The sequence below is a fragment of the Mirounga angustirostris genome, unplaced genomic scaffold (genome assembly GCF_029215605.1).
Source record: "Mirounga angustirostris isolate CCGP_5_RB_7025 unplaced genomic scaffold, mMirAng1.0.hap1 SCAF_12, whole genome shotgun sequence".
NCBI lineage: Eukaryota > Metazoa > Chordata > Mammalia > Carnivora > Phocidae > Mirounga > Mirounga angustirostris.
Window position 1 is genome coordinate 17,563,340 of NW_026991720.1, and position 107,752 is coordinate 17,671,091.

The 107,752-nt window shown below is 39.7% G+C and overlaps 1 protein-coding gene and 1 pseudogene across 4 annotated transcripts; both read right to left on the reverse strand.

Annotated features, from left to right (window-relative positions):
* Positions 1–2,933: 2,933 nt before the first annotated feature.
* Positions 2,934–84,965, reverse strand: NUP205 (nucleoporin 205). 4 transcript variants are annotated; one of them, XR_006788692.3, is made up of 44 exons: positions 84,810–84,965; positions 77,374–77,516; positions 75,665–75,836; positions 73,496–73,640; positions 72,957–73,116; positions 72,259–72,487; positions 69,642–69,806; positions 64,879–65,054; positions 61,597–61,713; positions 61,275–61,412; positions 58,796–58,946; positions 57,577–57,782; positions 55,273–55,455; positions 53,423–53,473; positions 52,610–52,819; positions 49,867–49,966; positions 49,309–49,446; positions 47,769–47,958; positions 46,178–46,298; positions 44,096–44,177; positions 43,656–43,820; positions 43,012–43,136; positions 41,295–41,409; positions 38,608–38,757; positions 37,959–38,030; positions 37,450–37,607; positions 36,850–36,930; positions 35,418–35,609; positions 34,611–34,878; positions 34,423–34,521; positions 25,209–25,357; positions 23,786–23,977; positions 22,793–22,914; positions 20,853–20,991; positions 18,949–19,075; positions 14,020–14,096; positions 11,445–11,573; positions 11,100–11,226; positions 7,750–7,916; positions 5,854–5,977; positions 5,285–5,413; positions 4,877–4,950; positions 3,365–3,588; positions 3,048–3,280 (listed from the first exon to the last, which is right to left on the reverse strand). XR_006788692.3 is itself a non-coding variant. In XM_045864214.3 (43 exons), exons 1-43 carry the CDS (start codon positions 84,835–84,837, stop codon positions 3,128–3,130), a joined length of 6,039 nt encoding a protein of 2,012 aa, XP_045720170.1. In that variant the 5' UTR covers positions 84,838–84,965; the 3' UTR covers positions 2,934–3,127. The 4 variants fall into 4 exon arrangements, 2 of the variants coding, with proteins under 2 accessions (XP_045720170.1, XP_064430991.1); XM_045864214.3 differs by lacking the exon at positions 3,365–3,588 and having other exon boundaries at positions 2,934–3,280; XM_064574921.1 differs by lacking the exons at positions 3,048–3,280; positions 3,365–3,588; positions 4,877–4,950; positions 5,285–5,413 and adding an exon at positions 5,422–5,668 and having other exon boundaries at positions 5,793–5,977.
* A 10,643-nt stretch (positions 84,966–95,608) lies between these two features.
* Positions 95,609–97,004, reverse strand: LOC123836103 (SREBP regulating gene protein-like; annotated as a pseudogene).
* Between the last annotated feature and the right edge of the window lie 10,748 nt (positions 97,005–107,752).

Sequence of the window (107,752 nt, forward strand, 5' to 3'; positions counted from 1 at the left end):
ACTGGGAATTTAAATGTATGCCGGTCCACCAACAATAGAATGCATAAATTAGGGTATTTGTAAAATGCAGTAACTACCATTCAATATTTATAATAAATGAGTATGAGGAATTATTAAAAACACAATGTTGAACCAAAAAAAAGCAAACTGCAAATTGTTCCATAGTATGACAAGACACATATAAAGACTAACAACCTGTAAAACTAGGGATAGGTTAAATGGGTGATGGGGATTAAGGAGTGCACTTGTGATGAGCACCAAGTGATGTATGGAAGTGCTGAATCACTATACTATATGCCTGAAACTATGTAACATGCTCTGTTAACTGGAATTAAAAACTTAAAAAAAACAAAAAAAACCCTGTAAAACAATCCTTTTTAATGCTTATGTACACACACATATGTAGTGGAAGCACAAAACATGAATGGCAAATTCAACAATGAATTCTTGACAAAGCTTGTATCTGGGAGGGAAGTTAGGGGAATGGGATCAGGGAGTTCACAGGAGCCCCAAATGTATGTACCATAGATTTCCTTAAAAAAATAATTCTGGAGCAAAGATGGTTAATTTAAAGATTTGATCAAATTAAGTATATGACATGAGGATAGAGTGGGTATCTGCACATTTATTATATTGATTGTATTATTTGTATGATTGAAGCCATACACAAATTGTTCAAATTTGAATACATGATAAAAAGCAATGGCTGAAAAGGTTTTTGGAAACATAAATTCACAGTCTTGACATATCAACCTATAGATTATTCATTGCAACGGATTATTCATTGCACTACCTCAATTGAGCAAGCTTAAAATAATGGCACAAACTGATATGTACCTCCTGATACGATATGCTGAAGGCATATCACCGATAGAATTGTAGTATTCTTGCCAAAAATGTTTAACCTGAATTAAAAAACAAAAACTGTGGGACCTTTTACAAAATAGCTTAAAAGTGTCAGGTTAAACACCTCCCCTGAAAAGGGAGGGGAACCGCTTCTGAATGAAGGGAACATGACAGAACTAAATGTAATGTGGACTCTTGGTTTAATCATAAACCAAGTAAAGGTAAAAACATAAAAGTTCTAGAAGTACATTTTGGGGGGCAATTGAAATTTGAATACAGACTGAATATTAGAAAATTCTTTATTGCAATTTATTAGCAAATGTCTTAAGTGCAATAATGGTACTATGATTTGGAGGGAAATACTTGCTGAAATATTATGGATAAAGTGTCACGATGTCTACAACCTACTTTCAGACAGTTAAGGGAAAAAAAGATGAAGCAAATGGGCAAAATGTTAACAGTTGGTGAAGCTAGGTTAAAGAATTTAGGTTCACTGTACTTTCAACTCTTGTGAAGAGTTAACATTTTTCAAATTAACTTGGGAAAACAGACAAATATTTAGAAAAGATTCAATTGTGTATGAACAGCTTTTATAGCTCAGATAAAGTTCAGACTTATATACTCATGCAACACTACTTTATGAAGACTACAGTAATAAAGAAGGTACTCACCTCTTTTTTTCTAATCCCACCAGATTAACTCAGTAAAAACAATGCTTTAAGATCCTACGCTTATTTAGCAGTTTTTAGGACTAGACGAACCTTCCCTTTAAACGCGAAACCTTTTTAAAATGAAAGTTCTACAGTGTTTGATCCCCTTTGCTTTGCTGCAGAGCACACAGCCCCTCTCCACACTCCAGGTAACCACGCTGAGTCAGGCAGTGCGTCCTCTGCAGCCCCCAAGACTGTTAGCTTCTCCCTCCGACTTTATTATACAAATCGCATTCCTGGTCAGCCTTCTAAGCAGCATACCTGCAGCTGCAATCCTTCCTGCCTTCCCTCCCCACACGTTCTCCAGTGTCCAACTTCCGATCCAGTCTGCTGGAGTTTTGGAAAAAATGATGGGAAAACAGGAAAACAAAGTTTAGTAAATCTAAACATCTTCATTTTCAATTTAGCTTCACACTCCCAAGGTCTACAAAATGCTTTGATCCTGTGCCCCAGGCTCCTTTCTGATTCTTCCTGGGCTCCTGCCTGTGTTCTGATGTCACCAGAGGCCTGACTGTAGTGAGTGGGGGTGGGGGAGAGCTGCAGTTGCTACTCCATGGTGTACCTACTTATTCACACATTCACACTCCCCTGAGACTTCTATTTATTAGCAGGATGCTTTTCAGCTAAAGACTAATGTTTCTAAGTGGTGGGCAGTAAATTAACTTCAAAATATAACAATGACAAAGCACTTTTAAAAAAGATGCTAAAAAGCCATGGAAATGATATAAAAATTTTTTAAAGAGCAACACTGTATAACTAAGTATAACTTTTCTGCTACTGCATGAGTCAAGACTCTTTCTGCAGTCTCTCCTATATATTAGGCTGAAATAATTGGTGGCTGGAAAGGGAAAAATGGACTTTGAGATGATGTAGTCACTTGAACGTAAGTACAACTGGGCAAGAAGTAGAGTGGTGATTGTATACGTTCTTTTGCCCTAATCGTAGCCATCATATTAATTACAGGTGATTAGTTTGGGAAATTTCACAATCATTTCTAAGGAACAAATGCAAATTATTATACTATCATTTATATGCAGAAAAGAAAAAAACAATTTTAGGGAAGAGATGGCTTCATTTCTTGGGACTTTTCTGTAATACATTCACAGTACTGAGCACACTATTCTGTTAAAGAGCATAGCTATAGTTTGTTGTCCGCTCTACCCCATGGAGTAACCCTGAATATCACAGAAGTGTAATGTAGACAACAAAGGGATAAAACATTAGAATTTTCAGACTATGCCTTTAATGTAACATTCAGAATTATATCCCTAGGGGAAAACCACCACTGTGGGAATTTTATTTGTTGGATTCCCATTAATGTTGATCATTTTCTAGGTAAAATTTCAAAAGACTCACCATACGTTTGTTTTGTTTCTTTTTTTAAAAAGTATTTATTTTTTTTTACTAGTGAGGTTGAAAGCAGGCAAAGAAATTTACAGAAAAGATGTCCATATATAAAGAAAGAAATAGCAAAATATTTTTTGGTCATAATTTAGAAACAAACTGATCTATAAAAAGGGGACAGTTCTCCCCAATTCATCTCTTCCCTAGAAGAGCGTAAGCACAGGCTCTCAGTTCCTGGATATTCTCAGCAGTCCTCGGATACGTCTGACAAGAGCTTGTATGAAACTATAGCGAGATCGAACTTTTGAGTATAATCCTTCAATGTCCAGAAGTTTCTTCTGTAGTGATTCTCCAAAAGCGCTGATGGCGTCAGCCTGAAGCTAGAGGAAACACAGATGACATGTCATTATTAAAATTACAGTCTCAAATATTTTTTTTATTCTATGTCTTCCAATTTAAAATACCTTTGAATTTTTGTAATGTGGTCCTTTCTCATGTAGCAAAGTAACTAAACATTCACATTTCCATGCTAGAATTTATCGGTACAGAATTGTTTTTCCCTTTCCGGTCCGTATAAAAGTGTAACATCTTAAATAGCAACAACTATGATGCTGCTGTTGATATATGGGCATATACACAAATACATTTCCCGAAGGGCAATACAAGAAGCTGTTAGGAGTGGGTGCCACTGGGGAAAAGAAACAAAGGGTAAGTTGGAAAGAAGCTTTTACTTTTATTTGATTTTTCAATTAAAAAAAAAAAAAACATTTGCATGCATTTATTTTCAAGATATATAAGCAGAGGAAAGGAACCTGGTACACATTTTAGAATTCATGTAATTTAGAATTCATATGTAGTTTTGGATGGATTCTATTGGTATTATACTGAAACACTAAAATTAAGTGTAAAATTAGATGACTCTACCTGCCTTCAGTTTTGCAGTAAAATCAAAGCACAGAGTGAGAAGATTATTTATTAATCCTGCATTTCTTCTAACTATAACAGAGCAGTCTAATGAAACAGAAATAGTCATTAATTCAACACATATTTATCAAACATCTTCTGGAAGAACTATTCTTTGGCTAATTCTGCCCATGGCCTCACTAAATACTGGCTTCCCTAAACAAGCCTAGCCAAAACATGAATTACTATTATGAAGTCACTTAAAGGGCAGATGTAGTCAGGGCTAGGATGAGAGCACGCTATGTATGACGTCTGGTTAAGTATGGTCTGGAGGATGCTCTTTCCTGGATAAAGCCCAACCTTCAGCATCAAGAAAGGCAGTGACCAAGAGGGATTAGGGAAGAGCAGAGGCTTTATCAAACCAGGGCTAGGGACACTCAGATGCCTAGCAGCAGATCTAGTTTTAATTCCATTTATCTAACATCACGTACCCTGCTAACTGCTTTGTTCCCAAGACTCCTATTAGGTTCATGTGAGGTTTTTACGTTAGTTGTTTTTGGAATGCTCTTCTTCCATTCCAATATTATTGGTCAAGAGGTTCTTAATACATAATACTGTATCATATCATAGTCTCCTACCATGGAATTTTTAATGGCTGCTCACAATCTCTCCATTAAATTATTTTCTAAAAAATTAAGTGCTAAGTGACACTCTGTGCCTAAGAAGTCCACAAAGTTAATCTAAAGAAATTGGGAGTTTCCGGATCACGATGCCTACTGATGACTGAACTCTCACTATGTCCCTTCCAGGCACTACTGCCCTAGAAGCCTCACATACGAGACCTCATTTCACTCTGACAAAACTCCTTGAGCCTCAACTATCATTCCCACTTCTTCGGTGAGGAAACAGAGGATCGAAAGTAAGTTGTTCGAAGTCCCAGAGCTGTTAGGCGGCCAGGTCAGAATCAAAATCAGGTCTTTGCACACAATCCAGAAAATCATCATCATACTAACATACTAGGCTTTTCCTTTTTCCTTTCAAAAAAGAAAAAGAGTATGAGAAGAGACCCTCACCTGGTCTATGTCATGTTGGCTCACTCCAGTCAGTCCACTTCTAAAATCCAGGTTGGTTTCTGGAGTGAAGGAATCTGGCAACAAAAGACACAAACAAACCAGCTTTACAAGTACGTATCTATCATACGGTGGAAGAACCTGAAGACCAGGGGACTCTGGAGCTGGCCAGCCCTTAGCTGCAAGAAGCTGAAGAGCGGGGTCTAAGATGTTCTTATGCTCCACACAGTCTCCCATGAATAGAAGTAAACTACAAGAAACAGCTATGTCTACTAACTAAGTAGCTCTAGATTGCCCAATCCACTCTTAGTAACCCGGAAACACAAAAAATAAATAAAAGTGTAACTAGTTTTTCAAGGCACTGCAATCTGTAGGTATGTATGGTTCGCTAATTTTCAGAATAAAGTTTACCTTGTAGTCTTCTGCTTTTAAATAAGGTTCTGGAGGCAAATAAGGAATCCTGAGAATCCGTGGGCGTGCAGTGTAGCAAGTAGTACTCCAGATGGCGCCAAAGAATAAATAGGCAGGTCTCTATGATAACTACAGAGAGCTCGGACTAAAGGAAAACAATCTCATCAAACCAGTTTCTGAGGAGGAAAACAAAGGAGAGACCGCACTACTTCGTGATGTACCCACGGCCTTGGTCTAATAGCGAGGGGAAAGGTTCCACTGAAGGTGTCCCCCCAGAAAGCAGCAAGGTGTGTTGAGAGGAAGGAGGTGGGGACCGGGGGGTGCTGTGTCCCTGCCTCCTGTCCAGACAGTGACTGTATACATTATCAGGATTACTAGCTAAATCTAAAAGAGAAGAAAAAAAATTTCAGTTTGGAAACAGATCAGGCACTTACTGGAAAAAAAATTATGTCCCTTTTCATACAGTTTTGATGCCCAAATAATGTGACAATCAATAAACAGTTCCTACATTTAAAGATTCTCTTAAAGGTCACCATTCAAGTTCCCACTGTGATTTCCATTAAGGATACAAGAACAAAGGGAAAGGAGTTTGGCTCGATTGTTGATCAACTTCACCAAACGCCGTCTTGCTAGAACATATTTCTGGGCAGTGGAGATTTTTTCAACACCAACAGGCATCACAGACTGGCACAACTGAGGACCAGAAACAAACACAGTATTAGCGATGACATAAACTCTAACAGAAACTTCATGAAAATCTACAGAGAGGGTCACTATGATAGGCACTGCGAAAAACATTCAAAGAAGTTTAAACATCCTTGCAGACAAGAGTTATTATCTAGTTAGGAAGCTGGTAACTAAAAAACTGAGAGCCAAAGTAGTCGAATTCACTAATGAAGATTCATCTGCTGCTTTCTGGAAAAGGTCTTCTCTCTGAAACAGACGTTTCCAATCTGCTGAGGGGCCAACCAACCCTCAATTTCCTGTCAAACTAAAACAAAACACAACAGTAGGTTTTTCAAGCCATAGGTTTAACAGTGCCATGGAGAATTTCTGTAACAGCCATCATGTATCTTCTGAAGAAAATGTAAAGCAGATTTCTACAGCAGAAACTAAAATAGGCTCATCAACCCAGAACTCCCTTCATCACACCTCTGTTCGGCATAAGCACGGTGGGCCAACTCAAAATTCAGCTGCTGGCTTTGGCAGAAGGCACCCTGAAGTGGGGCTGGGAGAGCACCACGTCCTTGACGGGAAGGCTGCATCCCTCTTGCAAGTACTGGTGTTGCCCATAAGCTACACATGAAGGGGAAGGGCTGCCAGAGGTAAACCGCCCAATCTCAGGGATTACCTGAACCCCATCAGTTACTCCTGTCTCGGGACTTGCTACCTGTGTGGCTTTGGGTAAGTTATCCAAACTTCCAGGGCCTCGATTTCCTCATCTGAGAAAACAGGCATAGCAACATCTGCCTCATGTACTGAGACAGAACTTGTAGCTCAGGGCCTGGCACATTGTCACCACCCACTACACGTTCCCTGTGATTACTAGAAGAGTGGCAAGAGGGAGCTTTGACTACTCTGAAGAGTGACATGGAGTTTTTCAGGACAGTTGGTGCAAACGAGGAATGGCAACATGTTCTACATCCGGGCTGCCCCAGGCCACCATGGCACTGTTAAGGGAGTCCTCGTGCCGTTTAGCTGTGCCAAATGGGAAAGGCAGCTACTGAGGAAGCAAGCCTAGCAACTCAGCATCGTTAGCTACAATAAACAGCAGCGAGTGATTCTGGGTCACTGAGAGCCATCCCATTTGTCTGAAAAATTCACCCAACAGATACTTAAGATGCTGAAGGCACAGAGACATCTTTTTTTTTTTTTTTAAAGATTTTTCTTTTTTTTTTTTTTTTAAGATTTTATTTATTTGCGAGAGAGAATGAGAGACAGAGAGCATGAGAGGGAGGAGGGTCAGAGGGAGAAGCAGACTCCCCGCTGAGCAGGGAGCCTGATGCGGGACTCGATCCTGGGACTCCAGGATCGTGACCTGAGCCGAAGGCAGTCGCTTAACCAACTGAGCCACCCAGGCGCCCCGGCACAGAGACATCTTAACTTAAGGGATCACTTCTATTGAATTAGCCTCTGCAATTGAAACCCAAGTTTCTCAGCACAGATTTTAGAGTATAAATTACCAAAAGCCTTCTTTGGTAGCCAGCTGCCATTCTACTGAAGCGCAGGCGGTGTTCCCGAACAGGTGCGACTTCCCTGTCTTCCATGCAAGAGTTCCCCTGCTTACCAGGCGTGCCGCTCTGGTGGGGGACTCTTCTTCAAGCCACACACAGCAATCATTTCAAGCCCTTTCATCTCACTGCATACATCAACTCTACTCACAAATCGGACACCAGTACTGTGACCCTTATTAGGAAAAGCAATGGCTTCTCAAATATCTCCACAGCTCATTATAAAATTCATACCTCTTTGATCTCATCTGGTGGAAGTTGCTCTACATTCTGTAGCTTGTTGACACTCCGTCGATGGCTGTCGTAATAGCTGAAGAAATCATTAGCACTCTGTTTCAACAGGTAGACAATGATGCCCAAACCAGGCAGGCGCCAATATGGAATCACTGGAGCTTGAGTATCTAACAGAGTTGATAATAAAAAACAATGTTCCACTTAAAAGACCTGTTTTAAACGAGGGATGCCCAGGATTTGAAGGGCATGTAAACTATTATTAAAACCAACCCAAAACTACTTCTGAATACTTCTGACAGTTCAGAGGAGCAGAGAGGAGCTACTGTGATCAGTTATGTGCATAGAGCTAGAGCCCTAAAGAATAAGGAAATTTGGCTGGTGGACAATGGCAGAACTCCCCCTTTACTGGGGAAGACCTCTTTGAGAAATCTATCATAAACTTTTGCATCCAGCTCCCCCCCGCCCCCCCACGGGTGTGCGTGTACATGTGTGCATGCACGCACACATGCACACACACACGCACACATGCCGTACACACAAGTCTGGAGGTTCCTGAGCCCAGGTGAAGAATTCCTGCCTCACCCTACAGCTCTAGTTATATGGATTCATTTCTGGTCTGCACCTTTCTGGTTGCTGAATTCCCAGCTCAAAGTCATTCTCCCAAGAGAAGAACACTGAGACAGTCAAAAAATATAATTAAATTTAAATTTCAACAACTCTCTTACCACCATTAGTCCATTTGGGTAGGAAAACATATTGATCTACCTTTTCCTCACCTAGCTTCTGATGAAGGTGCAAAGGAACCATGAGAAGTTGGGAAAGTCGTTCGTGAAGGGAAGAACTGGAAGGACTGGTGCAAATAGAGTAATTTCCTCTTACAACTGAGGAATTCCTTGAGAAATACCTTAGTAATTTCAAGTTCAATTTGGAGATAATCTTTGTTTAATGGCTCTAACTGCCAAGAATACTGCAGGAGAGATGTGCATTTGCTTCCTTCCCCACTATCTCCCTTAACTTTGCTTCAAAGTCAAATTTCATAGGTCTTCATGAGGAGAGGAAGAGAGAGAACAGTTCCTTGTCAGTGGATGTTGCCACCAACCAGGACATCCTAGGCTCATCTGAGTTGCCAGGTTTTCCCTCCCAGTCTTCAGTGAAGATGGGACAGTCTCTATGATACAAAGCCTTCTCCTAGTGAAATTAGGGACCCTGGTGCCCAGGCAACATTTAGATGATACCTACTCTGGTAGGAACACATCCAGAAAGAGAATGGTCTAGTGCTGAGAGGAGTACTCCAAAGCCTATCAGGAGTTCTCATATGCTGATGTGCTCATATCTAGAAAATATTAAGGGTGGGCGCCTGGGTGGCTCAGTTGGTTAAGCGACTGCCTTTGGCTCAGGTCATGATCCTGGAGTCCCGGGATCGAGTCCCGCATCGGGCTCCCTGCTCGGCAGGGAGTCTGCTTCTCCCTCTGACCCTCCTCGCTCTTGTGCTCTCTCTCATTGTCTCTCTCACAAATAAATAAAATCTTAAAAAAGAAAAGAAAAGAAAATATTAAGGTGTGCAGAAGCTACCAGACTTAGACGTCAGATGAGGATGGCTCACGACAAACCTGACTACAGAAGAGGGCCCTGAACCACAAGTAATAGCACATATACTAAACAGTAACAGTGAAGACCAGCAAGAATGAAAATAGTTACAGGTCACACTTAACCAGTGCTAAGTGCCAGACACCGTTCTAAAGCACTTCACATTGAGTAACACGTTTAATCCTTACAATAATTCACTGGAAAAGAGCTTGTTGTTGGGGCGCCTGGGTGGCTCAGTTGGTTAAGCGACTGCCTTCGGCTCAGGTCATGATCCTGGAGTCCCGGGATCGAGTCCCGCATCGGGCTCCCTGCTCAGCGGGGGGTCTGCTTCTCCCTCTGACCCTCCTCCCTCTCATGCTCTCTGTCTCTCATTCTCTCTCTCTCAAATAAATAAATAAAATCTTTAAAAAAAAAAAAAAAAGAGCTTGTTGTTACTCCCATTTTACAGCTGAGGAGGCTGAGGCACAAAGAGGCTAAGTAGTTTTTCTGAAGTCATATCAATAGTCGCTTACAGAACTGGGACTCGAATCTAGGCAGTTCATGATCAGTCTGTGTTCTTCACTGCTAGGTTAAACTCTCCCTCTACAACTGAACGTTCCTGAACCTACCACACACCTACCCACTCCTGTGTCTTCAACTAGCAAAGATAAGTATGCTGATTAAATCTTTAAAAAGTCTGAGGAAAAATAAAGACCAATATATAAGGCTTCATAAAGTTCATCATCAAGTATTAAAGATCTAAGAATGACCTGGTATGTGAAAGACTGGCTCAAAGTGAGAAGAAACCAAGTGAAATTTTAATAATTACTAGTGATACATTAGTAGCATATGATTAATGTTTTTGAAGAATAAATGACAAAACCACAATTTCATTTGAAAATCTTATGAACAGGTTAAATTTGTTTTAAAATGTTAGATTCAAGGTAGAAGAAAGGGGCCCCCTTGGACACTTTATAATGAAGTTACACAAACAGAAACAAATAGTTCTCAGCACCATTTACATGAGACAGTGGTTATATGCTGTTAAGCTAATATATTTTTCATAATATCATTCTACTAAATATTTTATGTAATTAAGTAATTTTCAGGGAAAGTAAGATCTTGAAGAAGATGAAAATGTGACAAAATGATTTTCAGAAACCTCACACAAAAAGCTTCTGGAAATCAGCAGCAGTGCATTCCATTACCAAGCACCACTAAGATCACAATGGGCTTTGTCTTCTGAGTGGCCCACAGGATAATAGCTTTAATCAACCCATAGCCCTCATATTCCAGACCTCACCTACTATGTCCTTAGGAAGTCATAGACTATGTCAGCCTACTTAGCATCTACATTTTACTTTGCTGTGGCATAGAAATTTGGAGCTGTACTACAAGACCCAATTTAGACACTACATTCAGCTTAACATGATTTCACACATTAACCATCTGTTATATTTGTACATTTTTCACCCAGCTAGCTTACTCACCAATCTTAGAGCCTTTCTTTGGGGTCTCCAATACTATTCAAAACCATACTCTCCCCGCAAAGCTCTTCTAAATGTATCCTCAGAATATCCTGAAGTTCTCTGTCCTCTCAAGCTCTCTAGCCTATCCACGGGACTGACGACAGTACCTCCTTATCGATCCTTCCTAAAGTCATTTACAAATTTTCCCACTAATCACACATAAAGAAAAAAACTGTGTCTCTCTGGAGCCAACTAGAGCTTGTCTTAATCACAGCAGCTTAATCCTCAAATACAGAAAGAAAGGAGCAGTCTCACCTTGCCGGGGTCCATCTCTATTAATGGTTTCTGACAGGCTAGGGGTAAAGAGACACACAGCATGCTGAAATGTGGGGGAGCTCTGTAACATGAGTGACTGGCAATATTCCATGACATTGGCACAGATCTACAATGGAAGAATAACAGTAACAAAAATATCAGTTCCCCCAATGCCCAAATGTCACAGAATTCCAGATTTGAAGAACAAAGTTACTGATCAATTTGTAAAACTACAACAAAGTTATAAATCAAATTGCAAAATCACTCCCATCTCTTATTTTAATCACATCCTTCCAAAAACACACAAATGTTCAAGAACAGATACACAATGCCCACTCCTCTTACCTGCTGCATGGCCAGTTCGAGTTCATCTTTTTTGCTCACTCTATCTCCCTCCACATTATCATCTTGAAATTTAAACTGACGCAGTCTGTCAGAGCCCCCAAAGCGGCTTAGTAGTCCTAAACACTGACGCTGAGAAAGAGAAAGATACTTTGTTCATATCTAATTGGTATGTCTAAAATTGGTGACCTCTCTTTGAGGGATATAAAAAAGAAAAACTCATTGGGGAGTGGAATCACTCTTTGAAGAGTCTGATTTCTTACTTCCAACTGAAACAAATGAAGTTAGCTCTATTAAAATTCACCTTTCTGCAAATGTCATTTGCTTGGCAGTCAACTCACTAAAAGAACACCATATTTGTTTTTAGCAATTAATCCCCATTACATTGTAAGCATTAGCCAAAGAATATTCTGTATCACACCAAGTAATTCCTTGGTAGATACCCATTAAATAAACACAAGTTGATAAACAATGAGAAGCAAAATGGAATGGCAAATAGACAACACTTTGTCACAAGCACATCCATGATAATTTTGTCTAAAGGCTCAAACTTAAAGGCTATTTCTCCTAGGGCCACTTCTGGGGACTCCATAAAAGGGGGTGGGAACACACAAAATGAAAATGTCATCTGCTTGAAATGTTGGTACTTGTCACCTGACATTACAATTTTTCCTAAGGTTCTTGGAAGGAAAGGACGAGCTTTTCACAACTGGCAATATATCTAGTGGTTGAAATTAGAAATGTGGGTTCCACTAGGAGGTACCTGACCTCTTGCTTTGTAACCTACAACAGGTTACTTAACCTCCACAAGCCTCAAGGCTCACAGTCCTAGGGTGCAAATAGCGATTCCTATTCTACAGGATTGTGGTCAGGATTATTTGAGACAATGAATGAATCATTTACATTTGTATACAGTGCTCTGCACATAATAAGTGGACAATAAACATGTACTTTAAAAACTGGTATCTCACACACACACCTATGTACACATACAGACATACACAGGTATAATATGTAATAACTTATGTAAACTGAGGTTAGTTTACATAGTAAGATTGGATAAGGCAAAATGTATTAAAAAGACAATATAAACTTAGTTTGCCAAAATAGTTATATCTATTTTTTAAAATATTACCTGTGTGCTACCCTTACAGACAAAACAGATGCACTATCACATTTCTAGAAGTCACCTACAGAAGATCCTTCAAAAATATCTTTTTCTCCCTACCAACGAAAAAAATTAGAAGACAAAAAAAGAGAGAGGGAAATAAAGGCAGAGCATTTGGGTTTTACTGGTGAGAGGGCAACCCCTTCCGGAGTTGGATAAGGGCTCCACATGTTCTGTGTGTGCACCCTCGGATCCAGTGAGACCAGTTAGGTTTATCTAATCTATAGCTCAAAAATTTATACACAAAAACACTGGTAGCAGCAGTTTTCTTTTGGAAACCTGAAAAAACAGTTCACAAAAAGAGGACTGGTTAAGAAAATTACTGTATCAAAAACAATGAAACATAAATTTTAATATATAAATACAATTATTCCGAAGCCAATCAAAAGTGAAGCTGTTCAGATCAAAGCAGGCCAGGAGGCTCCCAGAAAGACTAATAAATATTTAGTTGACAAGCTATCTAATACGTTTGAATATATTAAAAGGAGATTACACAACTGGAAGAGAGCTTGGGAATAATTTAGAAGTAAGTACATAAAAACCAAGCAAACAGGGGCGCCTGAGCAGCTCAGCAGGTTAAGCGTCTGCCTTCGGCTCAGGTCATAATCCCAGGGTCCTGGGATCAAGCCCCACGTCAGGCTCCCTGGTCAGTGGGGAGCCTGCTTCTGCTGCTCCCCCTGCTTGTGCTTGCTTGCTCTCTCTCCCTCTGTGTCAAATAAAATAAAATAAAATCTTAAAAAAAAAAAAATTTTTTTTTTTTTAAAGCCAAGCAAGTAAAAAAAAAAAAAAAAACCACCACTCACTTTAGGGAAAACATAACGTTGCACCTAGAAGTAACTTATCACCCATTCTTAATCATAAATGACACGTGATCTAACCAAAATTATGATATAATTATGTTGCGTTTCAGTGGGGAGGGAGGCAGTGTTGTGAGAAATGTCCATATTGTACGGTGGAAGAAAAGGAGAAAAGAGATCTAAGGTCTCATCCTCCTCAATGGAAAATCAACAGGTGATTCCTAAAATTTGAAAATAAGTATATGATTTAGATATACCAAAAAATCAATTAAAAACCATCAAGAGGGTTTGCCCAGGGGCGCCTGGGTGGCTCAGATGGTTAAGCGTCTGCCTTCAGCTCAGGTCATGATCTCCAGGTCCTAGGGTCAAGCCCCACGTTGGGCTCCCTGCTTAGCAGGGAGTCTGCTTCTCCCTCTTCCTCTGCCTCTCCCCACTGTTCCTGCTCTCTCTCTCTCTCTCTTTGTCTCAAATGAATAAATAAAAAAATTCTTAAAAAAAAAAAGAGGGTTTGCCCAAATCCAGGAAGCAGAACAGGGAGAATGGATAAGAGGACTGTTATATTTTGCTGTAAGTCTTATAGGAGCTACTCTTTAAAGAAATAAGAATCAGTTACCTGGAATCTTCCGATATGTCCCTGTAGCTCCATTAGAGATCCTTCATTTACATCAACATCAAGTTCATTTAATATACCTATAAAATTTGGAATGCTTTTAAATATAGTTTTATAATCAACAAAATAAAAACATTAAAAAACCAGGAAGAGTGGTTCTAGCATTTTATATTCCTTATGTATAAGAACAGACACAGACTTGCCATGAAGGAGCTCTGGGAAATACAACTTCACAAAGATTGTAAGTTCACCACTTGTTCATTTATATGCAACCTAAATCTAGACTGAATTCATAATTTTAAAAGGTACTTTTTAAAGGTTTTGACATAAACCTATTTTTTATTTATAACCATAAAAGTTAAAATTTTCTAAACTCAGCAGTAAATTACTTTCTCATGAAAGAGTTTATGATATAAAACACTTATAATGAAATACATTTCTTTTTTCATTTAACTCTCCTAGGTACTGTATCATTTGCTTTTTTTTCTTTTCCCTTAAGCAAAGTACAGTTTGCACATACACAAAAAAGTTCCCATGCAACTTGTTTAGACTTAGTACAAAATTCTTAAATCACAGTGATCAACCTCTCAGAGTATCAGGAAAAAAAACCCTTTATTTCTATCAAGTCCTCCAAGCAAACCCACTGGTTTCTTCTTTGTTCCACGGCTGTCGTCATGCTGAGGATCCACCTGCACCTGTCCTAGTCACCCTGACTTTGTGTGCGCAATCCTTTTAATTCAGTCCTCACTTCCAAGCATGCACTCCAGAGCATGTAACCCAGAACCTTATCCTTTGCTCCTCATAATGACAAGACCTCCTCTTTCTAGATCTCTCAGCCCAGGACCTCACCCAAACCCACAGAAAATACCCCTATCCTTTGGTACCTGCTGGCTTGCTCTACCTCACCTGTGCCTCATTACTCTACCCCTTCCCACTCTGCCTCTTCCAGGAGTCTGCTCCCAGAATCACCTTCTTTTCCAGCTTACCAAAATCTACCCTGCCACAGAGGATTTTTCCACACTTTTTGAAAATATGTTCAGGTCTCCCTTGTATTCCAAAACAAAACAAAAACAAGCAAAAATCTGGTTAATATCAAATTCTTGAAATATTTTTTCCACATTCGCTGCTTGCAATTTTAAGCCCTTCTTTCCCACCCTACCCCTTGAAAGCTGGATCGTGTATCTAATACTATCACGGAATTCAGGCCTTTTCCTCTTTGTCCTCAAACCTCCTGATCTCTGCAACATGTATTGCTACGCCCCACTTCTTTTCTTCCACCTGCTGCCTCTGTTTAAAAAGACTACTTGTGGCGCCTGGCTGGCTCAGTCAGTGAAGCGTGGAACTCTCGATCTCGGGGCTGAGTTCGAGCCCCGCACTAGGTATAGAGATTACTTAAAAATAAAATCTTTAAAAAAAAAAAAAAAAAAAAAGGCTACCAATTCTCAGTTTCTGTAAGACCCTTCTAAGTGTCAGTTGAGTCCTCTGTGTACCATTTGTATCGCTCTCAACTCCAAAACACTCTCCAGAATATTTCTGAGTCATGAAAAAAATTAACCTGCTGGTCGGTATTTGAGGAGGTAGGACATACCCAGTATAAGGCTAGGCAATAAAGGGAACACAGTTATAAATGGGCTTATAACTTAACGGGAGCATTTAAGATAAAAAAATATATACAGTAAAATTATGGAAGAATACAAAACAGTATGTCTTCAAGGGCTAAACTGTGCAGAGTAGGGTTGATAGGAATTAAAACTGTTAAGAGTTTGTTTAAAAAAAATTGGGGAGGGTATTCGGCATTATCTCCCCCCCCAAAAATTTAAGTATATATATTTTCAGACCAAGCACTGTCAGGAATTAATCAAGCCTACCAGCTCAAATCTACAAAAACACTTATGTGTACACACACACACACACACACACACCGAGTTATTAAAAGCCACACTGTTGGAAATTTAAAAAAAGACTGGAAACAGTCAACATGTTACAGGGGTCTGGTTAAACAACAAAGATCTGGTTAACTCTCACAACTGGAAAATTATGCAGCCAATTTAAAAGAATGAGGTAGGAGCTCTATATGATGATGAGAAAAGATCTGGAAAAAAGAATTACAGAGCAGTGTGTATAGTATGATTTCATTTGTGTAGGGAGGGGACAATTTTACACCATATGCATAGAAATTTCTAGAAAAGTAAACTGATAACTAATTCCTTTTAGATAACAGGAACTGCTAGTCATGGTACTTTATACTCTGTTCTTCTATTTTGTTTGAATTTATCATGAGCATGTTAAAAAAACTGCTTTTCCGAATACAATCTTAATACATTGACAGGGTCAAATGATGCTATTAGCAAAATACAAAAATTTTAGGCATTTAAAAAAATTAATGACAGGAGACTTCATGAATAAAACCACCTTATGAGAGGATTTGATAAAAGGTAAATTCTCTTTATACCTAACTCAGCACTTCTAGGTGAAGATGGTAGAATGAAGTAGCATCATAGAATGTCCCTCCTGTTGGAGCGCCTGGGTGGCTCAGTCGGTTAAGCCTCTGCCTTCGGCTCAGGTCATGATCCCAGGGTCCTGGGATCAAGTACCGCATCGGGCTCCCTGCTCAGTGGGGAGCCTGCTTCTCCCTCTCTCTCTCTACCCCTCCCCCCTGCTCTCTTGCTCTCAATAAATAAATAAATAAACAAATAAAGTGTCCCTCCTGTCATCAACCTACAGAATGAATGAAATTCACCAAAAGGGTGTGGGGGTGGGGAGACTTATGCCACAAATACTGAAAAATGGTGATGGCAAAGGACAAAAAAACCCAGAAAATTCTGGTGAAGCAAGTAGCATGATTCAGCTCATGACCCTTATTCCACTCCTCAGATGCAGTGTGAAGGAAAGAAGATAGACCAAAAACTCTTGCAAATTCTCATGGAGACTCTTCAATTTGCAGAGAAGCCTTTTAGAGTAATTAGGTAAGGCCTAGAGAAATCAAGGGAAAAGCGTTAGGAGAACCACTACAAAGCACCGTGGGACCTTAGTAGAGGCAAGAAGGACGGCCTGACTGGTATCATCCAAAAACACTGGGATGAGCTGGGGAAATGAGCATAACAAGCCTCCAGGACTGAGACACGCCACGACTGGGTGGAGTGGAAGCTGCACTCTCCTCAGAATAAGCACGGGCTCCCAGTGCTTGCACGGGCACTGCCCTCCGCCCTACCAAACACTCTTCTCCCAATACAAAGGGCTCAAGCACTGATACCCCCTAGAGAGGAAAACATATCAGGGTTGGGGGGTGGAATCATGGGCTGGCCTCAGACTTGGTAGCAACATAAAAATGGAGGTAGCAGAGTCTACGAGTTAACTGCACAGGCTCAGAAGCCATACTGGCTGGGAAACCACACCACCAGTATTATATATGTGACTCTGGACAAGGCAAGCTCTCTGTGCCTCAGTTTCCTCATTTGTAAAATGTGGAAAATAATAGTTCTACCTCGTAAGACTGTTGTGAGGAATAAATAAATATACTAAGTGTTTAAAATAAGTACTTGGCACATTATGCTTAATAAATATGAGCTATTATCATGAGCTACAAGGTCTGAGGGAAATAAAATCATAATCAGCTATGCCATCATTCAAGAACAGAGGCAACCTTTAGACGTTGATAAACATTAGAGAATTCAGGGACTATAATATACTTCCTTTTTTATTATGTTATATTAATCACCATACATTACATCACATAATATACTTTTCTTGGGGGAGGGGACCTCAATACAGATGAAAAATACCAAGAGATAGGGGTGCCTGGGTGGCTCAGTTGGTTAAGTATCCAACTCCGAGTCTTGACATCTAGCCCGGCACTGGCTCCGTGCTCAGTGCAGAGTCTGCTTGTCCCTTTTCCTCTCCCTTTGCCCTCCCCCTGCTCACAAGCGCTCTTTTCTTGCTCTCTCTCTCTCAAATAAATAAATAAAATCTTAAAAAAAAAAAAAAAAAAGAATAATAGCTCTTATGCTCCCGTAGTAAAGAAACATTTGTCTGGAATTCAGCAATGTCTTCAATTTCTCTTCAATTAATTCTTTAATCTGTTAAGTTCCTGTAAAATTAGGGGCGCCTGGGTGGCTCAGTCGTTAAGCGTCTGCCTTCGGCTCAGGTCAGGATCCCAGGGTCCTGGGATCGAGCCCCGCATCGGGCTCCCTGCTCCGCGGGAGGCCTGCTTCTCCCTCTCCCTCTCCCCCTGCTTGTGTTCCCTCTCTCGCTGTGTCTCTCTGTGTCAAATAAATAAATAAAATCTTAAAAAAAAAAAAAGTTTATGTAAAATTAAATAATTTTTTTTTTCTTTTTTTTTAAAGATTTTATTTATTTATTTGACAGAGAAAGACACAGCGAGAGAGGGAACACAAATGGGGAGTGGGAGAGGGAGAAGCAGACTCCCTGCCGAGCAGGGAGCCCGACGCGGGACTCGATCCTGGGACTCCAGTATCATGACCTGAGCTGAAGGCAGTCGCTTAACCAACTGAGCCACCCAGGTGCCCCAAAATTAAATAACTTTCTAAAACTGCACATAAAAGGTAATCTTGTTCTCTTAAATCACCTCAGTATGTCTCCGTCTCCATCTCTCCTGTATATGCATATACAGAAAACGTCTGAGAAGCTACTCACCAAATGTGAACATGTGGTGATTGACTAAAAAAAGCACTTGGTAATTTCTAGGTAGTGAGGTTCTGAGTATTAATTATTTTCTTGAACTCTTTGAATTTTTTTGTATGATCATATATCATTCTTATACATATAAACTTACTAATTTTAAAAAAGCAGTTAACTCTTAGTACCAATTTCAAGTAAGTCCTATGTACTGCAAAGCCATAAAAGCCTCATTCTATTAAGTGTACGTCAGTCTGTAAAGAATTATTCAAAGTCCATCCAACCTAATCAACTCACCAGGAAGTGCTGCTTTACTGATAATTCCTGTCAGCAGAGCCAGTTCCTGCAAAGACCCAGCACTCACATCCTGACAGCGCAGGATTGCTTGTATGGTATCAGAATGTGAAATGAGAAACTGCAACACCTGAGCCAAGGAAAAGGAGGGGAAACGGAAAAAAGGGAAGTCAAGATTAGCAAATTTTTTCTACATCTGTAATTCATCTTTTTAATAACGCTGAAGCACCAAGTTCAATGTAATGAATCATAGTGAATGTATGTAAGCAACTGTCTTTTACATTTATAGTTTATTTCTTCAAGAAGCAAATATTTACCTAAAATTCATAAGAAAGCCAAAGATAAAGATGATTTCAACTTTTAGAAATTACTGTATTTAAAGGCTAGAGTAGAAAAGTATAACTTACAACTACTAAATGAAAACTATTACTTAACCCTTATTTAATTTCTTTTTGTCCAAATGGACCTAGAACAGGAGTAGGCATAAAAATGATTCACTGAATTTAAGTTGCTCTATGAAAATGTGACTAGCCTGACATGGGGACAATCACATTAAAGCTCTTGTTAAATTCTCCTTTTGATATAATACGAATGAGATAAAAATCCTGACCTCCAAACTCTGCCCTTCCACCGTGGCATTTTCTACTGTACTTTCATGGAGGAATCCAATTACTTACACATATGATGTCTCCTCAACTAGATCATAAATGCCTTGAAGGCTGAAACTACGCCAAACAGGCCAAACATCTGAATCACTCAAGAACTGTGCCCCCTTTTATTTTTTATTCAGATTCCTGGCCTTAACCCGTAATTACTGGACGTAGAACTCTGTTTTCTTTTTTTTAAGTAGGCTCCATGCTGGGCCCCAATGTGGGGCTCGAACTCACGACACTGAGATCAAGATCTGAGCTGAGATCAAGAGTTGGACGCTTAACCGACTGAGCCACCTGGGCGCCCCTCAGTAATCTATATTTTTGAAACAAGCTCCTTGGGGGATTCTGCCACAGCCAGTACAAGAGTGGCATTAGAGAATCTTACATCATCACAAAGTCCCACTTCTAATAAAAAAAAAATCTTAATCTCAATAAAGGAGAAGACAAGGAAAGTCTTTGAGTTTTAAAGAACTGATTCAAAGGCCACATATGGAAGTGGCAGGATGTACTAATGCAGCATAAAACAAGGTGCCGTGTTAGAAAGAGCAGCATTCTACCTCAGTGGCAAGCCTGAAGGCTGATGGCAGGGAAAGCACCTAAAATTACTATAAGGTATTAGGACACAGTTCCTGAGGGTGTCGTAATAATAGAGCAATACAATCAAAAACTGCAGAGTCATATTGATAAGTCTAATCAGTGAATGGCTAAATTATACAATGTATTATTAATTTAAAGAAACAAAGATTTTTTTTTGAAGGTTTCACTGAAAAGGGATGAAAATAAAACTAATTTCTGGTGCCCAATGAAAAAAATTTTTATGTTAGAAAATGCACTTATCTCAATTACTTCATCCTCTAAATATCACAACCCAATGGGCCATTATCATCTATCTTTCATATTTTCTGCGAGGTCTAAAATACTGTACGGCCTCTCAATAAATCCCTGGTTAAATTACATTTTAGAAGCCAGTTTATTCCTATCACAATAACCGCTTCCTTTTACAGAAGAACAAACTTAGAGATCTTGCTTTCCATCTCACTATTCTGTTCCTCGCTGTGGGGTTTCATTCAAATAAGAGTCAAGAGCGGGCCAATGAAGTTCACAGCAAAGCACAAGGGGCTGGCCTTCGACGCCCAGGGCTGCCACAGAGAGTGTGACTAAGGTAAAGGCCCGGGCGCTGTCGATGCCTCGGGTTTGTGCAATGATAAAAGGAGGACTCTGCGTGACGCCTTCTACACCAAGGGCTCTTCTCACCTGCCCCGCTGCCTGTAAGTGCTGGGCTGTGCTGGACGTGAGGATGACCTGGCACAAGCGGAGAGCTGGGAGCAGAATCTGCCGGTAGCGGTCCACCGGGGCAGGGATGAACACTGGTGGGTCTCTCATGCCGAACATGCTTCATTCATTTCCACCCAACAAGGAGAGAGCGACAGTCCAAGAGTTAAGGGATGCTAACAGTTCCTGACCACCTCCATGTCAAACAATCACAGGTGCCTGATTAAGATGTGAAGCTACTAAGGAGAATTCTGCATCCCATACCAACAGTAAAAACAGTTATTTCAGTTCTGAAAAATCTCGATAAAGAAAATCTGCATAATTTGAAGACAATGCTTGGAAGTTCCTCAACATATTTATTCTACTCTAAATGCTCCCGTGGGCCACAGAAACTATAAACAAGAAACAGATAAAAATGGAAGTTATTTTCTCCAAATTTCCCTCTCCTGTACGCAAAGCCAGAAATGAGTCTACATTGCCCATTATATTAAAAAATCAAGATTTTAAAAAGTTAAAATGAGGCTGTAAGATCATTTCACTTTTAAGATTAGGTATTAATAAACCATCATTTATTGTAAATGTTTGTATTTAAATTTTTAGACAAAAGAAAATGGTTGCCTGTTGAAGAGAAGGGAATGGAAGCAAAATATGGAATAAGAGAAAGGCTTTGCACAGACAAGTGATTAAATGCCAAGAGCTGAGGAATGTAAATAACTCAATCCTTTTTACCTAAGGGGAAAATAATAACTCTCATGTTTAAAATTTTAGAAAGCAATATAAAAAAAACATTTCTTTTCTGGAGGTAAAATAGTTCTACAGTTAATCCTGAAACACTCAAATATTCAATTTGGCAATGGATCTTTTGAAGAAAATTAATAAAACTGACCTAAGTGTTATTTACTGCTAAGAGGGTATGCTAACAATGTTGCAGCCAGGTAGACAAAAATGAGGGGGAAAAAAACCCATATACAAACTGAACTGAGAAATCTGTTAAAAAGCTCAAAACTTAGGGGCGCCTGGGTGGCTCAGCCATTGGGCGTCTGCCTTCGGCTCAGGTCATGATCTCAGGGTCCTGGGATCGAGCCCCGCATCGGGCTCCCTGCTCTGCTGGGGGCCTGCTTCTCCCTCTCCCACTCCCCTTGCTTGTGTTCCCTCTCTCACTGTGTCTCTCTCTGTCAAATAAATAAAATCTTAAAAAAAAAAAAAAAAAAAAGCTCGAAACTTAAAAAATTGTTTGACTAAAAGATTTCAAATGTGCAAGCAGTTGATAAAATGCTACAATGACAAAAATATAAAATACTATTCAAGTCATCAGGAATAGGAAATCCACAACAAATTATAATTTCACTACAATACTTTAAAGGATCACTATAACTAAAAATAAATATTCTTTTTTGTTTTTTTAAGATTTTGTTTATTTAGAGAAAGAGAGAGAGCGTGAGCAGGAGAGGGGTAGGGGGAGAGGGAGAGAGAGAATCTCAAGCAGACTCCGCGCTGAGCTCGGAGCCCGACATGGAGCTAGATCTCACCACCCTGAGATCATGACCCAAGCCAAAATCAAGAGTCAGACACTCAATCGACTGGCCACCCAGGTGCCCCTAAAAATATATGTTCTATTGAACAGAACACTAAAGTTGGGAAGAAAAACATTTACTAACAAAATGGCTCTATTTCCCTCTTACATTACTGCTCTAAAATGGAAAGCATTAGGTCCCTCTTACTTTTACTCTTACTAGCAACTTCCACTTATTAGTAAATGGCAGGGACGTAGGACCCAAAAAGAGTCATCAGGATGAAAGAATACTGCTCAAACAGAATGACAAAGCAATGGCAAAATTATGTTTGGAATATCTTTTTCCCTCACTGACCCTTTACAGTGAAGAATTAGTAAGGAAACAACACCAATGTATATGGACACTTACCCCTGTGGGTCCATCTCTGGGCGCATGTCATAGACCTGGCATTGTGCCAGTCTCACTATCACCCCAGACCTCAGCAGCTCTAACGCACCCTGCTGTATCTTAGCCACTCTTGTAAGAAATGCCTAAGAAGTTACAAAGGGAAAAGCATCAGTACAGAAATCATATTCAAGGGCCTGAGATACAAATGAGACTCTCTCACAGCACATTTGCGATCTTTAATCATAGCAAAGAGAAATTCTGAGCTAGCTGTGCAGGGGCAAACACTACGGTTCTCAGAGGATTCTATGAGGACTGAACGGCACCGTGTATCTCAATCGCATCCAGTGCCTTAGCATGAAGGAAGTGTTCAACTCAACTGTAGTTTCTCTGATCATTATGTGGGCGTATGGAGGGCAGGGAAGATTGTTTTGCACACAACTGTATCTCTAGTACCCAGTGCCACACCTGGCATGTAGTAGGTATTTAATAAATACTTATTGAATCAACAAAGGAGGGGAAAGAACTTTAGTAAGGAATCTAAGACTTCAGTGCTCCTGTTATTGTGACACTGTAGTATTTTCAACCAGGAGGAAACAGAAAACAAATCTGGAGGAAAGGAAATAATGGGTTATATACTGTACTGAAAATCCTGTGTTAAACTAGAACAAGCACATCTACACGAGAATGTTCACCAGGCAACTAACAGAGTCTGAATTTTATTGTGAAGAGACAATTTTGCTCATTGCTCTCCTCAGAGGACTGAATGTCCTATCATTCGCCATCACCAGCAGCCTGAGTGAGCAGCAGTTCCATTACCCACCAACCCTCTCAGGCTCACTTCAACTCAACTCTGGCATGCTAGGAAGATGCATTTCTAACATATGTTCCCAATTTCAAACTTCGTAAAAGATGGAAATATTCAAAATTGCGGCCACATTAATGTTCTTTAATATAGCTATAGCTCGAAGAGGAAGTGAGCTGTTGATCTAACTTCAAAGGAATATAAAGCCTTACCATTTTGGATTCGTAAGTATAAAGGGCTTTTAAAAGGGGAGGTTGTGGAGTTAGTAAGCTCTGCAAAGTATGGTCATCTTCTACCAAGCTGTCCACAAGCACCTTCAAATAGCCACTATTAGAAAGATACAAAAGCCACTGCTGCTGCTTATCTACGGAGACAATCCGATCAAGTAGAGCCAGGGCCAGCATCTGAGGGAAGAACAAATCACAGTCCGAAACACGGAAACGGCCACCAAAATCATCGACAGAAACTGCCTTTATGTGAAAATACTCAGAACTCTTCTTACCAGGGGATGGTAGCTTAAAATAACATTTTCTTATTTTGGTTTGGTTTTGTTCTGTTTTTGAGAAACTGAAAGCTATGTATACAGAATCTCAATTTATCAATAAAAGGAGGAAAGGGACTTTTTAAAATAGCTTTTTTTCCTAATTGTGAAGTTTTACATGCTCATTACAGGAAACCTAGAAAACGTAGAAAAGCATATAGAAAATATGTGGTCTGATAAACACTCCATTAATCCATTTTGGTCTCTCTCCTCCCAGTCTTTTTTCAATGCATAAAAACACTTAAACTTTTTTTAACATAACTGAGAACTTACTACACAGTTTATATTTCATCCTATTTCTTAAAATCTCGTTTCCCACAGTCTTCAAATACAACTGACCCTTGAACAACACGGGCTTTAGGAGCACAGTGGAAAAACCACGTGTAACTTTAGACTTCCCACAACTTTAATTACTAACAGCCTACTGTTGACCAGAAGCCTTGCTGGTAACATAAACAGTAGATTAACATATATTTTCTACATCCCATGTACTATATACTGTATTCTCCCAATAAAGTAAGCTAGACAAAAGAAAATATTATTAAGAATATCATAAGAGAAAATACATTTACAGTGCTGTACTCTACTAGTCAAACAAATCCACGCAGTTCAAACCCATGTTGTTCCAGGATCACTTGTGTATGATTCAAACGCTATGAAATTCTCCACCAGCAGGAAGTCACCTTCTCACTGCGCTATCACCAGTCTGACACAGTATTTTAAAGAAATAGAAATGCAAATTCCCCTCCACAAAGCAGAGAAAGACATATTCAGTATAAAAGCTGTGCACCCAGCATTCTCTTAACCAAGATCTTCCTTAAGCAGCATTTCTACCAGTGTAGGGCCAACCTCACAGTCAGCACAAAGATTATTCTGAGGGAAGATTCTGAACAAACTGAGATTCTGAACAGAATTAAACAAAACATATGAATAAACGATAGAAATGCCAAATCACAGCAAGTAAGAAAATTCACTAAAATATATTACAGAAAACAATTCTCAATATGCAACATGCATTTGAAAGTTGATGCAGTTTATACCTTAATGAGCCAAAATATTTATTCAATTATTCTACTAAATAGGAGTTACTGTACCCTTCCAATCTCATGACCGTCACAGGCATCTCGACAGACCACTTCCATGAGGGCAGCACCGTAGCTCTCAATGATGGCTATGTTTTCTCGCTGTAATTTACTAAATACATCTTCAGGGGCTGTCAGCCTTTCCCACATGGTTTTCTTGGCTAAAAGGGTTATAAAAGAAAATATTTAAAACACTCCAATAAAAAACAATTTGGTAACAAGTAATTACACCTCATACACACAAGAAAAAAATCCCTCCGTTACTGCATGTACCCAAAGGCCCACGAACCAATGGGTCCAGGTAGGTGAACTTCAGGGACCCAGTGCACACGTTCCACGTATGTACACTAAGATTAACAATGGTATTAGGAAAAGGATAAACTAACTATTCTTAAAGAAATCAAGATGAATTATGAGACTACAAGAGAACCAATATCCTGTGTTTATTCTGCTAACCAATCTGTTTTCATCCTTCACTGAGATCTATGAGAAATGTGGCTAAAAAAAATCAGGTACAATGTAGACAAGTACCTGCTTCCCAAAAAATCAGATAATTTTATTCTTTTATATTTTTTAATTGACATACTTATTAAAAGTATACCCTGGGGCGCCTGGGTGGCTCAGTTGGTTAAGCGACTGCCTTCGGCTCAGGTCATGATCCTGGAGTCCCGGGATCGAGTCCCGCGTCGGACTCCCTGCTCGGCGGGGAGTCTGCTTCTCCCTCTGACCCTCCTCCCTCTCATGCTCTCTGTCTCTCATTCTCTCTGTCTCAAATAAATAAATAAAATCTTTAAAAAAAAAAAAAAAAAAGTATACCCTGTATGATGGCAATTTAGATAATTAAAGATATGACCATTCATTTTAACATGAGATTCATGTAAACCTTCTAGAAAAGTTTCAAAAATATATTACATAAAGCCATGACCTGTATTTGAAGCCAATCCTGTGACTTTTTTACTACCTAGCAGCTATCTTTTAAAATTAGGGAAAAGTTCTTGGGGCACCTGGGTGGCTCAGTCGTTAAGCGTCTGCCTTAGGCTCAGGTCATGATCCCAGGGTCCTGGGATCGAGCCCCACATCAGGCTCCCTGCTCGGCAGGAAGCCTGCTTCTCCCTCTCCCACTCCCCCCTCGCTTGTGTTCCCTCTCTCGCTGTGTCTCTCTCTGTCAAATAAATAAAATCTTTAAAAAATAAAATAAAATAAAATTAGGGAAAAGTTCTCAAGATGAATTGATCAGAATGGAGACTAAAAATGAAGCAGGCTTCATCATGAAAAATAAAAGTTAATCCACATTGTGGCCTACACTCCATTATAAAGTTTGCAGCAGGCAAACTTCCAGTATTAATAATATTTTCTCCCTAAGTATTTTTACCACTACTATGAATTTTATTTGTCATACTTATTTTTAATCTCAAATAGTGTCAAAGGAGGGTACGGTTTTTACATTTCTCATTATGTCACTTCCTTAGGTCACATGGTCCCATTTACTTCTCAGCCTCCTCTTCCACTCTCCACCTCTCCCACCAGCTGCCACCACACGAGCTTTTCTGTCTCTGAAATTTACCACTTTGGTCTCAGGATCTTTGCACTTTGATCTCTCATGGTTTTCCTTGGGTCTTAGCATGGCTGCCTCCTCTTCATCACTGCAGCCTCTAATACCACTTCTCAACCACCTCCAGCACTCCCTACACGTACACACATACACAACACAGTACTGTCGTATTTTCTGCATGGTACTGATTTACCAGGACCTCAGGTGGTGTGACAGTGGGATTCTGTTTTGTCCACCACTAGTCTCCCAGTATTTAGCCCAGTCGTTAGCACAGTAGCACCAATATTACTGACAGATTAACAGCTCAGAGAAAGTTCAGAACCTTGTCCCAGGGATGCCACCAGATGCCCTCAGGATGGGTAATTCAAAAACCCAGTCTGAGGAGCTATGGCATTTTTTCTATTTTACACATAGGATTGCCACAAAATTCTGTTTGAATAAAGGTTTTGAGTAACAGTCTGAAAGCCACCACATTATAGTTTGTTTTAGCCACAAATTGCATATTTCAAACATGGCTGAAATGAGGGTAGAGGGCTGCTGGAACATTACTCCACAGACTCTTCCACAAAAGCCCTAAGATACCCGAGATACCCCTAGGGCTTCACAGTGAAAACTGAAAGCAGTGATTTGCAGAAAACCAGGATAGGTATCATAGAAATAACTTGATTTTCATTTTCAAACTGTGAATAAGATTTCCAAGTTCCACATACTATTTATTAACAGCACCACCTAGAAATAAGAAAATTCTAAGTCTGCAATTTAATTAGAACTTTCTTTTAAATCTTCCATCTTTGGAGGGTAAATTAGCTCATCAGAAACCACCAAGTTAGTCTCTTATACAGCAAACCATCCCTTCTTCCAACATACCTTATAAATCACTGCCATGCGAGCTTTTCTAAATACCAACTTCATATCACATCTCTCAATAATTAAAAATGGCTACCGACTGCTTAATCCAACCACCTCTAACACTGCAATTTCATTTTCAAGGTCATCAATAATATGGTCCCACCCTCTCTACTTGACTTTGCCATCAACCTTCTCCCTTGCTTATACCCAGGACATCCCCCTTAGTCTTTACTCCCTCCTAGTTTGGGCCTTGCCTGAAAAGCTCTCCTCCATTTATTCCTGTGTAAAAACATCTTTACCTGCAAAGTCCAGTGAAAGTCTTGATCTCCTTTTTTTCTCTTACCTCTTATAATTTATACTTGGGGTTTGAAAACTAAAGGCTGAGGGCAAAATCTGACCTGTTCTTATAAAGCTTTAATGCAACATACCCACAGTCATTCATTTGCAGTCTCCGGCTGCTTTCACACTATAATGGCAGGGTTGAGTACTTGCAACAGAGAGCATGTGGCTTGCAAAGCCTAAAATACCACCTGGCCCTTTACAGAAAAAGTTTGCTGGCATCTGGTCTATATCATCCAATTTAACACTTTCTGTTTTATAAATACATATATTGTCATTTCTACTAAAATGTAATCCTTATGAGAATAAGAACCCAATTAATATTTTCTGCTTCTTAGAATAAGTGAAAATAACCAACCACCAAATGATTACTGATTTTTATTTGTATTGTGAAAAACTAGAAATAATCTAAATGTCCAAAAATGGGTAGGCTAAATAAATTATGGTATTCCATAAGTGACAAAATGTACAGAACTATTAAAAATATTACTTAATGAAGAAAAAAGTTCATAAAATACTGAGTGGAGAGAAAAGGGAGATTATAAATCAATATAAAATGATGGCTGAAACTGTGGAAAGAGCCGAGATGCCCTTCAACAGATGAATGGATAAAGAATATGTGGTCCATATATACAATGGAATATTACTCAGCCATCAGAAAGGATGAATACCCAACTTTTACATCAACATGGATGGGACTGGAGGAGATTATGCTAAGTGAAATAAGTCAAGCAGAGAAAGTCAATTATCATATGGTTTCACTTATTTGTGGAACATAAGGAATAGCATGGAGGACATTAGGAGAAGGAAGGGAAAAATGGCGGGCGGGGGGAATCGGAGGGAGAGATGAACCATGAGAGACTATGGACTCTGAGAAACAAACAGGGTTTTAGAGGGGAGAGGGAGGGGGGACAGGTTAGCCCTGTGATGGGTATTAAGGAGGTCACGTACTGCATGGAGCACTGGGTGTTATACGAAAACAATGGATCGTGGATCACTACATCAAAAACTAATGATGTATTGTATGGTGACTAACATAACGTAATAAAATTTTAAAAATAAATAAATAAAATAAAATGATGGCTGGCTATAACCAAAATGTTGTGGTAGTTTTTAGCAGGGTAAAATGTGTGACTTCTTCTTCCCTTTATTAGTATGTTCTAAATTTCCTACGTTCAGTATGTATTTTGAAATAAAAAATAAAAGCTAGAAGTATTTTTTAAATGCCTGATTGTTAACTCTTAGTCAGATTCTCAGGTTTTTGTTTTTGTTTTTGTTTTAATTTGGGAGAGAGAGAGAGTGAGTGCATGTGTATGTGAGTTGGGGGGGACAGAGGGAGAGGGAAAGGATCTTAAGCAGGCTCCCCGCCCGGCTTAGAGCACCACACAGGGCTCCGTCTCACGACCCTGAGATCATGACCTGAGCCAAAATCAAGAGTTGGTCGCTTAACCAACTGAGCCACACAAGCGCTCCAGGTTCTCAGGTTCTAAAACAAGTGATGAGGAATGTGCATCTAAATTCACATCAAGCAAAGAGCCTACACTCAACTATATACACACACGTACAGCTATAGCTAGTGTTTTTAAGTCACTTACTGGAATCAGACCCAAAAGAACAGAGTCAACAGCAGGCAAGATGTTCTATGAGATCCTTTTAGTCCCACTACTTTATGACTTATGGGTGTATTTATACTATAATGCCAGATTACACTAATGCCTAGACCATAAAAACTGAGACTCTCACAAAAGATTTCTCAAAAATTTAATAATGGCAATAGATTGTCTTTTCTTTCTTTTTTTTTTTTTAAGATTTTATTTGACAGAGAGAGACAGAGCGAGAGAAGGAATACAATCAGGAAGAGTGGGAGAGGGAGAAGCAGGCTTCCCGCCGAGCTGGGAGCCCGATGTGGGGCCTGGGATCATGACCTGCACTGAAGGCAGATGCTTAATGACTGAGCCACCCAGGTGCCCAATAGATTGTCTTTTCTAACCGCCTTTTTAAAAAAGATGAATTGATATTATGGTTTCACAAAGAACAAGAATATTCTTGCTCAGGGGTGCCTGGGTGGTTCAGTCGGTTAAGCGTCTGCCTTCAGCTCAGGTCATGATCCTGGAATCCCAGGATTGAACCCCACATGGGGCTCCCTGCTCAGTGGGAAGTCTGCTTCTCCCTCTCCCTCTGCCGCTCCCCTTCACTTGTTCTCTCTCTCTCAAATAAAATCTTTAAAATATATATATATATATTCTTGCTCAAAAGTCACAAGAGCGCAAAAGAATTATGACAATTTCTAATGCTTACTCATAAATAAAGTGTAAAACTGAGTATCATTAACTTGTCAAAATTAAGGGAAAAGAAAAGCCAATTTAAAACAGAACATGGGGGCGCCTGGGTGGCTCAGTTGGTTAAGCGACTGCCTTCGGCTCAGGTCATGATCCTGGAGTCCCTGGATCGATCCCGCATTGGGCTCCCTGCTCGGCAGGGAGCCTGCTTCTGCCTCTGACCCTCCCCCCTCTCATGTGCTCTCTCTCTCTCATTCTCTCTGTCTCAAATAAATAAATAAAATCTTTAAAAAATAAATAAATAAAATAAATAAATAAATAAAATAAAACAGAACATGGGACACCTGGGTGGCTCAGATGGTTGAGCATCCAACTCTTGGTTTCGGCTCAGGTCATGATCTCATGGGTTGTGAGATTGAGCCTCGTGTTGGGCTCTGCACTCAGTGGGGAATCTGCTTGAAGATTCTCTCCCTCTGCCACCCCCCCCAACTCATGGGCACACACATAAGCTCTCTCTCTCTCAAATAAATAAATCTTAAAAAATAATTAAATAGCCCCTCATCAGGCTCCCTGCTCAGTGGGAAGCCTGCTTCTCCCTCTCCCACTCCCCCTGCTTGTGTTCCCTTGCTCGCTGTGTCTCTTTCTGTCAAAAAAAAAAAAAAAAACTTAAAAAATAATAAAAAATAAATAAACAGAACATGTGAGAAAAGCTTATAGTAAAAGTGTTTAAGATTGCAACAATTTAAACAATTTTAAAATTAAGTAATTGAACCAATACCTTCCATACAGCTATATCAATCAGCTATAAATTAAAGTTGGATGATAAGCTCCTAGAAAATGAAAAGTCATTAATGAATCTGTTCTAAAAGCAATATAATCCATTTTACTGAGATTACAATAGAACATTCAAACAGAGCTAATCTCATGGAAATAAAACTAAGAAAGATGTACTACACTCTCTGCTCCGAAGTGTTAGCCTAACTTCATAAAATGGCTTTATAAATAAACTTCTATTGAAAATATTAACCTGCTAAAAAATGTGTATCTTTGTAATTATCAATCTGTCTTTAAACGTGAAGCGTTTTTATAATACTACAGCTTAAGAAATAAACCAAAAAAAGAAATTAAGAATGTAACAATGGTGCTTCACATTAAACATTTAGGCTCTGGTCAAATTATCCATATTTTCTCCTAGTGGTCACTGGTAGAAAAGAAAATAAAAGGTGAAAAGAATACAAAGAGAGATATTCGTGATGTCAACTCTTGTCAACTAACCCCTAGGGATTACATACGCAAAAGCAAGGTCAGATTTTAACTACACTGTTCTTAACTACAAAGACATATAAAAATCTTCCACAGAAGTTACTCAAAGAATATATGCTTTTGTTCCTTCCCAGATCTGCATTGCGAGCTCGAGGCGATGGAATCTACCAATAGGGATTTTCAGAAAGCTACCTATATGCTTAAGAGCCATTTGACTTCCTTTTCCCTAAACTGTAAGCTCATAACTTTTGCCCATTTTTCTACTGGGTTATTGATTTGTAGGTGCTCTTTACATACTAGAAATTAATCCTTTATAACATGAGCTACAAATACATTGCTGGTACGTATTATCTATCAAATTAAAAGGAAAAAATTACAAATTGCAAAAAGACAACAACAACAAAAAAGATGAAGATCTGGTCAGGAAAAGCAACATTCTATTACAAATTGAGAAAACTGAATTCTAATCTCAGATCTGTCACAGACAAGCAAGTCATTTAGTCTCTGTAAGTCAGATTCCTTTTAAACAAAACAGGGAAAATAGCTGCCTAGTATTCAGTGTATATAATTATGTTAAAAATAAAGTAGGGGCGTTTGAGTGGCTCAGTCGGTTAAGCGTCCAACTCTTGGGTTTCAGCTCAGGTCATGATCTCAGGGTCTTGAGATCAAGCCCCATGTTGGGTTCCATGCTCAGTGCAGAGCCTGCTTGAGATTCTCTCTCTCCCTCTGCCCCTCCTCCTGCTTGCATGTGCTCTCTCTCTAAAATAAACTCTTTAAACAGTAAATAAATAAAGTAAAAGTGGTATGGAAAAATAAGTATATAGACTTTAAAAATTCAGTTTCTGTTTTAAAACAAAATAGAAAGTAAGTACAGAGTCAAAATATACACATACAAAAAGGCCCTCAATAAATATTTATTGAATTTAATTTTTTTTTTTTAAGTAGGCTCCATGCTCAGTGTGGAGCCCAATGTGGGACTTGAAATGAAGACCCTGAGATCAAGACCTGAGCTAAGATCGAGAGTCGGATGCTCAACCGGCTGAACCACTCTGAATTTAATATGTCTAATTTGAAACTTAAAAACACTAGTATCTAGGGAATAAATTTGCTATTTAAAATAAGTCAAAATAAGCAGCAATTAAGTGGTAAAAAAAACTAATTAAGGGATGAAATTACTCTGAAAACAGATCATTTGAAAATAAAAACAAAGGAGAATTTTCTTTTGTGGTCCTATTACTTTTTTTTTTTTTTATTCATTTGACAGAGAGAGAGACAGCAGGGAGTGGGAGAGAGAAAAAAGCAGGCTCCCCGCTGAGCAGGGAGCCCGATGCGGGGCTTGAACCCAGAACCCTGGGATCATGACCTGAGCCGAAGGCAGACACTTAACCGACTGAGCCACCCAGGGGCCCCACGTGGTCCTACTACTTTATCACATCTTGATAATGATGCCTTATAAAAAGCATGTTGTGGCGCGCCACCTAGTAGTTATGTGGTGATTTTGCCATAGTTCCACTAAATAGAATGTTAACAAAAATTTTAGACAAGAGAAAAATGGGGGAGGTGGGAGGAGCAGGGAGTGGAATCCCCATTACTATCTCTCTTTATAAAAGCTCTTACCTGTTTAAAAAGCTTCTCTGAACTATTATTTAATGACTTTAAAAATATTTTTGTGCATTTTTTAAGTGGGTAGGGCATTTCTATAAATATATCATTTGGCTATTATTACCTTCTAAGAAAGATATGTAAAAATATATAGCCAGGAAAGAATAATATGAGATGATCTGGGTCTTACATACAGAGTGGTTTTTAAAAATTTGTGTACAAAATAGCAAATACTTATAAAGGTTCTCAGAAGGGGACCAGGAGTCCATTACCAAAAGGTACTTACGACAAGTTCTTAAATAGCAGAATAACCTCTGGTGTAGCGTATTATATACTCATCTGCTGGATGGTTAAAAATATTTTTCATATCCAGAGACCAAAGAGTCCAGGTTATTACTCCTAACTAAAAATGCTAATTATATTTTAGAAAGTGGATTTATCAATATTTTTAAATAGGTATTACCTTTGACCAAGAAATTCTACTTCTTGGGATTTATCCAAGAAAAACCTCACATTAGTACAAAAAGACACATGTACACTACTGACGAGACTTCAAACTGGTAGGATGCCATCCGGTAGAATCTACTAAAATAAAAACGTGCATACTCTTTCACATGGAAATTTTGCCATGAAGGATTCTTCTTGAAAAATACACAGGCATATAAAAGAGTATTGATGCAGCACTTTCCTGACAGCAAAAAATTGGAAATAATGGGAGTGCCTATGAATAATGCAAGTGGGGAAATAAATGTTTCCATATTATGGAACAAGAGTCATCTGAAAAGATTCAACTAGGGGCGCCTGGGTGGTTCAGTCGGTTAAGCGTCTGCCTTCAGCTCAGGTCATGATCCCAGGGTCCTGGGATCGAGCCCTGCATCGGGCTCCCAGCTCGGTGGGGAGCCTTCCTTCTCCCTCTCCTACTCCCCCCGCCCCGTTTATGCTTTCTCTCTCTATCAAATAAATAAATAAATAATCTTAAAAAGAAAAAAAGAAAAAGATTCAACTAGATATGCACTGTGACATACTGCAAAGGAAAGAAAGACATGGACACGCTAAGTATCGCATATTGTTCAGTGCGACCAGAGACAACAGAGGGAGTCAAAAATATATATAAGCTAAAGTGGTATCTGGGTGTTTGTTTTTACAGTACTCATGTACTATCTTCTTAATTTTAGAAAATTAAACATTCTTCCTTGACTTTAGAGTAGGCGCTTTAATGATTCCATAAAGACTCAACAATTTGTTACAGCTTTGCTTAGCCAAAAGATGGAAAAGGGCCTTTTTTAAATTTAAAGTAACCAATCACTAAAACAGAAAAGATTAGGAATGTGTCTAGTTCTACCTGCTTCTAATGTGTCTGGTTCGTCTGGTCTTTGGGCGATTTGTAAGTAATACAACAGAGAGCCATACAGGTGTGTCCTCACTCGCTGGAATCCGCCACCTATGGAGACATAGAGTAAAAGTCCCTTTTCAAATTAAAGTTAAAACAAATACAAAAGGTGTAATTTTAAGAAATTTAGATGAAAAGACCTGTCTTCAAAATGAAGTCCAAGAGCTTCTTCAATATAATGTGAAGCGAAGAATCTCCAATAGAAGCAAAACCCACCACAGGGCTGTCTGCTGGAGGAGGGGGCGTGAAAGAACTCTCAAGCATAAAAGCGTAATGGGTCTCTCCAGGTCCCAAGACTAGTGGTTGCTTCTGTTCCGTGCGAACGGCCTGGCTTAGGTGAGCAGTCAGGGTGAACACGGCACCTGCCACCACCGGCATTAACTCCTGCGCTGCTTCATCATCCAGGATCTTAAAGCAGAAAGACAAATCGGAGTGAAGACTGCGCTTTCAGCTACAGTCATTACGGCTTTTATATGCATTTAGCTTTCCAACTACCATAAGAATGTAAGAATGGAATGGCACTGTTCAAAGCAAATAAAAGCTAATATACAGAAAGAAATTGAAACATGATGCTGGTAACACGTGTTCTTAACCAGAAGGGATTCCTATCAAAATTCCTTAGGGAGAATTTTAATGTAAATTCACATAAATGGTCTCACCACCAGTGTCCCATCCAGTATGTCCAGGGTGGGATCTAGCCCTGTGTGTTTTTAAAAAGCTCCCTAGATAATTCCGGTATGTACTCTGGTTGAGAGCCACAACTGTACGGAAGCCTTTCTCAAGGAAAGTCTTCAACACCGCCAGTGCACAGCTCTATTCATTCCTACTATAAAAGGGGGGGGGGAAGGATGGTGGCAAACTGTGTTTAAATGGTATACAAATAAAGGCAATATAGGAAGTTATTAGGAAGTAAGGAAGTTCAGGAAGCCATCTAGGAAGTACGTCACCTTATCATGCACATCTTGTAAAATATCACGAATAATCAGTTGTCGATCCTCTGCCTGAATGAGGTCCTGGGGACAAGCTGTCAGTATAATTTCTACCAGCTGTCTCCATGACTCTAACACATGCCGTTTTGCATGAAGACACTGCAGCAATTTGTTTCTTCCTACCACATACTGAAGTATAGTGCTGATTTCCTAAAGCCACAGAAATTGAATCACAAGGTAAACACATGGGCAAATAATATCTTTTATTAATACAGTCCCATTTTCTTTTAAAGTTTATTTATTGGGGTGTCTGGGTGGCTCCGTTGGTTAACAACGTCTGATTTCAGCTCAGGTCATGATCTTGGGGTCCTGCGATCAGGCCCCACATCCAGCTCCCCGCTCAGAGGGGAGTCTGCTTTCCCTTCTCCCTCTCCCTCTGCCCCTCCCCCCTACTCGTGCACAAGGGCACTCTCTCTCTCTCAAATAAATAAATAAAATCTTTTAAAAATAAATAAAAGTTTATTTATCTTTTTTAGTAATCTCTACACCCAATGTGGGGCTCGAACTCACCACCCTGAGATCAAGAGTCGCACGCTCCTCCAGCTGAGCCAGACTGGAGCCCCAACAGAGTCCTATTTTTAACTCTGTCTGTACATCTGAATACATTTTTATTTATTTATTTTTTTTTTTTAAGATTTTATTTATTTATTTGACAGAGAGAGACACAGTGAGAGAGGGAACACAAGCAGGGGGAGAGGGAGAGGGAGAAGCAGGCTTCCCGCTGAGCAGGCAGCCCGATGCGGGGCTTGATCCCAGGACACTGGGATCGTGACCTGAGCCGAAGGCAGACGCTTAACGACTGAGCCACCCAGGCACCCCTGAATACATTTTTAGTACACTTTGGAAACCTTCCACATGCATGCCAATAAGCAGAGGTGATGGGGTAGAAATGAGCTTTTTAACCCCATTTTCTCTTTGTATTGTCTACTTACGCTTACTCTCAAACACTAGTTGCCTAAAACTCAAGGTCAAGGGCATGTTTCCCTGACACATCTTTTATTTCTTTGCCTCTTGCTTTGGCCTAGCCAGCTGTGTCTCCATGTATGTGGTTCTTCCTGCCTGACCTCTTACCATTACTCCCCACCTGTGATGACAAATGACTCTCTCTTCCCTCACTGACAGAGAGCAAGGGAAGTCTAATACACAATATGGACAGGTTGCAAATCCTTAACTAGCATAGCAGAAAAAGATTTTATTTCTTCTGGCATCCAGACATTAACTTCAGTTTAGTTTATAAAAATTTTAAAGTCTAAATGAAAGATTCCATTAACGTTTAATTTTAAGCAGTTTACTAATTAATCAGCTACAAATCAATTTACTGTTTTGTTTTCTAACTGGCAGTTAAGTAGTTTAAAAAGGTTAAAACTAACATACACTCAATGGGGCTTACCTCCATTAGTAATGGTCGCTGGCCTATGGCTGCCATACCCTGAAGGGCATTTACTTCAGCTACAAGAACCCTATGAAGAAGCTATTTAATTGAGAAAAGAGAGAAAAATCAGACCACTGCAGACACTGACAGAACAATACCTCTACCAATTACTATAAACTGCCCTAGAGGGAAAAGTTTTGGATACCTTTACATATAACCTTCAAGTGGCACTGTCCAGCTTCTAGACACAAACTTCAGGTATCCCTCACATTACTAAGTGGTACCAAAGAGCCTCGGTAACAGGTCAGTTGGTGCAAATGGCCTTGGGTATCTTCTTCCTACTGGTGAGGCCATTACCATTTACCCGGTAGAGAGTTAAATAGCTAAAACTGTTCCATAGCTGGGCAGCGTGACTGCTCTCAGGAAGGTGATGGGGAAACTTTTAAAGAGGTAAAGTTAGTGTGGCCTATTCAGTTTCATTTCCCAGCTGTTTGAAAAATGAAAACACAGCCCAATAAACCAATATCCTTATCAGAAAACAAGTGTGTGGTTCTATTTTGTCCGATGCCTCGAAGTCAGAAGCCCTTGAGACTGCACGCACTTCAAAGCAATCCTCACCTTGACATTGCAGACTGTCTGTCCCCGTAAATTCCTGTGTTCACAGTTAGCAATAACTTGTTCGATCTGGGCCCGATCAAAGAAATCTAACTGCAAAGGCTCAGGGATCTCCTGACTGAAGTCAATCGAGTCAAGAATACTTAGAATTTTTCGACGTACTAGAAATAAATAAAAAGTAGTTCAGGTGTACTTGGAATAGCGAGGAGAAAAGCAAACCACTGTACTCAGCTCATGCCCAAAGGCAGTGCTATGGTCAAGCAAGTCCAGCAACAGAAGACTGTGTTGAAATCTAAATTTGACTTTATTTCTAATATATCCGTTTACAAAAATATTTTTTCCATTCATTCATCCTAATTACAAAAAAATTATTTCTGAATGGCAAATAATCCTTTCTATAGCTTTTCTATACCAGTTCAGAATTTGCAGGCACAGGAGTAATAATTACCTCTTGAAATTTTAAGCAATTTAATATATACCTATAAAGTCATTACAGATTCAAAGGTCTTTACCTTTTGTCGCAGTGTCAAAGTGAAGGAACCCAGAGACAGACCTATTTTCATCTTCCATTCCTCCTTCACCATCTGTTAGAGCATCAATAATAACAGATCAGGAAAAGAACATACTTGTAACACTTATTTGGAAATAACAAACATAAGGTATTTCTTTTTCTAGGTCATTGTTGCTAGGTCAAAGAGCCCTCCACAAATGGATAATTGAAATGCAAAGATGATGAGGACTTAACAACAACATTCATCTAATTCTTTCCATCCCTAGGAGATCCACTTCACAACTGTAAAGAGGATAATCAGAACTCCCAAAGAGGCAGGACCCAATCATGCCAATGAGATGATTAGAAAAGCTTATGTTTAATTTGCATGTATAATACACATTAAAATATCATGGGTCATGCTGGCTCAGTGTGACAAACTCCACTGAATATTTGTGGATATGAATATAGCAGAATGTGAATGCTTCAAACAATAATAAAATGACAATTATGGGATGATTTAAAAATTTTGGTTTTAAGGAAAAAACTTCTAAAGACAGAGAGAACTTGTTTGGCCTACAATCACACGCTAAGCACAAGACTGTTGTGCTTGCATTCACACAAACCAGTCAGCAGCACAATAAAACAAATGCCAACACGCACACACTGACCTGAGTATGGTTTCACGGGCATGTCATCCAGTAAGAGGTGTAGGAGCCTCTGGGTATGGGACCGTTGACGATTCAAAGAAGTTACCCTTAGTTCTATTGAGGCAGTCTTCATTAGCCATGACATCTGGTTCAGCATAGACATTTCATACTCTGCAAGTTACATACAGAAATTTAGTTTCACAGAGTAGTAACACAGAATCATAACAGACCTAAATTCCGTAACTCATCAGATATTTTCCCATGTCACATTGTCAATAACTTACAAAACCTGGCATCATAATTTATCACTCTAAGAAAATTAAAAAAGCAAAAACAGATGCTAAGAGAGAAAAAATAAACAAGTATATGTCTATAAAAAATAAGCCAAAGCAAATGAAGAACAAAAGAGAATCAAGTTTCCATTACCAGAATAATTTTACACAGATCTAAGTCTGTCCCATTTTGACATTAATATGGAACTTCATACTTAAAAAAAAATTCTCGGGCGCCTGGGTGGCTCAGTCGGTTAAGCGGCTGCCTTCGGCTCAGGTCATGATCCCAGAGTCCTGGGATCGAGTCCCGCATCGGGCTCCCTGCTCTGCGGGGAGCCTGCTTCTCCCTCTCCCTCTGCCTACTTGTGTTCTCTCTCTCTCTGTCAAATAAATAAATAAAATCTTTAAAAAAAAGAAATTTCTTAAAAAAAAAAATTCTCAAATATATAACTTGTAAAAAATAAAAAGCTAACATACAGTTTGACTTTTATTTCCTAAAACAAATACACAATGCATGATTTTACGATATCTCTGAAGATAATCAAGGACACCCGATTTAACATAGAACTAGGGTTGGTTTTTACACCACAGCAGCCACTCCAGAGCTACCGCCACGGCCTGAGCTACGCTACGGCTGTGGGCCTCACCGCGGGCCACAAGGTGACCAAGAGCACGAGAAAGCTGAGGCACAGGCACCACGGGCGCCTCACCAAGCACACCAAGTTCATGCGGGACATGATCTGAGAGGTGTGGGGCTTCACTCCACAAAAGCAGTGCACTGTGGAGCTGCTTAACGTCTCCAAGGGCAAGGGGCTCTCAAGTTCAAGAAAACGGTGCGGAAACGCACCAACACCAAGAAGATGAGAGGAACTTCGCGATGTCCTGGCAGCCACGAGGAAAGCGGCCATTGAGAAGGACCGCGCCCCTCCCCACTCTGTGCAAACTAAAACCTTTCCAGAAGCAAAAACAAAAATGAAACCTATAATTAGGATTGGGAACCACTTACAGAAGTTTGTGAATCCAATATCCTTAATGGGCCTGATCTGAAGTCCTAAATTCTAACAGTACAAACATAAAATACACCAAATACTCCTACTCCTACTGCCACCAGCTCTACTGCCAATAAGCAAAACCAGATGGATTTTTAGAAGACAGATACAGTGGGGCGCCTGGGTGGCTCAGTTGGTTAAGCGACTGCCTTCGGCTCAGGTCAGGATCCTGGAGTCCCGGGATCGAGTCCCGCATCGGGCTCCCTGCTCGGCAGGGAGTCTGCTTCTCCCTCTGACCCTCCCCACTCTCATGTGCTCTCTCTCATTCTCTCTGTCTCAAATAAATAAATAAAATCTTTAAAAAAAAAAGACAGATACAGTAATAGATAAGACATTAACTTTCGGGGTGCCTGGGTGGCTCAGTCGTTAAGCGTCTGCCTTCGGCTCAGGTCGTGATCCCAGGGTCCTGGGATCGAGCCCCGCATCGGGCTGCCTGTTCAGCGGGAAGCCTGCTCCTCCCTCTCCCACTCCCCCTGCTTGTGTTCCCTCTCTCGCTGTGTCTCTCTCTGTCAAATAAATAAAATCTTAAAAAAAAAAAAAAAGACATTAACTTTCCCTCCTGATTAGGTAGAAAGGAGGGTTTCTTAAAAAGCTTGTTATATAAACAAAATCTTAGGACTAAAAATAAGACATGCTCATTATGAAAATGAAGTGAAAAATTTTTTGCCATTAAATAATTCCCAAGGGCTTCTCACACCCTCACTCTAAAAAGTAGATTAGTAGCTGATAATTACTAGTAATCCAAATTTATTATGAAATCTGTGGGCTTACATTTCCCAAAACATAAAGATGATACAAAATAATCTTCAAAAAAACTCCACAGACCACAACTGTCTGGATATAATATGAATTCAGAAAATTGTTACAAAATGATCAAAAAGAAAATTATATAAAGTAGAATCCTATAAAACATAGCCTGGGATTGTGGTGGTCAGGTCAATAAACTCAGCTATAGTTTCCACTGTACTTAGTTTTCCATTTCTCATGTCAAGACCTGAATTGGTTTCAACATATACATAAGAAACAAAAGTAAAACAAGAGATTTTAATTTATTAAACACCTTCACTCAAAAAATCTAAATTTCCAGAATCATATACATAAATATTTTCTTACCTCTTCAACACAATTTAAAATCTTTATTTGGTAGTATAAGAATCAAATTCTATCCTTGACAAGCTATTTTTAAATAATTTAATGCCAACAGCTAGAACAGTGAGGCTTCTCAAGAAGAAATTACAAAAGCAACCCAGAGTAAGAAGCAAAGTAACAAAATGAAAGCAGAATTCCACAAGTACTGTAACTGCTACCCCCCAATGTTGTATAAATAAAATCACTCAACATGGACTTTACAAATTAGTTACAATAGTGTGGGAAAATAACGTCCTACCTTTGTTAGAAAAAGGTAAATGTTGCAACTGAGAAAATAAGAAATCCTGGCTGGTTCTCAAGTACCTCATAGTAGGACCGGATGTGTCAGAGCATGCACACAACTGATATATCACCTAAAGAGTTCAAATGAAATAAGAAAATCCCCAAATCATTTTCTCTGTGTTAAAAATTTTAAGATAAAAGGTGACCCAAGGTTTACTAAATGGAAACTAAGACCCATCAATAACTCAAGCAAAATGGATAAACACACATATAAAACAGATGCTCAGTTACAAGCAGTTGTTGGTACCCCAACTCAAGAAAACATATTGGAATATAATTGAGAGTGTTGATGACATCACTATAGAACTAATCTTTAAGTCAGCCTAAGTATATTAATACATACAGTTTAGTATTTTAACTATTATTAATAGCAAATTACTCGAAGTAACTTCTAAAAATTGTACTGAGTAGCAGCGCATCTGCTTTCCGGTCTGTCAGACTCTCCGCCGTCACCCTCTCCCCAGCTTCCTGTCTTAAATCTGGCTCCTTTCACTAACTTCACCTGCCTAACTCCTTTAGCCTCCATGATTAAGCTTATCAACTACTACTACCTGAATACGTCGAATTCTAAAGTACTGCTAAAATGCCCGTCAAGGGCGCCTGGGTGGCTCAGTTGGTTAAGCAACTGCCTTCGGCTCAGATCACGATCCTGGAGTCCCAGGATCGAGTCCCACATCAGGATCCCTGCTCAGCGGGGAGTCTGCTTCTCCCTCTGACCCTCCCCCCTCTCACTCTCTTTCTCATTCTCTCTCTCAAATAAATAATTTTGTAAATAAATAAATAAAATGCATGTCAAGTTTGTTCTCCCATTAAGGAAGAATTCATTTTGATTCTGAGGAAGACCTAGCTTACAGGCTTTCCTTACAGGACTTACAGTGAAGGGCTGTTTGGACAGCCAGAGGACAGGAGAAAATTGTAACAGATTACAAAAAGAAAAATGGGAGAATAATAAAGAAAAAGCTCCAGGTCACTAGAAGCCAACGATGCCTTTTTTTATTCTGAAAATGTGAATCAAGGGTGCTGCTGAAATTGAGAAACAAGTTGCATCTTACAAAGCCTAGTTTTTCACACACAAAATGAGTAAGACAAGAAATAATCACAAGCGAACACAGGCAAAACAGAAGCTCTCAGTACAGTTTCAACTTTGCACTAATTTGACTTTCCACCACCTTACATTTAGCTCTAGTGCTGGAGTCACATGGTTCTTAAATCGCGCTCTCACCCACAGTCCTACATTCTCAGCTAAGTCTCACAACAGGCCGCTGCACACATTAAACTCAGAGAAGTTTTGTGCCCCACCCAAGCTGATTTAGCTAGTTAAGGGTTAGAGATGAGAATCAGAGGTCTTCTGACCCAAATCCACTACTATCTTCACCAAAAAGAGACAACTTGAAATAGCACCACTGGACACTTTCTACACTACCAGCTCAAAATCCATCTCAAAAATCTAATTTCCCTCATTTGTCAAAGGAGCGACATACAGGATCTGTAGATCTATAGGAACTTGGGGTTTATGCTCCGTGGATTTTATCTATAAATGAAAGACCAGCCAAACTACCAAATGAACTCATTTTAACTCAAGTCTTACTGTTAAACTTCCGTACCTGTGATATATTCAAGCACCTAGTTAAATTTCTTCTACTAAGTGCTATCAAATACAGCCTTCTGTGTACCTGGTAACATAGTTCAGCGAGTTGAGGAGATTCTCTCACTGCCACCGGGCCTGTTCTCCCTTCAGTTCCCTTCTCCAAGATGTTTAAAATGGCATGAAGGCACGTCCGAGGGCAACCTAACACTCCTACGGGAGACCAAAAAGAAGTTCAGCTTTTCAAATTTCTGCATTAAAAACTTTAAAATCCCTTTATTAAATTCCAGGGCGCCTGGGTGGCTCAGTTGGTTAAGCGACTGCCTTCGGCTCGGGTCATGATCCTGGAGTCCCTGGATCGAGTCCCGCATTGGGCTCCCTGCTCGGCAGGGAGTCTGCTTCTCCCTCTGACCCTCCCCCCTCTCATGTGCTCTCTCTCTCAAATAAATAAATAAAATCTTTAAAAATAAAATAAAATAAAATAAAAAGAAATATTAAATTCCATAAATATATGCTCCACTGTAAATACACTTTCAAATACTGACACAGAAAATTAATAAATGCTAATTTTCCAAAGCTTAATTTGTCGACTTGATCTAAGTTCTAAAGACTTACCAACCATATAACCTCTCACTTCCAGTTAATTATCCCATGAGCCCAGAATTCAACGAATGACCATTTAACTACATAAAACCGAAAAGAAATCAATGTCTATGTGTCTTCTGGTTATACCTGGATCTTGCAGGTTTGTGGTACTGACAGGTTTCTTCAGTTCAAAGCCCAGGAGATAGAGAGCAAGGTTGGGTGGGTTGCGTTCCAGAGAGGTGATAAGAAGATTCAAGATGTGGATTCTTGTTTCATGACGGATTCCAGCTAGCTTCTTTTCAAGTTCTGATCCTTAATGTGGAAATCCACAAAACAAAATTACAAAACAATAAACAAATCAAGATAAGTCAAGTTTAAATACATAAAGCTTGTATTCCAAACCTCCACATTCTCTTAAAGTTCACTTCATCAGCCATTAGAGTGCAGATTTAAGAGGTTTCCAGAAAGCCTTATGTGTTTGTGCCAGCAAATTCTCAAACTTCTCTTGTATCACCAAGAGACAGTTAACAGTTTTCTTTATATTATTTATAAAGAGTAAAAAATGTCCATGTTAGTAGAAGACATACCCTCTTCTAGACGTACAAATTCTTCTGTATCTTCACTATCCAAACACTCCACAAATCCAGCCATCAGCTTCTGACTTACACTCTGGGGTCATATAAAGATTTTTTAAAAGACAAATTATAAGCTTCTTAAATATTAAAGAAACTATGATAAATATGCTATGGATTATAAACATTTGTCTACAAAGAAAAAAGGCAAATCTCTAAAGTACTTAGGTTTCAGTTTCGCTTTTAATTAATAGGAAACTCAGTTCCTTAAATTGCCATAAGTTAGCTCTCTATAGAAATAATTAAAGAAACAAAAATTTTTTAAGTTACTGGTTTCAAAACTTGCTTCCCTAATTTTCTTTCCCAAAGGATCAAACCAGTTTTAAAAAAAAATAACATTAAATTGCCATCTCATGATCTCTTCATTGTATACCCAATGCTATGAGATCTTAACTAAAATATAAAATAAAATTCTCATCCTCTCTCTTTAGAAATGTATTGCTTATCACCAGTTTTACGTATCTGGGCTGGGCTGAGAGATTAGACACTACCCCATCTCCTCGAGGAACCTAGCAGGATATTAAAATTGGTAATAATAATTCATACTCAAATGTATGTGAGTGAGCTGAGAACCCTCACTTTCCACATCCCCTATCATGTAGCTTTTGTGGGGGTTTTTTTGTTACAATTAATTAATGGAACTTCAATATGTGGGTGATACACTGATTGCCAGCCCAACAAAGGAGGATTCTGATGAAAATACAATCCTCTCTATCATGTAGTTTTTTTGTTTTTTTTTTTTTTTTTTTTTTTTTTTTTTTAAAGATTTTATTTATTTATTTGACAGAGAGAGACACAGCGAGAGAGGGAACACAGCAGTGGGAGGGGGAGAGGGAGAAGCAGGCTTCCTGCAGAGGAGGGAGCCCGATGCGGGGCTCGATCCCAGGACCCCGGGACCATGACCTGAGCTGAAGGCAGACGCTTAACGACTGAGCCACCCAGGCGCCCCTCATGTAGTTTTATCCAAAAGCCAGATCAGACCGTGGTTCTCAACCTGGGTGGCACTGCTGCTCCAGACGGCACTTGGAAACATGTGGGGGCATTCTGAGTTGTCACAACTAGAGTTTACTACTGACAGACACTGGCAGGGCACCAGGGATGCTAAGAGTCTTGCAATATGAGGAAGAGTGACACAGAATGAAGATATGTCCCATCTAAAATGCCAGAAGAGTCTCTGTTTTATTTTTTAAAGATTTTATTTATTTGAGAGAGGGAGAGCACGAGCGGGGGGGAGGGACAGAGGGAGAAGGAGAAAGAGAATTTCAAGCAGACTCCCCACTGAGTGCGGAGCCTGACACGGGGCTTGATCTCTGGACTCTGACATCATGACCTGAGCCAAAATCAAGAGTCAGACACCCAACCAACTGAGCCACCCTGTCACCCCAAGAGTCCCTCTTTTAAAACACTGTACACAACAAAATTCAACTAGCTAAAGCAGTGATTTCTAACATGAAGATACAAGGGGAAAATGCCTATAAAGAGCAGGGGAAAAAAGTAGCAGATACCCCAATAGTGGCTATTCAGCATAGAACCGAGCTATTCAGAATAGAAAGAGATTATAAATTAGATTAATAGAAGAACATCTGAAAACTGTCTACAGTGCAATATCAAATGAAGTGACACAAATGGAAGTCACCAGAAAGCCACAGCAGTAGACAACTCAACAGTGAGACACATCCAGAATTGCACAGGCTCACTCAGACTACGGTCAGAGTGACCGACAGAGTGAGACAAAGGATGCAGAACACAAGCAGAAGCCACACTTACAAACCTCATCACCTTAATGTACTCAGAGGGGCAAGAGTTTCCCTCCGCCTGCCAGGCACACACCACAGCGTCTGGAGCATCACTGTGGATGGTGTTCTCTTCAAAACAGATCACAGCCCAGTACATGGACGGGTCTTCACCATCATATATAAATATACTTACTCTCACAGAATTTTTTCATAAACATGAGTAAGATTCCTCCACAGACACTGTGACTTCCATACGTACTCAGAAAGTACCAGAAGAAATAACAACACCAAAATCAGTTACCTGGTCATGTGTGAAATCTCCAACCAATTTTATCTGAATATTGGAATTGCAAGAGATACAGCAGAGGATCTTGGCACTTTCAAAAGCCAATTCCGGATTAGTATTGCCATGATAGAGGTATCTTTAAAACAAAAAAACATTTGACGAACAATGTGACAAAACTTTTGGCTTTTCACTCCTCTCTACAAGGAACATTTAGAACCAGGCCATACAGCACTCTTGGGTGAATGAGACAAAGGTTTCTGTTCTAACTAGATGCAGTCTGTTATGGGTTGAATTGCATTCCTCCAAAATTCAGTCGTTGGTATCTGAACACGCAGTGCTCAATCAGGACACACAGTGACCTTATTTGGAAATAGGGTCTTTGCAGACACAGTCAGTCAAGTTAAGGTGAGGTCATTATAGACAGCCTGGTCCAATGACTGCTGTCCTTATTGAAAGGGGGGATTTGGAACAGACGCACACACACAGGGAGAACACCATGTGAAGCTGAAGGCGGCAACGCAGGGGACACCTCTATAAGTCAAAGAACACCAAACACTGCCAAGCAAGCCACCGGAAGCTAGGGTACACACACTGGTAAGCTTCCTTCCTAGCCCCTAACCGCCAAACTTCCAGCTTCCCTGAAGGAGACAAACTATATATATATATATATATTTTTTTTTTTTTTTTATTAGTTTCAGAGGTAGAATTTAGTGATTCATCAGTTGCATAGAACACCCAGTGCACATTCCATCACGTGCCCTCCTTACTGCCCATCGCCCGGTCACCCCTTCTCCCCACCCACCACCCCTCTCTCTAGTAACCCTCGGTTTGTTTCCTAGAGTTCAGCATCTCTTGTGGTTTGCCTCCCTCTTAATTTTCATCTTATTTTATTTTTTCTTCCCTTCCCCTAAGGTTATGTGTTTTGTTTCTTAAATTCCACGAGTGAAATCATAAGATATTTGTCTTTCTCTGACTGACTTATTTTGCTTAGAATAATACCCTCTAGTGCCATCCACAGCGTTGCAAATGGCAAGATTTCATTATTTTTGATGGCTGAGTAATATTCCATGGCACGTGTGCATGTGTGTGTATATACATACACACACATCTTCTTTGTAAATTCATCTGTCAATGGACTTCTGGGCTCCTTCCTTTGTTTGGCTATTGTGGACACTGCTGCTATAAACATTGGGGTATATGTGCCCCTTCGAATCACTGTGTTTGTATCCTTTGGATAAATACCTACTAGTTCAATTACTGGGTCACAGGGTAACTCTATTTTTTAACTTTTTGAGGAACCTCCAAACTGTTTTCCTGAGTGGCTGCACCAGTTTATATTCCCACCAACAGTGTAAGAGGGTTCCACTCCAGGAGACAAACAATATTAAGATAATGTCATTTTATACTTAGAAATGTTTAGGATACGGAATCCATCAGAAGGAAAAAAAGAAATTGTAAACATCAGAGTAATTAAAATCAGAAGGGCTAAAGAAGACAAGAACAAAATGAGCCCCCTACCCCCCAAGTAATGAATAAGGGATCTGACCAGATTTGGAAATCAAAGGTAGAATGCCCACGTGTTTTCGTCATTTTTCTACCTACTTACCTGGCAATATTCACCACATTATCAGCCTTCTTAGTTCTCGGATTGATTCCCTGTAACAGCTGTTCTAAAGGAGAGACTATTAGAGCCAGCTGACTCTCTCTTAGAAGATCCATAAAGAGATTTTCCTTTTGCAGAGTCAGATTGAGAAGTGCAAGGCAATGCTGCACTGCTTTCTCCAAGTGTTTCTTCCCTACAAAAAACATAAACTGAAGTTAGAAAGTTCTACATGAATCTTAGAAATGCATAGCTCTTAGAAAAACAAGCTAAAGGACAAGTTCTAGACTCAAAGGCCCTCAAGTGTCCACTTGCAGCAGCAACTTCATAGAACTACTCACCCGTGCCAATTCACAGTGATGATCGTACCTTAAGATTACCTGTATGCAGTGGCTTCTCAGTCACTTTCCCTTATCCCTTCATTGATTATTTAGAGAAATGGTTCCCAGATGGGGGGGGGGGTGATTTAGGCCCCAGAGGACACTTGGCAAGGCCTAGAGATAATTTTGGTTGCCACAACTGGAAAAGCACGACAGGCATCTAGTGGGTAGAGGCCTACAACGCACAGGACGGTCCACACAACAAAGAATTATATGGCCCAAGATGTCAATGGCACCAAGACTGAGAAACTGATTTAGAGTAATACATACTCATTGCAGAAAAATCTGCAAATAAGGAAACTGAGAATTTGAACAAGGATCATCTATAATCCCACCATTCAAATTTAAAATACATGGACTCTGGAGCCAAACTGCCTAGGCTCAAATCACAGCTACAACTTACTGTGGAAATACATGAAACCGCTTTGTTGCATCAATTTCCTTATTTGCAAACTGGAAATAATAATATCTAATAACAGGGATTTTGTACAGATTAAATGTGTTGGGGCGCTGGGTGGCTCAGTCGTTAAGTGTCTGCCTTTGGCTCAGGTCATGATCCCAGGGTCCTGGGATCGAGCCCCGCATCCGGCTCCCTGCTCTGCGTGAGGCCTGCTTCTCCCTCTCCCACTCCCCCTGCTTGTGTCCCCTCTCTCGCTGTCTCTCTCTCTGTCAAATAAATAAATAAAATCTTTAAAAAATAATAATAATAAATAAATGTGTTAAATGTGCTTTTAAAAGCATCAAATGCATACTAAGCACTCAGTAAATCATGATAATTAGCAGTAGTCATGATATTAAATAAAACCTATTGAACTCTATGTACCAGGCACTAATTAAGTTCCTTTACAAAAACTATATGGACAAGAAAACAAAAAGTACATTAGATTTAAATTTAGACATGTTTAAGACATTAAAGTGAAAGAAAGATAATCATAATTACCTATAAAAAAACATGCAATGAGACACAGTTATAGTGAGAGTCTCTGTACTTTACTCTTTCACTTTAAATATGCTTTTACTGCATGACTCACTGAAAACACCACTGTACATATGGAGACTCTCACAGTGAAAAAGAACTTCAGAAATCATCTATTTTAACCCTCCATTTACAAAAAACTGAAAATATGAGAACTGTTTTCACGACATTAAGACATTCAGGCACATACCAGGGAAAGGGGCATAGGTATCCAGCTGCTTAACGCCTTCTTCCAGTAAACTAAGGGCAAGCTCCAACATTGGTGACTCATTCAGAAGATGATACATCAGACTAAATCCTGGTGGCTTGTAGGCTATGATTTCTTCTCCTAAATAGAACACAACACAATCCAAAAGACAGTCAGTATTTTTGTCACACCCTTGATTTATATGTAATATATGAGACTTGTAAACTAAATGGCATCTAAATGGGCAAGTTTCAATTCAAAGACAAGGACACAAACGGTATACAGCTGTAATTCCCAAAAGGGCTGTTTTGCTCATAGCAGTTAGTTACCTATAACATGTTAACTCATCAAAGAATCTGTAAGGCAGTGTTGTCTTTCATTTGGCGAAAGTTTATTTTCTCTTGCTCAGAACAATTAAAATAACTAAAATAATGTAACAAAAAAGATTACACTCTAACTTAATTCATAAACTTAGAAATAATTTGTATCTTATAGTTTATAAATTATAAATAGCTTTATAAATAGCTGACAGCTTATTTGAAAGTGACAGAATTAAATTACCTTGTAATTCCACAAACTGGTCTACAAAATCTTCAAGTTGAGGCTCATAATCTCTGAGCAATTTATAAAACACCTCCAAAACAACCTCAGCAACTTCCCACTACAGAAAGAAACAAATGTTACAGTAACAATAAAACAGTCCAAGGTGACAGCCTTGCTAGACTTTTCATTCCTCCCACTTTTCTCCAGAACATGAAGACACTTCGCCAAAGTGTCAAATATTTCCTATTTTCTCTAAAAATCCTGGCTGTAAAGGGTCTGAGAAATCATCTAATCACCCTTATTTCACAGAGAAAGCAAGTGAAGCTCAGAGCATGAGTAACTTCCCCAAAACCATAAAGCTTGGTAGCAAAGGTACTAGAAATCAAGCCCTGGACTTCTATTCCCAGACCAGTATTCTATCTTATGGCTCTAGCCAAAGAAGTGAAGAAGACTCAATCACTGCTGGGCTTGCATCTAATGACCCCATTAACACCCTTCTGTTAAAAAACATTTTTAAAAACTATGTACAAGGAAAAATATTTATGCCAAGGGAAAAATATATACAACAGTATAGACAGTAAAATTAAAACTTTACTTTTAAAAAAATCCATTATATAGAATTTATGAAGGCTGAGGTTGGTAACTGTAGTTAGGGTGGTTTTTTTTAATTATTATTTTAAAATCATTTCCACTGCACATAATTTTATCAAGACTGAGTTTGGGAACTGGGACTATACAGTGATTTTTTTTTAATTACTATATATTTTTTTAAAGATTTTATTTATTTATTTGACAGAGAGAGACACAGCGAGAGAGGGAACACAAGCAGGGGGAGGAGTGGGAGAGGGAGAAGCAGGCTTCCCGCCAAGCATGGAGCCTGATATGGGGCTCGATCCCAGGACCCTGGGATCACGACCTGAGCCGAAGGCAGACGCTTAACGACTAAGCCACCCAGGTGCCCCTAAATTATTATTTTAAAATTATCCACTTATCTGTATTTTCCAAAAATTTCAAGATCATTTATTTAAATAAAAAAGGCTTATCACCACATAATAATGGATTTTAGGATTGGTAAATATATACACTGGCTCTAATAGTCTATGTTATTTATCTCAATCTAAAGCACTGTTTTTGTGAGAAGCTAGTGCTCTAAAATATAGTAACAGAAGCTAAACCTGAAGAAGACTTTCAAGTGCAAAAAATTCATGAAGTTGAGGGAAAAAAGTCTGAGGGTAAGTATACTGGGGTAGTAGCTAGGGAAAACAGCAGCACTGGAAGTGTCCATATGCATGAATGAAAACCAATAACGTGGAAAGAACACAGCTGACTAAAGCTCTAAACACTTAGGTCATAATGACCTTTTTAGGAAAAGGCAAATAAGCTACCTAAGACAAGTACAAAAACATTATCAGAACATCTTGTTAAAGAGATTGCCATTCTTAGTGTCCATTATTTGGTCACCGAGGTAATTTTAGGACTTAAATGTACACCCCCTCAGTGTTTATTTTTACTATGTGAGAAGCAAAAATCATAAAACAACTGACAAAAAATGAATTTCAGTTACTTGGGACTAAATATGAGAAACAAACTGTCCAGTGAAAGGGGAATGAATACATGAACGACGCTAAAAACAAGTAAGGATCATGTAGTCATTAAAGAGACTGTTTTCAAAGAATCTTTGATGGCATGAAGAAGTGCTCATGATACCATATTTAGTGGCCAAAAATAGATGCAAACTAAACTAATTATCTCAATTAAAGTACGTATGTATAGGAAAAAGACTAAGTTATCCTTCCTTTGGCAACAGGATTATGGATAATATCATTACTTCTTGTATTTTTCTATATTTTCCTAATTGTCCCAAATTAGCACAAAAATTATTTTTATAATCACTAATACAACAACAAATAAACCCAACAGGTTCAAAAACAGCAAATTATAAAAATAAAGCAGAAATGTCCCTACAGGACACATCCAAGCATATTCTGTGAGGCAATAAACAGTATTATAGACTAAGTGAATTACGTCAGAACCTGGAAGGGTCTCTTACATAGCTTAGAGGTTATGAGCTTGAATCTGGAATCAGAGTCCTAGGTTCAAATCCTGGTCCTGGACCTTAGGCAAGTTCCTTAACCTTGCTAAGCCTCCATCTGTAAAATGGGAATATTAATAGTACCTGCCTCACGGTAATATTGGAATTACATAAGATGATATATATGGTAAGTTCAGTTCTGAGTGTATTGCAACCAGAGCAAATATGTATGTAAATAAATGTCAGTGCTCCCTCAGGCTCCATTCGTGGCAAACATACCTGACGGATCATAATACACCTTCCCACTAAGCCGAGACTCTACAACCCAAAAGAGCTACTAAATCAATAGAAATTGGTGTGCAAGTTTAAAACTTATTTCAATCCCTAAACAAAATCATCCCAAAAAAGGACAATGTGTTTCCAACTGACAAAGGTGTGACATTTTTGGTTCAATTTTGGTCCAAATTTGTTCAATTAAGGAAATGAATGACTATGAATTCATATCAATTAAACTACTGATCACTAAAAAGTCCGTGCTTTGGTTTTAATGCCGAGATTTTTTTTTTTAATGCATATAAACTTAATCAGATCATGGACACCTCAGTATTAAGACTATGAATTTTACTGATTGGCAAAAGCTAAAATGAATTTATAGCATCTTTTATCTTTCATAAAGGAAAAAGCAGCAATAAATGAATAAGGACAAAAAAGGTTTTCTCTAAACATTACCTTTTCAGCTGCTCTCCGGTAAGCTCTTGTGCGGAATCGGAGAAACACAGAATCTCTAAGGAACTGCAAATAAGGGTCAAAGCCAGGGGGCCGCAGGCCAGCACCCAAATTAGAAGGAAATGAGCTCTCCACCAAAGTACTAATAAGCTGGCAAAAAGCCCGAGTCAGTGGGTATTCTTCACACCGGCATTCTATTTCATTTAGTTCAACCTACCAAAGAAAAATAAAGACATTTAGTAATATAAAACAATCAGCTATAAAGTACAAAACATCTTGCAGACACTGACTCATTAATACTGAACATATCATCACCACACCAAAAGAAACCTAATATACATCACCATTTTTCATTTAGAGGAAAAGACACAAAAGTAGTATATAAATCTAGATCAATCAGATGGAAGAATTTCAAATTCCCACATATTGTTCCCAACTGTGAATTAAAAATAGAAATCTTACATGTTTCTTTATGAAAAAGAGAGGGGGAGCGTAGAGAGAGAAGAAAAGAAACTAAAACAAGTAAATTCTCACTTCAGGTTGACCCAAGTAACCAAATTAAATTGAATTTAAAGCAAACTTTCAGCTTGGATGGCTGCCATGTAACATCCTTTCCCAACTTTGAAACCTAGAGTATTTTGGTTCCTCTCATGAAAAATTTCATCTCCATTTCAACACTGACCAGACAACACTTCAAATGAAATTATATTAAATTTGAAAATTATAGGAACCTAACAGAGTTAAGAACAATTTTTGTTAATTTTTACCATGTGACTGTATGAATAGAGAGCATTTAAAGAAAAAGGAAAACTTTACCTCGATACCAATAGCTTGCCTCTGGCTTGGAACCCTTACGGTCTGCAGTATCTTAAAATAGTAAGAAAACAGATGTTAGGAACATCCCCCACTCCTCAATGAAAAGTAGTGGCTCTGCAATGTAATAGTCATATTCCTCACGCAACACATGCATGTATCTCCTGATGTTGATCAGAAAGCACAACTGAGAAGTCTCTGATGGGACTTTCATTGGCAGTTGTGTGGGATTCAGGTAGAACCTTCGATTATCTGGGCTTCAAAAAACTAGTAGTTTCTAAGTGCACACAAGAAGTATATGCAGCAAATTTCCTCTGAGATATTCTAGGAATAAATCTTAAGAGGATTTATGGGACGAAATCTCACCAGTGTTCAAGACCAGCCCTACAATCAGCACCAGAAAACCAATAATTAAATTTGTTAAGAACAGGTCTGAATAGGTTTCTTGTGTGGGCAAAAGTTCTGAGTTAAGATGTTCTGATCTGACCTTGCTAGGGACATAAGCAGTATATGGTATAATCAATTACACTTAATGTTATGTCATTTACCACTCTTACAAGCTGAAAATATACTATCAGGTAGGATCCTTTAAAAACAAGTCTTGCTCAAGGGACGCCTGGGTGGCTCAGTCGGTTAAGCGTCTGCCTTCGGCTCAGGTCATGATCCCAGGGTCCTGGGATCGAGTCCCCGCATGGGGCTCCCTGCTCCACGGAGAGCCTGCTTCTCCCTCTGCCTCTGTCTCTCTCTCTCTGTCTCTCGTGAATAAATAAATTAAAAAATCTTTAAAAATAAAAATAAAAAATAAAAGGGCGCCTGGGTGGCTCAGTTGGTTAAGCGACTGCCTTCGGCTCAGGTCATGATCCTGGAGTCCCTGGATCGAGTCCCGCATCGGGCTCCCTGCTCAGCGGGGAGTCTGCTTCTCCCTCTGACCCTCCCCCCCTCTCATGTGCTCTCTCTCTCTCTCAAATAAATAAATAAAATCTTTAAAAAAAAAAAAAACAAACAAGTCTTGCTCTAAGAATAAAGATGTCTAAACCCAATCATATTTCATTTTCAGTATAGAGGGGCACACTGAACACTTAGAACACTAAGTGGTGATACACTCATAAGTGAAAAAAATGAAGTATTAATACTAAACCTAAGGGCACACACCAGCTCCCTGCATTTTGCTCTTATAAAGTATCATTACATCTTCAGGATACATGTTAGAAAATAACATTTTACTGCTTCAAAATGGTGTTAGAATCACAGGTTCCTATACGTTTTATTATTTTTAGACAAACACATATTCCACCTAACCATTTCCTAGAAATATTTCTGTAAAGCACAACCTTATTCTCCTTTTTAATCTTAGTGTATATACTGAATAACTATACCTTCACAGAAAAATTCCAATAGGCCTTACATCTAAAAAAATAAAAGTTAATAGAGATACTTTGTTCTTTTCAGATGGGACAGGAGGACATAAAAGGAAGCAACAGAAAAGAAAAACTGGTATTCCCCACATCTAATGAGTACAAATAATGTCTGAAGGCTTTCATCAGCCTGGTCTTAAAGACAGAGTTGAGGAATTCTGTCCATTTATAAATATCTCACAGACACTGAAAAACAAAGTCTTGAGAGAAGAACCTATCTCTGGTAACCTAGTGAAGCTGTCAATTGATCTAAGAGAAAAACCTAAGCCTGTTAGTTTCTGATGCTATGGCTCGGTTCTAAACCACTGGCTCGGTACTAAATCATTAACTGGGAAGTTCATGGCATACTGTAAGGTGCAAACTGGATGCCCTTGCTTCTACCATATTATCAAGCCTCACTTTCCAAACTGTAATAAATAAGAGAGCTTGTAATGCTACCTGAGTGTATTCCAACGACTGCCAAAGGGAAGCAGCAATTTCAGGGGATTTTCCAAAAGCTGCAAGGGTCTTCAGCAACTCTGCTTTGAGAACAGGGGGGATACTGCATTGCAGGAGTCCCAGAATCACCACAACCGGGGTCCACTGAGGATGTTCACAGAGTGCCAGACGAGCATTTTCACTCTGGGAATCAAACACAAAAGAACAAGAGAGACTTTCCCATCTTTAAAAGCTAAGAAAAATGACCAGCAATCATCTAAATTGCTAGCACTTATACTGAGTATTCATAGGCTTGATACATACTAAAACAAAGATAAGCCTATGGCTGTGCTTGAGGTGTACCAGTGGATCAAATCAAATTACAGCTCAGTCAATGTAAGGAATAGGGTAGAAATAGCCTTTTAGAATTACTTTTATAGCTCTAAGTATGGAAAATAATCCATATGAGATAAATGGTCTGCCAAGGTCACATAAAACTTACCTAAGCACTTGCAATCCTTTCTGAAACAATGTAGTATATTTTTTACTATAATATATGAATACCTTTTAGTTTTTTGAGAAAAAAAATGAAGATATATGTGGCATCAAATGCCACTTTCTTTTTAAGTAGGCTCCATACCCAGCATAGAGTCCAACACAGGGCCTGAACTCATGACCCTGAGATCAAGACCTAAACAGAGATCAAGAGCTAGCTGACTAGCTGATTGAGCCACCCAGGCGTGCCAATACCATTCCATTTTAATTCAACAAGAAATAACTACTAACCTTACGAGGTTTTTTTGTTTTGTTTTTTTAAGATTTTATTTATTTACTTGTCAGAGAGAGAGCGCATAAGCAGGGGGTAGCGGCAGGCAGAGGGAGGAACAGGCTCCCCGCTGGGCAGGGAGCCCGACATGGGGCTCAATCTCAGGACCCCGGGATCATGCCTGAGCTGAACAAAGGCAGATGCGTAACAATTGAGCCACCCAGGCGCCCCCTAACTTTATGTTTTAATGTTTAATAATAATGTTAAGGGGCGCCTGGGTGGCTCAGTCGTTAAGCGTCTGCCTTCGGCTCAGGTCATGATCCCAGGGTCCTGGGATCGAGCCCCGTGTCGGGCTCCCTGCTCCGCGGGGAGCCTGCTTCTCCCTCTGCCACTCCCCCTGCTTGTGTTCCCTCTCTCGCTGTGTCTCTCTCTGTCAAATAAATAAATAAAATCTTAAAATAATAATAATAATAATAATAATAATAATGTTAAGCACTCCTAGAAAAGCCAAAAAGTTAGAAGACACTATTCCTGTCCTTAAGACAGAATGTCTCAGTAAGCAATTTTGCTCTAGGAAATAATAGAAAAACTAGAAGAGGTTTCTAAGTAGAGAAATTATGTAATGAAACTCATGTTTCCTATAAAGACTAATTTGATAGTGAGGGGTAAGATGGTTTGGTGTAAGGAGAGAATAAAAGTAATCCAGTAAATAACTTTTCTTGGTTTTTTTTTCTTTCTTTTTTTTTTTTTTAGTAAAAAACTTCTCTTTCTAATTAAAAATATTCTTGGGGTTCCTGGGTGGCTCAGTCGGTTAAGCATCCAACTCTTGATTTTGGCTCAGGTCATGATCTCAGGGTCGTGAGACTGAGCCCTGCTTCGGGATCTGTGCTTAGCGTGGAGACTGCTTGAGAATCTCTCCCTCTGACCCCTCTGTCCCCCACTCGCACATGTACTCTAATAAAAAAACAAATTCATTAAAAAATAAATTTAAAAAATAATAAATAAAAAATATATTCTTTATGTATACATAACACCAACACACATATCCACAGCTATGTTAGGAAACCTTCTAGAAGGATGTGCAGTCACAACTGATTCGTATTTGCCCTTCTATTTTCTTTCAGGCATATGCTATTATTTTCCCACTAGCTGACAGCAATAAGCTGGGCTACCATTACTACACCCTCTGAAGGTAAAGAAACACAGAGCTTAAAAACAGAATTCTATACATGCAAAATTCATCACTCATAAACTTCAAGCATTTCATGAAAATTTGAGAGTTCCTTAAAATGCCCCTGTGCTAGAAAACAAGTAAAATTATGCTCTCACGGGTGCCTGGGTGGCTCAGTTGGTTAAGCGACTGCCTTCGGCTCAGGTCGTGATCCTGGAGTCCCGGGATCGAGTCCCGCATCGGGCTCCCTGCTCAGCGGGGGGTCTGCTTCTCCCTCTGACCCTCCCCCCTCTCATGTGCTCTCTCTCATTCTCTCTCTCTCAAATAAATAAATAAAATCTTTAAAAAAAAAAAAATTATGCTCTCACATGCTGTGGATGATAATTACCCAAGTAATGATGGTGGAGGTGAGCTGTAAAAAAGCAATCAATCCATCCTGCTCCTTCTGGGTGATGCCACGTGAAGGAAGGTGACGGTACTGGACACTATCTGCGCTCGGAAGATCCTTCCGGAGGTGCTCATGGTAAAGCATTAAGGAGTGAAAGAAATGTTCCCAGGAAACAGGACTGCCACCTGTTCCCTGAATATTTTCAACTGTAAAGACAGCACAGAATTTTGTTTCAAGAATGTCTAAGGATGTGCTTGGAAATCGAGGGAGGAAAATAAATTTAAAGCAATAAACTTTGCCTTTGTCCTAGATAAGTAGAGTGTGTTGTCTGAATTAAGGAGTGTGTTGTAAAAGGGTTAGAATTCCTCTATAAACTAAAACTCTGGATTAATTTTTCCTCAGGGCTAAGAATGGGTGGTGCCCATGTAAGTGCAAAGGCAAATTACTTTGGGTGTCAGTTATCTGCTCTATATCCATAAGAGTTCTCTGTGTTGTGCTGTAATTATGTAGGACTACTTTCCCCATCAGATTAATTCCTAAATGTGAGCTTAAATCCCCAGAGAGAGAGGTAAGTGCAGTCTAGATTTTAAATTACGCTACAAGCAGGCCTTGACAGAGTAGCCAGAACACTGGCCTTAGTACTGGCAGATCTCAGTTGCAATCCTGCTCCTCCTCATGACCGTGGGTAAATTACTTCTCTAAACCTGTTTCCTCATATGTAAAAATGAAAGTAATAATATCTACCTAACAAAACAGATGCTTAATAACTATTTCTTTCTCTTCTCTTTTGCAGTGTTGCAAATTTAACCAGACTCAAGTCTGAAAATTAAATGAGGAAACTGGGAGGGTTGGACAGAGAAACTGTAAGTACAGAAATTTAGAAAACAAGTACTTATGAACATGAATTTAAAAAATCAAACTCATGTGGCCAGGGTATATATTCTGTTTTGAGTACCAGATGGGTTCTTCAAAGTTTTTATGTATCAATTCTGATTTCTTAAACTGAATTATATTTTATAAAGCAAACAGTAAAACTGCCCAATCTGTGAGACCGTCACTAACGCATAAAGCTACTAATGTGCTTCTTTCCCATTATTATAAAAATAATGTATACACCTGGTAGAACCTAGTACAAATAACTAATATTCTTTAATAGGCAGGGGGATAGTGAACTCAAGAATGTCACAACAAACTTAGACAACATCCAGATTTTTCTTACCATGACTACTCCCATTGACTTTAAGCAGGCTGAAACAGTAGTGAGCACACTGGGGCCCACTGGCCAATCCCTGGAGCATTTTCAAATAAGGAATGTAAATCGTTGGAGGCAATAGGTCACCCATTTGCCTAACAAACTTTGACAAGACAACCTGAAATAGGGAAAAACCAATAGTTTACATAAAGCTTATCTTAACTTTTAGGTAGCACGGACCAACTAATAAAGACTACATATGAACTAAAACTAAATGCTCTAATTTAATAATCTGGTATTCTACTTATGAAAAATTTTTTCAAGATCGTCATTAGCAATTTAATGCAATTACAGAATATTTTTGTGAACATAAAGTACAATTATTTTTTAAAACATCTCAATGTCACAGAACATAAGACTACTCACATTTTAAATATGTAAAGCAATGGAAGAAATTTATTCCTCTAAAATTAACCACAAAGTCAGATATACTTGGAACCCAGGGTTCATGAATCCCAGTCAAATTTAGTATGAACACCTAGGAACCTGAAAGAATTTTGGATGCTAACCTAAACATACTGTTTTGTGTTCAGCCAGTACCACATTCCTACATTCCTGTTCTGTAAATCCACTTCTTAGTTTTTCCTTTTATCTTGCTTATTCCTTAAATCTAATAACAAAAATACTATTCAGACATTGAGGCTCATTGGTTGTAATTCAGAACTGAAAATGTTACAGATCTCTGGAAATCGTTGTTAAATCTGTTAGGTATAAATGATTTCCTAATTATGTAGAAAAACATCCTTATTTTTGAGAGATATTTATTTACCTAGTATAAGGGGAAATGTCATGCTGTCTATAACTTACTTTAATGTACTCCAGCAAAATCAAAGTAGTAAAAATAGCAGTAGTAGATGAAGCAAACAAGGCAAAATGTTAACAGCTATTAAATTGAGATGTTGGGTGTTCATTATAATTATTCTTTCTTCCAAATGCTTGAAGTATTTCATAATATAAAGATTTTTTTAATCTTCAAAAAATTTTAATAAACCCTTCTCCAAAACATTTTTTAAATGGGGAGAAAAATATAAGAAATGCAGTAAAAAGGCATCTGATCCCAGACTCTAACATAACTGAAAATTATTTGACATGAAAGCTTCTAGAACAGCAAATCCCAAAAAGATGAAGATAGATACTGCAATCCATCTTATTTGAGACTGCGTATCCTACTTAACATAGGATAGAAAATGGACTTTTTCCTACATTATCTACTGACTCATAGGCATTTTGTCATCAATTCTAACTTCTAAACCTTTCCTTCTAGTACTTATACCTCTCCTATCTTCCCCAACTTCTTAAGAATGGTATATATTGGGGGTGCCTGGCTGGCTCAGTCTGTGGAGCATGAGACTCTTGATCTCGTGGTAGTGAGTTCGAGCCCCATGCTGGGTGTAGAGTTTACTTAAAAATAAAATCTTATGGGGGCGCCTGGGTGGCTCAGATGGTTAAGCGTCTGCCTTCGGCTCAGGTCATGATCCCAGGGTCCTGGGATCGAGCCCCGCATCGGGCTCCCCGCTAGGCGGGGAGCCTGCTTCTCCCTCTGCCTCTGCCTCTCTCTCTCTGACTCTCATGAATAAATAAAACATTAAAAAAATTAAAATTAAAAAATAAAAAATAAAAGAAATAACTAAAATCTTAGGGACGCCTGGGTGGCTCAGTCAGTTAAGCGTCTGCCTTTGGCTCAGGTCATAATCCCAGGGTCCTGGGATCGAGTCCCCCCTCAGGCTCCTTGCTCAGCAGGGAGCCTGCTTCTCCCTCTGCCTGCCGCTCCCCCTGCTTGTGTGCTCTCTCTCTTTGACAAATGAAAAAATAAAATCTTTAGAAAAATAAAATTAAATAATAATAATAATATCTTAAGACAAAAAGAAAAAAGAATGATGTATATTGGTTACTGTCATGCCTGTTGAGTACAGACTAATACTAATACCAATAAAATTCAAATAAATGACACACAGAAAGACTAGACACCTTTCTGTCTACAATTTGACACATACCTAGTATGTTAAAAAAGGCTAACTACATATCAGAACTTAAATTTAGGGGCGCCTCGGTGGCTCAGTCGTTAAGCGTCTGCCTTCGGCTCAGGTCATGATCCCAGGGTCCTGGGATCGAGCCCCGCATCAGGCTCCCTGCTCAGCGGGAAGCCTGCTTCTCCCTCTCCCACTCCTCCCCCTGCTTGTGTTCCCTCTCTCGCTGTGTCTCTCTCTGTCAAATAAATAAATAAAATCTTAAAAAAAAAAAAAGTATTCCTTACAAAAAAAAAACACAAAAAACTTAAATTTAAGAGTTTCAAATTTCCTTAAGAAAAGAAAACAGTTTAAATTTCTAAGTTACACAAGAGATCATTTGTGTTAATGGCAATGACATCAGGAAATAACATTTGTTCATGGTTCAAGACTCCCAATTATCATACCAAGATAGAAAAGTAGAAAAACTAAGAGCTCACCTGGCGTTGAGGGGGTCGCTGATGAGCCACCCCAAGGTAAGAACCCATGATAGTGGAAGTCTGAAGAGGCTCTGAGGGACACCAATATTCGAGAGCAAGCTCCAAATTAAAAGCGTTCTTTTTATATAGCTCACCAATCTGCAAAGTGTAAGCAAAGACTGGGTGAAAATGCCTATAACTCAACAATTACTTTTAAGTGAAAATTTATATTTTTACGGAATTCACTTGTATATTTGAAACATTAAAAGTGAAATTTTCTACAGTTAGGGAATAAATAATGGAAGGAGGGAGAGATGACCATCCATCCAGTGTAATGGCTTACCAAGAGCATTAAGTGTTCCAGATCTCTTCTAAGTGAAATGGGAGGTTCATTACCCATCTGCATACTCATATGAATTATTCGAGCATCTTCATCTGCCCGATTCCTCAACTGTTTCACCTATTAAATACATTACATACAGTTTAATATGGAAATTTAGTATATAGGTTAATAATACTGAAATCAGGCAACTGTCTAAAAGTGATTACATAATAGAAAAACTGTTTAAACATCTATTCCACTTTAATGACATGAAGAAATATACTAGGAATTTTGTGATACCACTATCCATAATTTAAAAATATCTTAAAATGTCAGTGTATTTTCCAGTACAGAGAAGTTGAGTTTTAACTACAGTATTTCTCAGAAGGAACATTACTGACATTTTGAACAGGACATTTCTTCACTGGGTTGGATCATCCTGAACACTGCAGGACAGTTTAGCATCTCTGGACTACCTACTTCTACCAATAACTCCACCAAGATTTTTTTTTTATTTTTTTATTGTTATGTTAATCACCATACATTACATCATTAGTTTTTGATGTAGTGTTCCATGATTCATCGTTTGTGCATGACACCCAGTGCTCCATGCAGAACGTGCCCTCCTCAATACCCATCACCAGGCTAACCCATCCTCCCACCCCCTCCCCTCTAAAACCTTTAGTTTGTTTTTCAGAGTCCATCGTCTCTCATGGTTCGTCTCCCCCTCCTATTTCCCCCCCTTCATTCTTCCTCCACCAAAGATATTTTAACAAGGAAAAGTGGTGCCACTAATTTCCCAAACACTCTCTGAAGGACGTTGTTGCACTGGCTGAGAACCATCACCTTATAACATTCGTGCCAACTGATAGAAGAAACTACTCTCTTTTAAAAACAAAACAAAAAAAGCAGGACAAACCCACAATTCAATACTCCTCTCTCAAGTATACAAAATCTGTAAGGACATGGAAGACTTAACACTATCAACCAACTTTCCCTAATGGGCATTTACAAAATACTCCATAGAACAGCAGGAGAATATACATTCCTTTCATGTGTGCATAGAACATTTTCCAAGACAGGCCATATTCTGAATCATAAAACAAACCTCAGCCAATTTAACATAAATTGAAATCCTATAAAGTATGTTCTCTAACCACAACAAAAATAAACTAAAATCAGTTATACAGAGATGCCTGGAAGCCCCCAAATATTTGGAAATTAAACAACACTTCTAAATAAACCACTGATCAAAGAAGTCTCAAGGACAATTAAAAAACATTAAATTGAACAAAAAGGAAAACACAACATATCAAAATTTATGTGACACAGCTAAAGCAATAATTAGAGATAAATGTGTAACATCAAATATTTGTATTAGAAAAAAAGAAAGGTTTTGGGGCACCTGGGTGGCTCAGATGGTTGAGCGTCTGCCTTTGGCTCAGGTCATGATCCCAGGGTCCTGGGATCAAGCCCCGCGCATCGAGCTCCCTGCTTGGCAGGGAGCCTGCTTCTCCCTCTCCCTCTACTGTTCCCCCTGCTTGTGCTCTCTCACTCTCTCTATCAAATAAATAAATAAAATCTTAAAAAAAAAAAAAGAAAAAAGAAAAAAAGAAAGGTTTCAAATCAATAATCTAAGCTTCTACCTTAATAAATTGAAATTAGAAATGCGAATTAAGCCCAAAGCAAAAAGGAAGAAAATAATGTAGAGCAGAAATCAGTAACAGTGAAACAAAGTATAAGAAAATCAATGAGGCCAAAAGCTGGTTCTTCAGGAAGTTCAATAAAATTGATAAACCTCTAGCCAGGTTAATTAAGAAGACACACACACCCATACACACACACACACACACACACAGAAGATGCAAATTACCAAAATTAAGAATGAAAAAAGAAACATCATTACAGATCCTACAGACACAAACAGTATAATAAAGGAATATTAGGAATAACTTTATGCCAATCAATCTGAATAAAAAGGACAAATTCACTGATACACACAAACCAAAGCTCGTTCAAAAAGAGACTGATAACCTAAATATTCCTATTATCTATCAAAGTACTCCAATTATGTGAATTCACTCTTTATATTATTCAAGCCATTTATGATTATCTTTCTATAACTTAAGTCCCATCTGGACTACTGATTAGGAAACACTTAAGACTTAACCTTTCTACGACTTCATTTCTGCAAATGTAAAATGAAAGGATTAGCATGCTTCTTCCTATTCCAAAATTCTGTGATATTAATCTATCAAGTCCTTCGAGGTTACTGAGGGTTCAGGTTATCTATTAAAAGTATTCCTTGACTATTCTAGTCCTGAGGGAGCTATTCTTAGCCTAAATAAATCCATAAATTTACTGTCTATACCTCTCATTCACTGTTACTACCTAATCTCTCCAACTAGATTATAAATTCTTTATTGGTAAGGAATGAGTCTACTACTTGTCTTCTTCACAACTTCTAGTATAGTACGTGGCACACAGGAGAAACTCAACAAACACTTAATTCATTAAATAATGAATAAGCACTTCACTCCTTGATCGTTTGTTGCCACTTGAGGTAGTCTTTCCATTTGCCTTATGTGTTTCAGGAGGTATGGTAGCAGAACTGTACTACAGTATTACAAGTATAGGTCCTTTAGGGAGCTTTTTTTAAATACACACACACAAAAAGTGAGTTCATAGAGCTTTACGCCCTCATTTATTTCCTGCCCGCATTTTGATGGCTTCCTTGGAACAAAACTGCATGAAAAAATAATGCTCTGGAGAAACTCTCTGAAATGGCTCTAAGAATCCCTTTTTGGATCAAAGTTACAGCTTGAACTCTTTATTCGAAAGTAGCCTTTGCATTTGTTTCTTAAATCCATTACATTACCTGTATGCATGCAGAAGTCCATTTATATACTATAATTAAGAGTCTACACAATTATCTATAAAACTGGAGATTTTCTACTATGCCTTCTTCCAAATCATGTATAAATATATCAGTAAGACAATCTAAGCATTGATCCCTGGAGTATCATGACATTAACAATTTTCTATGCATAGTAATTTAACTATTACTCTCTCCTTATAAACTATTCTCAATGTCAAATATTTTGTTCTTTTAGCTTAGTGTCAATTACCAGGTCTTATTTCATTTTCACGAATTACTAATTCAAAAGCTGTAACACAACTATTGTCAAATTATAGTCTACAATAAAAGATTTTATTAGTTTCCAAAACACAAAGTGAATTGATCAGTTTATTCCATAAAAAATTTTCTACTATTCTTTACTTATCCTACATTATTATACCTACCTTCATTGGCATAAGTGCAAGGAAATCTGTGATGAGATTATGGACTCTACGGATATAAAATTCCTCCTGATAGAAATTCTCTGACACCACTACAGATTCAGTGAGGAACAGGAAAACATTGTCAGCAATTGCGAGCTCTGCCATTGCTTCATCTGCTTCTGTAAATTCAGCCAGAGCTAGAAATATATTTAGAAAAACAGCACATGAAGGGAAAGTTATTAAACTAGATTATAACATTTCAGAATACTCTCTTGATGTTTCAAAATTCAGGTATCTTCTGAACCTTCAAGCATGTGCTAGGTTAAAAATAAGACTGTATTACTGTAATAGACTCACAAATTCAAAAGAGCTACTGAAAAAGTACATTAGAGGGGCACCTGGGTGGCTCAGTCATTAAGCGTCTGCCTTCGGCTCAGGTCATGATCCCGAGGTCCTGGGATCGAGCCCCACACCGGGCTCCCTGCTCAGCGGGAAGCCTGTTTCTCCCTCTCCCACTCCCCGTGCTTGTGTTCCCTCTCTCACTGTCTCTCTCTCTGTCAAATAAATAAATAAAAAATCTTAAAAAAAAAAAAAGTACAGGGGCGCCTGTGTGGCTCAGTCGTTAAGCATCTGCCTTCGGCTTGGGTCATGATCCCAGGGTCCTGGGATCGAGCCCCGCATCGGGCTCCCTGCTCAGCGGGAAGCCTGCTTCTCCCTCTCCCACTCCCCCTGCTTGTGTTCCCTCTCTCACTGTGTCTCTGTCAAATAAATAAATAAAATCTTAAAAAAAATTTAAATTAAATTAAAAAAGTACATTAGGAAACAAACTGCTCATCACACTAACAACATGAGCAATAAAAAATTACTTCAAGAATATATGATGTAACACTGATATAGTCAGTGAGTTATTATCAAAACATTAACATATGAAAATGACGCCAAGGCTTTAATCTCAATAAATGAACTAGATCATTCAGAAAAAGTCTTCACAGCTAGTGAGACCAAGACCTGAACATGACCACGTAAGTAACTCTTCTAATTTGATAACAAAGTAGCAAAAATTGAAAAACTAAACCTTAACCTAAAGACAAACTGGTCTACTTGTAACTTTTTTTAGCTTTTTATTCAAAAAATTTCAAATAGGTATCTAAAAATAAACCAATATAATGAACCACCACAAAACCCATCAGTTAACTTTGATGTTATACATTTATGCAATCATATTTCATCTGGATCTCCACGCATTCCCAAATGAGATTTAAGCAAATGCCAGACAATTTAACATTTCATTTGTAAGTATTTCAGTATACAACTCAAAATACTTTAAAAACAAAAAATAAACCATACATACAAATAACATACCTTAATACCATTATCTCTTAAAAAAAAAAATTCCTCAATATCAAATATCCACACAGTAATCAAATTTACAACAGTCCCATAAATGCTATAAAAGATTTTAGTTTAGTTTTTTGCTTTTTGTCTTTTTGTGCAATTTGTTTGCTTGAATCAGGATCCAAATAAGATCCACAGATTATGTTTGAGTGATACATCTGTAGACTCCTCCTGTATCTTTTTAATTTTTCACTTGCCCTTTATCTGCTGCAGAAACTGGACTTTTATCCTACAGTTTCCACAATGTGGTTTGATATCTATCCCAGTTGTATAGTTAACACACTCCTCTGTCTTCTGGTTATACTAAAAATTGGTAGTTCGATCTAGAGACTTGATCTGACTTACATTCAATTTTTTTGGTAAAAGTACATCACAGGTGCTGCTGTGTCCTTCCATCAAGAAATACATCATTGCTTGCCTTTTTTAAATTTACATATAAAACTGCTAGGTAACTTTGTGGTAATCTGGCTTTGGAAAAGAATTGTTTGTAGTTCATTCTACTTGAGCATTATACAGACCAAATACAGAGTATGCTTCTCAAAGTATATTTTCATTGCCTTGAAAAGGGTCAGGAACAGATATAAGCCAAGAGGTTCAACCAGAGGAAAACAGATGGATTTTTATGTTTTATTTTGCATTTTGAAATAAAGCCTGCATATCTACCCATACCATACAAACTCCTTGAGAACAAAATAGTTTAATTCTTTATGACTAATACTTATTATTAAAATTACTAATTAAATATTAATAACAACGACTAATTACAAACCTTTACTTGAATTCAGAAATACTGGAATTTAAATCACATGATGATCAATTCAAGAACTATTTCTTGAAGACTATTTAGGTAATAAAGCAGCATCAATCTTTTTTTTTATTATGTTATGTTAATCACCATACATTACACCATTAGTTTTTGATGTAGTGTTCCATGATTCACTGTCTGCATATAACACCCAGTGCTCCATTCAGTACGTGCCCTCTTTAATACCCATCACCAGGCTAACCCGTCCTCCCAACCCCCCTCCCCTCTAGAACCCTCAGTTTGTTTCTCAGAGTCCATCGTCTCTCATGGTTCATCTCCCCCTCCGATTCCCCCCCTTCATTTTTCCCTTCCTGCTATCTTTTTTTTTTTTTTAACATATAAGGTACTATTTGTTTCAGAGGTACAGGTCTGTGATGCAACAGTCTTACACAATTCACAGTGCTCACCATTGCACATACCCTCCCCGATGTCTATCACCCAACCACCCCATGCCTCCCACCCCCCACTCCAGCAACCCTCAGTTTGTTTCCTGAGATTAAGAATTCCTCATATCAGTGAGATCATATGATACATGTCTTTCTCTGATTGACTTATTTCACTCAGCAAAATATCCTCCAGTTCCATCCACGTCCTTGCAAATGGCAAGATTTCATTCTTTTTGATGGCTGCATAATATTCCATTGTGTATATATACCACATCTTCTTTATCCATTCATCTGTCGATGGACAGCTTGGCTCTTTCCATAGTTTGGCTATTGTGGACATTGCTGCTATAAACATCGGGGTGCACTTACCCCTTTGGATCCCTACATTTGTATCTTTGGGGTAAATACCCAGTAGTGCAATTGCTGGGTCATATGGTAGCTATTTTCAACTTTTTGAGGAACCTCCATACTGTTTTCCAGGGTGGCTGCACCAGTTTGCATTCCCACCAACAGTGTAGGAGGGTTCCCCTTTCTCCGCATCCCTGCCAACATCTGTCATTTCCTGACTTGTTAATTTTAGCCATTCTGACTGGTGTGAGGTGGTATCTCACTGAGGTTTTGATTTGGATTTCCCTGATGCCGAGCGATGTTGAGCACTTTTTCATGTGTCTGTTGGCCATTTGGATGTCTTCTTTGGAAAAATGTCTGTTCATGTCTTCTGCCTATTTCTTGATTGGATCATTTGTTCTTTGGGTGTTGAGTTTGATGAGTTCTTTATAGATTTTGGATACTAGCCCTTTATCTGGTATGTCATTTGCAAATTTCTTCTCACATTCTGTCGGATGTCTTTTGGTTTTGTTGACTTGTTTCCTTTGCTGTGCAAAAGCTTTTTATCTTGATGAAGTCCCAACGTTCACTTGCCCTTGCTTCCCTTGCCTTTGGCGATGTTTCTTGGAAGAAGTTGCTGCGGCTGAGGTCGAAGAGGTTGCTGCCTGTGTTCTCCTTTGGGATTTTGATGGACTCCTGTCTCACATTTAGGTCTTTATAAAGTGAGTGTTAATGTCTAAAAACCTTATTGAAATTTTGGAGTTTAATAAAGTTTCAAACACTATAAATTAGTGTAGTAAACATGTTTGGCAAGTTTTTCAGAAGTCTATGAAGAGAGTAGTAACTAATTTTTCAAAATTCCTATTTTATTAAAACTTGTCTGGGGGCACCTGGGGGGCTCAATGGGTTAAGGATCTGCCTTTGGTTCAATTCATGATCCCAGAGTCCTGGGATCAAGCCCCATATCAGGCTCCCTGCTCAGTGGGGAGCCTGCTTCTCCCTCTCCTGCTCACCCTAACTTTGCTCTCTCTCTTTGTCAAATAAATAAAATCTTTAACAACAGGGGCACCTGGGTGACTCAGTCAGTTGGGCATCTGCCTTTGGCTCAGGTCATGATCCCGGGATCCTGGGATCAAGCCCCGCGTCAGGCTCCCTGATCAGTGGGAGGCCTGCTTTTCCCTCTCCCTCTGCCGGCCACTCCCCCTGCTTGTGTTCTCTCTTTCTGTCAAATAAATAAAATATTAAAAATAAATAAAGTCTTTAAAAACAAACAACAAAAACTTGTATTATTTCAAGAATGGCCTTTTTTTTTGAGAGAGAGAGAGAAAGAGTGTGCGTGCACGTGTGCACACAAGTGGGGGAAGGGGCAGAGGGAGAGAATCCTCAAGCAGACTCCCCACTGAGCACGGGCGCCCTGAGATCTGACCTGAGCTGAAATCAGGAGTTGGATGCTTGACCAACTGGAGCCACCCAGGCACCCCTAACATATTTTATTTTTAAATAATACTAGTTTTTAATTTGTGAAAAATTATTTTGTGAAAACCAAACAAGAAAACATTTTAAAAAATCGTAAATTTTAATTTAAAAAATTATGATACCGCCATTTCAAATTTTACACTCTTAAGGAAATAAAGAAGCTAAAAGAGCATTGTCACTGGCTCTAAGAAAGAGAAATAATATTTCATAAAAATTCTTTTAGGAAACAAGAAAAAAAAAATCGGTATTTCACTACATTCCAAAGCTTCATTTAACACAATTCTAGGTACCTTCCTGTGCTCATCCTTATATATGTCAAAGATAATACCTCTTTCAAAATACCATTAAAGTTGATATGTTCTTTCTCATAACTAAATTACCTACAATCAATTTACCTGTCACATCAGGTAGCTGAGATATTCCTCTCAATGCCAGTGCCCAGGCAAGTCTAACAGTGGCTTGCAGCCCAGGGAGTTTCCAAAGCTGTGAGTCTTGAAGGCGGGAGTGAACTGTTGCGATGTACTGTCTTTCTGTCAACAGTGGAAGTTGATGAATCATATCTGAAAACACAAATATAGACCACTATACCAAAAAGTAGAAAAATTCTCACTTTTGATATACAGGAGTAATGTCTAAAAATCAGAAAATCAGAGTACTCTTATCAAATAACTGTGGACTAATTAACATTAATGTTTGACAAACCAAAAACAAAATCACCACCACAAAAATTATATGCAAACAAACTGAAAGAGGCAATCGACAACAATTCTAAATTTTAATGCTATTTTTTTCAATTTTTTTAAATAAGCTTACTATAAAAAATTTTAAAAATAGTTAAAGAGTCACTCATTTTTTCCTGTATATAAATTCTAAAATATATTAGGGTGCCTGGCTGGCTCAACCGGTTGAGCGTGTGACTCTTGATCTTGGGGTTCTAAGTTCAAGCTCCACATTGGGTGTAGAGATTACTTAAAAATAAAATCTTTAGGGGTGCCTGGGTGGCTCAGTCGGTTAAGCATCCGACTCTTCATTTTGGCTCGGTCATGATCTCAAAGTCATGAGATTGAGGCCCGTGTCAGGCTCCATGGAGCCTACTTAAGATTCCCTCTCTCTTCCTCTCCCTCTGCCCCAACCCCACTGCTTGTGCATTCTCTCTCTCTAAAAAAATAAAATATAAATCTTTTAAAAAATAAATTAAAAAAATATATAAATCAATGCCATTTAAAGATCAAAAAAGATATAATTTGGGGCGCCTGGCTGGTTCAGTTGCTGGAGTGTATGACTCTTGATCTTGGGGTTGTGAGTTCGAGCCCCATGTTGGGTGTAGAGGTTACTTAAAAATAAAATCTTTAAATAAAAAAAAAAAGAATTTTATTAGATAAATAAATGCCTGAATTTAAAATATCAAGCAAAAACTGGCCAAAACAAAGGATCCAAATTGCAAACAAGTATCTACTCTGATTATAACAAATGAAATTGCTAAATAATACTATTTTTCAATTTACAGTTCAATTATACTATGGTACTTCAAACAAGCACAGGATTCTGAATAAATACTAAAATGGGAAACACCACTAACACCTAAGAATTCATTTATTTTACTTCATTATTTTCTTGTACTTCCTTTTGATGTCAGTGGTTCCCAACCTTTAACCAAGAACACATTCTTTATTTAATTTCCTGTGTTTTAAAAGTTTCCATCTACTACTATGCATGTACTACTAATTCACTTCTCCCATTTATTAATCAAACATATACAGAACCAACAAGAAATTACAATCAAAATGAGTTAATTAACATAAGCATCCTAAATTTATAAAATTACAACCTAATACAAAACCTTCCATTTTAGCCTATGAAACCTTCCAGGCATTTCATTTTGCTTTTGGAAGTCCCACTTACAAGCTTCCATGAACACAGTCTGCCCCTACTTAATTCTGTGCTTTACTTCATTCAAGACAGGAAATCTGACGAATGCAGTAACGGGCAGCATTCCTAGATGAGCACAGGTAGCAATTATTCTGTGACACGCAAAGCACTGTGTGACAATTTGACTGGAGGAAAGGGCTACTTATGTTTTCCATAAGCCTTTCCTAATGCCTAAAGATGGTCACCAAACATGAGTGGAAAATGTCTATCCTCTTTACATACCTACTGAGAGAACATGCCAATGACACGATCAAAAGTGGACAGAGGTAATGATGTAATGTATGGTGATTAACATAACATAATAAAGGGCGCCTGAGTGGCTCAGTTGGTTAAAGCGACTGCCTTTGGCTCAGGTCATGATCCTGGAGTCCCGGGATCTAGTCCCGCATCGGGCTCCCTGCTCAGCAGGGAGTCTGCTTCTCCCTCTGACCCTCCTCCCTCTCATGCTCTCTGTCTCTCATTCTCTCGCTCTCAAATAAATAAAAATAAAATCTTTAAAAAAAATAAATAAATAACATAATAAAAAAAAAGTGGACAGAGGATAACTAACTGTTCAAGTAAGTATAAATATCTATGCTGTTAAAAGGCAATAATCTTCCAATAATCTTCGGGAATCATTTTTGAGATCCTCATTTCTAAGCAGTAGTGTATGAGGTTACCAAGTAAAAATATTACCTACTTCAGAGAAAATATAAATTAGAGAGAATATATTACTAAAAATGATAGTTATCCTCCCTGAGAATGTTTTCGTGAAAGGTTTGAAATGTGAATAATTAATATAAAGAAACAAGCAATTGATTGTGCATGCAGAACTCATGAACATGTATTACATAACTTTTACCACTTTCCTATTCCAAAATCGAAAAGGACAATAGAGATATCTAACAGGGTACATATTTTTAAAAGGTGATCTTTATCTAAATATTCAAATATTGATGAATTACACACACAGGAAAAAAATACAAGAATAAAATATACAATTTTTTATTTTAGTAGTTAAAATATTGCCCTTCTTAGGTGTAACCTCCAAAATTTAATCTGATTTTTTTAAATAAAGACATTAATAGGTATAAAATTCAATACCATCTCTTTCCTCTGTGCTTTGTTCTACAAAACTGATATCAAAGCAGTACAGAAGAGCCATAAGAAGAGCCAGATTCACGGCATCCAACGAGCCATTAGCCTCAACTGTCACTTTTTCCAAATGTCCAATAAGAAGCAGAGTGTCATCTTTGCCTAAAGGTGACTGACAAGCCCAGGCAAAAAGGCTTTCTGCCAGAGACTGCCTGCACTCCTTGATGAGATCAGAAACCTAGAGATAAAAATGTATGATTATCAGTATACATAAATCACAGTGAAGCCTCGTCTTATTCCAAAAAGTAAACCACCTTTTACAAAGCTAACTAACTAAATAAATCTGTCTGAATCCACAAGTAACCCTAAAATCTCACCTCTAGAATTCTAAACAAACCCTACTGTTAATTCCTCATTTTAAGTTCCAAGCTCCTTTATGTAATGAAGGAGCTTGGAACTTACATTAATTCCTTGGAACTTCATGTAATTCCTTCAAGAGTTCATTCCAGAAAAAGAGCTACAAAAGCACATAAGTGACTAGAAAGAAGTGAAAACAGCTGAAAGTCAATTTTGGATAGAGATGCCTATACATTTCAATGGACATTAGCAATTTTCCTATGCCTGTGTTAGAATGTTCTAAATGCCATGACTTTTCTGCCTGAGAAACGACACAGACGACCCATGAACTGATCTCATTGAACCCTTGCCTCTTTTCGGTGTTTTTCACTGCCCAAACCTCTCTCCCGCTGTAGTTTCTCAAACTCATTGTTCACATCAATCTGTGACACCAGAGTAAGGACTTTATAAGTCAATCCTTGCTCCATCAGCTCCTCTGTAAAGCGGGTTGTCATGGAAACCAGCTCTGGACTGTAATGAAAAGAAATCAATGGAGAAAGTTACAATGAACAGTCACGTCTACACTTCATCATACAGATACAGCAAGTGGTCTTGACAATAATGTTTCATTACTGGAAAAAAAAACAGGATGAATTGTAACTCAGCTCTTTTCATCCTTGCTAGGTAATTAGGCGTCAATAAACTTCTAACCATAAATAATTATTTTTTATTTGTAAACAAAACAAAGCAGCTTTAATTTGTCATTCTTTGCAGAATACTCAGTTATGTTACATATTTTATTTAAATTATACATACTAAAAGGAGAAATTTTTGTTATTTCTAATAATTAAAATAACAATTCGACAAGTAATTTCCAAAAACGCCCTGAAATCCAAAGAAGCAAACAGACCTGAGTTCGAGGGTCCATGTTTTTCCTCGTCTGGACTGTATCAAGGCTTTCAGGGAGTTTGCAATGCACCGTTTTCCATCCCAGTATAAAAGAACAGCTACTAATCCTCTGGTGAGACCAGGAAAATGTGGCTGTTGGTGCTCTCCTAGATAGGGGAGTTGAGAAATAATTTAGTAAATATGTGTTTAGGAGGAGACAAAAAATTACTATACCAATGTTCAGTTCAAAGAAATCACAGAATCTCAGGGTTCAAGGGGTCCTCTGGTCCTCTACTCGAAACACCCATCTGCTGTTTTCCTCCTCCCACATCCTCAAGAGGCCATCCAATTTGTGCTGGAACACCAGCACTCACATGGAACTCACCATTTCCCAAACTCTCAACCTCACCTTTATCCACGATTTCCAGATGCTGGTCTCACTGCGGTCCACTGAGTCTAATAATATTTAATGCCCATTTCCCCCTCTTTCACATGAAGTCTTTCAAATGTTTAGAAGTTTCTTCCCCTAGAGTTTTCTCTGAAAAGTAAATAACCCAATTCCTATGTTTCTAGTTCAGTCGCCCTTTCAACTGCTCTCCTTTGAATAAGTTCCACTTTTGTTTTTTTTTAGTTTTGGTCCAATTTCCTAAGGCTGGTTGTCTTCTCCCCAAAGTCCAATCACTCCACTCTCTCCTGTCCCCAAATTCATCTTGCGGCTCACACCTCTGCACAGGCCATTCCTCGTACCTGGACGCCTTTTGTCCTCCTGAGTGCACACCTATTCCATGTGACATGTGCCTACTCATATTTCAACACCTAGTTCAGGCCTCATGAGCTTTGTGAAGACTTCTCTGTACACCCTGAGGTCACTTTAATCCCCTTGCCTCTGGACCATCACTAAATCTTGCATAAACTGGCATTAATGCACTTTAATGTATAATTACCTGTCTCCATATTTTTCTCAATTACTAGACTATGAGCTCCTTTACACTAGTTGAAGTTTTGTTCGTGTTTCTATCCCTGGAGTCTTACCACAGTGCCTGGCCCATGATAAAAATAAAATAAATGTTTGTTAAATGCAAGTTCTGAGTTAAACTAAAAACTCAAAGCCTATCCAGTTAACATTTCCGCAATAGAGTGGGAAAACTACCTTCCTACTTCTCAGTATTATACTTCTTTTAATGCAGCTTAGGTCAAAAAGGATTTTGGAAGCCACGTGATATCTTTAAACATAGGAGACTTTCTTGGGGCACCTGGGCGGCTCAGTCAGTTAAGTGCCCAACTCAGGTTTTGGCTCAGGTCGTGATCTCATGGATCATGGGATCAAGCCTCTCGTGGGGCTCCGTGCTCAGTGCGGAGTCTGCTTGAGAGTCTCTCCCTCTGTCTGCCCCTCCCCAAACTCGCGTGCACACTCTCTCTCTTTATATGTAACTATTCTGCTTAATGCCCCTGTCAGCAACTTCCCATTGCAAAATAAAATCCAAGTAATTTTCTTTGCCTGCAAGACTAAATATACTCAGATTCCTGCTCTCTTCCTTAACTTCCCTCGCCCTCCCCCATCTTTGTGAGGCACCTGCATCTTTTTACCCATGGTCTCATTATTCTTTAGTGTGCCTCTGGCCTCACCTCAAGCACTTGCTGTTTGCTCTGCCTGGGTCACCCTTCTCCAACAACTCTGGCACCTTGTCATCATGCAGGTCTCAGGTCAAATGTCCCAGAGAAGCCTTCCTTAAGTATCCTATTTAGAGTTGCCCCCTAAAAGCCCCCATCTCTCTATATCACATAGTTTTATTTTCTTCCTCATACTCAGTATTACTAAAATTATCTTATTTCTAACCTATTATCTGAATCACCTCCTCAAAAAGAACTCCAAAAAAGCGGTGAACTTACTTTCTTACTCATTACATGACAATAAATTCTTTGTGCTATAAAATTTGTGAGATGCTGCCAATGATTCTTTGCTAGTAAATTACCATGTAAAAGCCTATTTTAAAACAGTTAAATTACCTTTAACAATTCCAATCACTAAAGCCCTCCCATTAATCAAAGATAAACAGAAGGAGATATTTTGAGTATGGTATTTCAACTAAACTACTTTGGAATCTGAATGATAACAACCCTTTAAACACTGAGGGAATGACTTTATAATTCTGTACTATCTTACCACAGATTCACTTAAATGTCAACCTACCAGCAAGGAGAAGCTCAACAGCTGCCAATTCTCCAATATCAAAAAGGTCACTAAGGATAAAGGCCTCTTTAATGAGCTGTTCAGGAAGAAGTCGGGTTCCCTGTTGACCCTGGATAGCGACTCCCTCTGTACTGGCTTTCTGAACCTTCTCGTGTTGTTGGACATTTTTTGGCTACAATGGTAAAAATAAATAAAATCATGGAATGAAAATAGTATACTGGAGACAAGGTCTTAAATTATTACCTAGAGAAGTTAATTCATGATAAGGCAGACAGCTAACATGATGGAAGAAGTACTGCTTATCAGACAATCTACAATTAGACCTTTATGACATGACACTTCCTATTACCTTCAACACTTATGCTGTTACTATCTTCTCAATAACTGCTTCTGCTAAACTCTGAAATACAAAATGTTGAGAAAGCACACAAAACAGTACACTATTTTTCAAATTTGTAAGGAACGTTTCTAATTATATATTTCATAAATAAAAACACAAGGCCTGCAAGTGGGAAATAACAAATGGATATATGAATTGTTGAATCAGTTAGGAGGACTAAGGATAGTTTGTTAATATATTATGTAAAATGCAGTCTTATTCACAAAAGTCTTACTTGATTCAAATATTTAACAAATGACATACAGTATAGAATTACTTGATGGATCATAAAATTTCAGAAATTTACATTTTATAAAAGGCCACATCGGTCATTTAATCCAACTCTACTATTAGCAGATGGAAAAGCGGGCGCCTGGGTGAGGCAGTCAGTTAAGCGTCCAACTCTTAGTTTCGGCTCAGGTTGCAATCTCAGGGTCATGAGATCAAGCTCTGCACTGCGCTCCACCCTTAGTGTGGATCTACTTCAGATTCTCTCTCCCCCTCCTTCTGCCCCTCCTGCTCCTGCTTACTCGCTCGCTCGCTCTCTCTCTATAAAAAAATTAAATCTTTGAAACAAAAAAAAACCAAACAGATGGAAAAGCTAATGCCCAGATAAGTCAGGTGACATCCCTGTGCACATACAACTCTAGTGGTAGAGCCAAGACTGGAACTCAGCTCAACTGGCTCCCAGGCTACAGCTCTTTCTACTAAAGACAGCAAGGGAAAAAAATAAAAATAAAAAAGCTAAAAAGCAAAAGGCCATTTCTGGTAAGACAAACAGTTCTTAGATAGTCTTGTTAGTCTATAAGAGAAAATTATCAAACAGCAAGAAAAGGAATTTCCAAATATAAATTCCCTCCACTGAAGTACTCAATTCCTGGTTGAAAAGGATTTCAAGATGCAGTGATTAATGACACGCAAGAATAAATTAGTTCAGCTAATACAACTTACATAACATTATGAAGAGTTAAAATGTTGAAAATGTACCTGGAAATAAACAAAATAATCAATCTTACTGAGCTTAGATATATTAACTATCGGTCAGAAGTTCCAAGGAGGCTCGTATTTCTGGAATATACTAAATCTTCTACATCACATTCAAATATTACTAAGATATCTCCTGGCTAGAGATTACAGTATTAGCATCTGTGGAGAACAGAAAGGTAATAACTGCTTCTAGGAAAAATTACACTCGTAAAGAAAACTTGAGTCAAGGACTAGGACAAGTAGTATATTTCATTCACATGCATTAAAAACGTAGTTGCTCTCTAATCTTTAAAAAAACAAAAAAAAAAAACATATCCAAGAAGCAAAAAAGAAAATTTCCTACTGGGTTTCTGAACAATGAGATGAAGTCAGGTTTGTGTTTCTTCAAAATCATGTCAAGAAGGTGGACAGCTTCAGGTTGTCTTCTCCAAAGGGCATTTCCCACTGTTTGCCAAATGTCTTTGTAAGGACCCCAGAGGCTGGCAGCTTCAAGAAAAAACAAACAAAACAAGCATCAGATAAAACACACGTGTGGAAAACAACATTAGGTTACTGTCCACACATTTCAGTCATGCTCACCATACCTACTTCAAAATATACAGGGTTATACCTACAAACCAAACATTAATATAAAAGCATACATATCAGGTTTCTCAAGCAACAATAAAAACATTATTTTACTTAATATAACATAAAGTAAATCCTAACTTTAAACTGGAATATCTGCCATGGTTTTGCCACTCTTTTAGATGTGTGACATGGAGCAAGGAAATAACCTCTTAAACTTCAGTTTCTGTGCATAAGTAATAGAGAAATCATCTATATCATAGGGTTGGATTGATTCAATGATATAAACCAGGTGAGACACAAGACAGTGCCTGGCATACTGCAGGCACTCAGTAAATGTAGGTGCTTCCTATCCTCCCCACCATCCAAGTAAAAGCAGGAGCAGGGGCAAAAGATTAGATTTTGTAAAACTTAGCAGCTGAAAAAAAGCACTTTATTGTGGCTGGGACACTAGCTATTAAAAATCAACATAGAAATATGGAACACTTCTATAAATTTATATAAAAAGGATCACATTTTGATTTGTAAAAGTAATAACAGTAAGTAATACTGAGCTTTTGCTATGGTTCTAAGCTCTTCACACATATTATTTTATTTCAGAACACTATGAGGTCAGCACTATGTCTTCCTCCATTTTATAGATATGGAAACTGAGGCAGAGAGGTCAAGAAACTCACCCAAGGCCACACTGGATAGGTGAGTCATGAACCCAGGCAGTTTCTCATCAGAATGTGCCTTAACTGCTAAACTACATTGTCTCTATACATAATACTTGGAAAACGAAAATGTTTGGGATAAATACAGGTATTTCTGACATATCTATTAAGTGAAGAAATTAAGATCACATCTAGACATACCTAGGCAAATTCAACTAAACTCAGCCAAATTCACTTATCTAAAAATGTTTTAAGCCCTTAACAATAAAATATTACAGAGGATAAGAGAAACAATCTGGTCTTTAAAAACTCACATCAAGTTTTGGAGACAAAGCATACTTCAGTGAAAAATTTTAGTAACAATACAAAAAAGGGAACATGATTGTTGCCACAAAAAATAAATAAGGATTTCAAAAGACAAAACGATGGTCAAGAATTTCTAAGGGATGACTACACCTGTGCAGCAATTTGGGGAAAATCTGGGTGACAAAGAGCAGCCAAGGGAAAGTGGGAGCTAAGGCTCAAAGACAGGTGTGAAAGTGTAAAAGAGAATTCAAAGAGCCATAGTGATGTTAAAAGAGTTGTGACTTCCAAACTTTTTTGACTATAACCCACGGTAAGAAATATTCTGTATCTCAATCTAGTACCCACTTATATGCAAAACTGAAAAGTTGTATATAAAGTACTAATATTCATTCATTGTATCAATGCACTCCAAGATTTTGTATCCTGTTCACTATTTTATTCACTATATAAATTCACTATATTTATTTTAGACCCACTGTTTGAATAACACTCCCTGAAGACCCAAGTTTGTTTGCAAACAATCAAATATGGTACCGATATGTGTTTATAAAGACTCTGAAAGGGAAACTAGTCAAAACCAATCAGTCTAGGTGCCAGGGTGGCTTGGTCGGTTAAGCATCTGCCTTCGGCTCAGGTCATGATCCCGGGGTCTGGGATCGAGCCCCGCAAAGGGCTCCCTGCTCAGCGGGGAATCTGCTTCTCCCTCTCCCTCTGCTGCCACTCTGCCTACTTGTGCTATCTCTCTGTCAAATAAATAAATAAAATCTTTAAAAAAACAAAAAACAAACAAACAAAAAATACCAATCAGTCATTCCAGAAACTTGGAACTTATCTACAGCCTAAACTGTTAAGGGTGGTGTGTAAACATGCTTAACTGCTATCTGAGAAAACACAAATCCAAAGAAACCTACCAGGGCAGGCAGGGCACACTCTGCTGAGCATGGAGTCTACTTGAGACTCTCTCTCTCCCTCTCCCTGCCCCTCCCTCCTGTCCCCCCTCTCATGTGTACACTATCTCTCTCTCTAAGAAGAAAAAAAAAAAAGAATAAAAAATAAACCTACCAGTGCAGTAAGATGGCATGATAATGTAACCTAATTAAATGTGTTAAATGTTCATTGTCCTATGAATAATGCTGTCAGAAAAAGGCAATGCACTGGGAAAAATTTTTTAAGGGGGAATGTGCTGGGAGAGGACAGACTAAACTAGTCAAACCAGATCATTTATTCACTCAACAAGTATTTACTGAGGGCTTTCTATGTGCCAGGGACTATTGACCAAGCAAGACAAACAGGATCCCAGTCCTCACAGAACTTAGAGATTGACACAGAGAAAGTCATTAAACATAGAATTCAGAAAATAATTACCAATATAATAAAAGACAGTGGAGAAGTACAGAGTGCTAGGAGAACATATAAAAGGGAGAACCTAGTCTAACCTAATCTGAAGATCAGGGCAGGAAGCTATAGGTCTTTGGTGTGGGGATGTGGGAGATGGGAATCAGCAGGTCTAGACCTCACATAAACAGCAGTCTACTCCCTGCTTTTCTTTCATTCTTGCCAATTTTCTGAGTAAAAAATATAGCTTGTCATATAAATTTCTAGAGTAAAAAAAACCAACATGAGTACCAGTGCAGATATACTTCCCATTAAAGATCAATAAATTGAAATACTGGTTTACCTATCTGTCTTTTGAGTCTCATTAAAGAAAATCAATTGCTAGGATCCAATCAACTCTGGATATACTAAGAGCCCGCCAAAATGAGAACCTAACCCCTAGATCCTGCTGATTGCCAGTGAGGTACTGGTTGGATGCTAACTAGCTAATTTCCCTAGAGATCATTTTCTTGGCCTTCTCTAACTGCAAAGGATAGAGCAGGTTTGAGTCCTGGATTCCAGGCCAAGATGGAATTTTTCCTATTAGTAAATAGGAAAGTCTCAAGTAGTAGATGACAAAATGAAATTGGTACTATAGGGCAATGGTGTGGTTGCTGGACTAAATAGAACCACAGAAGTGTCAGGAACCTAGGATGACAGGTTAAGTAAGCCGCTAATACGGTGATAGAACCTAAAGGAGGATGAGGGCAGTAAAATGACAAGAAAAGGCCTGTTAGTAGAAAAGAGCCCAAACTAGCAACTGACTGGCACAGGGTACAAAAGAAAGGTATCAAGGGGAGCCTGGCTGGCTCAGTCGGTACAGCATGTGACTCTTGATGTCAGAGTTATGAGTTCAAGCCATACACTGGGTGTAGAGAATCTTAAAAAGAAAAAAGAAAGAAAGGTATCAAACAACTTCTAGGCAAATCTGAAACTTGCCTTACACAGGTATTTAAAAATTCTGAGAAAGAGCTGACAAAAGTAAATTCTCTTCTTTAACAGTAACAATATATTGAGGCACCTGGGTGGCTCAGTTGGTTAATCGTCCAACTCTTGATTTCAGCTCAGGTCAGGATCTCAGAATCGAGGGACTGAGCCCTGAGTGCACCTCCGCACTCAGCACGGAGTCGGCTTGGGATTCTCTCTCTCCCTCTACCCCTCCCCCCGCCCCCCCACAGGCATGCACACTCTCAAATAAAAATAAATAAATCTTTAAAAAAATAAATAAAAGTAACAATATACAACAGAACCTCTGAAGAACCAATAAATTTCTTTGTATTAAACATACTTAGCATTATAAGCTGAATGAGTTATAGAGAAAAATTCTATTTCCCCCCCTTTTATGAAGCTGAGAGGCATCCAGTAACTAGTCAAAAATCTACCAAAAACCCCATGTATCCTGGTATCCTTAGTCTATTATTAACATCAACACAACACATAGTTAATTGCAACAAAGAGTTTTCATTGGTTGGCTAATTTTCATAAATATCTTTCTGTGATTACAAATGAAAAAAGGCTATAAATTCTTCCAAATTACTAAATATGTTTAACATAAGTGATCTCATTTGAGAAATATATTTTCTTTAATGTTTAGGAATACCTCCAGCAAATCACATTCATTCACTCATTTATCATGTACTCGGTACTGGTGAGCTTACAGTGCAGTGACAAAACACAGTAATTATATAGTCAGACGTAAGGGTAATATCCAACTTGACAAGTGCTATGAAGGAGAGGTACCCAGGGCAAGAGATTACAGAATCGGGGAATACAACCAAGTCAAGGAGGTCAGGGAAGAGAAGGATTCCTTGAGGAAGTGATCATTAGTTGAAGTCTGAAGGATCAAGAATGGAGTTAACTGAAGGGAGGAGGGGAGAACATACATCCAGGAAGAGAGGACAGCACCAAGGGTTCCCATGGGAAGAGGGAACACTGCCCTCTTAAAGAACTGAAAAAGCCAAGAGCGCTAGAGTACAGGAAATAAGGGTTTGGTAAGGAGGCAACTGGCATAGCAAGCAGGGCTCCCTAACCCATATTAAAGATTTTGGTCTTTGCCCTAAAAGATCAAACAAGATAAAGATTTTTAAAGTCTGAGGTACTTAATGAAATAGAAAAGCACATTTACCTTACTGAAAGCTGTTTAAGAGGATGGGAAGAGACTAGAGTGGGTAGAGCAAGAAAAGGTATGGAAATGGTACCAGTGTATACTGACAAATCTTTTGAAAGGTTTGACTGTGAAGAGAAGCAAAAGGATAGTAACTGGGACATGAGATCAAGATCAAAAGGGGAGGTTAGTGGAAAGAAAAGAGAGAGGTGAATATAGGAGAGGGAGGGGATAGTAGGGAGAAGGGCATAAAGGGTGGGAGGAGGGCATAAAGGGTGGGATTTAACTTAGACACAGGGAAACTGGTTAAAAAGAGTATAGATACATGTAGGTTTAAAGTTTTTAGGGTGAAAAAAGAGAGTGCATGCCTACTGGCTCTTATTCTTCTCTATGACTAGGAGGCTGAGGGATCAGTTACAAGTTAAAGTTTTGAGGAGTTGTGGAAAAAGTCTGAAACAGTCTTTTCAGGACAGGGGTGAAGAGGACAGGGGTGACAAGACTACTGTGAACAGGACAGGGGTGACAAGACTGCCACAGAAAGCCTGCTAACCACTGTCAATGGTTGCTTACTAACAAGCCTGTAGGTCTACTCGGCTGGAATGATACAGGTCACAATACCAGTAAATCACGCAGCTGAAACTCAAGCAAAGGTCTTAGAATCTACAACCTCTATTTTTCCCTGTCCACAACTATAAGATGTTTGTTTGTTTATTTGTTTGAATTGTGGTAAAAACAACAACACAGAATTTGCTATCTTAAACATTGTTAAGTGTAGAGTTCAGTAATGTTAAGTGCATTCACATTGTTGCACAACAGATGTCCAGAACTTTTTCATCTTGCACAATGGAAACTCTGTACCCATTCACTGAACAACTCTCCATTTCTCCCTTCCCTCACGCAACCAACATTCTTTGTTTCTGAGTTTGACTACTTTAGGTATCAAATATAAGTGGAATCATTCAGTATTTATCTTTTTCTGACTGGCTTACTTCACTTAGCACAATGTCCTCAAGGTCTATCTATGTTGTAGCGTATGACAGGATTTCCTTCCTAAGGCCAAATAATATCCCACTGTATGTATATACTACATTTTGTTTATCCACTCATCCATCTATGGTCCTTTGGGCTGCTACCCTAGGATGTTTAATTAAATATACATATATTCTCCTGACTCAGCTGTGAAAAATGTTTCCTTTCTATGTTATTAATTAAACACTCCTGTCACAAGGCCTTATTATACAATGTATACTCTTTGCAGTTGTTGGTAACTCCCTTTCCTTGTTCCTTCAATGATTTATGTTTAATGATAGTAACTTGGGATATGTACTAAAGAACAGTAATATAACCACACATATAATATGCAAGCCTTGTTTTTAAGATTATATGTGGTTAGGAGACGAGGACAGAAATATTTAGAACATAACTTCATGAGCAGCATTCATATATATGAAAATTTGATGTAATAAAACGAATTAGGTTGTGCTTAAGTAGTTTAAGCACCTAAGACTGGTTTACAATCATTAGGTGTATAAACTTGGGGATGTTACTTAACTACCCTAAGCCTTTATTTCCCAATCTGTAGACTGGGGTACTTAACAGCAGCTACTCCATAGGTGTACAAAGGGGATTAAATGAGATAATGCAAGTACAACACTTAGTCCAATGCCTGGGACATACCAGATGCTCAATAAACATAATCCTTCATCATTATAAAATAATTTGTGAGTGTTCCTGAAATGGGTTGATTTGCAAAATTCAGATTTAGCAACTTTACAAGAATATGAGTCCTGTGGAAAGCAGAACCAGCACTCCCACCCCCCAACCCCCCCCAAAAAAAGACTACATAGAGAAAGGAGGGAAAAAATTGCCCAGTAAATATTACTCTTGAGTGAGATTCTCTACTAACATTTACCACACAGACATGCTCTTTAAATTGAATCTAAGAAGCTAACCGCACCTCATTCTGAGCAGGAATACTCCGTTTTCGAGACCATTCTGCCCTGTGCAGGACTTTTGGCATCTTTGCCCCGCCCATTAGGCGCCAGGAATTGTGACAATCAAAATGCACCCACTCTTTCAAAAGCCTCTGGGAACGGTACCGCCCAAGGTTGAGAATCACCAAAAGAGAACCCACCCCAAATCCTCTAGAGTCCTTCAACTACCTTCTTGGTTCTACCCTGCCCGGAAGATCTACCACTCCAAAGGCAGAGTATACAGGGACGCGCCACATGCGCAGAGCTCAAGAGTCATCGGCTGAGCCAGTGGCACCGCCTCCCCAGCCACCTTCCAGGTTGCAGGCTTCATAATCAAAGATATTCGCTTCCTACAAGACCGCCCAAAATCCATAAGGGACTGCGCTACCTACTCTGAGGTGCGAGTTTTCAGCCTACGCTTGTAGCTAAAAATTATCTCGGGTCCTCTGGCCTCACTGCCGGAGACCTGTGTATCTTGACGAAATCCGGGCCAAAGACACATCCTGGGGTGGGGAGTTGAAGGGACCAAGCTCAGCCCCTGGCTGCAAGAGACTGCACGCCCGGTTCCAGGGGACCAAGCCTCCGTGCCTCCACCCCAACTCCAGGGCTAGAGCTGCAGCGCCGACGCGCGCCATTCAAACTGGGGAGGGGTGGGACTCTAGGCCCAGAGCTAGGGAAAAGCAAGCACGATACAGAAGTGAAGGCCTGGACTGCGAGGAGCCTCACAGTCCGGGTCTCTCCCTAAAGAACCAACCATCGCCCTGCCCGACTGTTTCCTTTCTGCCCCGGCCGCCCTTACCCGAATTTACCGCCAACAGCGTCGCCATCTTGGAGGCGCACTAACGGAGCCCTCCTGTCGCACGGAAGCCCCAGAAAAGGATGAGGCTGCCCGAAGCCATGCCTGAACGGAAAGGTCCCACCCTGTCTCGGAATGGCACTCTCGACTGACTCAGGCAGACAAAGACTTGAAAATCTGCCGTAGGTCACAGATGTCAATTTTCGCCGCGATATTCTCATTCAAATTAGGCAAGGGCAACCAGCAAGGAGATGCGAGGTCCTCGATATGACGTTAGTCGTGCAGTGCATTCTGGGCCTTGTAGTTTCTATTTAATGATGAGTGAAGTTCAGGGGAACGATAAGACAACGAGACTAATTATTGAAATTATGGCTATTTATGATATTATAAAAGCCATAAATAAATTGAAGTCATTATCTCCATGTCAAATTAAACCTTCCTTGCATTCCTCTCTTTGAGGAGTGGAGTGGGGTGTAAGGTATATAAATCCTAAAAAGCCATTTATCAGTTATAAACTAAGTTTTCATTATATTTCAATATACCAAGTGTGTTGCGTCAACATAGTTGCATAGATTGAAACAAATCAAAGTGAAACAAATCATAACTTTTTATTATGACACTTTCATATGTATACAAAAGTAGAATAATGAATGCTCAGCTTCAATCACATGGCCAATTCCTGTACTCCACCCCTAAACTCCAGGGGAGATTATTTTGAAGAAATATCCAGACATATCATCTCATAAATACCTAATATTTTTCTACCTAAGCACCCCCAAATAGCTGGATTTTTTTTTTTTTTTTTTTTAGATTTATTTATTTGAAAGAGAGAGAGAGAAAGCATGAGTGGGGGGGGGGGGAGCAGAGGGAGAAGGGGAAGGCAACACCAGGCTGAGCAGAACCAACATGGGGCTTGATCCCAGGACCTGGAGATCATGACCCCAGCCAAAGGCAGACCCTTAACTGACTGAGCAACCCAGGGCCCCCAAATAGCTGGATCTTCTTTTTTTAGTTACTAAATTTTAGTTTGCTAATTTTCAAACTAAAATATAAAGAGTCATTACCATTTACTATCATATGCCAGATGTTCATTACAAATTTGACATTATTGGACAATGCAATAATTATTATGTTGTCTCATTTAATCCCTAAAACAACCCTATTAGGAAAATGATGTTAATTATAGCTACTTATCTCAGAGATGTTCCCTGTGCCTTACAATCTCAATTTATCAACTCCAACATTCCACTGAGGTTGGGAGGAGATAAGAGTTTATATTTCTACTTCATTGTTGGAAATCAGAATTACATAATTTAGACACAATCAGAGCAGGCATGTTCATTCTTTTGAACAAACAGTATTGAGTGACACAATGTACATTAGGTGGAACACAGAAGTCTTTGGAGATTTTTTTTGAAAGTCATTGTTTTATAGACACAAATGCCAGACTACCATGAAAGTGGTTTTAAGGAGTGAAGGGGAAGAGAAAATGAAAAGGCAAAGCAACATTTCCTGAAGTTTAGCATGAAAGGGAGAAAAATATTGAGCAGAAACTTGGCAGAGAGTGGCATTTAAAGATTTTCTTTCTCAGGACAACTATTACAAACCCTCCTTCCCTCCACCCCTGCAGGCCCACACACTTCCCTCTCAGCAGATTACTTTGCTTTCTATGAAGGAACACTTAAACTTCCTGCCACTCTCCCTCATCCATCACATTTACAAGGATTCCTCAATCCATAGCAATTGAGATATTGCCATCACAACTCCCTTAAAACTGCTCTCAGGATGGTCACTAATGACCAATTGTCAACCCCATCAGCACTTTTCTGAATTTCTTAGAAATTCTTTTCCCCCTTGACTTGTGGTGCACCATCCTTGTTGGTTTTCTAGTTCTTAAGTTTCCTGTATGACTTCTCTTCCTCCTCTCACCCATTAAATGTAGGTCTTTCCTTTGGGTCTCTATTTATTCATTCTACTTGCTTTCTCTAGGAAATCTTACTGCTTCCTATTACCCCCTGTTTGCTGATGAATTCTCTATTTGAATCTCTAGTCCAGTCCTTTCTCCTGGGCTTCAGATTTGCATATCCAGCATGTCTACTCCACATGTCTATTGATCATCACACAGTCATCTCAGAATCACTTAATTAATTAACCCCAAACTTAAATTAGCACTTTCCGGGGTGCCTGGGTGGCTCGGTTGGTTAAGCATCTGCCTTCGGCTCGGGTCATGATCCCAGGGTCCTGGGATCGAGCCCCACATCAGGCTCCCTGCTCGTCAGGAAGCCTGCTTCTCCCTCTCCCACTCCCCTTGTTTGTGTTCCCTCTCTTGCTGCGTCTCTCTCTGTCAAATAAATAAATAAATAAATAAATAATAGCACTTTCCTCCTAAAATTCTGCCACCTGTATCCACCCAATTGCCAAAGTCAGAAATCTGGGAGTCATTCTATATGCTTCCTTCAACAGCCAAATCCTACTCATTCTATCTCATAGATATTTCTAGAACCCTTTTTCTTTGCTCTGTTCCCTATGTCATTGTTCTCTTCAGGTCAAGCTTCTTTTAACTTGTATTTTGCAATAGCCTCTCATAGGTCTTCTTGATTTCCATCTCATCCTCCTCTCATGGACCCCAAAGTCATTTTTCTTTTTTTTTTTTAGGATTTATTTACTTATCTGAGAGAGAGAGCACATGCGCACATGCATGTGTACGAGTTGGGGGAGAGGCCAAGGGAGAGAATCTCAAGCAGACTCCCCATGCAGGGCTCCATCCCATGACCCATGAGATCATGACTTGAGCCGAAATCACAAGTAGGATGCTTAACAGACTGAGCCACCCAGGTACCCTCCCAAAGTGATTTCCAAATACACAAATCAGATCCTGTACTTGCCCTGATCAAAATTCATCAATGAGCTCTCACCCAAAAGTAATATTTGAAAACTTCTTAGCAAGGAACTCATGCCACTTCCTGATCTGGTTCAGCCTCCTTCTTCAACCTCCTCACCCTCACTCTTCTCACGCAGTCATATCTTTTTGCTGATCTTTCTGAGCTATTTTCTATTCCCCAAGTACAACATACTTTCTTGTACTGTGTATGAATGAATGTCTTTGCACCTGTTTTTCTATATGCCTGGAATGCCCTTCCATCCCTTCCCTAGCCTATTGACCACCCACGAAATCAACCTCCCAAATATAACCCATCTTCCAAGTCTGAGGGCCTGTGTTAATGCTGCCTCCCTGATGGTATCTTTGATTACTCCAACTAATTCAGGGGATTCTTTCCCTACATCCCTATTGTACTCTTAGCCATCCCTATTACAGCCCTACATACTGTGATGACTGTCTCTCCACTAAAACTGTTAGCTTCTTGTGGTAGACTGTTATTAAAAGGCCCCCAATGAATCACACATCCCTGAATTCAAGCTAGTGTGTAATCATATGCCACACTGAATCTGGGTGGGCCTTATGACTTGCTTGGGCCAAAAAAATGCAGTGGAAATGATGTTGGGCAAGTTCCAAGGACTGAAGAGGCAGTGCTGCTTCTGCTTTTCCTCTTTTGGCGCCCTGAACATCACATGAGGAGATCTGAGCTTGCCTCTTTGAAGATGAAAGACCATGAGGAGAGAAGCCTAGCCAGCCTCCAGCTGTTCCTATTATCCCAGCTGAGATGTCAGATATGAATAAGGCCATCTTGGATCCTCCAGGCCTAGCAGAGCCACCAGTTGACTGCAATTGGGTATGTAAGCCCAGCCCAAATTGCAAAATTGTGAGCAAGTGAACACCTAGTGTTTTAAGCTACAGTTTTGTGGTTTGTTATGCTCAAAAAACAACTGCTTTGGGGCATCTGGATGGCTCAGTCGGTGAAGCGTCCGACTCTTGATTTCAGCTCAGGTCATGATCTCAGGGTTGTGAGATCGAGACCCACATACTGGGAATGGAGCTTGCTTAAGATTCTCTCCCTCCCTCTCCCTCTGCCCCTCCCCCCCAAAACAAACAAACAAACACAAACAAAAAAACTGATTCACTCCAACAGCAACTCTGTCTTCTTATATTTAAGTTCCCTGCTCCTGCCACATCTCTGGCTTGCAAGTACAATTCAGAAAAAACAGTTTGCAGAGCTTGGTGCTTCCATGATCCACTGAAAGAAAGAGAGATGGAACATATGATTGTGGTTGACGGTTCAGACCCTAGAGCTTGGCTTCCTGGGCTCAAATTCTTTTAGCTGTGAAACCCTCCTTGGTGAATCAGTTTCCACATCTCTAAATGGGGATGATAATATTAGTACCTTCACAGAAGAATTTTTAAGAAACTTTTTGTAGGCACACCTGGGTGGCTCAGATGGTTAAGCGTCTGTCTTAGGCTCAGGTCATGGTCCGGGGGTCATGGGATTGAGCCCCACGTCCGGGCTCCCAGCTCAGCGGGGAATCTGCTTCTCCCTCTGCCTCTCCCTCTGCTTGTGCTCTCTCTATGTGTGTGTGTCTCTCTCTCCAATGAATAAATTTTAAAAATCTTAAAAAAAAAAAGAAGCTTTTTGTAAAGTGCTTAGAATGTGCTATATGAATGTTTGTTAAATAAAAATCAATTGTTTCTAAGGCAAAATAAGTGCTAAATGGAGGTATAGTAAATTACTTAAAACTAGTTTAGCCAAAAGTGCACTGCAGGGGCGCCTGGCTGGCTTGGTCGGTAGAACATAAGACTCTTGATCTCAGGATTGTGAGTTTGACCCCCCACGTTGGGTGTAGAGATTACTTAAAAAAATAAAACCTTAAAAAAAATAAAGTGTACTGCAGGGGCGCCTGGGTGCCTCAGTCTGTTTAAGCGTCTGCCTTCAGCTCAGGTCATGATCCCGGGGTCCTGGGATGGAGCCCTGCTTCAGGTTCCTGGCTCAGTGGGAAATCTGCTTCTCCCTCTCCCTCCCCCCCTCAAATAAATAAAAAAATCTTTTTAAAAAGTGTACTGTAAATGTGGAAGCATGCAGCAGTTAAACAATGTGTGGTTTCTCTGGGGTCAGGGGTAGGACTGCCCCAATCAGATTGATCCATTATTTGTAACTTGCCTCACTGCCCCTACTAGTTGAGTTTTAAATGTATACACAAAGTGCTTTGAGATCTTAAAATAAGGACAGTTATTTCTTATTTGGAGTCTGGGAAATGAAAATTAGGTAAAATTACACGATGGAGGTAGCACACAGGTGATAGGATTTTGGAGGGTCCTGAAAGTGTATGGGATAGGAAATGGGGGAATAGACCAATGAAAAAGTGACAAAGTCCTAAGTTTAGTATTTACAGAGCTGCAACATCTTCTCTGGACAAGGCTTAAGAACTCAGATGAGTTTTCAGGGGCGCCTGAGTGGCTCAGTCCTTAAGCATCTGCCTTTGGCTCAGGTCATGATCCCAGTGTCCTGGGATCAAGCCCCGCATCGAGCCCCGCATCGGGCTCCGCATCGGGCTCCGCATCGGGCTCCGCATCGGGCTCCGCATCGGGCTCCCTGCTCAGCGGGAGGCCTGCTTCTCCCTCTCCCACTCCCCCTGCTTGTGTTCCTGCTCCCGCTCTCTCTCTGTGTCAAATAAATAAATAAAATCTTTAAAAAAAAAAAAAAAGAATTCAGATGAGTTTCCAGTTCTATGATTTTCCACATCCTGCCCAGTGGAGGACCCCAAGGCATGACAGATTCATGGCTATGTGTATGCATTGACCCCAGCCAGTGGCCAGTTAAGTTTGCAGTTGCAGAACCACTGGCCTGGGAGTACTGGTGGCCTCTGGTGGACTAGGAAACAAATTAGCCCTAGATTTTTCCCTAGAGATGCACAACCGCAATGCATCAAATAGGTTTGTTAGAAGAGCTTCCCCTTCGTAGGCTGCATCATCCTAATAGCCTCCTAACTGGTCTTCCTGCCTCTGGTCTCTTCTTTCCAACTCACATCCCACACCATAACCAGAGGGATCACTTCATCCTCTCCCCAGTCACCCCCACATCCTTGTCACCGGCCTGAGGCGAAGTGCAATTCTTAGAATGGCCTACAAGGCTGTTCATGATCTGGCTCCTACAGGCCTCTTCAGTTTAATCTCACATCTCCTCCCGTAGGCTCTTCCTCAGTGACTACTGTAGCTACTAAGATACACATTCTCAGCCCCTCTAGCTCCCCAAGACCCTTTATCAGAGCAGCCCTTTTCTTCATGGGGTATTCCCTCCAGCTACTGTATCACATCTTCCTTCCCCCTGAATCTTTGTTGGCACTCTCTTCTTTAGCCCCTTCTGGTTGGTCTTCTCAGGAAATCACCTTCCCCCACCCCACCCTTACCTGAGGCTAGATTAAATGCCCTCCTGTAGGAGGGCCTGGGTAGTTTAGTCGCTTAAACTGAAGCATCTGCCTTTGGCTCAGGTCATGATCGCAGGGTCCTGGGATCAAGCCCCACAGCAGGGAGTCGGCTTGTCTCTCTTCCTCTCCCTCCGCCCCTCCCCCGACTCTCTCTCTCTCTTTCCGTCTGTCCCTCTGGACTGAAAGCTCCACACAGAGGAGTAGAGGTATCAACAGGTACCCAACAAATGTTTGCTGAGTGACTAAGGGTGAGGAAAGGTCACGCCACTGTCTTCTACTCATTGCCAGACTATATTGTGGACCTCTTGAAGACAGCTTCACAAACCACCACCTCTCTCACAAGCCCCTGAATACTCTAGGATAAGAAAGCCAGGACCCTCTTTCCATGATGTATGGACTACCAGCACAGACCTGAGGGGACAGGGTACTCCACATTTCCTCTTCTGAAGAACACCAGGGCTCCAGCTAAGGAGCTAATCAGCTCCAGCTAATCGCCTTGAGAGGTTTTCATATTGCTATGTGTGGGAACTTGGTCCCGACAGAAGGTGCCTGACACAGAACAGGAAAATGAGGAGTAGTGGAAAAGTGCTGGTGGTAAAGTTTTTTTGTTTTTTTGTTTTTAACCTGATCAGGAGTCTGGATTGTACTCTGGAAATTCACAGGGCACGAGTGTGTGAAGGATAGTGGGGAGTTACTGAGGAAAGCAGAATTCGGTCAGAGGGTGATGACAGAGCACAGCATTCATCCCATCGGAAGAACACTCCAAGAGAAACCATGCACAAGGAACAAGAAACCATTAATTGAAATAAACTACCGCACTGTTCAGGGCGTGATGTAAACCCAGAAACAAAGGACAATGGGAAATATTCCCTAGTGCAGACAAATGCAAACTAGATAAATTAGATTAAAGAGACTTTAAGAAAAATTCCAGATTTACATGAAGCTGCTGTGTAGGGGTCATTTCTCTGCTTCAGTTTGGCTTAGGGACTTTCTTCGCACTTCCAGGAACCGTTGAGATTCAGGAAGACACTGATACACAATGTAAGGTATAGCGGGCTGGCAGAGTGGAGAAGAGACTTTTATTTATTTTTTTTAAGTGTTTTTTTTTTCCAAAGATCTTTTTTTTAATTTATTTGACAGAGAGAGACACAGCAAGAGAGGGAACACAAGCAGGGAGAGTGGGAGAGGGAGAAGCTGGCTCCCCGCGGAGCAGGGAGCCCGATGCGGGGCTCGATCCCAGGAACCTGGGATCATGACCTGAGCAGAAGGCAGACGTTTAACGACTGAGCCACCCAGGGGCCCCGAGAAGAGACTTTTAAGGCAGGTTGCCTGGAATCTGGATTTCTACTTTGCCTGTGACTTGCTATGGGAGAGTGAGCAAGTTATTCAACCTCTCTCAGTCTGAGATTCCTCATCTAGTAAAATAGAAATGCTTTCCTTAGGAGCACCTGGGTGGCTCAGGCTCTTAAGGGTCTGCCTTGAGCTCAGGTCATGATCCCGGGGTCCTGGGATAGAGCCCCACACCAGGCTCCTGGCTCAGCAGGAAGCCTGCTTCTCCCTCTCCCTCTGCCTGCCTGTCTGCCTGCTTGTGATCTCTCTCTCTCTCTCTCTGTCAAAAAAAAAAAAAAAGAAAAAAGAAATGCGGGGCTCCTGGGTGGCTCAGTCATTAAGGGTCTGCCTTCAGCTCGGGTCATGGTCCCAGGGTCCTGGGATCCGAGCACCACATTAGGCTCCCTGCTCAGCTGGAGGCCTGCTTCTCCCTCTCCCACTCCCCCTGCTCATGTTCCCTCTCCCACTGTGTCTCTGTCAAATAAATAAATAAAATCTTTAAAAAAAAAAAAAAAAGGAAATGCTTTCCTTAGAAAGCTGTGAAGAGGGCGCCTGGGTGGCTCAGTCGGTTAAGCGACTGCCTTCGTCTCAGGTCATGATCCTGGAGTCCCGGGATCGAGTCCCGCATCAGGCTCCCTGCTCAGCGGGGAGTGTGCTTCTCCCTCTGACCCTCCTCCCTCTCATGCTCTCTGTCTCTCATTCTCTCACTCTCAAATAAATAAATAAAATCTTTAAAAAAAAAAAAAAGAAAGCTGTGAAGATTCAGTGAAATAACATATGAATTTAACATGAAACACTTAAAAGACATTCTGCTGTAATAAGGACGATCAGACTAAAGAGTAATGACGGTAAAGTATGGGGATTAGAGAAAAGAAAAAGGAGCCATGGAATAAGAGTGTCTGATAAAGATGTATGAATGCAGTACTAATAATAGTTTAGCATCATTGAATTCTATTAATGAGGCTCCCACAGTAGTATTAACTCAACCATGTTACACAACCCTATACATATTAAATTACACATTTAATAAGCACATAAGTAGTAATAACAGTAAATGCTTTTAAAATTATATAGAAAATTGATGTGGCTGCAGGAAATCAGAGTTGAATTTACTGTGATTTTAAGATTTCAATCTCCAGCCACAAATGTGACAACTGCAAGGCAAGGTAATCATTTTTTAAATGTAATTTAAGAAAAAAAAAAAAGTACTATCCAGCATTGAAATATTGTTGCAACTTGGTTTCTCTAAAATTACATCTTTATAGTACCTAGAACAATGCTGGGTACTCATTATTTTTATTGTGATAAAATATACCTAACCTAAAATTAACCATTTTTAGGTATACAGTTCTATGTCATTAAGTACCTAGAACAGTATGTAATACCCCATGGTGGATGATCAATAGATATTTGTTTAATGACTCACTGTACAGGAGAAAAAAGTCAGTATACAAGGCAGAGTTAGATTGAGAGAGAAAGAATATCAAGAAGGCTCGAAGAAAAAAAGCCATAAGCAATATTAGAAAATATTTCAAATTGAATGCAAATTATGTCTCTTGGAAAAGCAAAGCTAATTAAATGTATGGGGAAGGAGAAAACAATAAATAAGTGGAAATCAATCAAATAGAAAATGGAAAAAGAAAGAGAAAGCCAATGAACTCAACCGTTCGTTCTTTGGAGAAAGAAAATTGATGAATCTTTAGTTTGATTGATCAAGAAAAAAAGGGAGAAAAACACAAATTGTCAATATTGAGAAGGAGGAAGTGTCACGTCAGATGCTACATGCATTTAAAAGATAGCAAGGTTGGGGTGCCTGGGTGGTTGAGTCGGTTAAGCATCTGACTCTTGATTTCAGCTCAGGCCATGATCTCAGGGTTCTGAGATCAAGCCCCAGGTTGGGCTCTGCACTGGCTTAGAGCCTGTTTAAGATTCTCTCTCTCTCCCTCTGCCCCTTCCGCCTTGCTTGTGCGCTCACGTGCACACTCACACACTCTAAAAAATAAATTAAGTAAGTTTAAAAAATTTTAAAAACGAGGAAATACTATGAATTACTTCATGCCAATATATTTGACAACACAAATGAAGTGGTCAATTTTCCCTCACAGACAAAAGTTTCTAAAATAGAAAACCTACATAGCTTTATATCTGTTAATGAAATTGAGCTTGTAATGATGAAACAAATCTTTGGATAGGCTAGCCCAGGTCCTCTCTCCACAGGACACTGGCAGTCACAAATCTAGGTCTTTTGCTCTTCTTTTCCCAAGAAGACTACTCTGTTTCCGTTAACAAATGTTTGCTTTGCTTTGTTGTTCATTTTTTCCCCCCAGAATTAATTCAATTGGCAACCTCTTGATGAGATTGGGACACACTCTGGTCTCTGGATTGGACTCGGTCTTCTAATTTCTAGAACACATTTGTACTCTGTCTCTTAGGATTTCCTATGGTGTTAATGTTTGTTTTCCCCCAGATTCACATACTGAAATCCTAATTCCCAATGTGATGTATTAGGAGGTGAATGAGATTAATGCTCTTATAAAAGAGGCTCCAGAGAGCTAGCACCCTCCTTCCACAAGATGAAGATGCAATGAAAAGTGTGCAACCTGGAAGAGGGCCCTCACCTGACCATGCCGGCACCCTGATCTTGGACTTCTAACCTCCAGAACTGCGAAATAAATTTTGGCTGTTTGTGAGTCACTCAGTCTATCATATTTTGCTGTGACAGCCTGAACGGACTAAGACAGGATTTCTTGCAAATGACCATTTCATGCAACAGTGTAATCACTGTTTTCGCTTATAATCATGATTAATTTTGCTCTCAGATTAATTATTTGGCAAATTAATTGCTTAATGAAACTCATTAAGGAGTATGAGAGTGGAGACCAACTTCCTCTCCAGCTAACTTTCAGCAACTAGCTGAAGTACCTGGCTCAACGGACAGCTGAATGTAAGAACTGTGAATTTGCAAGGTAAACTTTTTTTTTAATAAGCTGTTTTCACATTAGATCTGTTACATTGCTCAAGAGTTCAAATAAGCTCCAAAGAAAGGCTGATACCAGTGACAACCCACATAAGACAGACTCATCCACCAGACTGAGTATCAAAAAGAATGAGATGGTAAAACATCCAGACATGCACATTTCTTTCACTTACAAAGGTTGACTTAGCATCACGAGTGCACATAGGATCCCAGAAGTCCAATGCAAACTAAATAGGTTTTTTGATCAAACCTTAAAAAAACAATTGCCAGACACTTCACCCTCTGAGAAAGCTTATTTAGGGGGACAAACTACTTTGGGAAGATGAGTCTCCTTGAATATATTCGACTATCAAGGCACGGCATCGTCCTATATAAAACATTATCATTTTCACACTGCTCTAAAGAAATCCAATGAATAACTGCTTACTGGGCTCGATGAATCTTCAGTGATAGAGGTGCCCCCGAGTGCCAACACCTCCCTCCACAAGCTCGCCTGTTATTTGTTCTTGAACGTGACCCTCTGGCGTTTCCAAGCCGCTTTACCGAACAGCTGCACGCGGGAAAGCCCCGAGCAGCGTGAGGTCAAAGAGTACGACACAAGAACCCCCCAAAGCCAAGGCTTCCAAGCGGGAGCTCTCTTCTTCCAAGCGGACTAGAGAATGCTGGAGCGTGGCTTCAGGCCACAAGTTCTTGGGTGGAAAGTCGTCCATGGGGCGCCTGGGTGGCTCAGTTGGTTAGGCGACTGCCTTCGGCTCAGGTCATGATCCTGGAGTCCCGGGATCGAGTCCCGCATCGGGCTCCCTGCTCTGCAGGGAGTCTGCTCCTCCCTCTGACCCTCCCCCCTCTCATGTGCTCTCTCTCATTCTCTCTCTCTCAAATAAATAAATAAAATCTTTAAAAAAGAAAGAAAGAAAGAAAGAAAGTCGTCCATGCCCGTCATTCGGCGAAGAGCGAGCTCAGGAGGGCTCTCTCCATAGCAATACTTGGCCATGGGAGTCCCTATAGGTGTTCTCGTGCTGCAGGCTCCGGGATGAGGTCCCGCATGTGGCCAAACACAAATCAAAGTGATCTTCGACGCCATGGAGAGGTTCGAGAATGCCACGGCTGCCAGGTGCAGGGAGCGCTCTCCAGGAGAAGTAGCTCGCTGGGCTGCAGGCAGCGGGATGCGCAGTCCTCCCAAGCCGCCTTGGCGCAAGGTTGCAGCGGGACTGCTTTGTGCCAGGGACATTGACCTTAAAACCGCCATTCACCAGCAAATCCTTCCTTTCACAAATGTAGCCTGGTTGGTCCGTGATGAGGTACTTCCCTCGAATGGGGTTCCCGCACGGGTGGCCAGGCCCACTCCTGTTGCCCAGGGTAAACTGCACTGGATGCACAACGGGCTGGTCGAGGTCTGGAACCTGGAGGAGATTCCGATCCCTCACTGCCCTTTCCTCCTGCTTGACGGAGCTGGTGAGGAAAGAGAGAAGCAAGAGCCCGAAGACCAGGGCGAGCACCCACGTCTTCCGGAGAAGTGGGTACCACATGGTGGCCTCCAGGTGCACCGTGTCCACGCGGATGCGGGGCGCGGCGGGCGTTCAGCTGGGCAGGCCCCGCTCCTGGTCTGCATGGCCCCTACCCCTCCCGGCAGGCGCGGGCCCCGCCGGCTCCCCAAGGATAACCGCTTTTTTAACCTCATTCCCCGATTCCAGGGCATTTTGTTACCTTGTTACTATTTCATTAGGCACAATTTTCACAAAATGTGTGCTTCCCTTTTTGTAGTGTTTTGAGTATTTTAAGTAGGAATAATCCTGTTTCAGAGCTGTGGGGCTGGGGATTAAGTACAATAAGCCCTTCAACAACCAGAACCAGTCTAGGACTTGAAAGTAGGTATGGGGGCGCCTGGGTGGCTCAGTCGTTAAGCGTCTGCCTTCGGCTCAGGTCATGATCCCAGGGTCCTGGGATCGAGCCCCTCATCGGGCTCCCTGCTCGGCGGGAGGCCTGCTTCTCGCTCTCCCACTCCCCCTGCTTGTGTTCCTGCTCTCGCTCGCTCTCTCTCTGTCAAATAAATAAATAAAATCTTAAAAAGAAAGAAAGAAAGAAAGAAAGAAAGTAGGTATGGGACGGTAGTACTACTTTCGTTTATGCAGGACATGCCCATTTAGGGCTAACCAAAGACGTTAGAATGACACCTGAATCTGGGCCTCCCTAGAATCTGTCCCCCCCGCCAAACGGGCCATCCTGGCTTTCTTGACCTCTGACTCATCTCAGCAGCACCCCCACCCCTAACCTGCTCATGGGTGGGTGACTTAATGGAGCTCTGAGAAGCATCTATTTGCTGTTCAGATAGGAAACTTGATTCAGCAGCAAGTGGAGACTGTCGGGAACCGGGGCGGGGGTGGGGGTGGGGACCTCGCTTGCAGGGGCCACTGCTGGCCTACTGACTCCTGGGTACTTTGAATCATGACTCTAATTGCAGAGTCCTCAGCTGGTCCAATCAGTCCTGGACTTCTGTTGGAGGTGGAACTGTATTCTTATAACTAACCTCGATTTGTTGACCCTGAAATATGGACCTGAGTAGCCCAGTTAAACTCTGGGACACTGGCCGGTTGGCTGGGCAGGTGGCTCACTCTCTGCCTGTGTCCCAGCCTGAGTGGGAAGGACCATGTGACTCAGAAGGGTAAAGACAAGACAAGGTTGAGAATGGAGGCTGTTCAAGCCGGTGCTGCTCATTACCTGGGAGCTGGGCAGAGACCTGGAAACCGACTTTGAGCTGACAAATCTGCTGCAATGGAAGGTCCCCAGGAAGGTTGGAGGAAAAGAGGGAACAGAACCTTGGGAGATGGCCTAAGGCTGTGAAACATGAAAGCCAGGAGGTTGTTGAAGAGGGAAGCCTGCAGGCTCACCCTGAGTCTAGGGGTACTACTGTTCGGGAACCATCCCAACCTAGATGATCACAGTGTGATGCCAACTCGCATTAAGATGAACTGACTCAGGAGCATCAGGCTGGCTCAATGAGTTAAGAGTCTGCCTTCAGCTCAGGTCATGATCTCAGGGTCCTGGGATTGAGCCCTGAGCCAGGCTCCCTGCTCTGCGGGGAGTCTGCTTCTCCCTCTGCCTCTGCCCCTCCTCTCTGCTTGTGCTCTCTCGCTCAAATAAATAAGATCATTATTATTATTATCTTATTTTTATTTATTTGTCAGAGAGAGCACACACAAGCAGGGGGAGTGGCAGGCAGAGGGAGAAGCAGGCTCCCCACTGAGCCAGGAGCCCGATGTGGGACTTGATCCCAGGACCCATGATCCATGACCTGAACCGAAGGCAGACACTTAACCATTGAGCCACCCAGGCATCCCAATAAATAAAATCTTAAAAAAAAAAAAAAAAAGATGAACTGACTCAGTGATTTTCAAATTGCGACTTGTGAACCATTTCAGATCCTGAAATAAATTTATTGGGCCTATTCCTCAACGTTTTTAACTAAAAAAAAAAAAAATACAAAATATAACAGAAAATATCGGTGTCCTAGAAGTAATAAAGGTATGTTCTGATTTGTAAAATTTTGTTTCAGCTCTATTTTGTGTAAGTGTAAACTAGGTCTTCAGGCAAAATGTATTTCCAACTAGAGGTCATGTAAACAAAGTTTGTTACCAGTGGCTCTAATTCCCCTTGCTCTGATTTCTTGCAATCTTACCAAACAATCTACTGATTTGAATTTAGTTGCTCACATAAAGGAGATGACATTAATCAGTGATTATAAGTATTTAATTGCTTGATAGTTTTATTTCTCACTGTGGATTAATAAACTGGCATTCTCATTTTACTATTATCAATCTTTTATGAATTCTTTTTTAAAAAGATTTATTTATTTATTAGAGAGAGGGGGGAGCACATAAGCAGGAGGAGGGGCAGAGGGAGAGAATCTCAAGTTGACTGCACACGAAGTGCGGAGCCCGCCACAGGGCTTGATCTCACGACCTTGAGATCATGACCTGAGCTGAAACCAAGAGTCAGACACTGACTGAGCCACCCAGGCGCCCCTTGATGAATTCTTTTTTAAGCATGAATCAATTCCCTACTGCCCACACTCCTATGGGTAATTAACAAAACAGATTTCCAAGCCAGCCAGTCTGAAGACTGAGTATCAGAACAGGATTGTTTCAAAGCAATGACATCCTTACTGACCTTTTCCTTGCCCTCCTCACCTGCCTCCCAAGTCTACCCTCCACCCAGTAGCCGAGGTAGTCTTTTATAACATAAATCCAGTCTTGGCACTCCCCTGCCTAAAACCTTTAACAGTGTGTCATTGTGTTAAGTTGAACCAAGTGAAATCATTGGTCAAAATGAAAATCGATGATTTTACATTGATCAACTTAAAACGGGAACTTCTTGTGTATAAGGACTTGTATGAGCTGGACCTCATCTCTTCCCCCTCTTTTACCTATGTTATCTTCATCATGCAATGGCTTTCAATTTTTTTTTTTATGGCAATCCATAATAAGAAATACAAGAAATACATTTTAGGGGTGCCTGGGTGGTTCAGTTGGGTAAGCATCCGACTCTTGATTTCAGCTCAGGTCTTGATCCCAGGATCATGAGTTCAAGCCCCATGTTGGGTTCCACGCTGGGCGTGGTGCCTACTTAAAAAAAAAAAAAGAAAGAAAGAAATACATTCTACACTGTGATCCAGGATCCACATATACATAAGCAAACATAACATGCTTCATGTCTTGACTGATAAATAACTTCCTAAGAGAAGCCTTCTTCAACCAACCTGTGCAAATGGATCCCATCCTAACCTTGATTCTCCTCCATTGCATCCTATTCATTTTTTATAGTGCTAAGCATAATCTGAAGTGCTACATTTACTTATTTATTTGTGAGAAAGAGAAAAGCAGTCCCCTGATATCCAGGAACTGACCTGATGTTATCACTTAGGCCTTGCTGTTGCTGAGCTGGCCCGGCACTCGCAGCCAGGTCTTGATATATTCCCAGTGAACATAAACAATATCATAATATCACACAACATCTACATGAGACAAGGGCACTTTGTGACCATGATGAATCAAGACCAAAAAAAACCCACTCATAATCAGGTGCCTGCGTGGCTCAGTGGTTGAGCGTCTGCCTTCAGCTCAGGTCAGGATCCCAGGGTCCTAGGATAGAGCCCCACATCGGGCTCCCTGCTCCCCGGAAGCCTGTTTCTCCCTCTCGCACTCCCCCTGCTTATATTCCCTCTCTCGCTGTGTCTCTCTCTGTCAAATAAATACATAAAATCTTAAAAAAAAAAAAAAAACACTCATAATCATATTTGAGCAGAGAAAACATTAACAGTCTCCAAGCTACAGGATACCAAATATTTTCCCCTCAGCTAATATGAGTGACTGCCACTTCTTTCCTAATTATAGCTGTGGCCTCCATATAAATTAGATATACTGATGTGTCCAATCACAGAATCACCCCCACTTCCTGCAAGCACCCAATACTGACTAAAGCTGTTTCCTGGGACCTTTCCCAAAATTACCTAACTTAACCCCAAGTCTTTTAAGTTCTTTCTAACACCCTCTTACCGAAATGCCCCACGGCTCCCCATGGTGTGGAGCTCCTGCACAGCAACGAGTTAATAAACCCGACTTGTTCAGCCTCAAGTATGGTTCTCGGGCTATTATTCACCAGGATATCCCCTGGGACTTGCACAGTGCCCGCCACTTAAGAGGTGCTTAATATCTTGGATAAACAAATAGATGAATGAGAGTCAGAATAATTAATTGCTTAATGTCCACCTTCCTGCACTGGGATGGAGGACCTGTCTGGGTTGCTGGCTGATCTTTCTAGGAGACAGTGTTCTGTCTCACTGTGTGTCTTAGAGCCATCAGCTGTTATTAACACCCTCCTTAAACGCTTGGTGATCTCTTCTATAACCATCTCTCCTGCTAGTCAGAGAAGTTGTCAATTCTTTTAAACATGCTCAAACCTAATTCTTCCACGAGCTTGGCTTACTGCGTTCTCAGCACTTAAATCTTTTCTAGATTACAACTGGCAAAGGTGAACTCTGATCCCTGGATCCTCTGTGATGCTCTTTCCAAGCAAGAATTTCTTAGACAAACTTCTGACTCCGTCACTCACTCCATCTAGCTATGTGTAATATTTCATCTCTGTGCTGAGGTTCACTAAGCTTCCATAATTTTTTTTTTTTAAGATTTTATCTATTTATTTGACAGAGAGAGACACAGCGAGAGAAGGAACACAAGCAGGGGGAGTGGGAGAGGGAGCCAAGCAGGCTTTCCATGGAGCAGGGAACCCGATGCGGGGCTCAATCCCAGGACTCTGGGATCATGACCCGAGCCGAAGGCAGACGCCCAACGACTGAGCCACCCAGGCGCCCCGCTTCCAGAATTTTTAATGATCTTTTTCTGATTATAACAATAACCGATGCTCATGAAAGAGCATTTAGAAAACACAGAACTGGGGCGCCTGGGTGGCTCAGATGGTTAGGCGTCTGCCTTCGGCTCAGGTCATGATTCCAGGGTCTTGGGATAGAGCCCCACGTTGCACTCCTGGCTCAACAGGGAGCCTGCTTCTCCCTCTCCCTCCGTCTCCTCCCCCCCCCCCCCCCCCCGCTCATGCTCTCTCTCTCTCTCCGTATTTCTGTGTCTCAAATGAATAAATAAAATCTTTAAAAAAGAAAAAAGAAAACACAGAATGGTGCAAAGAATAAAAACTGAAACTAGCCACAATCCTACAGCAACACCTTGATTTAATTTTAGTTGGACACATAGATATTAATATAAATTAATAATATATGTTTCTTATGTTTTTATAAGAATATTATGAGCATTACCTTCATCATTAAATATTCTTCAAAATCACCATTTTCAACTTTGTTATTTCATTCAGAGAACATTACGTGCTAAGAACTCAAAAGCCAGCATTCAGTGTATGGTCCTTAAAGTATGTAGCTGCATTCTTAATAGTGAATATTTAGATTTCTTCTAATTTTTCATTGTTATACATGCTTCAGTGAACACCTTTCTGTATGAATCATTGTCCACGTTCTTCAGAAAAGTTTCTTAGAAGTGACATTATTAGTTTAATATGCATGAATTTTTTAATACTCTCAATAGGTATTGCAAAATTGTTTTAAGGACTACATTTCTGCCAGAGAATGTACCTGGATCAAGGAATAGAGGAGAAGAAGAAGAAAGCAATAAATCTTCACCAACACTAAATATTACTATTTTAAAACATATATTATTAGGAAGATTTTCTTTTTAAATGGTATCTAATTTTTAACTTACATTTTTCTATTGCTGGTGAAGTTCAGGAATTTGTTCAAAGAGATTTCTTTAAGAATCCAAATATTCTCTCTACCCTATTTTCAAAACAAAATTAAATAAAACATAATGCCTATAAAATAATGTTATAGAGTAGTTTTCTTACATAGACAAACTATTTATTATAGGACCTCCATGAATATGAACCAAAACTGAGTCAAGTCTGATCCTGAGAGACAATGTTTTAAATCAAAACCGTGGTGGCAAAGCCAGGACATGCAGTTTATATCTTGATATACCATGTTAACTTCAGAGTTCTTGGCGGGGGAAGAAATTGCTAGGTCATAATTTCAAGGCAACAGAGCTTAGAAAAAGATTTCTATAAATTTTGCTTATTTATTACGTGCTCCTGGGTTAAGCCGTGACTAAGATAAGAGACATGAGGGAAGGGAAGGACGTGTATTCCAGACAGAAATTCATCTCTGCCAAAGGTTCAAAAATACCCAGACATTTCCCTAGTGGTGTTTTGCAATTCTTCGTATTTGCATTTTTCTCATAACAAAGACCCTAGCCTGCAGCCAGAGCTGTTTTACCCCCTCGAACATTCTCTGAACAAAACTGCCTGGATCCAGCTTTCTATTTTTAAGCCCCTTGAAACTCTTTCTGAATTAATCACTTGATCTGTGTGTGTGAAATATTCTCTGAGCTCTGAATAGCTTCAATTGTGTTACATTCTATTCAGGTAAATTTGATCCAACAAATATTTATTGAGAACCCACCATGAAAAACAAATAATTTTTTTAAAAAGAGGTCTGTAGGAGTAACAGAGAGATCAACACATAACCACAATACTCCGTGACTCTCCATGTGATACAGATGGATATAAAGGATTGTAAAAATACAAAGAAAAAAAAAAATACAAAGAAGGGACAGGAAGAAAAACTCCTCTTACCTCTGCTCCTTTTGTTGAATGGCTGGATCAAGGGTTTTTCAGGAAATAGAGGAGAAGAAGAAGAAAGCAATTTTAGTTTCTTTCCCAAACTTACAAACCTACCCCTCTCACAATTTAAGCCCTAGTTAGGCCCCTAGATTGATCTGGAGTTGATCTGGTAAGTAGCCAAAGCTTTGGGGCAGATGGCTGCAGATTTATTGGACAACAGGAATGGGCCATGAGAGTGGCCAGATGTGTTGAAAACTAGATCGGGGGCACCTGGGTGGCTCAGTCGGTTAAGCGTCTGCCTTCGGCTCAGGTCATGATCCCGGGGACCTGGGACTGAACCCCACATGGGGCTCCTGGCTCAGCAGGGAGCCTGCTTCTCCCTCTCCCCCACTAGCTCATGCTCTCTTTCTCTCTCTAGCTCTCTCTCTCAAATATATAATCTTAACAAAAAACTAGATCAGATATTATAAGAGGCAAATGCATGTGCTGTATTTCCAATTTTTACCACTTTATTGAGGTATGACTGACATGTAAAAAGCTTTACATATTTAATGTATACAACTTGGTGAAGTTGGGGATAGGTAGGTACCATCACCACCATCAAGGCCATAAATATATTCATCTCCTCCAGAAGTTTCCTCCCTCCTCCATTATCATTATTATATTGTTATTCGTGTGTGTACCTGTGTGTTAAGAACACTTAAGAACTACCCTCTTAGCAAATCGTTAGCTAGAGGCACTATGCTGTATAGCAGATCTCCAGAACATATTTATCTTGCATAATTGAAACTTTGTACCCTTTGGCCTTCACTTCACCACGCCACCCCACCCCAGCAACCACTTCTACTCTCTGCTTCTATGTGTTTGACTGTTTTACATTCCACATATAAGTAGATCAACTGTGTATCTAACTGTATGGACCTCTGCAGGTTATGAAGTCCTCCTTCCTTCATACATTATCTCATCTGTCTTTATACCAACTAGGTAAATGAGGAATTATTATTCTCCAATTTTAACAGATGAGAAAACTGAAGCTCAGACAAGTTAAGTGACTTGCCCAGGAGCATCCCCAGAGTGACAAGCTTGGCATAAAACATAAGTCTTCTGACTACAAGTTCAGTGCTCTTTCCAGAGGAGGAATGCCCAAATAACATTATAAGGCATGCTGGTATTATCTTATATGCAATGGCTCCAGCTTCTAGAATTTTATTTTAAGTAAACTCTACATCCAATGTGGGGCTTGAACTCATGACCCCAAGGTCAAGAGTAACATGCTCTACCAACTGAGTCAGCCAAGCACCTCTCCAGCTTCTAGAATTTTAAAGGTCCCCTTTCAACCTGTACTAAAAGCTAGACCTAAAAGGAGAGGAAGTAGGGTAGAAGCTTTTAGTTATACCACTGATTTAGGCAAAAGATGCAGGCAAAACATAATGTTCTAAAATTTTCATGTGTCTCATAAAAAGGAAGGTAAAACTAAAGAAGAGAGCTAGACAAGATGAACTGTAAGAATATCATATTATTTTCCAATTTTCATGATGTGATAATAATTATTAGGTAATAATACATAATACTCAAGTACTACTTATTATTAAGACACTTACATAAGCACTTACAGTGCTTACCATATTCTAGGTACTGTTTAAGTATTTTAGATATGTAAACTCATTTAATCCAGCCTCTAAGAGGCAGGTACAATTATGATTTCCATTTTATAGATGAGAAATTCGAGGTACAGAGAGGTTAAGTAAGTTGCTCAAAGTCACACAAGCAGGATGTGATGGAGCCATGATACAAAGCCAGAGAGCTGGACTTCCCAGGGCCACTTAACCACTATACTGTAACAGTAAGCCTTTTCCAATGCCTGCAAGACTTCTAAGAACAGCCAGACTTTGCTTTGACTTAAGCTGGGGATGTGCCTCCTCACCATGTTTCCGTAACACCTTACACATTCCTGGTCTAAACACTCCTCACATTTTCTGTTAATCACTTACTTAATTGTCTTTCTCCATAGTCTCAAAGGTATGGAGGCAGATGCTGTGACTTGCTCATTTACCACTGTCACCCAAGCACCTGGCTCAATGCTTGGACCACTGTAGTTGCTCAATGCAGACTTATTCAAATAATTATTAATCTCACAAGCTCTTCTATAGTGTTGACCATGTGCCAGGTACTGTGCAAAGAGTAAATACTTAAAAATCTTATGAGGTATGTACGATTTTACAGATAAGGAAACTGAGGCACAGAGAAGTTGAGTAATTTGAACAAGGTCATGAACTAGCAATAAGTAACAAAGTCAAGATTATAACCAAGGCTGTCTGACTTCAGAGCCCATGTTCTTCGCTACTAGGCTGAGTGAATACATGAATGAATGCATGAAGTATCTATCTGGGGCGCCTGGGTGGCTCAGTCATTAAGCATCTGCCTTTGGCTCAGGTCATGATTCCAGGGTCCTGGGATCAAGCCCTGCATCAGGCTCCCTGCTCAGTGGGAAGCCTGCTTCTCCCTCTCCAGCTCCCCCTGCTTGTGTTCCCTCTCTCACTGTGTCTCTCTCTGTCAAATAAATAAATAAAATCTTTAAAAAAAAAAAAGAAATATCTATCTGTATGTACTATAGAATCTGGGGTTGCTGTTCTTTAGGCTTTTGTGGTCAAGTAGTTTTCTTAGTGGCTTCTTCATGGTTTCCTTTATGGCTTGGATTTGTTACTTTTCTTTGGCCTCCTCCAGTGGAAAGAGGATGGACATTACAATCGCAACTTGGCTGAGTAAAGTACCAGATATTTCTGTCTCAGTTGTTCTGCTTTTTATTTAGTCTCTACAAATGTCTCAAGGTGAAAATAGCTGTCTAAATCTTTGGAAAGGAATTAAAGAACTGAATTCTCATAGCATTGCAAGATGTCAGGAGTGTCAAGTGGGAAAAAATGGCTAAAAGATTATTTATTTCCAAACATGCAGCATTATTTTGCTGATATCCTCAGATTCCAAGCAAATTGTGAAAAACATTGAAATACAATTAAACATACATATTTAAATATTTAAACAGAAACTTCTACTATGACATTTTTATAGCTTATTATTTACTTGGTTTATTCTATAAAAGCTTATGCCATGAAAATAGGATCCTCGTTTCTTAAATACTGTTAGATACCTACTAGAATACCAGGAGGAAAAAAAAATGCACAGTTGGGAAGTAAATGTGCCTGAACATATAATGTTTTTTCTTTTTATTCTTAAGTCTCTTTATTGGTATTTCGAGGACTTGGAATGAGAAAAATCACACAGAACTGTGCCCTGAACAATGGAGCAAGAATTAATCATGATCAGTCAAGTGTATATTTTCTCCCACTTTATTCTCATCAGAGTCTGAAATATACAGGCCACTTCAATGTGTGGCACTGGGCTTCATGGGCGTGATGGTGCTCAGTAAATACTTGTTGAAGAGAGAGTAACAGAAGGAAAGATACAGTTCCATATCCAACCCCTATGTTCCAGAATGGCTCTTCAAAAATGCAGATCAGCCTCTCCAAAGAAATAAAGTGAAACCAAAAATCCTGTTTTCCCAAAATTTTTGCGGCAATCAAATCCAGAGGAGAAATCAGAAAATCTTTAAACCACAAACCAAAAGTCTTTAAATGGAGTAGTTTTTCAAGGTCTTCCAGATGAACTATAAACTATTATAGTCTTTGTCTCTGGATTTTCCCCAGGAAAAGGAATTTATTTTGGTACCACATTGAGTGTACAGTGCAAAGAATCTCTCCCTCTCATCTTTTTTTTTTTTTTTAAGATTTATTTATTTATTTGAGAGAGAGAGAGCATGAGAGGGGGAGAGTCAGAGGGAGAAGCAGACCCCCCGCTGAGCAGGGAGCCCGATGCGGGACTCGATCTCGGGACTCCAGGATCATGACCTGAGCTGAAGGCAGTCGCTTAACCAACTGAGCCACGCAGGCGCCCCTCTCCCTCTCATCTTACCTCCCAAGCCAACAAATTCCTTCCCCAGAGGGACTATTACTAGTTTCTTGTATATCCATCTGGAGATATTCTTTGCATATACATTTTTTTTCACAAATGATAATATACCATACATAAACTTCTGTCCCCTGCTTTTTTTCACATACCAGGACATGATGGACAGGGC

Bases quoted from the DNA above. Each gene is read 5' to 3' on its own strand.
- NUP205 (XM_045864214.3), bottom strand. From the start codon at position 84,837: ATGGCGACGCTGTTGGCGGTAAATTCGG. The intron at 36,931-37,449 runs GTGAGGATTGCT...TCAATTAAATAG, and splicing joins AGACAGTCTGCAATGTCAAG to CTTCTTCATAGGGTTCTTGT. The intron at 25,358-34,422 runs GTAGAACTAGAC...TAACCCTTTTAG, and splicing joins ACCAGACACATTAGAAGCAG to CCAAGAAAACCATGTGGGAA.